A 144,179-nucleotide genomic window follows, 5' to 3' on the forward strand; every position below is an offset into this window, starting at 1 on the left:
TTCTCCATGAATTTTCACATATTAACATCTTGTTTCTTTTTAGTGCTAAATTTCATTCTACTGCTTGAATGTGCAAAACTTGATTTGAGTATCATCAAAAGGACATTATGAGCCTCTAAGATTTAGAAAATCTTAATAGTTGCTACAAAACATCTTTGTATAGGTTTTTGTTTGGACATAAGTTTTTAGCTAAGAGATCCAACTGCTGCATTACATGGCAAGAGTACATTTCATTTTGTAAGAAATAGATAAATGTCCTTCAACATGCTTTGAATTTCTAACAGTATTGGAATGGAAGTTTCTATTGAATCTAATCCAAGGCTCCTGCATGCAATGACCATGTCTCAAACCTTTAAGTCATTCCTTGGTCTTCATATCCAGATCTTTTAGCCAGGATCAGGAAGATAATACAGTAAGTAGGTAAAGCTCTTGTCTTGTAAGCACCAGACCTGGGTTTGAACCCTGGCATTCCATATGTTTCTGAGTACTTCCAGGAGTGATTCCTGAATGTAAAGGCAGGAGTAACCCGAGCACTGCTTGAGTGTGGCCCCAAAACAAAAACAGCAAAACAAAACAAATAGCTCTTTGCCCAATATTATATTGGTTTGTGCATTTTCTTATTCTTGAATTATAAGTATTTTGGCTAATAAACTTTTATTAGATGTCTCTTCTGGGACTGCATTCTCAGTCTGTGGTAGTTTTTATTTTTCTACTGTGTCTATAATCAATTTTTAATATAATTTAAATACACACCATGTAGAAAATACCAAGAAAAACTGATGTTCAAAAGTTCATACTATTGCATTTGGTTAGATATGGTAACTTCATATTATTAGCAAAAAACCAGTACCACTACCATAGAAACAATAACATGTGGTGAATAAGTGTGTTGAGTTTGATAACTCTCAAGTTAACTTTTCCATCAAAACTGTTTAAAAACTGGGACAAATGCTTCCTGAACATCTCTATATCTTTCACTTCACTGTATAATTTGAATTTATCACAAAATGGGGTGAAAAAGCCACTTCATTCAACAATCTTGGCACAATACACATCAATATTAACACTTGTATACAAAGTAGTAATTGTAATTGTAATCTCAAAGCTTCAAATGTAAAAGTGTTCTGGGGGGGGGGGGGCTGAAGTAGCAGCATAGGTATTTGCCTTGCATATGGCTGACCTGGTTTTAATCCCTGGCATCCCCTGAGGCCTGCCAGGAGTAATTTCTGAGCACAGAGCCAGGAATAATCCCTGAGCAACTGCTGGGTGTGACCCAAAAACCAAAATAAAAAGTGTTCTCCTAAAACCATTTATAGCTTGAGGAGGAGATTTGCTTTTATTGGTTTCTAGTATCCATTCTTTTTACCAGGTTATTTAATTTTCCCAAAATTAAAAATCTGAGCTGCAGTTCTTCTTTATCTTCATAATCTCAAAATGGTCTCAAAGTCCCAATTAGTTCAATAAGCTGTCAAATTTTCTTTGAAGATTGCTAAACTGAGCAGATATAATTGCATGTTTCTGTGGCTTTTATTTTTATTGGGATGCCAATGTCATAACTAAAAGGGCATCATCTCCTTCACCTGCACCCCAGTAACTCTCTACACGCACATCCTCTCTGAAGTTCTGGGCATAAACCACTGAGGCTAGAACTGAAAATGAGTCCCACACTCAACCTCATCATTTTAATCACTTCTCTGTGTCCTTTGTCTAAACATAGTATATATTTTAACTTCTCATTAGACCAACATTAATTGTCTTTTACCTGAAAAAACATTTGCTCTTGTTTTGGGATCATAGATGATTTTAGTGCTAGATGGGGTGGGACACATGATACTGGAGATCAAATTCAGGATTGATTCCTTTGAACTATCTCCTAGGTCTAGAACATTGTATTCTTAATGAAGTTTAAGAAATCAATTATTGGGGCCAAAGTGGTGGCACAGCAGTAGGTCATTTGCCTTGCACATGGCTGACCTAGGATGAACCTCGGTTTGATCCCCCAGTGTCCCATATGGTTCCCAGAGCCAGTAGTGATTTCTGAGCACATAGCCAGGCGTAATCCCTGAGCATCACCGGGTGTGGTCCAAAACAAACAAACAAAATAAATTATTTCTTATAATGCTATCTGTGGCATTATATCTAAGAAGGCATCATATATCAAAGTCATCTAGGGTTTCTCTTACATAATCTTTTTTTTTTTTTTTTTTTTTTTTTGGTGTTTGGGCCACACCCGGCGGTGCTCAGGGGTTATTCCTGGCTGTCTGCTCAGAAATAGCTCCTGGCAGGCACGGGGGACCATATGGGACACCGGGATTCGAACCAACCACCTTTGGTCCTGGATCGACTGCTTGCAAGGCAAACTCCGCTGTGCTATCTCTCCAGGCCCTCTCTTACATAATTTTTATAAAAGTTCTGTAATACCACATTTCATATTTGGAGGGAGCCCAAATGAAATACCAGGATTCAACCACTATCCATCCTGGATCAGCTGCTTGCAAGGCAAACACCCTACCACTGTGCCTATCTCTCTGGCCCCTCTAGCACCTTTTTTTAGGTAGTACCAATAGCAGTTATAAACCTCAAAAATGCTATCTCCTAGTGGGCCCCAGCACCATTTCTTGGAAAGACTATATGAATCATAGTTATATCCTTTGTTCTACTGCCCAAAATTGTTTGACCTATCTTTATGAGAATAGTTTTCTGGATACTGTAATGTTCTATTGATCAGCACCACACTGCTTATATAGTTTCATAGTAAAATTTAAAGTTGGGTAGAATCATGCCTAGAACTGTATCCCTTTTTTTAACACTATTTTTGACTATTATTTTCTTTTATATATAAACTTGAGCAAATTTGTCAATATTTTAAAAATAACTTAGGATGATTTTGACTAGGATAGCACTGAATATAGACTGCTAGGTAAGTGACATTTTGACAATATTAGGTATTCCTATGAACAATATATTTCTTTCCATTCATTTATGTTGTGGGTTTTTCCTCATGTAAATCTTATATTGAGTGAGTGTACACTTCAACTATAGGTGGGAGAGGGAGTTCTAATCTTTCATACCAAATTCTACTTGTTCAATGTTGGTGAAACAATGAACAGCACAAAATCTTATAAACTCCAACTTAACAATAGCTACTATTAGTTCCAGAAGTTTTCTATTTTTGTAATTCAACTTTTAGGTTCTTTACATTCATATTATTTGCAAATAAAGACCATTTTACATTGTACTCCCCACCCTATATTTTTCATTTTAAGCTCACTTTATGTCAGTGTACTGACATAAAATATTAAGATACTTAAAGTGTACAGCATAGTGAGTGATTAGATAGTTACATTGTGAAACTTTTGTCATCACTTTAGTATGGAGTTCCAGGGCCATTGTGTTTTAAATATAATGTTTGTGTGTGTGTAAGTGTGTGTGTGTGTGTGTGTGTTTTAAATCAGCGATCATTGGTCACCTCCATAGACTCACACTACCCTAGAAGACAAAGTCACTAAAATTCATGAGTAAACTGGTCTTTGTGACTCAAAACTCTGGGAGCACCGGGAGGCAGGCTGAGTCCCAATCCTGCTGAAGCCCTAGAAGCCACACTCACACATACATACACCCATAATCGCCACCACAACATCACTGCTTCACCACCACTAATCTCTGCAGAGACATATAACTGACAAAAAAAGCAGGTATGCCAGTTTGGGAGCTGATAACTTCTCCCTTCCTGAATACTTCTATAAGAACCTCATACTCTCTCAGCAGCCATATCTATGTGCCACAGCTGACATACATCAGTGGAGCTCCACAGATCCTGGAATTCTTGGAGCACACAATGGGATCTGAGGCCAAGCAACACCTTCAAATTCCTCAATACTTTCAAAAGATTAACAAAAGCAAAACTTGGTTCTCTGACAAAAATCAACAAGATTGATAAACCACTAGTAAAACTCCCAAAGAAAGAAGAGAGAGGAACTTAAATCAAAAGAGTAAGAGAAAAATTTAATAAACTGCATTAGAAATGAAAAGGGGAGATCACTACAAATACTATAGAGATTCAAAAAGTAATCAGTGACTACTTTGAGAAACTCTGTGCCACAAGACATGAGAACCTGGAAGAAACAGATAAATTCTTGGAATCATCATCTTCCCAGTTGAATCAGGATGATGTACCATATCTAAACACTATTGAGAAAATTAAAACGGTAATCAAAAGTCTTCCCCAAAACAAAAGCCCAGGCCCAGATGGATTCATTTATGAATTCCTTCAAACCTTTTAAAAGTAACTACTACCAACCTTTTTCAGACTCGTAGGAAATTAAAGAAACAAATACCCCCAAATAGTTTTTTATGAAGCTAACATCACCCTGATATCAAAACCAGACAGAGATGCTGCATAAAAGAAAACTACAGACCAATATCCCTGATGAATACAGATGCAAAGAACCTCAACACAGGGCCAGAGCAATGGTGCAGTGGTAGGGCATTTGCCTTTCATGCAGCTGATTCAGGAAGGATCTCAGTTCAATCCCATTTGGTTCCCCAAGCCAGGAGCAATTTCTGAGTGCATAGCCAGGAGTAATCCCTGAGCATCAGCGGGTGTGGCCCAAAAACAAAAACAAACGAAAAAAACCTCAACAAAATCCTGGTAAATAGGATCCAACACCTCATCAAAAAGGTCATACACCATGACCAAGTAGGTTTCATTCCAGGAATGCAAGGATGGTTTAACACAAGTTAATCAATCAAAATAATACACCATATCAACAAAAGGAAAAATAAAAACCATATGATGATATCAATAGATGCAAAAAAAAGCATTCAATAAGGTTCAACACCCATTCATGATAAAAACTCTCAGCAATATAGGAATGAAAAGAACTTTTTGAATATAGTCAAGGCTATCTACCACAAGCCAATGGCAAACATTATTCTCAATGGAGATAAACTAAAAGCTTTTCCTCTAAAATAGGGTACAAGACATGGATGGCTACCCCTTCTCACCACTCCTATTCAACACAGTATTGGAAGAAGTACTTGCCATAGCAATTAGGCAAGAAAAAGGTATCAAGGGCATTCAGATAGGAAAAGAAGAAGTCAAGCTCTCACTGCTTGCAAATGATATAATACTATATTTAGAAAACCCGAAAGACTACCAAAAAGCTTCTAGAAAAAATAGATTCATATAATAAAGTGGCAGACTACAAAATTAACATGCAAAAATCAATAACCTTCTACAAAAATAATAATAGAGAAGAAATGAAACATTAAAAAAAAAAACAATCCCAAGCACTAAGGTAGGGTGTTTGCCTTGCATGCAGAAGGACGGTGGTTCGAATCCCGGCATCCCATATGGTCCCCTGAGCCTGCCAGGAACGATTTCTGAGCATAGAGCCAGGAGTAACCCCTGAGCGCTACCAGGTGTGACCCCAAAAACAAAAGGCAAAAAACCAAAAAACACCACAAAACAATCCCAGTCACATTAGTGCCACACAAACTTTAATAACTTGGAGTCAACTACAGAGTTGAAGAAAACTACAAAACTCTGCTTCAAGAAATAAAAGAGGACACAGGAAATGAAGACACATACCCTATTCATGGATTGGGAGAATTAACATAATTAAAATGGCAATACTTCCAAAGCATTGTACAGATTTAATGCAATTTCTCTAAGGATACCCATGACATTCTTCAAAGAAGTGGAGTAAATATTAATAAAATTCATTTGGAGCAATAAACAATGACTAGCTAACACAACCCTTAAAAAAAGATGGGAGGCATACCTTACCCCAACTTTAAACTATATTACAAAGTAATAGTCATCAAAACAGCATAGTACTCACAATGTCCATGAGCCAAAGTGATAGTATAGCAATAGGGCATTTATTTGCCTTGCACACCCCTGACCCGGGATAAACCCAATTTTGATCCCTGGTTGTTACACTCCACTCAGGAAGGGCACACATCAGAAGTGCTTCTTAGCCTTGTGTAGTGCACTCCTGAAAAAGAATTATTTGCCAAAAAGGCCCGCTTAGAGTAGTCAAATCAGTTGACCCTTTGCGTGGATTGTTTGGCTATAATTCTAAACATGGCTGTGACTATCTCTCTCTCTTTATTTTTGACCATTATTAGAAATCAGGCCTCAGTATTTCTTTCTAACAAAGGAAGACAGTATCAAATCCCGCCAAAAGTTTCCCACTGACCAGTTCCCTGTGATCTCTGCTACCTTGGTGCCAAGATCATGTTTTTTCCAAAACTTAGCTCATGATGAAAGCAATTTTTGGTTTTCCCCAAAACTCTAAAACATTTCTCTTTCTTCCCACTTCCCTGAAAATTACCTGATTTCTCCTGCTTACCCAAAACAAAAGCTAACCCACAACAGAACTTCTTTTTACCTTCAATATCGGTTCTTTAATATGCAGATTTTAGCTATGGCCTTCCATTCTGCTTCCCTGACCATCTCCCACTTTCGTTGATCTCCCAAAATTACACCCCGCATTCCAGAGCTCACCCCTTAAAAGTCACCCAGCTCAAAAAATAAATTTGTCTTCGTCTTTCCAGACGCAAGTCCCCATACATTGTGTGTGGTAATTTATTTCTACAATATTGTTCCATTTTTCCATCCATTTCGTGTTCCCACTCTCTCCCCGTGAAAGGTTTCCCGGACTCCACGAAGAAGCTGCTTAGAGGTGCTGGCGTCTGCAGCACCTGGTACCTCATATAGTCCCCTGAACCTGCCATGGTAATTACTGAGCACAGAGCCAGGAGTAACCCCTGAGAACTGCAGGGTGTGGATCAAAACCCAAAAACAACAACAACAACGAAAACCAGCATGGTATCGAACTAAAAACAGACCCTCATATCAGTGGAATAGAATTGAGTAGTTAGAGAATGTTTCCCAGACATACAATTAATTTACCTTTGATAAAGAGGCAAGAAATGCAAAATGGAACAAGAAAAGCCTCTTCAACAAGTGGTGCTAGGACAACTGGTCAGCAAAAAAGCAATTTCAAACTGCCATCTAACACCATACACAAAGGTCAAATCCAAATGGATTAAAAATACCTTTATATCAGACCTGGGAGCATAAGGTATATAGAAGAACATGTAGGTAAAACACTACATGACACTGAGATTAAAGGCATCTTCAAGGAGGAAAAATCACTGTACAAACAAGTGGAAGCAGAGATAAAAAAAAAAAAAGGATACAAAGGCCACCCAAAGAATGTGAGAAACTATTCACCCAATACCCATCATATAAGGGGCTAATATTTAAGATATATAAGGTACTGACTGAAGTTAAAAAGAAAAAAAAAACATTTAACCCCATCAAAAAATGGGGAGAAGAAATGAACAGACAATTCCTCAAAGAAATACAAATGGCCTAAAGGCACATGAAAAAAAATGTTCCACATCACTAATCATCAAGGAGGTGCAAATCAAAATAACAATGAGATACTATCTCGTGCCATAGAGATTGGCACACATCACAAAGAATAAAAAGAATCAGTGCTGGTGGGATTTGGGGAAAAAGAAACTGATTCACTGCTGGTGGAAATGCCTTCTAGTCCACCCTTTGTGGAAAACAATATGGAGGTTTCTCAAGAACCTGGAAATTGAGTTCCCATATGATCCAGCTACACCACTCCTAGGGATAAACCCTAGGAACACAAAAACACAATACAAAAACACCCTATGGACACCTATATTCATCGCAGAGCTATTTACAGTAACCAGAATCTGGAAACAATCCAGATGCCCGACAACAGATGAGTAGCTAAAGAGACTGTGGTACATATACACAATGGAATACTATTTAGCTGCCAGAAAAAATAAAATCGCTCCTGCAGGCTCAGGGGACCATATGAGATGCCAGAAACTGAAGTTTCTCTGGAGTTGGTCCTGTGAAGGCAAACACCCTATTGCTGTGATATCTCTCTGGCCCCAGTACTCACAGTCTTGACAAATATCATACGTTAGTTGTGGTGATCATGCACATTTAGATCAATTGCAGTGCTCAAATAGCTGCTCACCAAAGGTTGAAGTGAACACTTTGTTGCCATGCTCACACAAATTGAATCATAATGCTTTCCAGAAGTCATACACTGTGAAAACATACAGTTGGTTGCAAGTATTAGAAACTGGTGCTTTGCTGTGATGCTGGGGATCCCTGGTAATGCCATGAGGACTGGAATAAGGTAATTTCATGTTGTAAAGAATTAAAGCTTGATGTTTTTCTTTCAACATTTTAAAAGTTTCAGTCTATTCTCTTGGCATAATGAGAAGTTATAAACAATTCTTATCTTTGCTATGTAGAAAGAATTTTTACAATTCTCTGAATTCTTATAACTTTTTTGATCTTATATAGTGATATAGTATAACTTTTTAGTGGTGTATCTATTATCCTGCTTGGTGTACTCTGTGATTCCTAGAAATTTTGTTTGGGTTAGGGTCCAAAATTAATTTTCAGAAATTCTTAATTGTCAATGCTTTAAATATTAATGTTCCTTTCTTCTCATTCTAGTATTTCAACTTACACTTCATTTATAGTGTTCTTCAGATATTTTTTGTGTGTGTATGTATGTGTAAAAGAGAAATTTTTGGTTTTTGAATATTTTTTTTGAATTATTATAATCTCTAGCTGATTTTTTTTTTTTTTTTTTGGTTTTTGGGTCACACCCGGCAGTGCTCAGTTACTCCTGGCTGTCTGCTCAGAAATAGCTCCTGGCAGGCACGGGGGACCATATGGAACACCGGGATTCGAACCAACCACCTTTGGTCCTGGATCGGCTGCTTGCAAGGCAAACACCGTTGTGCTATCTCTCCGGGCACTCTCTAGCTGATTTTTAAACATTATTTTTATTATTTAAACACCATGGTTACAAGGTTATTCATACTAGTTCATTTTCCACAAAGTTCATGATTGACATATAATTATACAATGTACAACTTTCACCAGTGCACATTTTCCTCCACCAATGTCAATAGTTTCTCTTACCCTTCCTCAAGCCCTCTTCCCTCCCACTCAACCTCCGTTGCCTGCTTCTAGGGCAGGCATTTTACTTCACCTTTTTTGACACTGTGGTTTGCACTATCGTTAAAGAAGGGATGCCTTGCACAGTAGACCCATTTCTATTGTAATTGCACTCTGTCCTTTGTGGCAAGCTTTTTACCATGGACTGGTCCTCCTAATCCTCATCTCTATTTTCTCTTGTCTTTTATTTTCCTTATACCCCACAGATGAGACTGTTCTGTTTATCTCTCTCCCTCTGACTCATTTTACTCATTTTACTCAGCATAATCTCCATGTCAATCCTGTATAAGCAAATTTCATTATTCATTACTTCATTTTTCAAAAAGGCTGAATAGCATTCCATTGTGTAGATATACCACTGTTTCTTTAGCCACTCATCTGTTGTTTGGCACATGGGTTGCTTCCAGATTCTGCCTACTATGATTAGTATGAACATAGTATGAACATAGCATGAACATAGGAGTGTAGAGGCATTTCTGTATTGTTTTGTGTTCCTATGTTATAAGTGTAAGAATGGTATTACTGGATCATAATGAAGCTCAATTTCCAGTTTTTTAAAAGGAATATCCATATATTTTTCCAAAAAGATTGGAATAGTCTGCATTCCCACTAGCAGTGAATGAATTCTTTTTTCTTTACATCCATGCCACAAATGGTTGTTCTTGTTCTTTGTGATGTATGCCGATCTCTGTGGTGTGAGATGATACCCTTTCCTTCTCTTTGTTGATGTAGGATTTAAGGTCTCTCTCTCCTCTCTCTCTCTCTCTCTCTCTCTCTCTCTCTCTCTCTCTCTCTCTCTCTCTCTCTCTCTCTCTCCCTCCCTCCCTCCCTCCCTCCCTCACACACACATGCACACACACATTTGTGAAGCTTGCTTGAATGCTAAGGACCAATTACAGCAGGGGTCTCAAACTCAATTTACCTGGGGGCCGCAGGAGGCAAAGTCGGGGTGAGGCAGGGCCGCATAAGGGATTTCACAAAAAAAAAGTAAGTGAATAATCACGAATACTGCGATATTTGAAGGCCGGCCGCGGGCCACAAAATGTTGTATGGAGGGCTGCAAACGACCCGCGGCCGTGAGTTTGAGATCCCTGAATTACAGGAACTACATGAGCAGAATTTTAGTTGAAGGCAATACAGGATAGTGCTGGGGATTGAATTCAACCTTATTCATGCAAGCAAGAAGCTCGCCTGCTGAGCTATGTGTCTATCCCTCTTACTACTATTTAAAAATCACCGCACTCTAGCCTCGATGGCGAGCCTATGGCACGCGTGCCAGTGGTGGCACTCGAAGGCCTTGAAGCTGGCACGCAGTAAGGAGTCTGCAATTAAGATATGCGGTGCAGCGGGAGGCAAGTGTACTGGAGTCTGCTTTGAAGCTCACTGTGGCAACAGGGCCGGACTGGCCATTGGGAGGACTGGGCATTGCCCGGCAGTTTGGGCACTCTGGCTCAAAAAGGTTAGCCATCACTGCGGCGATGGAAAAATAGTATGAGGGTTAAGGCCTTTGCCTTGCACAGAGCTATACAACCTTTGCTGGTTTGATGACCATTACTACAAATAGTTTCCTCAGCAAATCCATGAATGATCCGAAGCACAGAGCCAGAAGTCAGTCCAAAGCACAGCCAGCTATGGTTTAAAATATAAAATTAAAACAAAACATCAATAACAACAAAACAAAACTTAAAAGTAAAAATCAATGCAATTTTAATATTTGTCTATATTTAAATTTTACTATAAAGAAATGCTTATATTTTCCTCTAGCAATTTCTGTTAATTTCTTTTTTAATAACTCTTTTCTTCATGTGACGTATCAGTTTGTTAATTTTGCTGTGAACAAAGCTAAATTCTAGTTTTGTTACCAGCAACAAAAATACCTTTTATGTAAGGCAAAAATATTAATGTTAAATGTCTAAGAGATGCTTTATTTTCAGTTTGGTTGATCAGAAGGGTAGCTTTTTGGGAATCAGATAATATAACAGTTAAGGTGTTTGCTTTGCACACAGCTAATTCAATCCTTAACACTATATCACCCCCCCAATTCTGTCAGGAGTGATCCCTGAAAGCAGTAATTGATTCCTGAGAACAGTTGGGTGTGGCCCCAAACAAAAATAATAAAATGCAGTATTTTTTTCTGATTTTAGTCCACACTCATTGGTACTCAGAACTTGCTTCTGGTTTCTTTGCACAGAGATCATTTCTGGCAGTACTTGGGAATACATGGAGTGCCAGGGACAGACTCTGGAATGGGCATGGACAAGGCAAACACACTGATCCTGTATAAATATGATATAAAAACTTGTGTGTAGTGTTTCATGTTTTTCTTATGAAAATAACCATCTTGAAGGTGAAAAATAATTAATGAGGTGCATTGTAATCCTGATACACCATTTAACAAAACAACTGCATTTAGCAGTTTGTATTACTAACTAGCAACAAAATTGATGTGTGCCAAGAAAACATATAATTATCAACCTAAGAAAGTAATGTGTAACATAACAAAGTCACAGCAGATATTTATAAATGAAAAGATGGTTGGGAGAAGGAAAAAATAGTTGCTTAGTATGGCCCAAAACCTAAAATAATAATGGAAGACTGGGAAGAAAAGAGTCATTAAAAATATTTTATATATTCATTTATACTCCATGACCCTAATATAATGCACCCAAAATTTCCGTACATATCTCACATAAATTAATAAATAGCCCTGAAAACAATATTATTTTCCTAAGAAAAGCCTTCCTAGAAATTTAGGCAAAATTAACTCTATGCAAAAAAGGAATTGAATATCTAGCAAAAACTAAATAAATATATAACTAAAGTTCATTTAATAGCTCAGAACTTCTAACTCTGAAGAAAATATTCAAATAAAAAAAATAAACAACCAATGTTTTGTATACTATTGTTGTTTGTAACCAACATGTTGTATATTATGCTGTACTAGTACTCAGAGTTAAACTTCAAATCTGAGCAAAATAGTCAAAGTATGCCACCATTCTGTATGATTTATAACTTAACACTTAACAAAAGAAATTTTTCTACATTATATGTATTACAAAAGGTCAATTATGGACTGGACAGTACAGATGGTAGAGCACTTGCCTTGCAATGCAAACAGCCTATTATAACTCCACACACCTTATTATAGTCCCTCAAGCCCTGCCAGTACTCCTTTTTAAAAAAAAAAATCTTTATTTAAATACTGTGATCACAAACATAATTGTAGTTGGGTTTCAGTCATAAAAAGAATACCCCCTTTCACCAATGCAACGTTCCCACCACCAAAGCCCACATCTTCTCCCTCCCCAACCACCCACCGCCTGTATTTGAACAGGCTTTCTACATCCCTCACTCAATTACATTGTTATGATAGTATAGTGTAGTTATTTCTCTAACTGTACTCACTACTTTTTGTGGTGAACTTCATATCTTGAGCTGGTCCTTCTGGCCATAATCTCTGGGAATTATTTCAATGTCTTTAATTTTTCTTAAAACCCATAGATGAGTGAGATTATTCTGTGTCTATCTCTCTCCCTCTGACTTATTTCACTCAGCATAATAGAGTCCATGTACATCCATGTATAGGAAAATTTCATGACTTCATCTCTCCTGATGGCTGCATAATGCTCTATTGTGTATATGTACCACAGTTTATTAAGTCATTCATCTATTGAAGAGCATCTTGGTTGTTTCCAGTCTGGCTATTGTAAATAGGGCTGCAATGAATAAAGGTGTGAGGAAGAGATTTTTGTATTGTGTTTTTGAGTTCCTAGGGTATATCTGGAAGTGGTACAGCTGGATCAAATGGGAGCTCAATTTCCAGTTTTGTGAGGAATCTCCACATTGTTTTCCATAGGGATGGACTAGACGGCATTCCTACCAGCAGTGAATATAAGTTCCTTTCTCCACACATCCCCTCCAGCACTGATTGTTCATGTTCTTTATGATGTGTACCAGTCTCTATGGTGTGAGATGGTACCTCATTGTAGTTTTGATTTGCATCTCCCTGATTAGTGATGTTGAGCATTTTTTTCATGTGTCTTTTAGTCATTTATATTTCTTCTTTGAGAAATTGTTCATTTCTTCTCACATTTTTTGATGGGATTAGATTTTTTTCTTATTAAGTTCTGTCAGTACCTTGTATATCTTAGATATTAGCCCCTTATCTGATGGGTATTGGGTGAATACCTTTTCCCATTCTGTGGGTGGCTTTTGCATTCTAGGCATTATTTCCTTTGAGGTGAAGAAGCTTCTCAGCTTAATATAGTCCCATTTGTGTATCTCTACTTCAACTTGTTTGAAGAGTGCTGTTTCCTCCTTGAAGATGCCTTTAGTTTCAATGTCATGGAGTGTTTTACCTACGTGTTGTTCTATTAACATTATTGTTTCAGGTCTGATATAAAGGTCTTTAATTCATTTGGATTTGACCTTTGTGTATGGTGTTAGGTGGAGGTTTGAGTTAGTTTATTTTTGCAAGTGGCTGACCAGTTGTCCAAACACCCCTTGTTGAAGAGGCTTTGTAATGCAGTTTTAAATTGGGGAAAGTGAAGCCTCCCTATTCCTTTCCTAAGGATTGCTCTAGCTATTTGCAGGTGTTTATTGTTCCAGATGAATTTCAGAAGTGTTTGATCCACTTGCAAGTACTCCTTGAGGGTAGAGCCAGAAGTAAGGCTGCATACTGCAGGTGTAGCCCAAAACCAAAAGATAAAACAAGCCAACTCAGACTAGATTTAGAGAAAGGGACCAGTTTTATAAGTAATTAAGCAGTATACATAGATACATGTATGTAGCAGGCTTTTATTGAGGGGGTCACATCCAATGATACTTTGGGGAAACTACAATAATGCTCAGGGAACATGCAGTACTGAGAATCAAACTCAGGGCTCCTGCATGCAAAGTATGCACCTTGAGTCATCTTTCTGACCTCAGTAAAATTTATTATTATATACAAAAGTATTGTGAGATGTTTTAAGTAATTCAATTAATTCAATGGCTTTAGTAAATAGATGATAAAAGAAAACACAAATTGTGGAGAAAAGAATTTAAGATAATTTTCCCAACCCATGGGCAATCTTTGAACTGTGGTCATCATATCATTTGAGGTACAGAAGCTTCTTAGTTAAATATAGTTACATTTGTTTATCTTTGATTCCATTTGCTTGGTTAGTCAGTAGTGATTCATACTTGAAGATGCCATTAGTGTCTGCAATGAAGAGCTCTGCCTACTTTTTTTCTCTATGTGCCTTATGGGTTTAGATCTGATATTAAGGTCTTTAATCTATTTTGATTTGACTTTTATGCATGGTGTTAAAAAGAAATGTTATTTTTTTGCATGTAGCTGACCAGTTTTCATAACACTACTTTTTATAAAAGCTTTCCTTGTGCTAACTTATATTTCTTGCTTCTTTATCAAAGATTAATTGATCATAGACCTGAGGAATTATATCAGGATATTCATCTATAGTCCACTAAACTGAGTATCTGTCTTATTCCAATACCATGCTGTTTTAATTACTACTGTTTATAATATAGTTTAAAGTTGGGAATAATGACACCTCCCATCTTTTCCCAATGATTGCTTTAGATATTTGTAGAAATTATTCCATTTGCTTATAGATGGATGGATATGGAGAGTATTGTGTTGAATGAAGTCAGAGGGAGAGGTATTGATAGAATTATAGCACTTATTTGTAGGATATGTGTTTACATCAGGGGTCTCAAACTTTGCGGCCCTCAGTACATTTTCTGGCATGCAGCCAGCCTTCAAATATCACAGTATTCGCGATTATTCGCTTACCGAATAATTGCAATAAAAATAGCAGTAGTAAGAAAAATCGCATTAAACATTTGCATACCCTGAGCAGTTCCGTTTGGGGTATGCAACTGTTTAATGCGAATTTTTGGTGATTTTTTTCTTACGAATGCGATTTTTTATTGCAAATATTCTGTAAGTGAATAATCGCGAATACTTAGCGCCTAGCACAGACGTCATTTCCACTGCTCCTGCCTGCTGTCCCTTGCATTATTGGAGGCCTAAGGGAGAGAAGGGAGAGAAGTTTATTACAGAATTAGATTTTGTCATCATAACTTCATCAAAAGCTGCAGTGAAGAGAAAGATTGATGATGAGCACAGACAATTTCAGGAAAAGTGGGAGACACAGTTTTTCTTTGTTGAGCACAGGGCATCCCCACGTCTTATTTGCTCAGAGAAAGTTGCAGTGCACAAGGAATACAACTTGAAACGCCATTATTCAACTAAACATGCTGAGGAATGTGCAAAATATGAAGGAAATGAGAGAGCCAAGAGGGTTGCCAGTCTTAAAGCATGTCTAATGAGGCAACAAGATTTCTTCAAGAAAGCAACCAAAGTGAATGTTGCATCAGTCGAAGCTAGTTACATGGTTAGTGAGATGACTGTTAAGGCAGGGAAACCATCCACAGAAGGAGAGTTTGTTAAAAAAAAAAAAATGCATGTTACAGGCTGCAAGTATTATCTGTCTGGAAAAGAAAGGTCAGTTTAGCAAAATCAGCCTTTCTGCCAACACTGTGGCAGAGCGCATTTCTGACATGTCAAGTGACATTTATCATCAACTGTGTGAGAAAGCCAAATATTTTGATGCATACTCAGTTGCTCTTGACGAGGGCACAGATATAATAGACACTGCACAGCTCACAATTTATGTCCATGGTGTTGATTGCAATTTTGAATTGACAGAGGAGCTGCTCACAATAATTCTAATGTATGGCCAGTCCACCGCTAATGAGATATTTCGGCATCTGTGTGATGCCATTGAGAATGCAGGTTTGCCATGGAAGAGGTTTGTTGGAATAATAACCGATGGAGCACCATCGATGACAGGGAGGAAAAATGGACTGGTGGCACTTGTTCAAAAAAACTTGAAGAGGAGTGTGTAGAGAAGGTCATTGCTTTTCACTGCATTATCCATCAGCAGGCCCTTTGCAGTAAATGCCTGCCATGTGACAATGTGATGTCTGTTGTGAAATGCATCAACCAAATCAGATCCAGGGGTTTAAAGCACAGGAGGTTCCATGCTTTATTAGAAGAAATGGAGTCAGAATATGGAGATGTGCTCTATTTCACTGAGGTATGTTGGCTCAGCAGGGGAAATGTCCTGAAAAGGTTTTTTGAGTTGAGAGACGAAGTGAAAGCCTTCATGGAGAAGGATGGGAATGCTGTTTCTGAGTTGAGTGATCACAAATGGCTCATGGACTTAGCTTTTCTTGTTGACATCACACATAAGCTGAATGTACTAAACAAGATGTTACAAGGCCCAAGGCAGCTTATCAGTGCTGCCTATGACAACATGAGAGCATTCTCCACAAAACTTGTGATATGGAAATCCCAGCTCTCTCAGACAAACCTTTGCCATTTCCCAGCATGCAAGGAACTTGTGGATGCAGGCATACCATTCAGTGGTGAGAAATATGTTGATGCTATTTTTAAGCTAGAGAAGGAATTTGATCACAAATTTGCAGACTTCAAAAAGCACAGAGCCACTTTCCAAATTTTTGTGGACCCCTTTTCCTTTGATGTGCAAGATGCCCCTGCTGAGCTTCAAATGGAGCTCACTGACCTGCAATGCAACTCTGATCTCAAAGCCAAGTTTAGGGAGATTAGTGCAAAAGCAGACATGCCTGGGCAATTTTTGAGAGAATTTCCCCCAGCTTCCTGAGTTTTCCCTAATGTTCAAGCGCACCATGTGCCTTTTTGGGAGCACATATTTGTGTGAAAAGTTAATCTCCACATTGAACTTCAATAAGTCAAAGTAAAGGTCTAGACTTAATGATGATCATCTTCAAGCCATACTGAGGGTCTCAACTGCTTCCTCTCTAAAGGCAAATGTGGTTCAGATTTGTAAGAAGTGTTGTCAAGTCTCTGGCAGCAAGGAATAGGCAAAAGATGCCATGTTTAGAAGAACTGTTCATAATCTTCACTCAATGTTCTATTCATGTTCAGAAGAAATAATTAAAACTGTTAATGACGTTTGAGGACTTTTTTTGTGAAGTCCCTTATGCGGCCCTGCCTCACCCCAACTTTGCCTCCTGTGGCCCCCAGGTAAATTGAGTTTAAGACCTCTGGTTTACATGTATATAGATATATAACATAAAGTATGGTAATAATACCCAAAGACAATATAGATGAAGAAACAGAATTGGTCCATGGTAGGAAGCTTTCCACAAAGATGGCAAGAGTGCAGTTAGGGCAGAGAAGGAATCACTATCACAATGATAGTGGGAAATGATCTTTCTGGACAAGTGGGTGCTAGAAGATGTAAAGTGATATGGATGATACAGACCAGCGATGGCTCACCTTTTAGAGCCCGAGTACCCAAACTGCCACACAATGCCTAGTCCTCCTAATGGCCAGTCCAGCGGCCCTGTTGCCAGGTGAGCTGTAAAGCAGACACCGGCAGACTCGCCTCCCACTGCACCACATATCTTTTTTATTATTAATTTTTTATTTCATACAATTATTTTTTGAAAAGTAACACATTAAGATAAAACAGAAACATATTTGTAATCATTACTGTTACTAAAGAGAATTCAGAACTTGGGTCTGAGGAGGAAAGAATAGATAAATAGCTTATAGAGTGGTTAGAATTGCAAGAAAAAGATGCAAATACAATTGAAAGGTAAATTTATAACCAACAAATTCATTTGTATGTTACTATTACAATACAACCACTAAGCTCTTTAAGTATTTGATCTTTTTTTCTTTCAGATTTGCACCACATATCTTAATTGCGGACCCCTTCCCACATGACAGTTGCAATGCCTACACGTGCCATAGGTTCACCATTTAGGATATAGATCCTTTAGAGAAGAAAAATGTCTGACAAGAGTCAGGCAGGGGAGTAGGACAGGAGGAAAACCGGGACAATGGTGAAGGGATGGGTACTGAAATAATGTATATGACAAACTCAATTCTGAACAATTTTGTAATTTATCTCATGGTGATTTCATTTAAAAATTTTATTTAAAAAAGAATTTGAAACAGTTGGTCATCTCAGGAGGAGAGGGCAAGCCAAACACCAACCACCAGCACTGCACTACCACCAAAGCCATGCCTGTTGCTTCCATCACCAGAATTGCCATTTCCTAATGACCCTGCCTCATCATCCCTTCATTAGTCCCTTTGGGGATACCAATTTGACCAAACTTCAGGTACACCAGTTTGGGGCTGATATTGCCAGGGCATTTTGGAATGAATGTGGGCACCCTTCCTCATATCTTCCTCTTTCAAAATGCCTGGCAGCTATAAACATGCCCACAAACATAGATGCCATGTTCGAACCTGGCCAGCTTCATAGTCTTCTCAAGTAAGATGCAAACCAAGCGTGAAAGATCATGGATACAAAAGCCCATACAGTAAAAAGGTGGCCATCTTAGGAGGAAAGAGCAAACAAAGCTACTGTCCTGCTGAAGCCAGGCCTACTGTGTCCATCACCCAGAATCACTGTTTTCCCAAGGTCCTGCCTCAGTTTCACTCTGATTCTTCTCAGGGACATCACTCTGTCTAAATTTCAGTTATGCTGGCTTTTTTTGGAGTGAGTGTGGGTACTTTCCCTAACCCTCCTGTATCTTCCTTCTTCCAGGAGGCCTATCAGCTGTGTACAAGCCCCTAAAAGTCACAGCATCAAAAATTCAATAGCGTTTTGAATTTCTGGACTTCATTTGTTTGATACGGTCATTCCTAGAGGAACAGACCAATTTAACAGAATGGACAGTTAAAAAGAGCTTACTTGATTTTCTTCCATTGTACTGATGATTACATTGGAGATATAATACTTTACAAAAATGTGCTATTGTAATTTTTCTTTTAATTTTTGGGGCCACACAGGGTATAAGATGATACTAGCTATTAACCCAAAAGAAAGGTATTCTCCCAACTTCCTTTCTTCCTTTAAACCTGTCCCTTTGATATGTAAAAGCCCACATGTATTATGTTCAACTATGTCAATTATGTGATTCATTTTCTTTTTTTTTTTTTTTTCGGGCCACACCCGTTAGATGCTCAGGGGTTACTCCTGGCTACGTGCTCAGAAATTGCCCCTGGCTTGGGGGGACCATATGGGACGCCGGGGGATCGAACCGTGGTCCTTTCCTTGGCTAGCACTTGCAAGGCAGACACCTTACCTCTAGCGCCACCTCGCCAGTCCCGATTCATTTTAACTAAAGTAAAAAATTAAAAGAATTTAAGATAAATCCTTTGTAGACAGGGAGTCTAAGATGTACTAAAAGTACTGAGTGATTCTAGTGGAAGCAGATATCATTGCTTATGATTTAACAGGTGGAAGACAGAAAGAAAACATTGATAAATTAAAATGTTTAAAAGACTTAACAGCTTTATGAATAGTATATTATTCTAAATAGACTATTATTTTGTTGTTTTTTTTGTTGGGGGGGCACACCCAGTGGCGCTCAGGGATTACTCCTGGCTCTGTGCTCAGAAATGGCTGTGAACCATATCAGATGCTGGGAATCGAACCAGGACTGTCCTGGGTCAGCCATTTGCAAGGCAAACGCCCTACCACTGTGCTATCTCTCCGGTCCCAGTTCTAAACTATTTTTAAAAAAAACTGACATGCAAAAACAAAAACTTAAACCACTAATGTTGTAAAGATGGTGCACAGTAGATACAGGTGGAAAAGTCAAATTATAAGGAGAAAAAGGGGGAAAGAGGGGAGCAAAAAATAAAAGGGGGGCATATAAAGGAGCTGGAAAGATCATATAGGAAATAAGGCACTTGCTTTTGCATGCAACTGTCATTGGTTCCATCTTGAGCTTCACATATAGTACTCCTAGAACTACCAGGAATGATCTCTGAATAAAGAAACATGATTAAGTCTCAGCAGTACAAGATGTGGTCCAAAAATAACAAAACAAAAAAGAATAAAAGGGATATACTGAAATAGCTACCAGGCTGGAGTGATAGTACAGCACAGAAGGTGCTTGCCTTACTTGCAGCAGCCAAATTGGATTAGATCCCCAGCATTCTATATGGCCCTCTTCAAGCCCTGCCAGGAGGGATTCCTGAGTGCAGATCTAGGAGAAACCCTGATCACTTCTGGGTATAACTTAAAAACCAAAAATAATAATGGCTAGATATGTGATATAGTTACACATACAATGCTATAAAAATACATACACACAGTAAAAATTGATAAAGGTTTTGTAAATTTGTCAGGGTGAATACTCAAATAATTCATGTTAATTGAATGGCTTTCTGCTTGCAGTATCATAAAGCTACAGAAAGTAAACACCCTTCTTAACTGTCATTCTAAGGTTCTGTGTGGTTTAGCTTGACTATATTTAAGTAATAGCAGTAAGCTTGTTTTGGTTTTATGATTTATTTCATAGTTACCAAAATTTTTGTAAAGAACTAGACCATAAATATTTCAGGCTTTCTGAGACATAGAATTTCTCTCTGACTTAGCACTAAATTCTGTTGATGCCCTAAAAAACCAGTCATATAACATTTGGAGAAACTAGAGTACCAGTTATTTAACAAACATATACCGTATATACTCAAGTTTAAGCTGAGTTTTTCTGGCACAAAAAAACACCCCCGAACTTGGTTTATACCCAGATACACAGGTTATTTGATTCGGTGCACCAAATCAAAAGCACTTAGTCTCCAGTCGTCTTCTGCCTTCTGCTGGAGGGGGCGGTGCTTCAGCTCAGTCCACAAGTCGCAGGTGAGCTGAAGGGGTAGGCGGCTGAATTGAACTGGATGCCACTGAACTATTTAACTCACAATATTCTGCACTTTGTATGAGACTGACAGCAGTGATGATGATATCTGAGAACTCAGCGATGATAACAATGTATATGCTGGGGCCCAGAGAGATAGCACAGCAGCGTTTGCCTTGCAAGCAGCCGATCCAGGACCAAAGGTGATTGGTTCGAATCCCGGTGTCCCCCAAAAACCAAAAAAAAAAAAAACCAAAAAAACCCCAAAACAAAACAATGTATATGCTGATACCCTCATATCAGATACATCTGAAGTTCTGTTTGGACATACAGATGATGAAGAGGAGGAATACAGTTTTGAAGGAATTTTACCTTTGTGATTTAGCTTGATTACCTGTTAAGCTATGGTTTTCTGCACTTTTTTAAAGTTTTAAAGTTATTGTTGCTAGTTTGCATTTTTTCTTTAGCAATAAATATTGAAAAACATTTAACCTACTGATTCCTCAATTATTGTAATTGCTTTGAGTATATATTTTTATTTTTGAAATTTACCAGTGGCTGCTGCATTTTCCACCTTGGTTTATACTCAAGTCACTAAGTTTTCCTAGTTTTTAGGTTAAAATTAGGGGGGGTAGGTATATACTCGAATATATAGGTATATAGAATTACAGTGAAAATATTTTGCAAATTTAATTAACGTGTTGTGTATTCTTTTGTTAAAATTACCTTTGATAATATGAAGTGTTTATTCCAATCTTGAGAACAAAATCTGATTCCAAAGGTTAGAAGATTAAGCCTCAAAGTAGTTAGTAGGAAGTAGCAACACACATCCCTAGTATCCCATATGTTCCTTCAACCACTGCCAGCAGTAATTCCTGTGCAGGGTGCAGAGCCAGGAGTAAAATCTGAGCATCGCTGGGTGTAGCCCAAACACCAAAACAAACAAAAAAACCTACAGCGACAACTCTTGAGCTTCCACTTTTCACTCCTATAAATTTCTTAGCAGCTCACACAAGTATGAGTCAATTCTCTAGATACTGATATGGAGACAAGATAGGAAGATATATAAGACAACCTATAAACTAATGTGTCTGGCTGTTCCAGCAAAATCTGGCTATTATACCAATAGTTGATTAACATATGGTTTCAAGTGTTCCAAATATTGGGAGTTTCTCCTGTCTAGATAAGATATTCTTTTTTGTTTGTTTGGTTTTTTGGGCCACACCCGTTTGAGGCTCAGGGGTTACTCCTGGCTATGCACTCAGAAATCGCCCCTGGCTTGGGGGACCATATGGGACGCCAGGGGATGGAACCACGGTTCATCCTAGGATAGTGCTTGCACCACCTCTCCGGCCCCTAAATCAGATATTCTGTACCAGTTGTAAATAGGTATGGAGTCATTCTAAAATCAGTGAAGAACTAGACCATAATGTGGAAAAATGGTTTCCCAGAGTTCAATATGGTATTCTTTTGTTTTTATATCCCTTTGACTACTGACTTTGGAGCACAAATAGCTACTAATCTTGTATAAATCCAGCTTAAATCAGAAATACATTGTTTTGGATGCTTATTTATTAAATGTGACATCTTTCAATTAAATTTGTTAAGGGAAAATTTAAATCCAGAAAAATCGGGGATTTATTGGTTTGGGGGAAATATTGATTTATTACATTAAAGATTTAAAGAGATGAACCTAGTAGCCAAAGATTGTTTTGTACACAGACAACTTTCGCTTGACCCCTGGTACCTCATAGGGACCCTGAGCCTAGCCTAGAAGTGATCTCTAAACAAAGACCCAGGAGCAAGCCCTGAGCACAATGTGTGTTTCCCTCTGGCTTTTCAAATATAAAGCCCAGCACCACAGAGTCCCATGAACACCCCATAGCAGAGAACCAGTAGAATGCAAGTAGCATTGGTGTGGTTAAAATCTCTTTTCCCATGAATGAAGAGTTCCCAATACGTATAATTATTATAATACTATTATATATTTATAATAATTAGATTTAAAATGCAAATCCTTTAAATTTGGATAATGCCACTAGATTCCCTTCTTCAGGAATTAGTAAGCTTATTTTATTTAAGAATAAATCAGGGCAAGAGTGATAGTGCAGCAGTAGGGCATTTGCCTTGTACACAGTTGATCCAGGATGGACCTACATTCGATCCTGGCATCCCATATGGTCCCTCCCAAGCCAGGAGCAATTTCTGAGCATATAGCAAGGAGTAACCTCTAAGCATTACTAGGTGTGGCTCAAAAACAAAAACAAAAAAGGAGAATAAATCAATATGTTGTTTACCACTCAGGGGTTTACTTATTAGAAAACACAACATTTTTTCTTTTTGGTTTTTGGGTCACACCTGGCAGCCCTCAGGGGATTACGTACTCCTGGCTCTACGCTCAGAAATCGCTTCTGGCAGGCTCCGGGAACCATATGGGATGCTGGAATTTGAACCACCATCCTTCTACATGCAAGGGAAATGCCCAACCTCCATGCTATCTCTCCAGCCCCACAAACCATTTTTTCACCCAAGATATTCATTACTCAAAAAATTAAAAATAATCTGCATTTGATCCTGTAGCACTGCTAAGTCCTTGGTGGTTCCTTAAACTTTTGGGTGAATATATTGTCCAGGTATCCCTAGTATCAAAGAGCCCAAGGATTATCACAGCCTTGGAACCTTGCATCAAACCATTAATAGGGCCCTCAGGCTTCCTGAGTAAGGCTTAGGAGGCCATACCTCAAATTTTGCATTTAAAAATTACTTGATTTAGAAAAATCAAATATAATCATATCTTTTCAAGGTCACATAGTCTATGCAAAATGAACATTATCAATGCTGCAGGAGGATGACTCAAAGGGCAAGCATGTTTTGCATTTATAAGCATTGGGTTTCATACTAGCATTGTTGGGCTTCTCTACCTTTTCCTCTCACCACCAAGTAAAACTATCTAAAGATTGCCCTTATCACATATTGTAGGATGACTTAAAAAGGAGAAAACAAAGTCTGACATGCAACATTTGAAGAATTCTAAGCTATCAGTCATATATAAAATTTAGGAAGCTCAAGGGGCCGGAGAGATAGCATGGAGGTAAGGTGTTTGCCTTGCAATCAGAGGGTCGGTGGTTCGAATCCCAGCATCCTATACGGTCCCCTGAGCATAGAGCCAAGATTAACCCCTGAGCCGGGTGTGAACCAAAAAAAAATTTTTTTTTAGGAAGCTCAAGAGGGAAAACTGCACAAGAGTCATAATGGAGACTATTCCTAAATGTTGTTTCCTTGAGAGAAGATGACAAACCTGGAAAGCCTGGTTAAGATTTAAGATTAACTGACTTTCTTATAAAGAACAATCCCATGCTCCAGTCTGGGTTCCAAAGCACCCCAAGAAATCAGGTGGTAGGGGATCATTTCCCATGCAAAGTAAAACTAGTGGAACCCAGTTAAGGTTTGACAATAGCTTCATAAGATGGAAGGTCTGTCCTGTTTAGGTGCTCATAGCAACTCACTTCAATTCTAGGTTTCCTGGGCATGTTCTCATCACCAGAAAATGTGGGTGGTAAGAAAAGCAGTAAATCCCCCTTTTTCTTTGGACAGGGGGAGTCACACCCAGCAGCACTCAGGAGCTCAGCATTCACTCCTGGCAGGCTCAGGGGACCATACGGGATGTCGGAATCCAACCAGGGTCCGTCCTGGGTTGGCCGTGTGCAAGGCAAATGCCCTACCACTATTCTATTGCCCTGGCCCCATAAATTCCCTTCTTGAGGCTGCCATCTTTCTCCTTCCAATTCTACATAAGTCACTCGAGAGAGTCGACTCATTCACTAATAGGAGTCACATCTTCCACAAGGAACTTAAACTGTGACCACAAAAGAACAGCTGAAGAAGAATTCAAAGAGGAAGGAGGTAGTCTATGAAAATCTACAAAACATGTTTTAACAAAACTTCACTTTGAACTACAGCAAAACTTGGAAAATATTGAATTACAGTAAAAACTATAGAAAATGGGTAGATGGTCCTTGTGAGTAGAGTGCATTGTTTTTCTCTCTTCTTGACACCCTTAACATTTTTTTTAATAGTTCATAGCAATAATATAGTTTGCAAAATTCAGAAAAATAATCTTCCTTCTCTATAGTAGGCACTACCTTTAATATAGATAGATAGGAAATCTTAGAAAATAGCTCTGGGACTCCAACGCCCTCTCCCAGGGAAAAATGATACTAATTTATAAGAGCATCTAGTAATGAATTACTGGCACTAGTGACCTGCATAACTCAAGGAGACAGTAAAGGCAGGTGGTTCAATAAAGAATTGGAAACACCCCTACTATGAAAAAATTAGGAGTCCAGATTGTGACTACCTGGTCTCTGCTCAAAACATCAAGAAACCAGGACTTCTCTCAACCCAAATGAGAAATAAGATGGACTCCTGTATATCCAGCTAGCTATCTCTACAGAAGATGACAGGCCTGGGGTTACCTCCCATTCATAGTGCTGACTTGATTATCTCATCTTCATTGGCCAAGTTTGAGTAATACTGATGTAAAAGGTAAAATATTAATGTCTTTATTAATACAAAAGTCACCTGTTCCATCCTTAGCCATGTCCACATGTAATAACAAAATGGCACAAATTAGAAAATTCTTTAATCTTGCTGTTTATGCAAATGACTGGCCAATTTATTAAAAGCAATCCATTTGTTAAACGTGGAGAGAAAACCATGTTTCAATACATGCCTTTTTTGTAGAAATCAAATTTTTAGTTCTACAGAGGTAATTAAGTATATTCTAGTAGTATTGATTTAAAGATAGCTCCTGGATAATCCAGAAGAAATTTGGTTTAGTGATGGCAACAACAGTCTAATTCATGAAGGAAATCTAAAAGTCATATATACTATATTTAGTCTGGCCAGAATAGGAAAAGCTAAAACCTTGCCAGGAGGAACTTCAACTCTAATTGCTCTCACTAGAGCTTAGCAATTGTCTAAGGTGTTACAAGTAAGCATCTATACAAATTCTATGTCCTTCTTTAGTCCGGCTTTCCTAGTCCTACATGCTTATACCACAATGTGGAGAAACAGTGGAGAAATTTAGTTATACCATAAAAAGATATTAGGTAAATTATGTAAGAAACTTCAGTCTTGGCTCTCACTGTAGTCTACAGCTTTTCTTGGATACGGAGAATACCTCCTAAAGTAAAACATCATTTTAATCTTTTTGAACTTTTGTATGGAGACCCCTTTTCCCTTTTTCTTATTAGACTAAGAAAGTTTAAAATTTAACTAAATGTGTCGTTACTTTAGAGAAGGCTTTTAATTGAGGTAATTCAAGAAAATGTAAAAACTGTTTTACCTACCCAAATAATTAAGTACAACTAACATTCCTCTTAGTAGTTTGGTCTTACTAAAAAATGTGGAAAACTGGATTAATTCCTTTCTAATAAACTAATGGCTAAATGGAAGAAACCGTATCAAGTTATCTTAAGTATTCCCATTTAACCAAATTTCTAATTAGATTCATCTCTTAGGATCAATCACCTCATCATCATCCAAACCCAGGCTGACATAATGTAAATCAAACTACTGGGTTGTGACTCTATTAAGGACTTAATACTTCACTTAAAGAAAAACTAATGCTAAAGGCTGTTACATGTCTGTTAACTTTGAACTTGTCTTTATAGATGACCAGTAAAAGCAGAAACTAATAATTTCTTTTGCCAATAGATTTACCAGTATGCAAAAAAGAAAAAAGAAAAAGAAAACAAAGCTCCTCTACAGTAACCATTTTTTTTTACTATAACCATTTTCTTCTTAAAACAAAAAAGCTAACCATGGGGCCAGAGTGATAGCATGGAGGTAAGGCATTTGCCTTACATGCAGAAGGTCATTGGTTCGAATCCCAGCATCCCGTATGGTCCCTCGAGCCTTCCAGGAGTGATTTCTGAGTGTGGAGCCAGGAGTAACTAACCCCTGAGTGCTGCCAGGTGTGACCCCCCCCCTCAAAAAAAAAAAGCTAACCATATTTAACCACGTTCTCTGTTTTGGACTTTGACAACTTTGGACCCAAATCATTATCTGAGCCAAAATTAATATTAAGTTACGCCCTTACATAGACAGGATCTCCACCCTTTCTTTTGTCAGCACGATGAAATTAGACTTTTATCCATGTATCCACGTGAAGATTTAAGGAGGTAAAGTCTCTGGATAGAAATATTGCAAGAGATGGGTATGGAAGGGATGGGACCCTGGAAATGTATGTTGAGAAAAAATTAATTTCTGAAACTTAACTAGTCTAAGGGTATGAAGGCCTTTGGGATAAACTCAGAGTCAGAAAACTTTGAAATACAGAATTCTAGGCCTGAAGCACTAAGGTCTCTTAGAGGAGTGGCACCAGGAATGAAAGGATAAAAGGTATGATTTGAACTCAAGAATGGACCACCAGATGTTCAGTATTTTTCCCCAGAAAAAAAACGCCATTAATTCCTACTTGTATAAAGAATTTGGGACAAAGGTGTTTATGGAAAATATTCATATTTAACTTTCTCTAAAAAAAAGCTACTGGGGGGGCCAGAGTGATAGCACAGCAGCAGGCAGTTTGCCTTCCATGGGATGACCCAGACGGACCCAGGTTCAATCCCTGGTATCCTATATGGTACACAGAGCCTGACAGGAGCGATTTCTGAGCACAGAGCCAGAAGTAACCCCACAGAGCCAGAAGTAACCCCTGAGTGCTACTGGGTGTGGCCCAGAAAACCAAGTCCCCCCCCCCCAAATAAAAAGCCATTTGGTTTTTTCTACGTTGAAGTAGTCAACTTTCACTCTTGAGAATGTACCTCTCTTTCTTTTATTTTCCTAAAATAATTTGTCCTACCTTACAAAAGGACCAAAAAAAAAAAAAATGGTACCACAATTACCTCTGATATAATCAGTGCTGTGGTGTGGAAGTAAAGCCATAATCAGCTAAAGCCTAAACCAATCTTGACAAGTTTGCGCGTTCTGTGGAGATGTTATCTCTACGAGATATGACTATCATAGATCAGAAATGGTACAATCATTCATTTAGCATACAATATATTTAAAGTTGATTAAGGGATCTATGTAATATGAAGCATCATAGAACTAGATTAGTGGTGGTTTAGAGGAAACATGGAATGCAATAGCTAACTATTATGAAATGCTTACTATATTCCAGTAAATGACGCATTATCTCATTTAATTCTTTCAACAGATCTATTCGGGTAAAGATATTGTTATTAAGCCCATTTCACCAGAAATTAAGGCTGAGTAAGATTAAGGAATTGCTCAAGACAACAAAGGCTGTCAGAGACAAGGCTTAGATTTGAACTTGTAGTTTGTTGTGTTAGTGTGTGTATAAGTACAAATATATTTGGAGCTTATAAAAATGGTTTAAATTTTTATAAAGGGGAAATTAATTTCCTCAAAAGGGACCATTTATCTTATCGAAACAAAATACTTAAACTCAAGTTCTAAAATGTTAGACTGGCATTCACATGCCAATTTTACATAAATCACCAATTAGCTTCAAACCTTTAAAATGTGAATTATACAATTACAACTTAAAATATGAATGAAGCATGGACTTGTTAGTCTCCAAAGACGTTGACATGATGAGGATAGTTATAGTGATATCCATTCTCTTACCCTGACATAATGAAGAAATAGGTATTAACCTCACACTTGACTAATTGGACTTATTTGGAAGCCATGAATCGCCTAAAACGACTTAATAGAAGAGCTCACCTTAAAAAAACCCAGGTCATCGTTCTATGTATACGCCTACAGGTTTCGGCAATCCTCCCATGATCATTACCTTCTAATCCATTCTCCAAAATCCACACAACCAACTGAAGCCATACATGATCTAAATTCAGAAAAACTAATTTTGTGCCCGATCTGCTCCTCCCTCGAGTACCTCCATGCACATCTTAGTTTGAGTGCTTCCATGCACAATTTTACAAAGTTTCTGCCTAATAGTCCCTCATCATTTCCCCCCATCCCTGTGCACGGATCAATTTTTCTTTTTATTGCAAAACCTGTAGCTACACTTGACAAGGTGTGAACAACCAACAGTGTGAAAACACAGGGCGGGAAAGACACAATCACCCCCCAGACACGCTGACCACCACTACGCGAGGGAGGGCTCCCCACCCCAATGGTCTCAGAACGAATGAAAGCAGCCACAGCCACAGGAGCCAGCCACGACGAGGACTCACACGGAGGGTGGCCAAGGGAGAAGGGGGGCAGCGCTTGAAGGCTCAATGAAGTCCAGGAACGACAACATTCAGGGCGCTACTTACCAGGCTTCAAAAAAGAAAAAAAATAAATAAAGGAAAAAATGGGGGGAAATGGAAAATAAAATAAAATAAAATAAGAACAGAAGGGGGAAAAAAATGAAATCATGATGAGATGACTTGGAATTGGGTTGGAGTCACTGGGCCCTGCAGGTTGGCTTGGAGGGGCGAGAGCTAATGACAAGTCAGGGTTGGCTGGAGAGTCCTAGTAACCCCACGCACGCCACCTAAGCAAAGGCTTTGGGGAGGGGAGGGAGGGGAGGGGAGGGGTCCAGCCAAGGCCCCGGCCTCAGTCGCACTCGCCAGCCGGCCGAAACCAGCCGCAGCCGCTTACCGGTGGCGCCTCGTCGCCTCCCCCAGGGGGCCTCTAGAGCCCGTCCCGCCTTCAACGGCTGCCGCGGCCAGAGCACCACCCCGCGGTGGGGTGGGGACGGTACGACGGAGCGCCAGCCCTCGCAAGCGCTCGGGTTGCTCCCCCGCCCCTCGGAGAGGGAGCCGCTGCTCTCGCGAGAAGTGTCCGCGAGAGTTGGGGGCGGCGGCGGCGGCGGCGATGGGCGGGGCCTGTAACGGCGGCGGCGGCGGCAGGTCCTGCGCCGGATCCGGGCGAGAGGGGCGGGCGCCATTGTGCTTCGCTGTGGCCGTCGGCTCCTCCGTGTGTGTGTCGGTGCGTGTGTGAGCGTGTCGTGTGTCGGTGACGGGCCTAGAACTCGGAGGAAGGGGAGAAAGGAAGGCAGGCAGGCGACGAGGAAGGCCGCACCGGTGCGGACGAGCGTCGGTCGGGACCCGCTCCCCCGTGGAGTGCCAGCTGCGGAGCCGGGGGTAAATGTCTAGGCCTCGGCGCCCGCCGCGTCGCTCCTCGGCGCTCCGCTTCCCTTCCCTGCGGGCGCGGCGGGGGTTCGAGGCGGCCGCGGGGGGGGGGAGGGAGGCGTGTGACCTTTGACCCCCAGGCCGCGCAGGTGAGTCGGGCCGGTTCACCCACCTTGCCACGTCCGCGGAACCCGGAGCGAGCGAGCGAGCGAGCGAGCGAGCGAGGGAGGGGGCCGCACACTCTCTGCGGCCGACTTTGTGACGGAGGCGGCGGCGGCGGCGGGGCGAGGGGGACATTTTGTGCGTCGTGGCCGGCCGCCGCGGGCTCGGTTGTCTTGCGTTTGTGTTTTCATTTTATTTTGTTAAAAACTAGTTCCTGTCAGGGTGAGGGGCCGGGAACGTCCTGCGGATGAGGCGGTGTCGGGGTGAGGGAAGAGAACCGGGCTGTGAAGGTAGATGGGATCCCAGGCAGGCAGGCAGGCAGGCCTTGGTGGCAGCCCGAACCCCCTTTTTCTTTCTGCTTTCTGAATTCATCTTGACGATCGGGGTTCGGGGAGTTCTTTTTTGTTATTGTTTGTTTTTTTGTTTTGTTTTGTCTATTTTAGGCGGCCACACCGGGCTCCTAATTGAACGTGGGCGAACATGGTAGGTAGAGGAGGGCAGGGCCAGATCTCGGGACGTGTTGGCGTGCCAAGTACAAATATGGAAGGAAGGAAGGAACGAAGGAAGGAAGGAACGAAGGCTCCGGAGGCGCAGGCCTGCCCCCTCGCCTCGCCTGGCCTCGCCTCCCTGTGCTGTGCGTAGTCCTCTGTGGAACGCGAATCGAGGCTTCCCCCACCCCCCCTCCAAGTCCCTTCAGGGCCTCCTCGTCTCCTCCACCTGTCGTCGAGTCCCCCCTAGAGGAGTTAAGCTGAGGAAGTAGACTAAATGCGTCCCGGCGGGTGGCGCGCCTCCAAGTGAGACTCACTCCTCCATGCAAGGGTGCCCCTGCCCCCATTTTGTGGGGTGTGTGTGTGTGTATTGGGTTCTTGACTCCTTGAAAGCTGAGGAGGGCCGCCAGAAGGCCTGATGGCCGAATTCACTGGAAACTTTTTTGGGGCGGCCTACCTGAGAAGCTAGAGTAGGAGAGGAGCCTCCCAAAAGTGGAAATAAACCTCTTGGGGTCTCAGAACTCTGCCCCAGTTCATTTTATGGAGTGTATGAGATAAAGGAGGTAATGAAATTGAGTCCTGTTGATAGGGGTCAGCTCCTGTCTCTAGGGTCCACTGTTTCCTCCGGATATTCAGTCCCAGGAATTTTCTCTGGGACCATCGTTTTCTTTCTGATCTCGTCCTACCTCTTCACTTCCTGTCCCCAGATGGGAGCTACAAGACATAAGTCTGTAAAAAAAAAAATCTTTGAAACCCTTTCACAATCTGAAACCATTGCCTTTGCTCCCATTGTTACTGACCGGATCTAACTAGAACTGTGAGGGCAAAGATGAAATTTGGATTAAAGAATCGAACAATAGATGGCTAACATTGTGTGACTAGATCGTTGTTCATAAGCTTACAAAATTATGCTCTTTTGAGAAGTGGGATTTCACATTCCAACTCAACAGTTTTTTCCTACAGCCTTGTGGATCAGCCTTGGTCTTTGAGATATTAAATAATTAGAAATTCTGCCTTTCAGTCTTGATCTGTTGCTACTACTGAACTCCCAGATTTACTGAGTTAACATAGATAATTCCTAGAGGTGAGCTGAGGCTCAAATTAAATTACATGAAGTAGTAGGTAGTAGTCAGTAATGCCAGGTTCACAATACTTATAAAGTTAGTTTTAAGTGGTCATTTGGAATTGTTATTTAAAGGTCAAGTGTTTTCAAGTTAGTAGAGTGTTCTTTTGTTTGCCTAGGGCCACACCCATTGTGTTCAGGGTTACTCCTAGCTCTGCATTCAGAAATTATTCTTGGCAGTGCTCAGGAGATCATATGGTATGCTGGGGATTGAACCTGAGTTGACCACAAGCAAGACAAGCAACCGAATACTGTACTAGCACTCAAGCCCCTATAAAAGTTTTTATACAAGAATATAAACTCATTTTTGCCTTAAGTTTTATCACATTTTCAAGTCTGGTCGCTATATATAGTTAGGGTTTTTCAGGAAGTTACAATCTCAGTCATACTATTAAAAAAACTACTTAAGTACAGAAGCTGATTATGCCAACTGGGCAGCTAATCACAAAGATGCCCCTATATTATGTAGATAGTTACATATTCTATATGAATATATGAGATAACCAGATGGATCTAAAAGTCACCTGTAATCTTTCCTTGGTTTGAGGATCAAACCTCAGTGCTTAGGGTTAATCCTGACTGTACTCAGGGAATCACTCTTGGCAGGTTCAGGGAACCATATAGGAATCCAGGGTTCAAACCCTGGTCTGTGTGTGCAAAGCAAGCACACCCTACTTTTATATTATCTCTCGGACCTCTTTTAAAAGAATTTTTCTTTTTTTTTTTTTTTTTTTTTTTTTTTTTTTTTTTTTTTTTTTTTTTTGGTTTTTGGGCCACACCCAGCGGTGCTCAGGGGTTACTCCTGGCTGTCTGCTCAGAAATAGCTCCTGGCAGGCACGGGGGACCATATGGGACACCGGGATTCGAACCAACCACCTTTGGTCCTGGATCGGCTGCTTGCAAGGCAAACGCCGCTGTGCTATCTCTCCGGGCCCTAAAAGAATTTTTCAAAACAAAGAATTACCCCAAGTTTAATAATATATTTTAAGAAAATTATAATATGAAATTATTAATTTTTTCATAACTTATATTGTATTATGATCAGATTAGGCTGCCCATTACAAGAAAAAGCTTGACTTGGTTGTCTGCCCTCCACAAATGCACAGACTAATATAGAACTGTTATCTTAGTGTAATAAGTGTAGAGCTTTGGGAGCACAGAGAAAGAATGCTTAATCTTGGGGTAGAATTTTTATAGTATGTGTTTCTTAATCTGAGATGTGCAGGAAAAGAAGTTTGTAACTAACTGCAAGCCATGGCATCATGGCTAGTTTTAGAATAGACAGTTTGTCCCACTAGTTAAAACATATTGAATGGAATGTTATGGCATGACATGGCATAAGCCATGTTTAAGAAAGTGCTCTATGTTGTTTAGAATAGAGAATGCTATTATGTCCTTAAAACAAGTAATTCTTTTTAGATTATTTTTGATGAAACATTTCTGATACCGTATGTGTTTTTCAGTAATATGTGACTGGGAATGCCCAAGTGAGAGTATGACTTTTTTTTTGGATTTTGGGCCATACCCGTTTGCCGTTCAGGAGTTACTCCTGGCTATGAGCTCAGAAATCGCTCCTGGCTTGGGGGGTGGGGGGGAGACCATATGGGACACCGGGGAATCTAACCACGGTCCGTCCTACGCTGGCTAGGGCTTGCAAGGCAGACACCTTACCTCTAGTGCCACCTTCCAGGCCCCGAGAGAGTATGACTTTTAAGTTTCTAAAATCTCCAATGTATTAAAACAGGGGTCTCAAACACGCGGCCCTCCATACAACATTTTGTGGCCCTGCCCTAGAGGAATCTTTTTTTGTTTTGTTTTAGTTGTTTGCGTCACACACCCCCCCCCCCAATGTTCAAGGCTTACTACTGACTTTGCATTCAAGGATCACCCCGACTTTGCCTCCTGCAGCCCCCAGGTAAATTGGGTTTGAGACCCCTGTTTTAAAGCAAAATTTTCTACAGAGGAATCATTGAACCTTGCATAAGCCATTATTTTACAAAATTTGCCTTTAAGATGGCAAACCCAAAATGTGAAGAGGCAATTTGTAATTTGACAGTTGGACTAGAGTCTGATTTTCATCGGTCTTAATTTTTAGATTTTTCAGTCTGTTCTGAACTCTTGATCAAAGCTGGTTTTACTTGCTCTCAGATACATTGGTGGCTCTACTGGTTAGACTAGATATGTTGAACACCTGGTTTTAAAATCATCTGCTCCACACCCATTTTTGTCAACAACTTGAAAGGAGGACAGATTTTGAACTTTGAGAGCTAATTCTTATTTGTTCTATTATCGTTATACTTCTGTATAATGTTTCTCATTTTTCAAAAAAATAACCCTATAAAGATAATCCCATTGAGTACTGAAACATAGCTTAGAACTGTTCATAAGAGAACAATTTGTACCAAAAAAGTACTGTTTTTGGTGATGGTTCAGTGGGTAGGGTGCTTGCCTTGCATGCGGCTGACTTAGGCTCTATCTCCAGTATCAAATATGGTTCCCCAAGCCGGCCAGGAGTAACCCCTGAGCATTGCTTGCTGGTGTGGGCCCAAAAAAACTTTGTGTAGATTAAACTCCATATTGTAGTGATATCTCATGAGTTGTTAAAGTTTTTGCCTTTTCCCCCCAGAATTGAGTATGTATTGTGTCTCAAATATTTCAGCTAAGGACACTTGAAAAACGAGTGGATTAAAACAATTAACTTTTTTTTTCAATATTCATTTATTTTTGGCAATGTCTTTTCAATATGAAAACAAGCAAGTTCAACATAAAATAGAAACTTGAAATTTAGGATAGGACATAACCAAGAGAAAAGGTATAGAAACGGAAAAGATCAGATGCTGCCAAAGGGAGATGTTCTGTCCTCTCCTCTCTGGGAAGTGACTTAAAAAAGTGTAAGGTGGCAGTATATGCTTTCCCACACATATACAGCAAGGAAGGCTGGTTCTTGAAGAGATGTGAAACTAGAAACTTAATGGTGAATTCTTCTTCCCTTCCTGACCCTCTCCAAACAGGGAAGGAATTCTATCAATGCTCTCAGGTTAAGAAATGATTCTCCACCGATAGTGGGTTAGGCACTGGGAAGAGGAAATAGCACAGGACAGAGCTTGGAGAGTAATAGTGGAGTTAATACTGTCACAAACAGGTAGATCTGGTTTGCCAGGACTCACTCATGTACCAGCCTTTAGCTGAAGGGTTTCAGTCTTTAAGTTTGCTTTATTCACAAGTCTGGTAGTTGATGTTGGCTAATATTTAGGCTAGACTTTGTTCCATGGGGGGAGGAGGGCACGCCCCACAGCATTTCAAGGGTTACTCCTGGCTCTATGCTCACTCAGGCTTTCAAGACTACACAGGATGCCAAGGAATCAAACCCTGGTTGGTTGTGTGCAAGGCAAACTCCCAACCTGCTGTGCTATTACTCCAGCCCTCCATTTTGTTTTATTTTGATGGTTTGTCTCAAGACAACACTTGAAGAGAGTGAAAATGGAAGCTATAAGACTTGCAAATCGCATATTGTCAGTTAAACAGCATTCTTTTGGATCTAAGTAAGTCCCACAAGACTAATGCAAATTTAGGGAATGGGGAAGTATAATTTTCTCTCTTTTTGGTAGATAGTAACAGCACTATGCAAAGGGATATGCATACTTGGAAAGAACTCATAGTTTTATAATTTATCACAAGTTGTTCAAAACATTTTAAGACTATGTGTCCTTCATGATGGCATGTCTGTGATTTGCTTTAAGATAGACAAGGACTGTAGTAATAAGTAATAAGGGCTGGAGAGGGTAAGGGATTGTTTTGCATTGCTGCCATCACAGGTTCAGTTGTTGTTTGGCATCCTATATGGTGAACCAAGTACCACCAGAAATAATTTCTCAATATAGAGTTAGCAGTAACCTGAGCATGACCAGGTATGACCCAGAAATAAAAATAAGTAATAGGTGGGGGCTGGTACATTTAATAAGGTGCTTCCCTTCAAGTTGCTGACACAGGTTCAGTCCTCAGCACTCCCTGTGTTCTCTCCATCCTGCTAGGAGAGAACCTTGAGCACAGAGCCAGAAGTAAGCCCTGAGCAGGGGGTCCAATCCCTCCACTCCCCAGTAGATGAAGTGAGTCAAATGTTGATAATTGTAGGAAGCCAATTGTTTAGTATCTGGAAGTTCATTATCTCCCTCCCCCTTGGTCAGGTATCTATGGTAGCTTCTTTCACCTATGCTCTGGGCTTATTCCTGGCAGGCTCCAGGAACTCTGAGGTCCTGGAAATCAGCCTACCCACTGTACTATTGCTCCAGCACCAATGAACACTGTTTTATGTCATAGAGATCTAGACCTGAGGAAGCACATGCATTGCAAGCAGGAGGCCCAAGTTCATAGCACCCTGGAGTTGACTCCAGCATTACCAGTTATAACCTGGTAAGAAGGGGGAAATTTTATATAAGTATTTAAAAAATTTTAACTCAGGTATACAGTATTGATCTTTTTTTAATTTTTATTTTTATTAATTTGGGGGGGGTTGGTTTTTGGGGCACACCCAGCAGCGCTCAGGGGTTACTCCTGGCTCTACGCTCAGAAATCGCTCCTGGCAGGCTCAGGGGACCATATGGGATTGCCGGGATTCAAACCATCTTGCTTCTGCTTGCAAGGCGGCAAACGCCTTACCTCCATGCTATCTCTCTGGCCCCTACAATATTGATCTTATCCCTCTTTTTTTCCCCCCTTTAACTTAGGTAATTAAAACCCTAATTTACACCAATTATTCTCCATAGATTTACATAAGTCTGCAATTGTTTAAAAGTCCTGTTGTGCCAAGAAATTTTTCAAAGGCCTAGAGCACTTAATTAATGTTTGGGAACCTGGGCTCTAATCCTAGCACTGCAGGGGACAACCCGTAGCACCCTTCATGGTTCTTATTAACCTCAGATCTGGAACATGTGGCTCATAAGCCCACAGTTACCAAATGTGTTATATATTTTAATTAAAAAGCAAATGAACTATGTAATCCATTTGTGAGAAAATCTTTGTTTTAGTTCTAATAATAATGGGTAAATATATAAGTACATAATGTATACTTGTAAGGCTAACAATGCAGCAATGGAATTGATAGTTAATCCCCATTTTGTTTAGGTGGAGACTTTAAACTTTAGAGGTTAAACCTAGAGTCAGTCATAAGTAAGGAACAAAGCATTAGTACTTTTAGCTGTCATTTCTGCCCATAGTATAAAATGACCATGTGCTAAAAATTGAGGGGTACTTGCCTAGCCCCAGTTTTTTATTTCAGAAAAATAATTAATGCTTAAATTTTATACAGAGGAAAGTGGACTATATTGTTTATGTGCTTTTTTGTTAGTTTGTATTTTGTTTTTTGACTACTTACTGTGACTCTTAACAAGATTCAAAGTAGACCTTTGTAGTAGTGGGACACAGTGATCTATCTGTTGAGAGATATGAAAAGATAGCTATTTGGAATAAGCAGCACATTTTTTCAGCATTATACTGATTTCTCTGCTCTTAAGAATTAACAGCTTTCTAAATTTGGTAAAGAAAAACTCTAAGCCGTATTTGGTAGGCAATTTGCTCATAGAAAGCTTTATTCTTCAGAAAAATTGATAGAATTTCTTTGCTGCAAATGTTTTTTTTATATTAGTAGGAAGTTTTTCACTTTACTTTTTTATGGTGCCCCAGATTCTAATTGAATTTAGTTAACAGGTTAGGGGACCTGTAAGACAACCAAATAGAATGTACATTATAAACATGACCTGCATGTGGTGAAAAGTATGAAGAGCAGTGTAAATGCTTGTTTACAAATCTATTACCAACCCAAACAGCTTTTCGATGTTTTCAAAACTACAGTATATGCTTCTAGACCAGTTATGGGCTCTACACATGATTTTTCTCTCTGTTTTTTTTTTAAATATTTTATTTAAACACCTTGATTACAAACATGATTGTGGTTGGGTTTTAGTCATGTAAAGAACACCCTCCATCACCAGTGCAACATTTCCATTACCACTGTCCCAAATCTTCCTGTTTTTGCAAAACTGGTGTTACAAGAGGTTACTCCCAGCATTACTTGTGTGCACCATGCTGGGTTCCCGTATGTAAAGCAAGAACTCTAGTCCTTTAGCTATCTCCCAGCCTCTGGTCTCATTTTTAAATCAGTTCATCTTAATGTGCTTCCTTGTACTTATAATCATCTAGTACCTTGTTTGTACTTCATCAGTCCTCTAAACCCTAAGTACCTCCAGCCATCCTTTATTAAAGTAAATTTTATCTACTTGAAATGTATTTGTCTTTTCTCCTACTCTGACTCCTCTTGGAGGCATTTTTCTCTATTTGTTTTGTTTTGTTTTGGGGCCACACCCAGTGACACTCAGGGTTTACTCCTGGCTATGTGCTCAGAAAAAGCTCCTAGCTTGGGGGACCTTATGGAACTTTGGGGGATTGAACTGCTGTCCAGCCTAGGTTAGTGCATGCAAGGCAAACACCCTACTGCTTGCGCCACTGCTCCCGCCCGTGGAGTTTTATTTTTAACCAATGTTTAAGAATCTATAGGAACTCTTTAACCTGTATCCTGTAGAGTTTCTTCCCATGATTCTACAAAAGCAGCAAAATTAATTACTTGGCTTTTGGTATTTTAAGGCAGGCATTGTTTAAGGCTTTGCTTATTAACAAGTTTATTATTATTGTTTATTAACAAGTTATAAGAACTAGATAGATTACTGATTTCCTATGAAATATATATATCAGGTACGTTTTTTTTAATATAATTTTTATCTTGATCATAGTGGCTTACATATTGTATCAGGTACGTTTTTATCAGGTATGTTTCTTGGGGTATTTAGAGAAAATTATATATTTTTTTTTGTGCCTTAATGTAGCAGGACTTACTACACACTTGCTCACTGGAATTTGCATTCTTGCTGAGGTACAAGAAAGGTAGTGGGTCTTGCTGGGTGTGGTGCAGTTATAACCTACTTGTGGAAATGACAGGCTCAAACAGCAGACTGCCTTGTATTGATGTTGGCTCTTGAGCAGAAGGTGGACTAGTGTAATGTTCTAATGGCCTGAGATCTTTTTCTTACATCAGTGCAGAAATCCTTGCTGAAACTATTTCCCACCTTTTTTTTTTTTTTTGCAACAGCTGACCCCACCTTGTTCTTTTGCATGATATGAAACTATGGGGCTGCAGTCTTCTGCTAAAGAAATTCATATTTTCTGTTTCCAGAAAAAAGGAGGAGGAGGATGGAGGACTCCCTATGTTAACTCTGCCCAGTGAGCCTGTTCAGTCCTAAAATGTGACAGTACTATGCTGCAGGGACATCAGTTCTGATGGCCATATAGTATTGGATACAGAACATATGTAAAACATACATGTTAGTCTTTTGAGCTAAACTTGGATCCCTGAACTTATTCTGTTAAAACCACTTAAAGGTTTTAAAGTAACTTTTATTCATTCTTCTGAAATGTGTTTTATGAAGGAAGGGTCGAGTTTGGACCATAGCCAATGGTGATCAGGGCTTACTACCGGTTTTGTGCCCATGAATCACTTCTGGTAGTCCTTGGTAAAGAGGAAGCTCAACTACATGCAAAACAAGCATCCCCTAGCCATACAATTTCTAGTTTAATGATAAAATAAAGTGTTTCAAGTAGGGGACCCAGTGATGACTTCAGTGATAAAAAGTGCCTGACTTTCAAGATTGTTTGAGTTCATAAGTTATATTTTCAGTGCTATCCACATTTGTTGAACATGGTTTCTCTTTGTGTATTTTTGGAGCAGCAAAATGTGGGGTCTCTACACAGGCACTGACAACTAAAATGTATGACCACCTCTAGCACTGTGGCCAAGTATTCTAGTTACTATGATTCATAAGTCATAACACAATGGAAGGAAGGGTGGAGAAGAATTTCTCAAGGAGCCAGGGGTGGAGATAACTCATTTGTTTGAATCCTTGAACTTCCACATGCTAAGTAGTTACTAGCAACCAGATTCGTGTGAGTGCTACAATTAAATTATGGGAACCTTCAGGAACACTGCAGTTAAGTATTCAAGTCAAGTGTCAGGTCTTCAATCACAAAAAGAGAAAGAAATGGGGGGAAAATAGCAGTGTGGTGGGGTTAGTGGGGTGGCTTTAGGAATTTCAGGGTGCCAGAGTGTGATTCAAGTGGAAGAGCACATGTTTTAGACGGGTGAAATTTGATCTCAGACACTGAGTGACACCTGAGCACCACCAGGTGTCCCCTGGTTTTATAGCAACTCATGAAAATTTCATGATGTCAACAAGATATACAACTAAGTAAAATTCATAGTAAAATTGTTATCATTTAGGAAAATTTCATGATCTCAACAGATATGAAGTCAAGCATAGGATATAGTCTGTTCATTTTTTACTTATTTTACCATGCCAAACTTGACTGCTCAACTTTAGAATCAAATCTAAAGGTTTTTTTGGGGGGTATGGGTTGGTTTTTGGGTCATACCTAGTGACGCTCAGGTGTTACTCCTGGCTCTGTGCTCAGAAATTGCTCCTGGGTTGGGGGGCCAAATGGGATACCGGGGATCAAACAGGTTCGTCCTGGGTCAGCACATGCAAGGCAAAAGCCCTACTGCTGTACTATAGCTTTGGCCCCAAATAGAAAGAAATTTAATTAAAAAAAAAAACAAACCTGCATGATCCAACCCCCCCCCCACTGCTTAGTGACAGAAAAAACTAATCATTTTAGTGACCACTAGAGATTTCTGTGTGCTATTCTTAATTCTTGACTAAAAAACACCACCTTTTCCCTGCTACTGTTTTATTATTGAGAATACTTTATATATATATGCTTATTATATATTTAATATACATTATATATAAATAAAATGTTTATATTATGTAGCATTTTAAGCTGTTATATTGAGCTTTGTGTATTTCTTTATCTGACAACTTGAGCATTCTCTGAATATGTTTATTGCTGGTTTTCTTCAGAATTAATGTGCCTACACTTGTTGAATTTGAAAATAAACTTGTATCTTGTAAATTGGTAGTTTTTCAAGGACTGCACATTTTGGACCATTTTTATGCTTTTGACCTATTACTTATGCAATCAAATTATGTAAGTTTTTTTGTACCACCTACATTGTCAGAATTCAATCAATTTATGTAGAGGAGTTGCCAAAAATAGTTCTATGCAGTATAAATAATAGTTCTCTAAGGACTCTGCCTCTTTGCCATCTCCCTAGAGGTTAGTTTTGAACACATTTCCTATTAGGTTAGTCTTATTCTTCAAATAAGCCTGCAAGTAGGCATTGTGTATAAATTTACTCAAGCTCAAAGACATGGTTAAAAAACATTCTTTTAAAGAATCAGCTATAGTTTATACTTAAAATATTCTGTCTTTTTTTTTTTTTTTTTTTTAGAAAGAAACATTTTATTTTATTTATTTATTTTTTTTTTGGTTTTTGGGCCACACCCGTTTGACGCTCAGGGGTTACTCCTGGCTATGTGCTCAGAAATCGCCCCTGGCTTGGGGGGACCATATGGGACACCGGGGGATCGAACCGCGGTCCTTCCTTGGCTAGCACTTGCAAGGCAGACACCTTACCTCCAGCGCCACCTACCCGGCCCCTGTCTTTTTTTTTTTTAAGTTCTCAGATCAGGGTCCAGAATGGTTGTACAGAGGGTAGGGTACTTGTTTTGCAAACCAACCCAGTTTCTATCACATATGGGCCTTCAAGCACGGCCAAAAATAATTACTGAAAGCAGACAGGAGTAACTCCCAAATATCTGGATGTTGCCGATAAAACAAAGTCTCAGATCATATAAGTCATTTAGTGTTTTTATAGTCTTTTTTTGGATAACTTAATGTTATGCTTTTGCACTACATTATCAGCTTTGCATTGTCATTATTCAGTAGCTATTACTGTTTCTAGTATCCTTTTCTTAATTTTGCTTTTCCTAATAAAGGGCTTATTAAAAGCTGAAGATTGAAAAAAAATTAGCTTTTTTGTCAAATCAGGCCACTTTTAAGAGAGAACTCAAGAACTATTAATAATTGCCCTGAGATAATGAACATAATTTAGGGCTTTTCTGGTCATAAATTGGGACTCTTTTAGGCAACCAGGAAATAAGATCCACCTACTTTAAAGAAAATAGTACATAGTTTACTGCATACCTGTCCCATTTTCCTTAGGCAGCCTTTTAGCTGTTAAGTATTTATCTTCATATTTCTTTATGGTGTGTTTATTACAAGATTTTTCAGTTTTACATGTATTTAATCAACATTTTCTTTGTTTACCCCTAAACTTCCATCCCTAAGGATGTTTTTAGTGAAATTAATTTAGTATAATTGATTTACATTGTTAGAACTGTATAAAATATTAAATAAATCATTAAACACAATTATATCTTCTTAATGTTATTTTCTCAGTTCTCCTCAGCCACATGCCCAAATTAAATCCCACTACATTTTTTTGTTGTTGTTTTTTTGGGCCACATCCGTTTGATGCTCAGTGGTTACTCCTGGCTAAGCGCTCAGTAATTACCCCTGGCTTGGGGGTATCATATAGGACGCTGGGGGATCGAATGGCCATCCTTCCTTGACTAGCGCTTGCAAGGCAGACACCTTATCCCACTACCATTTTTTAAGAACTTTGTTTCTACCATGTCTAAGACTGAATCAGATGTTCTATGGTTTCTACAGTACTATTGTAATTATTTCTTAGATTAATAATTCTATTTGTTACATATAGCTCACATTAACTCTGCGTGGGTTGAGAAACATTTAGTGAAGATTTGGAAAGTTTTGCCTTATACAGAGGAGTGATCCCTAAACTCTCCAGGAATGAAGTCCAGTTCCCTTCCAAAAGTATTCTTTTTTTGTTTTATTTTGTTTCTGTTTTTGTTTTCGTTTTTTTGGGCCACACCCGGTGGCACTTAGAGGTTGCTCCTGGCTCTGCCCTCAGAAATCGCTCCTGGCAGGCTTGGGAGACCATATGGGGTGCCAGGAATAAAACCCGGCTCCATCCCAGGTCAGCTGCATGCAAAACAAACACCCTACCACTGTGCTATCTCTCCAGCCCCAGTATTCTGTCTTTTGAGAAAGGAAAATACAAAAAAAGGAAAGCAAATTATAAAGGATGTATGAGTAAAAATGTTTAATGATCAGATACTGAATAGGGAATGCATGCTTTAGTCTTAGAACTATAAGAGCAAATTAAGGAATATGAAAATAAAAAGCAGTATATGGTGTAAGTATAGAAACAATGCTAGGTAACAATACCTAGCAAATCATTAGGATTTTGTAAAATTGACAAATTATAAGACATTTACAAGAAACTAAACTATGTTACTAAAAAATATTTTCCAGAAAATAATTCTATAATAATACAATGGGAAGAGCCCAAGACCTGTGTGTGTGTGGGGGAATCATCTTTTATGATGTTTGCTCCTCTTATGGACAGTAGGTAATCTGGATTTTATCCTAAAGCCTTGCAGAATAGGGATGATGAAATGATAAGGTTGATTTGTATGGTTGATTCTTGACATGATCTGACAATTGAGAATTTACAACCTAAGATTTGCATGTTTTCTCATGAAGGAAATTAATCAAAATATGCATTTCACAGGAACCTTAAACATGGAGTCCAAACCATCACGGATTCCAAGAAGAATTTCTGTTCAACCCTCCAGCTCTTTAAGTGCTAGGATGATGTCTGGAAACAGAGGTGGTAGTTTAAATGATACTATATATCACCCAAGAGACTCTTCATGTAGACTGGATTCGGAATATCAGGTAACTACTTAATTTGGTATATGTATTATATATGTATGCACACACACACACACACACACACACAATCCCTTCTTTAAAATTATTGGGTTCAAAGTTTTTTATTTTAAAAAATTGGTGGAAGTGTAGTGTATATTTGACATCTTCAGCTGGGTGTAAGGAATCCTTTAGGCCAAAGCTATTGTTAAAAATTTGCAGCAAGGGCCCGGAGAGATACCACAGAGGTGTTTGCCTGCAAGCAGCCGATCCAGGACCTAAGATGGTTGGTTCGAATCCCGGTGTCCCATATGGTCCCCCGTTTCTGCCAGGAGCTATTTCTGAGCAGACAGCCAGGAGAAACCCCTGAGCACCGCCAGGTGTGGCCCAAAAAAACAAACAAAATTGCAGCAAAATGTTCATACCAAAGCAGCAAAAATTAAGTGATTTTAGAACTTAAGAATTGAGTATGAAATCCTTCTCAAATACTCTTTAAAATTTTAAAATTAGGCTGGTCAACGTAGTGGCTTTGTTGAATCACCGAAAGCTGCAGTTTTTTTCTTTAGCATTACACTGATTGCCTGGACCATTCCAAATGGACACAAAGCATTGTGGAATAACAATTGTTAAGTATGGGGGTGGTTTTTGTTAACAGAACAAGAGTTCTAAATACTTTGTTCTGATAATTTTACAGATGAGGATGATTTTTCAATTGACTTTCTTTTGGGAAAATCACATTAACTGACAAACCCTTCTTTAAAATGGGTTTCAAATCATTGAGCTTTGAACAGTCAGAATAGCTGCGCCATGTAGTGCCAGGATAGTCTCAGTACACCCTGAGCAATGCTTGGGGAGCTCTTGCTCCAAACTATATATTTATTTATATGGTTAATAATGAATATACTGATTCATAACCTATATAAAGCACATAACCCACTCAGCTAATTCTTTGGACTAACAATTTGTGTTTTTTTAATGACAACTTTTATAACAGTAGTATGAAAAAAATAAATATTCAAAGGCATAATTTGTTGGTTTAATATAATTTGTCTTGCTCACCTTTCATATTTAAATTTACTTATTATTGACTGAATAGCTATTTGAGTCAAATAATTTGTTAGTCTATTTCTAAAGGGTAAGATTTCTGGGGGGCTTGATTTTTGTTGTGTGTGTTGCTGGGGATAAGATTTCTGTTTTGAATTTAAAATACTTAATATTACAGTAAAGTATAATATATAGCAATTTAAAAATATTTCTAAGGCCAGAATGATATGATAGTACAGTGGGTAAGGCATTTGCCTTTAATGCAGCCATCTCGGGTCCTATCCTTAATTCTAACCATATGGTCCCCAGTACCCACCTGCAGTGTGTGCCCCCCCCCCAAAATTGTACGTAGCAATGAGCTTTATAAATTACTAGAGACAGAGGTAAGAAATTATTACCCTAAAATGCCCCTTATTTTCAACCCTTTTAATATTAACTGTTTGCCTCTCATCTTAAATGTTGAGTAAGTTTCTCTTTATTCTGTTTTGGGTAAGATTATGTCTAACAGTGGTATCAAATCATGTATTTTGTATTCAGTACAAAATGACTTAGAATATAAATGTAAATGACTTAGAATAGACTACCTTTTTTCTTCTGTTGCATTTACAAAAATTTGCCTGCTCATCTTTGTCCAGTTTTTTAGAGTTTACTAATGAGCCTAGATTCTCAAATCAGATTATACTGCCTTAATTGGAGTTGAATATTTGCTATTCTAAGCAAATGATTTTTCACCCTTTTTTTCTCATCATTTGGGCTGTCCGAGTTGAATAAATTTACATATCAAATAAGAGTAGTGTCTTCTATATGAAAAACACTACATAAATGTTAGTTGCTGCATTTATTTTAATTGTACTTTTTATTATAATGAGTGTTAAAGGTCTTTAGTGTATTTAGATAACTTAACAATCACTTTAAAGTTTCACTGTTTTGAGACTATTCCTCTTTTTTATTTTTTCCTTCATGGTTACATGGTTATTTATAATATTCTTTTAACTTCCTATCTTTTCTTTGTTGATTTTTTTGGGGGGGGCTACATCCAGCAGTGGTCGGGGTTACTCCTAGCTCTATACTCAGAAATCATTCCTGGCAAGACATGCCTGAAGGTAGAGAAGATCTGTTGCATACAAGGCAAATGCCTTACCTGCTGTGCTATTGCTCTGGCTTTTTCATTATTTTTATCTCATTTTTATTATGGTAGTCAAATATCAGCACAAAAACATTCTTGTTTAATTATTCTTAGTTATAATGAACCCATTTTGGAGATATTGGGAATGGTAGCTATTTTTAGCCAATATCGTTTATTACTAGTTTGCTTCACTTTTATTTATTTACTTTTGGTTTGGGGGATATAACCGGTTAATTTGGAGTTACTCTTGGCTCTGCATTCAGGAGACAATCCTGATGTTGCTTGGGGGGTCATATCAGATGCCAGGGATCAACCTGGGTTTGGTGTGTAAAGAAAGGCACCCTTCCACTGTGCTGTTGTTATAGTCCCAAACTTACTGTTTTGTTTTGGGGCCACACCCAGCAGCATTCAGGGTTTATTCCTGGCTCTGCTCAGAGATCACTCCTTGGAGGGAAGCATATGGGATGGTGAAGCTTGAACCCAGGTACACCATGTGCAAGGCAAGAGCTATACCTGCTCTACTATGGCTCTAACTCCTCTCCTAGATTCATTCTTGAGATCAGCATTATACATATTCCAAAAGAGATAACAAAAAAGAAATTTACGGATTGCTTTAAGCACTTTAGAGATTGTGTACCTAATGCCATGTGTGTCAGACTCACTCTGTAGGGAAGAAGATTTTTTTTTTTTTTTGGCCACACCCAGCGCTGCTCAGGGATTACTCCTGCTATGCACTCAGAAATTGCTCCTGGTTGTAGGGGGAGGGGCATATGTGATGCCGGGAATCAAACGCAGGTTCGTTCTTGGTAAGCCACGTGCAAGGCAAATGCCCTACTGCTCTGCTATTGCTCTGGCCTGGGAAGAATATTGTTTAGAAAAAAACCCAAGATTTGTCTGGCATAATCTGGGGACCCAGAGAGATAGGAGAGCATGTAAGGCTCTTGACTTTATGCAGCCAACCAAGGTTCGTTCAGTCACTGGCATCCTGTATGATTTTCTGAGCACTGCTAGGAGTGATTCCTGAGTGCAGAACCAGGAACAAATCCTGAGCACTACCAGGTATTGATGTCCTCTCTCCACCCCCAAAAGTTATAATTTTGTAATTGTTCTTTAAATTTACTGGCTTAAAGTATTTAAGACAGGGGTCTCAAACTCGTGGCCTGTGGCTGGTCTTCAAATATCGCAGTATTCGCGATTATTCGCTTTTGTGTGTGTGTGTGAAATCCCTTATGCGGCCCTGTTTTACCCCGACTTTGCCTCCTGCGGCCCCCAGGTAAATTGAGTTTGAGACCCCTGATTTAAGAAGATAAACTAATTTGCTACTTTTTATATTATACTGTAAAACCAATGAAGATTTAAGTAAAATAGTTTGTATGTTGAGTGAATTGTTTGGAACTGTTTTGTTTATATTTCTTATATGGTGAAAGATACAAACATTAAATCAAAATACTTAGTGTGTGTGTATATATATGTTATATATATGTATATATATATGTTACACACACACACACACACACACACACACTTTTTTTTTTTGGGTTTTTGGGTCACACCTGGCAGTGCTCAGGAGTTACTCCTGGCTCTACGCTCAGAAATCGTTCCTGGCAGGCTCAGGGGACCATATGGGATGCCAGGATTCGAACCACCGATTTTCAGTATGCAAGGCAAACGCATTACATCCATGCTATCTCTCTGGCCCCACACATACTTTCTTTTGTTTGTTTTGTTTTTATTTGGGGGCTGCCGCACCTGGTGGTGCTCAGGGGTTACTACTGACTCTGGGTTCAGAAATTGCTCCTGACAGGCTTGGGGGGCCATATGAATGCCGGGAATTGAACCCAAGTCTGTCCTGCATCAGCCATGTGCAAGGCTAATGCCCTACCATTGTGCTATCTCTCTGGCCCTGATATATATACTATTTTTAAATGTTTCATTACTGATACAAAATTTTAGATACTGGGATTTTAAAAAATTTATTCCCGTAGGGACTGAGAGATAGTACAGTAGGTAAGGTCCTTACCTTATAAGTCACCAACCTAGGTTTGTTTCCAGGCACCACATATGGTCCCCAAAGCAGCCAGGAATTAGCCCTGTGCACAATCAGGTATGACCCAAAATCCAGAAATGAATTAGTGAAACTAAATTTGCTTAGCATACCACTTGCCTATATTCCTGCATTAGGCATTTTTATATTTAGTGTTTTATATTTACACAGAAGGCTTACTCTTGCTTATGACTGACCAGCAAAAACAACCACTAGGATTAGTGGATAAAAGGGGGTCATGGGGTGGACTCAAAGAATAAAGAAAACCTATATGATAGGAGAAATAAGCTTGTGAAAAGTGAATGGTCTTTGGAAATTCATCATAGTATTGCAGGTTAAGTTTAATTCTGATTGCAACTTTAATCACTTTAAAACTTTTTCACCTATAGACTACATCAGCATCAGCATCTACATCACCTTTTCAGTCTGCATGGTATGGTGAATCTGAGATAACTCAGGGAGCACGCTCAAGATCACAAAACCAGCAACGGGATCATGATTCAAAAAGACCTAAACTTTCTTGTACAAATTGTACATCTACCTCAGCTGGGAGAAGTGTTGGACATGGCTTGAATGCAGTGTCAGGTAAGAATTTTGTGTATAAGAGTCACTATATATTTTTGGAAGTAAAATTCATTATAGGAGATAAGTGGTTTTTTGGGGGGGGCATAGCTCACAATGGTTAGCGTCTACTCCTAGCTCTATTTGGGATTGCTCTTGGTAGCATTTACAGGTGCTTGTGGTTCTGGAATTGAATCTTGAATTTCTGCATGTAAAGCATGTGCTCAGCTCTTTGAACTATCTCTGACCTCAGTATTTCAAATAATTATTAGGAAAATCATGTACTAAAAACACTGTTTTGTTTTGTTTTGGGACCACACCTGGTGTGCTCAGATGTTAGTCCTGGTTCTAAGCCTAGACATTTAGGAATTACTCATGCCAAGCTTGGGGGACCATATGGGATGCTTGGAATTGAACCTAGGTCAGCTCTGTGCAAGACAAACACATTGACACGCTGTCAGCTCTTGCTATCGCTCCAGTTTCTGAAATATTCTTAAGCATATATATTTTTTTGTTTTTTGGCCACAATTGGTAGTGCCCAGAGATCATTCCTGGTAGTGTTTGGGACCATATGGGAAACTAGGAATTGAACCCAGGTCAGCTGCATGCAAAGCAAATAAATGCCCTATCTCCTGTGCTATCACTTGGGCCCTAAGCATGTCTTTTTAAGTAGCAAGCATTGAGGTGTTATGTGATGAAATTCTTAAATAGTTGGTAGTACTCTTTTCCTTTTTTTTTTTTTGTAGTACTTTTTTCTGATGAAGCTTATGACAGTAGCTTTAGGATTTAGATTATTTTGAGGCCACACCTGGTACTGCTCCATATGAATATTTAACCTGGCAGACACTTGCAAGACAGTTATCTGTAGTACTCCTCCAAATCCTTTTATAGGTGGCTGTAGATCTCTATTTTTGTTACTTTTTCATTAGTTTTCCATGGCTAGTATTTTGTATCACACATTTCTTAAATTGGAAAGCTCTTTTAGAAATAATCTAGAAATAATAATGTTATTTATATCCCTCTGTTAATAAAACAAACACTAGCTAAAACTGAAATAGTTTAAGGTTGACACATGATTACAGTATTGAAATAAAAATTATGGAATGCACATACATTTCCAGTTGAGTTAATATTAAGGCATTCCTTTCTATTCTAATAGTAGAACTGTGGGGTGCGGCATTAAGTGTTGTAATGATCCATCGCATACTGACCTTTACTTAGTGGACAAAACACCATTTTCAAACGTATTTTTCTCTGCTTTGTAAAGGGCACACATTTTCCATTTTAATGTGACTTTGATTTTAGCCTATTCTCTAGCAATGCTTTTATTTATTTTCATGATATATTCTGTTTGAATCTTTATATTTTCTGTAATCATTTTATAATTAATTCTAGAATAGAACTGAGACACATCATTGAGAGGGATGTAGAGTTTACTAATAGTATCTCTAATAATGAAGATTTGTTAGCACAAATTTTGAAAGTTTTCTTTGAATTAAAACTTTTTCAATTATTTTAAGATTCTTCTTGGAGGCATAGTCAAGTTCCCAGATCTTCATCAATGGTACTTGGATCATTTGGAACAGACTTAATGAGAGAGAGGAGAGATGTAGAGAGGAGAACAGATTCCTCCCTTAACAATCTTATGGATTATAATCATCAAAGTGGTGATTTCACAACTTCATCGTGTATGTATATTCTTTATAATGTTACATTTTCCTACTTATGTGTATCATTAAAATCATGGTACAGAAGAGTAAAGTACAGGTATCTTTTAAAGATTTGTAGAATGTTTGCTACCATCTGTTGTTTGATTTGGTTTTTTTTAAATGTTAATACATGTTTGTAAGTACTCAGATTGCTAGCCTATTTTTTTTACTTACAATTTTCTTTTTAAAAATGAGTCATTAGGTGGGGCCAGAGCAGATCCTAGGATGGATCCTAGGTTCGATTTCCTGGTGTCCCATATGGTCCCCCCAGCCAGGAGCGATTTCTGAGCGCATAGCCAGGAGTAACCCCTGAGTGTCACCGTGTGTGGCCCAACCCCCACCCCCCCAAAAAAGTCATTAGGGGTCTGGAGTGATGATAGTACAGCTGATAGGAGGCTTGCTTTTGCATATGGTCAATCCATTTTGATCCTTGGCATCACAGATGATCTCTCGTGCCAAACCAGGAGTGATTTCTGAGCTGAGTAAGAAGTAACTCCTGAGACCTCTGGGTATGGCACCAAAACAAGCAAGAGTCATTAATATTACTAATTATATACCTCAATATAACTGGTGTTATTATAGTATAATACCTATAGTTAAAAATCTGAGCTTAAAGCTTGAAGTCTTTCCTAAAGCATACTTTAGAATTAGTTTGATGCCTGCTATTATATGTGTGTGTGTGTGTGTGTGTGTGTGTATGTAGTTTTGGCTATTTAAAAATAAACACCACGAAACTGTAAACTGAGGATCTCAAGAGGTGACATAAAAGTGGTATAGTACATAAAAGATGATCTATTTTCAAGGACTTGGACTATTTCAAGTAATATTGGGATAAAACCTTTATTTTAAAAATAAATAAGTCATCTTTTTATTGCTTAGCTTTAGGTAGGAGGTGTTTTTTGTTTTGTTTTGGTGCCATATTGGGTGGCTTTCAGGGGATACTCCTGGCTTTGCAGTCAGGAGGAATTATTCCTAGCAGTGCTCAGGGTACCTTAAGGGTTGCTGAGGGTTGAATCCAGGTTGGATTCATGCAAGGCAAGCACTTTGCTCCCTGTACTATTACTCTGGCCCCTTAAAAGGGGGTACTTTTATAGATGGTGTCCATTGCTTCTGAGTTTGGTGGAATATAAGGAAGAAAAGAATGGATTTAGCTTATTAGTAGCTATTAATAATAACTATTATTAGTTCCTAATAGTTTATCCTTTCATGAGATCCATAGATTATCACAGTAAGACTCTAGTTTTAAAACTTAGTATATGAATAATATACTTATTTTAAAATACTCAAATTCTCTTTTGAAAATAATAATTATTGGGAAGCATCTATTCTTTTTTATTGTTTTTGGTATTTGGTTTTTGGGCCACACCCAGCGGTGCTCAGGGGTTACTGCTGGCTGTCTGCTCAGAAATAGCTCCTGGCAGGCACGGGGAACCATATGGGACACCGGGATTCGAACCAACCACCATTGGTCCTGGATCGGCTGCTTGCAAGGCAAACACCACTGTGCTATCTCTCCGGGCCCAAAGCATCTATTCTTATTGCTGATTTAGATTTTCTTTTTTTCCCAGTACAAACTTTGAGAAAATGGAGGGCTTTACTGGGTAAAGGGTTCTTCTTAAGTAGGTAGCCTCAGTCAGAAATGTTTGAAATATTTCTCCTTATGATATTTCTCATTAGTTTTTTGGTTTGGTTTGGGGGCTATATCCAGCAATGATCAGAGATTATTACTGGCTCTGCACTCAGGAGCCTCCTGATGGTGTTTGGGGTACCAAATGGGATGCAGGGAGAGTGCTAAATCTGCTGTATTATCACTGACCCCAATTTTACTGTTAGTAATTTAATATTAGGCATTGAATTTGGCTTATTTAAAATTACTTATCCAGAAGCCAGAGAGAGAGCACAGGTAGGGTGTGCTGCCTTGCATGCAGCCAATCCAGGACCGATGATAATTCAAATTTGCATCTCATATGGTAGACCAAGCCTGCCAGGAGCGACTTCTGAGCGCATAGCCAGGAGTAACTCCTGAGCACCACCAGGTGTGACCCACCCCACCCCCCAATAATAAAATAAAATTACTTAGTCATACATCTAGTAGGTATTCATCTACCATTTTTATTTTCTGATTAACAAATTTGGCTGTTTACCTTAAGTTAGTATAATGGTATTTGCCTCACAAAATTTATGTGATGTTGACTTTCTGCAGCAGTGCTAGTATTCAGTAGGAAGAAATATACTTACATTTTTCTATCATATTTTAGCTTTTTAGTTCCATTTCAGAAATCAGTATAAAATTGAGGTTTCATTTTGATATGATTAGTAGCTAAATGGAAATTTGATGATACTGAAGTTATTTCATATAATTGGTATTATTTTTCCTCTCAAAATTAGATGTTCAAGACAGAGTTCCTTCTGCATATTTACAAGGAGCAAGACCAAAAGAGAATTCAGTGAGCACTTTACAATTGAACACACCATCCACAAACCACCAGTTGCCTTCTGACCATCAAAACATGCCATGTTCTAGGGACTCTCGCAGAAATTCTTTGAGATCAAATTTTTCTCCAAGAGAATTGGAATCTTCTCAAGTACACAGTATACAGCCTGGGTTTTCTTATATTTCAAATAGAGATGAAACCTCACCCATAACGAGTTCGGATAGAGTTGGTTCATCTCAAAGATCATTTCAAGTACCTTCTGACAATGAAGGTAGACGCACAACCAGAAGATTGCTGTCACGTATAGCTTCTAGTATGTCATCTACTTTTTTTTCACGGAGATCTAGCCAGGATTCCTTGAATACAAGATCATTGAGTTCTGAGAATTCTTATATTTCTCCAAGAATTTTGACAGCTTCACAATCTCGTCATGCGACATCAACCTCTGACCTTCCTGATAATAGGGCATCTGAAGCTTCTCAGGGATTTCGATTTCTTAGGCGAAGATGGGGCTTATCATCTCTTAGCCAAAATCATAGCTCGGAGCCAGATTCAGAAAATTATAACCAAGAATCAGAAGGTAGAAATACAGGACCATGGTTATCCTCCTCACTTAGAAATAGATGTACACCTTTGTTCTCTAGAAGAAGGCGAGAGGGTCGAGATGAATCTTCACGAATATCTACCTCTGATGTACCATCTAGATCTCATCATATTTTTAGAAGAGAATCAAGTGAAGTGTTTCACCTTGGAGTACAGAATGATTCCCTTGGGGCAGCTGCCACCAGACCACAAGCATCTGCGACTTCTAGCAGTACAACCATTGGTAGCCCCACATCAGATTCAACCCATAGTGGAAGGAATACAGGAATAACCGGAATTCTTCCTGGTTCTTTATTCCGATTTGCAGTTCCCCCAGCACTTGGAAATAATTTGACCAACAATGTCATGATCACTGTAGATATTATTCCTTCAGGTTGGAATTCCTCTGATGGAAAAAGTGATAAGACTAAAAATGCACCCTCCAGAGACCCGGAAAGACTACAGAAAATAAAAGAGAGGTAAATTTGAGCCCTGTCTTAAATTTATAAAGTGGGAAATTTAGAGAAATCTAAATTTCTAAAATGACTTCTCAAAACATTGGTATTTTACATTTTTTAAATTTATATCAAGTAAGAAGTTATCTAAATGCAAGTGGTTAAATGGATGACGATTAAGGATAGCAGGCACTAGAAGTGTTACATTAGGAAGTAATATAAAGGTTTTTTTTAATTTGGGGGCCACACCTAATAGCCCATGGCAACTTGTGGTACCAAGGATTAAACCTGAAACTCCCATGTGCTTTGCAATTAGTACATCTCCTAAAGATAATTATTCTCTGCTTTTGATACAAAAGCCAAAGTCTGGTAGACTCTATTGCTAAACCAATTTGGTTAAGGATGCAGAATTCATGTTTTCATATCTTTTTTTTCCCCACCCCCATCTTTTTAACCTTTACTAAGATGATTGATTTTGGTTTATTATTTATATTTCTTAACTCAAAGCTTTCTGAGATGAAGTATAAAAAGTTGCATCTGTAAAGTTAATTTTGTTTTTAAAGTCCAAACGTGTATACTGAATGCCATTTAAATTTTGAATTGGGCTTTGTTTTTAAATAAATTATTTTGTACAGTTGAAGTTTACTGAAGAATATCTGCAAAGTATTGGGATGGTGCTGATGTAAACATACTTTTCATGTAAATGAGTTCAATCCACAGTACAATAAAAAAATGGTAAAAGTTGTATGATAAATAGGGTAGTTAAATACATATAAAATATACTTGATGATGGGACCAAAGCTGAGGCTCAGCGGTAGGATTTTGCTTGCACACACTAACCTAGGACGGACCTGGGTTCGATCCCTGGCATCCCAAGCCAGGAGCGATTTCTTAGTGCATAGCCAGAAGTAACTCCTGTGCCTCATCGGGTGTGGCACAAACAAATATATATATATATATACTTGCTGAAATGAAATTTTACTACTTACTAAAGCTAATACTATGATATTTTGGGTTTTGTTATTTCAAAAAGACCAAATATATGTTACTTTGAGTTTAGATTGTATACTTTAAAAAGAAAAACATTTAAATATAAATCTGGTTTTAAAGAGAGTTCACTTTCTGGAATGTGGAGCTTCAGGCTATTTATGTACTTTGATTTTTTTTTTTTTACGGGGCATTTATACCATTGCACTATTTTTTCTTCCTTTTTTTTTTTCCTTAGAGATTCATTTACCCTAATAATCTTACAAGTTTTTTGTTTTCTTTTGGTGCCACACCCAACAGTGGCAGTGCTAAATCTTAGCTCTGAGGATAGGGATCACTCCTAGTGGGCTCCAAGGACCATACTGGGGATTGAACCTGAATCAGCTGTGTGCAAAGCAGAATGCCTTACCCACCCTGCCATCTTTCTAGCTCTAATTTTAGATATCTTCTTATCAGTGTCTTTTGATTTTTAACCTACTTTGGAGTATAGTGACCATTATGCTTTTGAGTTTTGTTTGTTTTAGATTAATTTATCATAGTTTAAAAAGCAAAGTGATTTTCAAGCTAAGGTTACACCATTTAAAACTAGCTATATTTTGCCACAGAATATGCATTTGTCTTCCTTTTTTTTCCCCTGTTTTTGGGTCACACCCAGTGGCACTCAGGGGTTACTCCTGACTATGTGCTCAGAAATCACTTCTGGCAGGCCCAGGACGCCATATGGGATGTTGGGAATTGAACCACAGTTCGTCCTGGATTGGCAGTGTGCAGTGCAAATGCCCTATCACTGTGCTATCTCTCCCGTCCCTTTCTTTTTATTCATAAATCTTCAATTTTAAAATATTCTACTGATAAAAACAGATACTATATTCTATATTTCATCTTAGCCAAAAAGCCTGGGAAACTTTTTGTCAGATCTGCTCTCTAGTTAATTAGTACATGGCAACTACTTAATAATTTGTACCTCTTTCTCTTTATTATATACATCTTTCTAGATTTAGTTAGGAAGACATGTATTCTAAATTATATAACAATAGAATCTTTAACATTCAGTATCAATATTAGAGTTAGTTCTTTGAAGCCAACAGTACACTACAGCAAAAAGATTTTGTTTTAAAATATGCTTACATAGCATTGGTTCTGCATTTAAATTAATTTGTGTTGTCCTCTTAAGTGGAAGAAATAGGTTAATAGGAATTGTTTCAACTTTCAAAGACTATTCATAGAAATTTGAATACTTTAATAATGTTGGAGTTGGAGAAATGGACAATTAAAATATGCATGTGGTTTTTGTGAATTAATGCTAAAATCTTGCTAGTTTAAATATATTTCTGATATGTAAATGAAAAAATAAGGAGTGAAATTTTGATTGTTTTTTTTCCCTAAAATTTTGATTGTTTTGATGTACATTTAAATTGTCTTAAATTTTTAAGTTGTCTTCAATGGCAAAAGTATCAAGTATATAAATTGTATGATTTTGTAATCAAAGTTTTCTGTGTATTACAGAAATTGAAATCATAGGGATATTTATAAAGTGGTTTTGAAAATTAGAATTTAAATTGTTTTACTAGGTACAAAAGTGTTTAAATCATTTGAATCTAGTTATTTTTAAAATGTTACTGTTTTCATTCTCTTAGAAATACTGGGGAGAAAGAGTCTCCTAGACAATCCTCAGGGCCTGGGTACCACTCCCAGTGATACTGGAATAGTCCAACAACAAATAGTTCAGTACTCAACTATGGGGTTCTTTGCTTTTCTAGCTGAGCAGTGCTGGGCCACCACAGCTGGTGGTGCTGAGACATGCATTTCTGGAGAATGAACTCTGACCTGGATACAAAGCATGCACTTCAGACCTTTGAACTTTCTAGTGCCCTTACAAATAGTTTTTCATAGAATTTATTACTGTTTTTTACTCAACATGAGTAGAAATAACAAAAGGATACTTCTTCAGATTGTATATAATTTGACTAACTTCAAGAAATTTTAATAGACCTATTTAGGAATTATGTCTTTTCCAGCCTTCTTTTAGAGGACTCTGAAGAAGAAGAAGGTGACTTATGTAGAATTTGTCAGATGGCAGCTGCATCATCATCTAACTTGCTTATAGAGCCATGCAAATGCACAGGAAGTTTGCAGTATGTCCACCAGGAGTGTATGAAAAAGTGGCTGCAGGCCAAAATTAACTCTGGTAAGATTAACTCTTTTGTGTATTTTTTGTTCATAATTTTTCTGAGAGAGATATGTGTAATGCATTTCAATTAATGCATCTGATCATAATTTCTTGACACAGTTTTACTCATCAGAATCTTAATTCTATTTTAAATTTAGTTTTGAAATAAAGTTGTTAACATTAGTTATTCTCCCTTTATATTAGTATATTTACTGTTTCTTGGTTAAGTATTTTAGAAAAATTTATCTCTGGTGCTATGATATTAAATGCTATCTATGTACAGCAGAGTGTAGGAATTAACTTGAGTACTTTGCTACTAATGATGCATAGTTTTAGATATTGGAGTTTTAAATTAAAGATGTTTCAAATTCATTCCTGAACATTCTTATATCCAGCGTCTTGCCCTGATTTCACATAAATAATAATGTTGAAAAGAATACATATATATATATATATATAAAACTATATTATATATATATATATTTTTTTTTTTTTTTGGTTTTTTGGAACACACCCATTTGATGCTCAGGGGTTACTCCTGGCTAAGCGTTCAGAAATTGCCCCTGGCTTGGGGGGACCATATGGGACACCAGGGGATCGAACCGTGCTCCTTCCTTGGCTAGTGCTTGCAAGGCAGACACCTTACCTCTAGCGCCACCTCGCCATCCCCTTACTTTATATTTTTATTGTAAAAGTTAGGTGAGATGTGTTCAGTTTTTTAATAATAGAGTATTAATATTCAACAGGATAAATTTCATAGGGTTATAATGGATACTTTTAAGATTATTGTCAAGTATAAAGATCTTAGGAGCTAATCCCTCTAAAAGTTTCACAATACTTTTTCATTCTTAAATAAAGAATCTTGTCTAGATAGCAGAGTGATAGAACCTACAGTGATAGATAACAGGTGTTGTCTTCCACAGGGCTGACCCAGATTCAATCCTGGTGCACTGTGTATATCCCTGTATGATCCCTGTGCATTGCAGAGTGTGGCTCCAATATAAATCTTAAGAGTTCTGTCTTATAAAAGATGTGTTCTTACATTCATTAAAATATTTATTAAGCATCTATGCACCTTGTAGTAGAAAGATAAAACAGGAAATGCTGATGGGATCTATTGAATGAAATGAGATATAAATCAATTGTACATTAAAGAGTGCTGGGATACAAAGATAGTAGAAATGAGGACAAGGATTGGTTCATGATGGGAAACTTACTACAGTGTGAGGTCCAGGGAGGGGAGAAGAATGCAAGTAGATGAGAGAAGGTACTACTCTGACAATGTTAGGTTGAAAGGGACAAAAACTATTGCTTAAAGGAGGTAAGCTAATATTCCTGATAAATTTTCAGTAATAGTATTGCAAACCATGCATGGTGCTTAGAAGGAAAGGGGGAGTAGGATGTCTGCCATAGAGGCAGGCTGGGGGTATTCTTGGACTGATGAGAAACTGGTGGCATGAAATGTATACTGGTAAAGGGGGGTAACTGTTGCAACAACGAAACTCAACCACTTTTAATTTTTAACTATTGGTGATTCAGTATTTTTTAAAATGGAAAAAGAAGAGAGTGATACTATAATTTTCTTTTTGTTTAAAAGAACACTGGAATAAATTTTCTGTGTCTGCTTATTTTGAACAATTTTGTTTTTCTTTTGGGGCCACATCCAGCAACAAAAGGACTCATTCCTAGTTCTGCACTTTTCCTGGCAGTGCTTGGGGGACCAGATGGAATGCCAGGGATCAAACCCAGGTCAACTGTGTGCAAGGCCACTTACTACTTGTACTATTATTCTGGCCCCTTTTTGAATAACTTCACTGTATTGCCAGGAACGATTTCTGAGTGCATAGCCAGTAGTAACCCCTGACCGATGTGGCCCAAAAACCAAAAAAGAAAAAAAAAATTTCCCACTGTCATGAACATAAATTGAGGTTTTCAGCCCTGATATAAGCTGAATTTAAAAAAGAGAAATAAAAAGAAGTTCAATAGTGTATTAACAATTTTTGATCATTGCCCTACTGACAGTGCAAATACAAATTTGGTCTAAATGTATAGACTCTAGAGCAACAATGTACAGCCTTTCTTTGTCCTTCATGCTAAGAGATGTAAAAGTTTTAACGGTTCAAACAATACCAAATGTATAGGCTTCAAAAACCATCTAAGTAGAGCATTCACTAGTTTCAGCTAAGAATCACTGACAAGTGATTACTTAAATACAATAATGTGAAGCAAAATTTTTTTTTTTTTTTTTTTTGGTTTTTGGTTTTTGGTTCATACCTGGCAGCACTCAGGTTACTCCTGGCTCCACGCTCAGAAATTGCTCCTGGCAGATTCAGGGGACCATATGGGATGCCAGGATTTGAACAACTGACCTTCTGCATGCAAGCCATTAAATATGGGTCAATTTTATGCAAGGCAAACATCCTATCCATTGTACTATTTCTCCATCCTCTTATTAATTGTCTTTCTCTTGGTACTTTGCCAAGGGAAAAATAGGTAATAGAGATGGCATTCCATTTGCCAGCTTCCTGAAGTCAGCTATGTGTAAATACCTGGTAGCTGGATATATAAATACCACAGAATAGGATCTGACATGTACATCAGATTATGGTATTGCTATAATAGAAGACAATTTTTGGTTTATGTCAATAATGTAATCTTTACTACTTTTCTGTATTACAAATTTAAATCCTTGAAGCAAAAATAGTTTATGATAAAAACTAAGCTCTTTTCTAATTTTAATTTTTCCCAGGTTCTTCATTAGAAGCTGTAACTACCTGTGAACTCTGTAAAGAGAAGTTGCAGCTTAACCTGGAGGATTTTGATATTCATGAACTACATAGAGCTCATGCAAATGAACAAGTTAGTATATTTTGCCTAATTTGGTAAGTGTCTGTTCAACGCCTAAAGGACAACTCTTGAAGAAAAGATTAAATGGTCAGAAAATCTGCATTATAATATAATTGTTTAATAGCAATGTTCTTATTATAGATTATATTAGAAATTTCTATAAGTAAAACTGCCCATGTTATAGGGGTTCTTTTTTTATTTTTCTATAATAGTAATGGCTAAATAGTAATGGCTTAGGAAATTGGTATTTGAAAGAGGCATGCTGTCATTACCTCTCAATAGCTGACTCAGACAGCAGAAAGCCTTAAATTCATGAGACCTGTTTTTGATGCCCAGAACTACAGCAAAATACTTAAGTTCTATATCTACTTATCTACTGTTTTTTTGTTGGGAGTGAATGACATTTTTAATATAACTTAAGTACCTTCATTTCTTACTGACTTGTTCCATTCTTCTATCTCTAAATCTAAGTTTTGTTTGTTTTTGGGACATACTGCATATACCTCAGGGATTACCCCTGGCTCTTCACTCAGATAATACTCCTAGAGGTGTTCAGGGGACCAAATGGGATGTGTGATTGCACCTGGGTCAGCTACATGCAAGGCAAACCGCCCTACCTGCTGTGCTATTCCTCTGCCCCTCCCTCCCACCTATATGCACTTTAATGTTGACTGGATTATCTCATGAAATAATCATTCTAAGTTCCTGTGATTTTTCTATCCTTTTCTATTTGTATCTTTACAGTGATTTAATTCATAACATTATTATTTAAAATATTTTGTTGAAACCATTTTAATTTACAAAGGTACTCATACTTGGGTTTCAGACTTAAATTGTTTCAGGGCTAATCTTGCCAGTGTTGACTTTCCCAAGTACATTCCATGCCACCACCCCTGCCCCCCGCCTGCCAACATAGAACAGGCCCATTTAAAGTTTAGATCATTAGAGTTTGGGTCTCTTGATTTCACTGTTGTTGACTTGGATATTTAGTTCTCCCCCCCCCCACCATTTTTTTTTTAAATAAAACTCTGGTTTTCATTCTTTCATATTTGTGTTTCTCCTCTTCCACTTAGTTTCTTTCCTTCTCACTATACTCTGGAGCCAATGGTGTTTGAGACAACTGTCCATTGTGTTTCTTCATGCAGTTATTCTAAATAGCACTTATAAGTGATATGCTGTATTTATTCTCCTCCTAGCTTACTTCATTTAACATACTATCTTCCAGTTTGATCCATTTTGTGACAAACTGCATGATTGCATCATTCCTTACGGCTATGTAGCATTCCATTGTATATATGTACCATATCTACATGATCCACTCTTTTGTTGCTGGACATTTAGGTTGATTCCAATTCTTAGCTATTGTACAAAGTGCTGCAATGAATAGCGGTGTCCATACATTCTTTTGGATTGTTGTTTTTCTGTCCTGGGGATAGATAACCAAAAACAGGATTGCTGGGTCATATGGCAGATCGATTCTTATTTTACTGTGAACCTTCCATACTGTTTTCCATCAACAGTGAATGAGAATCACCACATCTCTGCCAACACAAATAATTCCCAGTATTTTTGATATGTGCCATACTCACTTTTGTAAAATGATACTCATCTTGATTTGGATTTTCCTAATGATAAGTGATGATGAACATTTTTTCATGTGCCTGTTGCCTCTCTGTTCTTCCTCAGAGAAATGTCTCTTTCTTTCCTCTCCCTCTCTCCCTATTTTTTGATAGGGTTTTTAGGTTTTGTGAGTTCAACATTTGTGAGTCCTTTGTGTATTCTAGATATACAAATCAACCTTTTGTCTGATGTGTTGATGCAGATATTTTCTCCCACTCAACTATCTTTTCATTTTACTTGATGCTTCTTTTATCATACAGAAACTTGCTAATTTGATGTAGTCCCATTTGGTTTTATAGTCTTTGCCATTGTCATCCTTTCATTGAAGACTCTCTTAAGGTTAGAGTGAACTTTTTTCCATCTTTTTCCCACTTCTGATTTTGTTTTTTTTTTGGATGGCCCTAACTGATGGATCTCATCTAGCAATCAGGGATCACTCCTGGCAGGGCTTGGGGACCATGCATAGTGCTGGGAATCAAACCCACGTTGGCATGTTAAAGGCAGATACTCTACACACTATTGTCACTATGCCCCCGCCCCCATTCCATCCACCCCATTTCTGAGATGAATTTTCAGGAGGTTAGGAAGATAATACCATCCAATTTATGTATATGTTATAAAATGAGATGTTTTAATTTCACCTTTTTTGGAAGTTGAAGTAAAGACTTTTTTAGTTTTGTTGTGTGTGTGTGTGTTTGTGTGTAGAAAATAGTTTACAGCAGTTTTCATATTTATACTTAGAATCCTACTTCACAGACTGCATTATATCCTTCTTCTGCTTTTCCAAGTTTCCTTCTCACTCTTCTATGTAGCTTCAGTTCTCTGTTGACAATAGCTTAGGATTTAGGGTAGAGGAGCTCCTCTCTAATTTCTTTGCATCGTTGAAAAAAATTTTTTTTTGTTTCGTTTTTGGGTTACACCCATTAGCACTCTACCCTCAGAAATTGCTCCTGGCAAGCTCGGGGGACCAAATGGGATGCCAGGATTCAAACCACTGTCCTTCTGCATGCAAGGCAAATGCCCTACCTCCATGCTATCTTCTGGCTCCCCAACGTTTTTTTTAATGAATTGTTTGATAATACATTAGCATTGTAAGACATTTAATTCTAAAATATCAGTTGTTCCCCCTTTCTTTCCCCCTCAGGCAGCCACCAAACATAAATAATTGGAATTATGTCCTATATGATCTTATAAGCATAACTTTCTAAAATAAGTAGAGTATACATACCCTTTGAAAATACATTTTTTAAAGTCATTTTGTGTAATTCTAGGACTCTGTAGAGTTCTTGAGGCTAATGGCTTAGATACAGGTTAAGAATCACTGATTTAATGTTAAAATCATTAGGCAGATGATACATCATAGTTACTACTATATTACTAATTGTTTTTCTCTTCCTTATGTATGAATCAGTTGTCCAGAAAGGAATTGCCTTAAATCCTTATAGAGTCTTAGTAGATAGCTGAGCATTGTAATTTTATTAAAAAGGGTATTGAGGGAGAGGGGAGTATGGAAAGATGAAATAATACTATCCTCCCCCCAAGAAAACCCTCTTTTTTTGTCTTTTCATAATAAGTAGGTTTCAGAAGATAGTTTTCTCCTTTCATTCTTCCTTCTCTAGGTACTTCATTCTTCCTTCTCTAGGTACTCCATCATGTCTCCTAAAGGTGGTTTTTTTTTTAATATTTGAAGCCAGAAATTTTTGGGGGCTGGAGAGAGCACAGTAGTAGGGCGCTTGCCTTGCCAGCAGCCGTTGCAGGACAGATGGTGGTTCCAATCCCCACGTCCCATATGGTCCCCTGTGCCTGCCAGGAGCAATTTCTGAGCACAGAGCCAGGACTGACTCCTGAGCACCACCGGATATGACACAAAAACAAATTCCAAAAGAAACCAGAAATGTTTTATATCTTTTTCTTTACAAAATGTTGGGAAGTATTATTCAGTCATTCTAAAAATTACACAAGACCATCAAACTGCTAAAAAATTTTTTCTATATGAATCTTTGTTCTATATGAATCATGGATTTTAAAGGACTATTGCTTGTTTTCAAATTTTGAGTAGCTTGAGATTATTTTCGTTCCTCAGACTTTGATAGTTTCATTTTTTACAATCAATTTTTTCTATTCTTTTGGGTTTATTTTAATTATAACACAGTATTTGTGATGTGTATTCATAGTTTTGGACTCAAGAGTACAGTGAGTAGGGTGTTTGCCTTGCATACAGCCAAATCTCAGTTTTATGCCCTGAGTACTGCCAACTAGTCTACACTTCCACCACCCACTTTGACCACAAAAAAGCCTAAAAGCTAGAAGAAGAGTTTTGTGATTTTATTTTTTTGGTTCTAGGGCCATACTCAGAGGTGCTTAGGGCTTACTCCTGGCTCTGCACTTAGGAATTATTCCTTGGAGGTGCTTCGAGTAGTGGATAGAATCCCAGGGATTGAACCTGGGTCTGCCGCTTGCAAGGCAAATAGCCCTACTTGTACTCTCACTTTGGCCCCAGCAGGAGAACAGTTAGTTTTAAGCCAAAAAAATAGTTTTTTCCCATTATAGATTTCTTGTGAATTATGAGAAGGTCCAACATTTTTTTAAATTTACTGTTGCCTTTAATTGCATTTCATAAGAATCACTCTAAAAAATAATGAGTTAATCTGTTAGAACATATTTCTGTTGGAAAGTATATTGATTTAACTATAGAAGAAATGGTAATTTTTTTTTTTTTTGCATTTACAGTTTTCAATTCTTTGTGATCTGGTCTAGTACAACTAGTAAGAGCATTTCCACATAGGTTACCCCCAAGAAGTGGGTTTTAAGTTAGGCCCACTAGAATGCATTTAATTTAATCAGCTACCAAAAAACGTTTTTCTCTCCACCATCACCTTGTACCTTGCCAGATATTTGAATAATCTTTGACTCGTCCCTTTACACAGCAATGCTGGAGAAATCTCCATCTGGAGGCACCCCATTACTTACAGAGAATTTCTGAGGATAGGTTGGGAACAGAGCAGGTTTGTCACTTCACTGTCACTCAGGCTTGGCTGATGTAAAGATGAGTTGATCATTTCAGCATGATGATCTCAAGGATGGCCATGAGCATCTCTGCAAGATTTCCCTAGAGGTCGCCTGTCCCACACCCTTTCAGGATTGGAAGAAACTGACCTCGAATCCTCTTTCTTTTCTTGAGACTGAGGGTGGAGGGTGAGAGCAGGGCTCAGGTTGTAGCCAGTTAGTGCAGGTAGAAATTTTCAGTAATTTTTAAGTAAATACTCAGCCATTTATTTTTGTGAAGTAAAATTGAGAGCCAGCACATACATTCTTACCTAAAATGATTTAAAAACCTCATCTTTTGAGAATCATTAAGAAATAGTTAGAATAAAAAGGATAGTCACATAAAATCATAAAATTTGCTTCTTTTTTCAATGCCTGTTATCCCTTTCAAGGAATTAAATATGAAAACATTTCCTCTAGTTGATCAGTAAATTTAGACTATCTCAACCACTAATTTTTCACTTTTCATATTTTTCTTTCATTTTCTTCTCTACAAAGGCTGAGTATGAGTTTATCAGCTCCGGTCTCTACCTAGTTGTGTTACTGCACTTGTGCGAGCAAAGCTTTTCTGATATGATGGGAAATACAAATGAACCAAGCACACGTGTCAGAGTAAGTAATAATGGAATTGGGGAGAAGGGAGGGTGTCATGCAGCAAGTGTTGGCTTTCAAAAACAGATTGTTCTAGATGTTCTCATTCGATTTTCTTTGTAAAGATTTTTAAATGTTTCTTATAGATTTAATGGAAATTGCTGTCTTACTGTATATCAAACACATTTTCTCATGAAGCTACACTAGAAGTAATTTCCTAGCTCTTATAAATGAGAAGACAAAATTTGAAAATTACATTAACTCATTATTATAAATTTGAAACCTGGGGCCGGAGAGATAGCATGGAGGTAGGGTGTTTGCCTTGCATGCAGAAGGACTGTGGTTTGAATCCCGGCATCCCATATGGTCCCTCAGAGCCTGCCAGGAGCGATTTCTGAGCGTAGAGCCAGGAGGAATGCCTGAGCACTGCCGGGTGTGACCCCCCCCAAAAAAAAAAAAACAAACATTGAAACCTGATGTTGCACTCTAAAATGACATGTGTGGGAAATGTCAATTTATTAGTTATTATCTTATAAAAATAAACTACACTATTTTTTAAAGTATCCTTGTTACAAACTACTTAATACAAATTGTTTTCTTGTTACACTTTTACCTTAGTATCACACTTAAGCAAAATGTCTGAGGTATTTACATTTAAATGATCTAATTTCCTTCAGTATACAAGAATAAGATTGGTTGTCTTTCCTTTTTTCCTTTTTACAAAGAATAGGCTATGTTTACATCATTATTATAGCATTCTGAGCACTTTTATTAAAATGTGTTTACAAACATTTGAATCACTTTCATTTGACTAAAATTTAGTAGTTGATGTTCTGTTTTTAATTTTTAAAATGATATAACCAATTTAGTGTATATATAAAATAATAAAATCTATATGTTAGAGTATTGTTTTTGTCAGCCAAGAGATACATTAGATTACCATTAATAAAAAATGAATTATGAAGAACATTTAAATGTAGTAAAACTATCTATACTCCAATTTACTTTAGAAATCATAGGACAGATCAAATCATTAAACAAATGTTAGCAAATTTTTAACAAATCATTAAAAATAATAAGTTTATGTATCCAAAAATTAGTATTAAATCTTTTTAGGGTCTTTATAAGTACAATTAAATGTAGTTCTTTCTTGCCCCTTTTTTTTCACATTTACTTTTTTTCTCCATGATTTTTGAAGTGTTATCATACAAGAAGATAGAATACTGTTGAGTAAATTTGTTGCATCTATTCCCAGTTTTTATGTGTTTTCAAAATATTACTGATGATTATATAAAACACTTTTAAAATGATGTCCTTACGCTTGTAATTTCTGGTGTGGGGGAAGAAAGATCCCTTTGTAAAGTCTTAAAATGGTGTTTAACTTCTTAAGTAGAAATGAATCTCCTATACTGATTCTCTCCTTAAATCCATTTGCAACATTTAAACTACTGTATTTCTTTCTGCATTGTTTCTAGTTTATTAACCTTGCAAGAACTCTTCAGGCACATATGGAAGATCTCGAAAGTAGGTGAAATTTTCCCTCCCCAGACTTGTTGAATTTACTTTTGCAAATTAAATCCACAGAGCAAGTGTATACTTTTTGCCCTCCCTACTCTCCCAAAAGTTTTATTTGTAGAGTTAATACCAAATCATTGATGTGGGAAATGAGGTTTGGGCAATGTTTTTATAAAGTATATATTTAAATTTATACTAACACCAAGGTTAACCACTTACTCTTTTATTTTAAAATTCTTATTACCTTAATTTTATTAATAATTTTAAAGAAGATATGTTTAATTAAAACATTAATTTGTTTTTAATATAAAATTATGCTTAGCTGGATCATAAATTGTTACCTAATCCTACCCCCACCAGTTGATTTTGTGTATGTAATTCCAGAAAAATAGGGCTGAAAGAACCTACCTAATTATGAGTCTTTCTGCAAAACCTAACCTTGTAAAAAAGAATTGCCGTCTCCAGGGTGCACAAAACTGACTCTGAACCAGTTTCTTGGTATTCAGGATTATCCCATATACTATGATTTTTCACCCAAAAGTAATTTTTTTTTCCCATGATTATATTCCAACACACTTCCAAAATGTTTTTAAATATGACCTTTCCAATTGATAGTCCTCTTTACTCATTAAAATACTTTTAATTATATGGATAAAAATTTTATCTTTTGAGAAGTCTTGGTATTATTTAACTGAAATAAGTTTGAGATGGACTTGGGCCATAGGAAACCTTAAATTCCTTGGAAAGTCTGTACTGGGATTTATCACATTAATTCTGTTACCTTTAAGTTAAAAGACTAGGTAATCTTTTTTATAATTTTTCTATCTGAAAATGGTATAAAAGGGATTATGGTATGTTAGATGAGAATTTATTCTTTATATCTTTTCCTTTATTGCTTCTTAGTTCAGATGTGTAGTGTTTTAGATAAAAAGATTTTCCCTCTTTTTTAGAGAGATTATACTTTATACATTTTCAGTGCCCTAATACTGTTTCCAGTGTATCTTTTCCCAAGATTGCTTTTTTTTAAACATTTACATTTAAAGTTAAGTTTCTGAAATATAGCAGTTTTGCTAACAATATGAGAGAAAAATGGATTTATGTTCAAATTCAACTGAGAAAGAAAGATTAATTTCTAAGCATCCGAGTATGTATTCTAAAAATATGCTCAAAAGTGTCTTCTGTGGAGTTAATGAAGAAAAATACACACCTTTTTTTTTTAACATTTTTAAAAGCTTTTTTTCTCTATAATAAAAAAAGTTAACCATAATTATCTCATTCATGAGCTAATGCATGCTAATTATCATTTATTAAACATATGTATAAGAAATTGATGAATATTGCAATATGGGGAAAGTTTGATATTTAAGTCAGCATACTCTAACTTTTCATTCCATTTCTTGCATGCTCTTAATATTAGAAATAAACATTAACCTTGCGAATTTATGATAGGGAAAATGGTAGTTTATTTTATATGAACTTCCATTTTCTTTCACACACAGCAACTTTGCAGAAACTTGTTTTTATACATATATCTTTCCGAAATACATGATACATAATGTTGTATAAAACTCTCAAGCTACTACAGAGTAAAATAACTCGAGATCAGAAATGTTAAAAAAGGTTGTTTCTGACTACTATGGTGGCAAAAGAATAATTTTAGCAGAAAGCTTTTTAAAGTCAAATTATTTTAACTTATGCTGTGTCTATATTTTTTTAATTAACAAAGTAGATCTTTTTCTTGACATTTATAAACGTAGCTTTTATGTAAAGTACAAGAATACCCATAACATATTCTGTTTACATTTTTTTTCATTCTCATCAGATGCATCAAACATGCAATGGTAATAAGCCAGATTCTACTCAGGTGTGTGAGAGCAACTGCCTTAAGTTCTTTTTCTTTGATACACTTTTCTAAAATACACTTTCTCTAATGTAAATAGATATTTACATATATCGTTAACTTTTGTGAACACTCCTTGATCTTAAAAACTTTTTAGGAGATGCTCTTGAACCATATTTTGAAAGATTTTCATTTTTATAAAAAGTGACAAAGAAATATGGGGGTTGTCATTTTATATGGACATCAACTATAATCAAACCTTGTAATTCTTAACATGATAACCATTTTGATCAAGCTATACTAAATTGGGGTTTTGTTTTACAAATATCGTTTTTTCTGGCTTCATATTTATACTTCTACTCTCATTTCTCTAAAATCATTCTTGATCATCCTCTTTTCTTTCAACAGCTTCAGAGGATGATTCAGAAGAAGATGGAGATCATAACAGACCATTTGATATTGCCTAACTCCATATAAGACAAATGGATGATCTGTGAACAAGTGTTTATTAAAACTGGCAATTAAGTCTGAGTTACTTTTGTGGGATAGTGCCATCCAATACATTGACTATAATGAATATATATAGATGTATATTCATTCGCACGTGTTGCTGAATTAAAACTATTCTGCTGGATCTTTTAATATGGCCAGTGAATCTGATGTTTATAAAACTGGTAATCTCTAACGTAATTTTCTTTTAGGTGAATAGGAAAGGTATTGCCCTTGTTTTAATAGCTAGGCAATGCCAACAACCTTTATTTTGTGTTCTGATTACTGTAGTCATATTTATGGAAAAAAGTTCATGTTTTAGTCTCTTGCTAGTGAAAATAAAAGTGGGGCAAAAATAAGCTTTTGAAATATGCCAAGTGGCACCCAATTTCTTTTTTAATGCCTTAAGTTGCAGTCATAATATTTTCATAATCATATCTCTCCAGTGTCTAAAAGGGGTGCAGCTAAGGGTTTGTGATGAGCATTAGGTTTCCAAAATTAATTTGAATTCTAAATTCACTTGGCAATAAAATCTACTTTATAGATAAAGTATATAAAATATAAATGATGGATAATTTTTTATTGATTTGCAAAATGCAGGTTATATTTGATAGGCCATAGTATGTAGATATTCCTTTTAGGAATATTACAGCTGTAAATTTTATCAATTGTTAGTCAAATGCTATTTGGTTTAAAAAAATTACTGCAAACTCAAGTTAATGGAATATTTTTAAATCCCACATTCAAAGTTTTGAAAAAAACACTGGTTTTTCAATGTGTTTTTTAGTGATGTCTCTTCTTTATAGATAAATATGATAATCTATTTGGATCTTTGTCTTTTCTAACTGTTCCTTGTTAATTGTGAACCTTTATTTGATGACTGTATTTTTCATTATCTTTGGAAAGAACAGATGCGTGTTACCTGTTCAATATGAATAGATTTACACTGTGGACATGAATTGTGTATTCTTCCTTAACTGTATTTTCTGTCAACTCATAAATACACTTTAAAAAGCACCTTCAGGTGGTTTCTGGTTAAAGTCTTCATGTCATGGCAACAAATGGCTTTTTCAGAACCAAATAAAACCATGTAATTTCTCAAATGTGAGTCAACAGTTTGCCCTCACTTAAGTCGAATTTTGGTTTTATGTAAAACATTGGCTTTAAATAAAGTGCATACTAATTGATTTACTATTAAAGTTTTGAAATGTTTCCTTTTATTATACTGGGGCTGAAAGACTTCAAACTTGTATATCAAGAATTTCATTTCATACAAAAGTGGTTTTGCATCATTTGTTCAACTTCTGCTTGTTACCTTTGTCTCATATCTAAGCAAAAATATAAAATTTGAAGATGCAAGTTTTTCTTTTTTCTATGAATACCTTTGAATTGACACATTTATAATTGAATTTAGAACAGATTTGTTTTCTGCTTAATATGTTTTTAAACAAAACTTGAGGTGGAGGTTATTTTGGGACCACACCTGGCAGTTCTCGGATTACTTCTGACTCTGCACTGAGGAGTCACTCCTGGTGGGGCTTGGTAGACCATTTAGGGTGAACCTGGATTGAACCTGGGTTGGCATGTGTAAGCAGATGTTATGTCACTCCAGCTCTAAATTTTTTAACTGGTAGACACGTTTATATTGTCTACCAAAAATTGTGTACATACAATTTTTATTTAGTATAACTATTAAATGGCTTGAAGATACTTATAGTAAAGTTTAATGCTTTATTACCAAGAACCTCTAGACTTACTTGAGACGTAATATCAGGCAAGGAAAAATTCAAACCATTTAGAATATTCTACATTTTCTACCATCATCACCACTGGCCACTAAGGAAACTGTGGTACATAGACACAGTGTAATATTATGAAGCCATCAGGTGAGATGAAGTCATGAAGTTTTCCTATACATGGATGGATATGGAATCTATTTTGCTATTAGTCAGAGGGAGAGAGATAGACACAATAAATAGTCTCATCTATGGTTTTTTGTTTGTTTTTGGTTTTGGGCCACACCCAGTGGCACTCAAGGGTTACTCCTGGCTATGCGCTCAGAAATAGTTCCTGGCTTGGGGGCACTATATGAGTTGCCGGGGATCAAACCGCAGTCAGTCCTAGGTTAGAGTTTACAAGGCAAACGCCTTACTTCTTGTGCCACCGCTCCAGCCCCAACTATGGGTTTTAAGAAAAATAAAAGACATTGTTATAATAATGCCCAGAGAATATAGAGATCAGGGCTGGAAGGACCGGCTCACGATATGAAGCTCACCACAAAGAGTTGTTAGTATGGTTAGAGAAATAACTGCACAGACAACTATGACAATGTCAATGAGTGTGAGTAGAATGCCTGTCTCAAATACAGGTTGCGGGGGGGGGGGGGGGGGGAGTCGGGGAATGCTGCACTGGTGAAGGAGGTGGTCTTATGACTGAAACCCAACTACAATGATGTTTGTAATTATGGTGCTTAAAGATATTTAAAAAGGGGGAGGTGCTTCTACTATAGGGTTTCCCAAGGGGATGACAAGTGCTCTCTGGAGAGTGGTATAGTAAGGGGTACTGTTTCCAGAGTATTTCTGGAGCAAAGAAGAGGACACAGCAGTTCCGGTTTTGGGGGGTTTTGTTTTTTTGGTTTGTTTTTGAGCCACACCCAGTGACTCAGGAGTTATTTCTGTCTATGCGCTCAGAAATCACTCCTGGCTTGGGGGAACCATATGGGACGTCGATTGAACCACGGTTTGTCCTAGTCTAGTGTAGGCAAGACAGATGCCTTACCTCTTCTCCACCACTCCGGATTCAGTAGTTTCATTTTTAATTCATTTAAATATTAGACATTGTCTCTTGGGCTATTCAAAATTAAGATTTTTGTGACCAAGTTTATAAAGAAAGAGATTGGTACTAGTTCTTAAAAAACTAGAATTAAAACCCATAAATGTGTGAGACCATTCTGCGGTTTTCTCTCTCTCTCTGACTTATTTCACTCAGCATAATAGATTCCATGTACATCCATGTATAGGAAAATTTCATGACTTCATCTCTCCTGACAGCTGCATAATATTCCATTGTGTATATGTACCACAGTTTCTTTAGCCATTCGTCTGTTGAAGGGCATCTTGGTTGTTTCCAGAGTCTTGCTATGGTAAATAGAGCTGCAATGAATATAGGTGTAAGGAAGGGGTTTTTGTATTGTATTTTTGTGTTCCTAGGGTATATTCCTAGGAGTGGTATAGCTGGATCGTATGGGAGCTTGATTTCCAGTTTTTGGAGGAATCTCCATATCGCTTTCCATAAAGGTTGAACTAGACGGCATTCCCACCAGCAGTGGATAAGAGTTCCTTTCTCCCCACATCCCCGCCAACACTGTTTATTCTCATTCTTTGTGATGTGTGCCATTCTCTGTGGTGTGAGGTGGTATCTCATCGTTGTTTTGATTTGCATCTCCCTGATGATTAGTGATGTGGAGCACTTTTTCATGTGTCTTTTGGCCATCTGTATTTCTTCTTTGTCAAAGTGTCTGTTCATTTCTTCTCCCCATTTTTTGATGGGATTAGATGTTTTTTTCTTGTAAAGTTCTGTCAGTGCTTTGTATATTTTGGAGATTAGCCCCTTATCTGATGGGTATTGGGTGAATAGTTTCTCCCACTCAGTGGGTGGCTCTCACACATTTATGGGTTTTAAGAAAAGTGAAAGACATTCTTGCAATAATAACTTTCAGACACAAAAGAGAAAAGAGCTGGAAGTTCCAGCTCACCTCAGGAAGCTCATCACAAAGAGTGATGAGTTTAGTTGGATAAATAACTACATTTTGAACTGTCCTAATAATGAGAATGTATGAGGGAAATTGAGAACCTGTTTAGAGTACAGGCGGGGGTCGGGTGGGGAGGAGGGAGACTTGGGACATTGGTGATGGGAATGTTGCACTGGTGATGGGTGGTGTTAAGAAAAAAAAATATTGGGCCGGGCGGTGGCGCTGGAGGTAAGGTGCCTGCCTTGCCTGCGCTAACCTAGGACGGACCTCGGTTCGATCCCCCGGCGTCCCATATGGTCCCCCAAGCCAGGAGCGACTTCTGAGCGCATAGCCAGGAGTAACCCCTGAGCGTCACCGGGTGTGGCCCAAAAACCAAAAAAAAAAAAAAAAAAAAAGAAAAAAAAATATTGTTATTCAATAATGGAATACAATGTATATACAATATATTATATACAATACATTGCATTATAAAAAAAAGAAGATTGTGAAGGAAAATAAAAAAAATTATATCTCCAATGAAGCATTAATAAAAAAAAAACTAGAATTAGAATAGGAAAGCAGAATACAACTATCCTGACAGTTTTAATAAGTGAGAGAAGTAGAATGCTGTCTCAGACAAGTGGGGGAGGAGTGATTTGGGGCTATTGGTTGTGGGAATTTTGCACTGGTGAAGGGAGGGGTGGTTCTTTTTATGACTGAAACCCAACTATAAACATGTTTATAATCATGGTGCTTATTGTTTTTTTTTAAAGGAAAAAATAGGAAAGCAGGAAGATATTTGTCACTACAGAAAACAATATTCAAGCTCATCAAGCAATAGTAGCACATTTTAATAGTACTAATATTTGCTTTTCTATTGGTCTTCAGTTATAGTTCAGTAATGCCCTTTTGAGTTGGGAGATCATTTCTGAGGTCAGAAATATGGTCATAATCCCTGGCATTGCTGGATGCTCTAGCAGGAGTAGTCCCAGTCTCTGCTAGTCCCCTCAGAAACAAGAGTGATACTGATTGTGGTAAGAGGCTGTTATTTTTATTTATTTCTTTAGATAATTGATTTTTCCTGACTCTTAACTAGGTTCAAGATGAAGTTACATAAAACATAAGATAGTACAGCAGTTATGGTACTTGCCTTTGCACTTGACTGGCCCAAGTTCCATCTGGCATCCTTTTAAGAAAATTATCAATATATTTAAGCACCATGATTACAAACATGTTTGTAGTTGTGTTTCAGTTATTAAAAAAAAAAGTACACCCCCTTTCACCAGAGCAATTTTCCCACCATCAATGACTCCACCTCATTTCTCTCCCTACCATTATCATGATGGTTGTTGATGTAGTTATTTCTCTTAACTGCATGCATCAATCTTTGTGATAAGCTTCATAACATGGCTGGTCCTTTCAAACCTCATTTCTTATCTTTGGGTATTCTTATCTTACTATCTTTTATTTTTCTTAAATCCCACAGATGAGTGAGACATCTGTGTCTCACTCAGTATATAATAGTTTCCATGTCTGTCCATGTATAGGAAATCTTTATGACTTCATTTTTCCTGACAGCTGCATAGTATTCCATTATGTATATGTAACACTGCTTCTTTAGCCACTCATCTGTTGTCAGGCATCTGGAGTGTTTCCAGATTCTGGTTATTATAAATAGAGCTGCAGTGAACATAGGCATGCCGAGAGCATTTTTGTATTGTTTTTGTGTTCCTAGTGCATGAATGACCACTTACTGTTTGGAAAGCATGAGATACAGGAAAAACTAATATATATATGCTAAAAGATTTTTGTAAAGTCACTGCTTGGCAGGTATTTCATTACTAGCTTCCATAACTTTTCTGGTACAGCTACATTTTCTTTTGTTTTCTAAGAATTTAGAAATTTTTATTGAAATTGTTACTTGTGCTCAGTACCAAATTTTGTTGTTCACAATAGACTTTATAGAATTACATTCTAAAAGTAATGCGATTGTAAAAGTAGATGGATTGTGTATTTAAATCTGTAAACTTTTCTACATATAATAATGAAGATAAAATGAGTCATGCCAGAGTAGCCCAGCATAAGTGAATAGTAACTATGACATAAGGATGCACCTGGCAAAGTGATGTACTGAGCCACCCCCCCCCTTGGGCCTTTATATTTTTAAAAAGCAGATTTATACTTTATGTAAAATAGGCAGATTAAACTTTAAAAAAATTTTGAGTTTTTCTAATTCACATCAGATCAGCTAAGTAAGGAATGGAATAAAGCTTAAGTAAGACAAATAGATTAGGTTTTATTTCTATTTGATTTAAGCGTCAGGTGAGCGAGTCAGGGAAATAGTTAAAATACGACTTCTTTGATAAGTTTTATATTTATAATAAAGCTAAACGTTTTTTGTCATAATGTTACTAAGATATACATAAAAGCTGTATTATAATAAAGTCTTGCATGGGAAACACTCAAGAATTCAGAAATCTTAGTCAAATTGAACAGCATACTCATTTTCCTCTGCAATTACTAAAACACAGTCATCATTATAAGGTGATTGAGATGCAGTTGAAAAAACTGTGGTGTAGCCAGAATCCAAATTTCTTTTGTACAGGAACCAAATAATTGCTCCCAGAACTGTCAAAATTACTGTGCTAGCAATCACCAAGGCTGATATTAAAATATGGTTATCTGGGAAAAAAAAAAAAAAAGAACATGAGTAAGTCAGGTTTACTGGTTTCTAGAATGCATTTTAGGAAGAACAAGTTAATTTTACCATAAATATTTCTGCTGCAAAAATTTTTTTGCTTACAGTGATAATAGACTCGGATAGGCACACCCAGTAGTGGTCAGGAATCACTCCTGGTAAGTATAGGGGACTATATTTGGTGTTGGAGATTGAAACAGGGTGGGTCACATGCAAGACAAGTGCCCAATCCATTGTACTATTAACTCTGGCCCTGAGAAACAGATTGCACATTGTTTTTGGCTCAGGACTTAATTCTGTGGCTCTGCACTCAGGAATCACTCCTTGTACTTGGACCATATGGGATACAAAGGATCAAATTCAGGTTGACTTTGCAAGAAAAGTGCCCACTGTACTCTGGCTCTAGTTTAAGACATTGCTTATTTTGGTATTTCAAAATTCCAGGTGAAGCTTAGCATTCTAATATTTTAGATAGCAAAATGTGTTGCTCATTCTTAGCATTGGGAGGAAGTTAGGAAGGAGATGGCTCAAAGGGCTGGAGCTCTGCATGCAGGAGACCCCATTTTGATCCCTCTCATTGATTGTCCCTTAAGTACCAAGCCAGGAGTAGCTCCTGAAAGCTGTCAGGTGTGGCTCAATAAAAAGATTCTAAAATGAAAATTTTGTCTTGCCTGGTATTTCCTCTGTGACTCAAGACTTCAAATTCATATGTACTCTTTTTAAGAATAATGAATTTGGGGGCTGGAGAGTACAGGAGGTAATGAACTTGTTTCACATGCAACCAATCCTCATTCCAAGTCACTGGCATCACATGTCATACAAGCACTAAGAATCACTCCTGAATATTACCAGGTATGTTCAAAATTCCCCAATCTACATAAAATAGCTTTTAGAAATTATTTAGGTACTTGATATATTAATGAGGTCTAATGAATTGGCCTTGAGCATCTGATGTGCTTCCCCAAGAAAATAAAATAGCTCTGGCCCGGAGAGATAGCACAGCGGTGTTTGCCTTGCAATCAGTTGATCCAGGACCTAAGGACATTGGTTCAAATCCCGGTGTCCCATATGGTCCCCCGTGCCTGCCCGGAGCTATTTCTGAGTAGACAGCCAGGATTAACCCCTGAGTAACGCCGGGTGTGGCCCAAAAACCAAAAAAAAAAAAAAAAAAAAGAAAAAGAAAATAAAATAGATGTACTATTACAGAATCATCATTAACACCTTCATTTGGGGGGGGGGGGAGAGGGACACATACCTGGTAGTGCTCAAGGGTTACACTTGGCCCTCTGCTCAGAAATCACTCCTGGCAGTGCTATCACTGACCCTATCAACACCCTTTCAATCTGTTCAAAACCTTTGTGACTATAAGAAGTAGTCAATAAAAATGGAGAAGTACTTAGATTTAGATGAGGAAATGCTTTGGGGCAAGTATTTTATACCCAAAAGTATATGAAAAATCCAAAACTTTTCACATAAGTGAATTAAATTATCTTATTTCTAGATTGAAATTATTTGAGGACCAGAGAAGTTATGGCAACAACTATGCCATGTAGCAATGTGCAGAGCACCACTACGTGTGGGTCCTAACAGAATAATGTCCCCCCCCCAAAAAAAAAAAGAGATTTCAAATGTACACACATTTAAATACATGTAACAAACTTTCAGCTGGTATTTGTTGAGTGAGACCTAGATAATAAAAAGCATGGGGAACAAAGTCCAAATTCTGTTGGGCCTGGAGATGCACAAAGAGCTAGCTTGCAGGTTCTGCATTCAGTTCAAGGTTCAGTCCCCTACCCCATCTCAAGCACTCCAGGAAGGCCACACACACACACACACACACACACACACACACACACACACACACACACACACACACACACACATATGAGGTCCTGGGTTTCATCCCTGTCACCTTAAAAATGAGTGGTATATCTAGGGGAAAGGACAGTTGTACACACACACACACACACACACACACACACACACACACACACACGATGGGCATGAGCTGTTAATATTTTTGTTTTGGGATTCTAGGTTACATGCTTTGCTGGGGATCAAAGCCAGGTTGGCTGCATGCAAGATAAGCACCTTACCTCCTGGTTTTTATTTTTTGTTTTTTTCTTTTTGGTTTTTGGGCCACACCCCATGATACTCAGGGGTTACTTTTGGCTATGCACTCAGAAATCGCTCCTGGCTTGCTTGGGGGACCATATGGGACATGGGGATCGAACTGCAGTCTATCCTGGGTCAGCCATGTTCAAGGCAAACACCCTCCGCTGAGCCATCACTCCGGCCTGTTTTTTGTTTTGTTTTGTTTTTGTATCTTTGTATCCCCATCAATGATACTTTTAAAGTATAGACAGGTCTATTTGAAAGATTTGATGGCAGTGAGAAATAAGGTGATAAAAACAACAAATGCTTTCTTTTGGGTAAAAAAAAAAAATGTAATAAATAAGAGTCTTACTTACCTGATAAATACTTTGTTTCATATGGGCCTAAAAGAAAAAATAAAATTAATATTTAAGTATGCTTTTTTTAAAAAATAAAAACTGCCTTAAATACTCAAAGTACAAAATGAACCCTTTAATAACCTTTAGCATATTTCTACTGTTTGGCTAATTGTATTATCTGATTTAAAGTTTAAAAAAAAAAAAAAGATATGAGACTGGAGCAATTGGCCATTTGCCTGCACATGACTGACCTGGGTTTGATCTCTGGAATCCTGTATGGTTCCCCAAGTCTGCCAGGAGTATTTCTAAGAGCAGAGCTAAGAGTAACCCCTGAGCGCTGCCGGGTGTAAACCCCCCCCCAAAAAAAAAACAAACCACCACCACCACCACCAGCAACAACAAAATATTGTCTGGCAAATTACATTAATGAGCGGTAAAATAAGGAGCGCAAAGGGGCTGGAGAGAGTACAGCAGTTGCCTCGTATTAGTCAATATGGTTCAATCTTGGACATCCGATATGGCCTTCAAACAAAATGCCAGGAGTAAGCCTGGAGCACCTCCAGATATGTCTCCCAAACAAAAGCAGACAGAAATGATCAAGTAAAAGAAAATGATATTTTGGTTCACAGATTATTTAAAAAATACTGCACAATTACACAAATGTGATTTATCTTGTTAGATAGATTTGCTCAAGTGTATTTGAAATTCAACTAAAATTTTGTTTTTTATAATGCCACTCTAGGGCACAATGCTAAAAAAAATTGCTTTTAAAAACACATGAAGGCCAGAGCAATAGTACAACTGATAGGATGCTTGTCTGGTGCACAGCCAACCTAGGTTGGAACCCATAAAGTCCCCTGATTCTGCCAGTAGTAATTTCTGAGTGTGGAGCCAAGAGTAACACCTGAGCTTAGCTGGGTGCAGCCCCAAAACAAAACAAAACAAAACAGATAAACCCAACAAATAAATATGGAAATTTAATGCTACTATAAAACTGACAGATGAAAAAAATTTTATTTGGCAATGCTTACTCCTGGCTCTGTGCTCAAGAATTACTCCTGGTAGGGCTTGGGGAACCATATGATATTGCTAGGAATCAAAATTAGGTCAGCCTTGTACAAGGCAAGAGCCATACCTGATCTCTTTGGTGCTCAACACCAACAGATTTTAAATAATCACTGAAAAACTGCAGTGAAGAACCCTTCAACTGAAGGTTAAAAAGTGCAATTTGTGGGTGCTGGAGCAATAGCACAGCGGTAGGGCACTTGCCTTGCATGCAGCTGATCCAGGATTAACGGTGGTTTGAATCCCGGCATCCCATATGGTCCCTCAAGCCAGAAGCGATTTCTAAGCACATAGCCAGGAGTAACCCCTGAGCATCACCGGGTGTGGCAAAAAAAAAAAAAAAAAAAAAAAAGAAAGAAAGAAAGAAAAGAAAAGAAAAGAAAAAAGTGCAATCTGTGTATGTGTTGGGGCAGTAAGGAAACGTGATAATCAGGACTTACTCCTGGCTCAGAAATTGCTCCTGGCTGTCCTCTGGGGACCATATGGGGTTTTGGGGATCGAATCCAAGTCACCTCATGCAAAGCAACTGCCATATTACTCTCTCCAGCTCCCAAAGTGTAATTTAGGATGTAAAAAAACATAATCAGGCAGATACATAGTTTTGGTTCTTAAGTGAAAAAGGGAACAATGCTTGATGGAGATACTACAATTAGTAGTGCCTTTGCCTTACAAACACAGCCATCCTTGAATCAATCTCCAGCACAGCATATGGTTCATTTGTGTACCGCCAGGAGTGATTCCAGAGCATAGATAGGTATGACCCCTTTCCCAAATACCTTTTAGTTTGTTTTGGGGTCACACCTGATGGTTCTCCCGACTCTGTGCTCAGAATTCTCTTGATAGTGCTTGGGGCCATATGGGATGCCAGGGATTGAACCCAGGTCAATTGCATACAAGGCAAGCACTCTACCTATTGTACTATCACTCCTGTTCCCAAATACCTTTTTTAAATAAAATAGAACAAACCTAAACCTCAGTGTTTAACATCGAACTAATGTTTTGAGCAGGAAAATTTTGTAAAGGCAAAAGCATTCTGATGGATCAGAAGAAAGCATTTTACTCAGGAATAAATTATGAACTACAATGCAGTTTTTCTTTACCCAAACAAAGAATGATTGTTCTTGAAAAGAATCAAATTCTTTGTAAACATCACATTTTTATATTCATTATATTTTTGAAATCAATTATTCTTTACCACTTCCAATTTTCTAACAAATTGCATGCAGAAAGGCGAAAATAATGCCTTTAAACAACAGCAGAAAAAAATTTTTTCTGGGAAGTTTCTTCACTGTTAATAATTTTATTGTAGTAACTAGTAGAATATTACACTGGGAGAGCTAAAAGTTAATGCCTGCACATGGACACAGAATTGAGTCAAAACAAATCAATTTGAATCCAATTGTAATACTATGGTAACTCTTTACATGTATACTATCGTCAGAATGCAAATGTTAAATTGTATTTTTTATTATATATTTTATTTAAACACCTTGATTACATACATGATTGTGTATTTACAACCAACACATAAGAAATATTTCTAAAATCTTGAGTTTATTATTTGAACTCCAGTAAGCCTCACCTCTGTCATCTCTCATCTGTTCAGCATCCTGAACCAAATGACCTTCCAATGTACCAACCCTCGTTCTGCCTGCCATACTTAAATACATGTTCAGTTTTTTTTTATATAAAATCTTTATTTAAGCACCATGATTACAAGCATGATTGTAGTTGGGTTTCAGTCATAAACAAAACACCACCCTTCACCAGTGCAACATGTTCAGTTTTAATGTGTTTTGAATAATAAATTTTCAACTGTTAAAAAGTTATAACAGTTGGTCCATCTGGGAGCCGAAGAATAAAGTCCAACATTTCCCGTAACTTGGTATAAACGTGAAATCTATACAGAGTTACTCTTATACCAGTATTGCTTATAAAACAGATTTCACAGGTGGAAAATCAAACAATCAAATAACTAATATAGTGGGCAAAATTGTCACTCTATGAGGATATTCGAAAAGAGTTATAGATGTTAAGGGAATACATCTGAGATATACAAAAGATACATGTGACCCTTTTATGTTTTAAAAAGAAAAAAAAGAAAAAAAAGGGTATTTGAAGACAACAGGTGATATTTGAGTTTGAGACATGTTTTGTGGCATTACGGAACCCTATATTGTCCTTGAACTAAGGGTTTTGCTGAAGCTGATTCTGGTTATCATGCAACAGTCCATAGTTTGATGGGGGCATGAGGGGCCACCAAGCATGGGTCAACAGGCGTGTTGGTTGTAGTTATTTGTAGAGGCATGAGCTGGGGACCAAGAGGGTGTCTTTCAATGAGGAGCTGGATGGTGGTGTTGGGGCAGAAGGTCAGTCTTGGTGTCTACCCAGTTAGAAACTGAGAATAAAGAGGGTTGAATAAGGGGAAGATAATGGTTCAGAGTTTGGGTATGAGGAGGTAGGAGAGACACAGGGGTGAGGGGAGAGGCAATACATAAAACACTAGACAATAAAGGTAATTTGAGTGTTTTATCAAAATCTTGGGCATCCTGATTCTATTCCTAGGAACAGTCGAGGATCAAGAACGTTTTTAGATAATGCTTCAAAAAGTATATTTGTCACACAGGCACAAAACAGGGGGTCCAATATACATAGGGGAGAGGTTTCCCTCTTCTGCCCGCCCCCCAGGGCCCGAGTTGCCAGGGCCGACCATGAAGACCCGCCTGGCGTGGGGGGTTCCAGTCTCCTGGACCAAGTGTTCAGTCCAGGAGATCTGTAGCCCACTGTCTGACCATCGACCCTGACATACCAGAAAGAAAAAGGGACGGCTTCGGCCCCCAGATGCACCAACAATATTTTGTGGCACTGCTTCTCTTTTGGATAGGCACATTAAAAATGGGAAAATAATACATATGCAAACAAGTTCTTATCTAATAGAGATGGGGACACAAATTTGGTAATGTAATTAGGCCTTTTACCCTGAATATTGGCATAATGATTTGGCTCAGGCCTCAGAAAAATGGGCATCACCCACACACACCTGAACAATGGATATCATCTATGGAAACAACCACAATTGTCTTTAACATTACCAGGATCCAAGCCTCTACCAGAGAAGACCTATCACTGCTTTGGCATTGACTTACTCCAAAGAGTGCTCCCAACACCCAGGTGACTCAGCAATAGTCTGCATGCAGGGCAGATCGCTCCGCATTTAATGATATGCTGAAACTAGAGGATGCTCCACATCAGCCTGACATCGATGAAAGAAATGCACAGAAACCAGAGTCTTTAAATATAAGAGTCTGATACCAACAATAGCTAAAGTGTGAAAAAGTTTCACCGGCACCTTGAGAATGACTGGAGTTGGATAGACTGGTATGCCTGGAACCCAGAGTCTGTCTTATGCCAATAAACTTCTGAGGTAAGGCCTTTTTGTAATCAGGTCAAGGATTTTTTTTTCCATTTTCTCCATTTTTCTGGACCTATGCAAACATTGGCGATTGCCACTATCACACCTTTACTATATTTTTTTTACTCTTATCCTTTAAGGAAAAAAATACAACTTACTGAACTTAAAAACAAATTACTGTAGTAGAATGCCTGTCTCAAATACAGGCAGGGGATGGGAAGCGGGGAGGGGGTAATGTTGCACTGGTGAAGGGGGGTGTTCTGGTTATGACTGTAACCCAAATATGATCATGTTACTTAAATAAAAAATATATTTATAAAAAAAAAGTTATAACAGTTAAAAAGTTCATGACCGAGTTTAAGTCATACAATATCCAACACTCAACCTTTTACCAGTGCGCTTTTTTTAATACGGTAATTTCTTTATTTAAACACTATGATTACAAACATGATTGTAGTTGGGTTTCAGTCATAAAAAGAACACCCCCCCTTCACCGTGCAACCTTCTCATCAATGCCCCCATCTCTTTCCTCCCCACCCCCACCTGTATTCCAGACAGGCTTTCAACATCCCTCACTCAATGATATTGTTATATAGTTCTCAGTGTAGTTATTTCTCAAACTGCACTCACCACTCTTTGTAGTGAACTTCATATCTTGAGCCGGTCCTTCTAGCCCTCATAACTGGGAATTATTTCAATGTCTTTAATTTTTCTTAAAACCCATAGATAAGTGAGACTATTCTGTGTGTCTCTCTCTCCCTCTGACTAATTTCACTCAGCATAACAGATTCCATGTACATCCATGTATAGAAAAATTTCATGACTTCATCTCTCCTGACGGCTGAATAATATTTCACCAGTGCACATTTCCAGCCACCAATGTCCCATTTCCCTCCCATCCTTCCATGACTATGGCAGACATTTCTCATCACTCTCTTTTCTCTCTTCTCTCTCACTCTCTCTACACCCCTCCACTCCCATTTCCCCCCTTCCTTTTAGATACTGATTTGCAATATTACTGAAGGGGTACCACTTTATCTCCTTTCAGCACCCAGTTCTTGTCCAGAGTATAATTTCTATCATTGTCATAGTGGTCCCTTCTCCCTAATTGCACTCTCCATTCTGTGGCAAGCTTCCTACCAGGGACCAGGCTTCCTGGACCTCGTCTTTATTGTCTTTGGGTATTATTACCATATTTTTTAATCATTCTATGTCTTTCTCCCTCTGACTCATTTCACTCTGTATAATTCCATATCCACAAATAAACAAATTCATAACTTAATTTTCCTAATACCTGCATGGTATACCTTGTGTAGACATATATATATATATACATATATACATACAACAGTTTATCTACTGTTTTGTTATCAGACATGGGTTATTTACAGATTCTGACTATTGTGAATAGTGCTGCAATGAACATAGTGCAGATGCTTTATCATAGCAGAAATATTTGATCTCTTGTTCACTCAAGAAATAGAGCAAAAGGAATAAATGTCTGCCTGATTCTTGTGATCTGGCCCTAATTCTAAATGTCAAAGAATTACACATTTAACATCAAGCAATTTGGGAGCAAACCATAGTGTCTACTATTTTTTTTGGCACAAATAGAAAAGAAAATCATCTTAGAACCAGTGCTACTTTTACCACTCCCCTTTGAACAGAAAGAAGCTTTTAATAATACTTACTCGCTGTTTTGCAAAGGGTTCCTTCTAGAGATGAAACTTCACAATTGCCCTTTTTCCATTCACCTGTCTTGGTGTGCAAAAAGGCACAGGTGTCAACCAGATCTTCACCATCTTCTTGATCTGTCCACTTATCAAATGTCACATTTGAGTTATCGAACCACTTGAAACTTGCATCTGTTGGTTGAGGCATATTTTCAACATTTATGACAATATAAAAGGAATTAAAAGTTCAAAAGGCCTCGTAACATTCTAGAAGTAGAAATTAACTATGGCGTGCCTTTCTAAACTTTTGGTTGTGGGATTTAAGTTTAAAAGGAAAGAAATGTCCTATGTACTGACATTAGAGGCAGTGAGTGATTCAAGGAGTTTTGAAGAAGATCCCACTTTTTTTATGATCCCACTTTTGTAAAGAAAATATTACATTTTTGGGGTAATAATTGGGAAAAATAATGAATAGTAAACTTACTACATTTTGAAAGTATGTACTTTCTATTAATGATTGGCATTAATACTAGATTTTGTGAGACTATTATAAAAATATGGAGTCTACACATTTTAATCCAGACAAAAGAATCAACTTTGAATATTGTGAAAACATTGAATTGATTAGGAAAAAATGTGTTTCAAGCCAGTGGTACACATTCAAGTAATAAAATCTGGAGATCACAGAAAATATCAACTTGAACCAGAGTGTTGAAAGATTTTAAAGCACAACATCAGTTTTACTAACTTTAAGAAAAAATTACATAGTTCAAAATAAAGATCACTTACCATCTGTGTCAAAAAACATGCCCAGTAGAATATCATCAGTGCCTTTCCATTGGTTTTTCAAAGTATCCAATATAAAAGTATTTTCTGCTTCATTATGTATGCTCACCATGTCTGCTCCTGAAATTATTTTAGGAAGTAATTATGTTTCTAGAGTCAATAAAAAATCAAATGAAGCATATGCACTTTGACATTTAAAAACACTTAAATATTGAGAATACTGTAAGTTTCTGAGGAGACTATGTCCAAATAAAATGATAACAATGAATACAATGGTTTTATACTCATTCATCTTGATTTGGTGATATATTCAGTTCTAAGCAAATGGGTAATAAAGCATCATGGAAAAGCTTAAATAATAAAACATACTTTCTAGAGGGGGACCCAGAGTGGTAGCACAGTGGGTAGGGCATTTGACCCAGGCTTCGATCCAGGCATTCCATTTGGTCCCTTAGCACTACCAGGAGCATTTCCTGAGTGTAGAGCCAGGGGTGACTCCTGAGCACCCCAGGTGTGGCCCCAAAACAAAAACACTTGCTAGGGGCAAGAGGTGTGGCTCCAATGAGCTCTGGGTAGGACATACCCACTCCCCAATCAGCAACACTAGGAATAGCCCCTTACAATATTTTCTTCTTAAGGCACACTTTCTGAACTTCTCAAGATTCCTTTTTCCAACTTTTCTTTCTCATGCCCTTCGTCCCCAAGTTCATAAGTACGGCGGGAGGAAAAGTTCTTTTTTTTTGGGGGGGTCCACACTCGGCAGCTCTCAGGGGTTACTCCTGGCTCTGTGCCCAGATATTGCTCCTGGCAGGTGCAGGGGACCATATGGGATGCTGGGATTCAAACCACCAGTGGTCCTGGGTTGGCCGCTTGCAAGGCAAACACCCTACCGCTGCCCTATCTCTCCTGGGAAGAAAAGTTCTAAACATGCCTTAGATAGCTAAAAAGTAAGAACCAGGACACCTTGATGAAACAGTCCCAAGACCCAGCAAAATTCAAGATACAAGTCTCCCCAACCTGCTTACCTATAGGGCCTTTATGTGCCAGAAATCTTAGGCCCATGTGTTTCCAGATTGTTTTCTGTGATTAGAATCAGAAAAGTTCTGGTAAGCAAAACTGACTTATAAAGGACATTCTTCTCTTCTCGGATAGTTGCTTTTCCGACTCTTTTTTTTTTTTGGTTTTTGAGTCACACCCAGCAGCGCTCAGGGATTACTCCTGGCTCTATGCTCAGAAATCGCTTCTGGCAGGCTTGGGGGACCATATGGGCCATATGAGATGCTGGGATTCAAACCACTGTCCTTCTGCATGCAAGGCAAATATCCTACCTCCATGCTATTTCTCCAGCCCCTTTTCCTGATTCTTAATGAGGTTCAAGATTAAGGCACATAGGAACCAAGATAATACTGCACTTAGGGTGCTTGCCTTGCACTTGAGTGGCCCAAGTTCCATCCATGGCATCCTTATTTGCTGCCCTGAGCTACTTCAGAAGTGATCTCTTAGCACAGAGCTAAGAATAAGTCCCGATTGGAAAAACAAACAAATACAAAACAAAAAAGGCACTACAGCAACATATACATTATATCTCAAATTAACTTTGTCCTATCCATAAGTGATTTAATATCTTGCAAGTATTGGTAGTTCACTTTGCCAAGACACATTTAACCTTGTTTCTTGCCCAAAAAGTTTTCTTAGAAATAAAATGTTCAGGGCACAACAGGTAGGGTGTTTGCCTTGCTCTTGGCCAACCTGGACTGACCCGGGTTTGATCCCAGGTATCCCATTAGTCCCCCGAGCCTGCCAGGTCCCCCGAGTCTGCCAGGTGCAATTTCTGAGTGTAGAGCACAGACAGGTGTGGCCCATTTAAAACAAAAAGAAAAAGAAGTAAAATGCTCATTTTACTCTATTAGTTGGAGCAAATGTTAATAGATCTAGTTTGTTTCATGATATTGTATATAAGTAAAATTCATCAAATGATGATTTTTATTAGCAACAAGAAGTCTGGTATCTATGTACTGGGGAAAATATAAAGAAATAACAGAAAATTTCTTTTCAGCTATATTCAGCTAAATAAGGATTATAACAATGTTCCTAAGAAACATGACTTTAGTCTTAGTAATTTAAGAAGTAATTATTTTCCAGATGTTGCTGAGGTGTATAAAATATGTATGTACATTTATTTTGTTATTTTGCTTTATTTTGGGGTCACTCCTGTTGAGCTCAGGGCTTATTTCTGGATCTATGCTCAGTGATCACTCCTGGTGGGGCTTAGGGGACCATAGGCAGTGCCCGGGATTGAACTGAGTTAGCTGTGTGCAAGACAAGCGCCTAAATTCCAGTACTCTCCACTCTGTAAACACTTTTCAAAGTCAACTTTGTACATTGTTAGCTACAACTAACTCCAATACATAGAGAGATGAAGTCTTTTCCATTATTACATTTCATTGTTCGCGGTCTCCCCAAAGCATTCTGACTTAAAAGCTCCTGAAAATTTCCCTCTAGTTTCCTAGAATAGTGATCCTTCAACTTCAGGGTTGAAGAAATCTCCTGAAGTCTTTTAATACTGACTTCTGGGATGTCTGAGAGCAATATAGGGGCTAAGGCATTTGACTTGCACTTGGCAGACTTAGTTTGATCTCTGACACTACATATGGTATATGGTTCTCCAAGTACTGTCTTGTGCCCTAGACACTACTGGGTATGGCAAAGAAAACTCCAAACAAAACAAAACAAAAAGGAATAAGGTAATAGTATTTATTTCATTATTCCAAATCAATTTTTAATAATAAAAATTTAACAGTTAGATAGACAGGAGAAATAGCTCTTGAGATGGGGAGGTGGTTTAATGAGCTGTATTCCTGCTGTGTATGTGGGAGTATCAAGTTCAATCTCTAGCACTGTGAAATGGTGGGTTGTATGTTCCACAATCCTCAGAGAGGGACCAGGATCCCCATACCCCTAGTCCAGGTAGGACAAGAAACGCAGGTCCAACAGCAATTCTGATGCAGAAAATAACCCACACACAATTGGGAAGGAATAGCAGGCCAAAAACTCACACCGCAAGCTATTCACCCACAAGCCAGTCGCTCCACCACAGGGAACCACAAGCCAAGATAGCAGCTGCATTTCCTGGCCTCCAAAGTAGCCTTTTTTGGGAAAAACAAAACCCATCACAAAGGGAGGGGGAAAAGCCAGATGAGGAGGCAATGGGGGAACATCTTTTTCATATGTAAATCAAAGGAACCAATCGAGAGAGATCTAATTGGAAGGCAATATGAGGACCAATTCAAAGGCTTCTACCAATTCAAAGGCCTTTACAGCACCACATGGTCTCCCCCAGACACTTTTGGTTGGGACTCCCCCACCCAAGGTACATCATCTCTACTTCATGGATCCTTAATATTTTCTGCTGAGGTTGTAATCGGGTCTGCTCAAATGGGCATGATTATTAATGTTCATCACAAGCTTATAGCACTGAACAACTAACTAGAAATAATAAGCAATACAAAAGTATTTATTTCATTTATAGCATAATTACCTGGTAGAATATTATATAGTTTCTTTTCTTTTCTTTTTTTTGTTGTTTTGTTTTGTTTTTGGGTCACACCCAGCAGCGCTCAGGAGTTACACCTGGCTCTATGCTCAGAAATCGCCCCTGGCAGACACAGGGGACCATATGGGATGCCAGGATTCAATCCACCGTTCTTCTGCATGAAAGGCAAATGCCTTACCTCCATGCTATCTCTCCAGCCCCATGTTGTATAGTTTCAAAGAAATAAGTCTTTATTTACTATCATGGGAAGAATTCTCTCTCTCTCTTCTCTTTCTCTTTTTTTTTTTCTCTCTCTCTCTCTCTCCTTTTTCTTTTTGGATTTTGGCTACTCCTGTTTCTGCACTCAAGAATCATGCCTGGCAATGCTCAGGTAACTACAGTATTTTCCGGCATATAAGACCTTTTAACCCATGAAAAACTCTTAAAAGTCGGGGGTCATCTTATACACCGGTATACAGCATGCTGAAACTTACTTTAATTTCAGGGATCCACTCCCCTCTTACTGCCACATCCCATCCACCTGCCAGGCGTCATCACTCAGTTCTTTGCTTGTCCTGATTAATCTTTCAGGGCACACAGAAGAACTGAGTTACCGGGTGCTGCATTCCATCCAGCTGCCAGGTGTCATTGCTGGTATGCGGCTTTTGGTGCTCAGTCCTCTGCTTGTCCTGATAAATCTTTCAGGGCACACAGAGAAGCTGAATTACCAAGTACGCATCTCATCCAGCTGCTGGGTATGGGGCTTTCTGATGCTCAGTCCTCTGTTCAGCTTTTATGGGACACAGAGGAGACTCTCTGTCTCCCTCTAGCTCTCCTATCACTGCACCCCAGTCAGCAGCTTTTAGAAGAGATCCCTCTCCCTGCTTTCAATGTAGATCACAATTAAAAAATCACAGTCACTTACTACAAATGACAAATATAAAATGATTGTTGGCACTCCAAAGTCTAGCTTTATTAAAGATATACTGTTAACCTTTGAGGGTTCTACTGTTTTTCTCTTATGTTTTTTAATTTCCATTTGGTGTGTGTTAAAAGAGAGGTAGTCTTGGGGCCAGAGAGGTGATGCTAGAGGTAAGGCGTCTGCCTTGCAAGTGCTAGCCTAGGACGGACAGTGGTTCGATTCCCCAGCATCCCATATGGTCCCCCCAAGCCAGGGGTGATTTCTTCTTTCCTTCAAACAGAACCACATCTTTGTTTGTTTGTTTGTTTGTTTTTGGGCCACACCTGGCGATGCTCAGGGGTTACTCCTGGCTGTCTGCTCAGAAATAGCACCTGGCAGGCACGGGGGACCATATGGGACACTGGGATTCTAACCAACCACCTTTGGTCCTGGATCAGCTGCTTGCAAGGCAAACGCCGCTGTGCTATCTCTCCGCGCCCAGAAAGAACCACATCTTATTCCACCTCACAAACTTGAGAGGGAAATAATGGAGGTTACCAAGACCAAACAGTCATATGAACATTGAGTAGAAATAAAAAATGATCAGACTTAGATACCAAATCCAAAGCCAATGACAACAGGGTCGATACCCAATCTACAACAAGCTAGACAAAGGGGGGACCACTTATACTAGCAGCCCCGGGGAGCAAAGAAGGAGGATATGGGATGCATGCTGGGAATGGGGTGGGTGGGGGGAAGAGGGAGGACAACATTGGTGGTAGGAATGCCCCTGATTCAATGTCACTATATACCCAAAATTTTACTGTGAATGATTTGTAATCACTTTGGTCAAAACAAAAATTATATATATAAAAAATGAAATAGCTTAATTTGTTAATTAATGCAAAGGCAGGAGTCAGCAAGGTTCTTTTTATTGTTGCTACTTGGTTTTCTTGGCCTCCCCAGAGTTGCTCTTTTGTAGGCCTCCAGGATATCCCAAGGACACTCAGTGCAGGGTGGCTCAGAGAGCTGAGTATTCTCTTGGTGGTGCTGAGGGTCTTCAGGGTTACACCCAGTGGTGTGGGCATACAGGACCCTATATTTTTAAAGGCTCTAGAATTATTTTCTATTTTGTCCTGCTTTTTGTTTGTTTGCTTGTTTAAGGGAACACAAAATTAGCAGAGTTCAGACCTTACTCCTGGCAGACTCGGGGACCACACTGGGTATTAGAAATTGAACCTATGTGCATTGGGTGAAAAAAAAGTCAGAACTAAATAACCCAAGTCAAAGTCAATGACAATAGAATCAAGAGTTCCAAACTACGCGCCTGGAGAGATAGCACAGCGGCGTTTGCCTTGCAAGCAGCCGATCCAGGACCTAAGGTGGTTGGTTTGAATCCCGGTGTCCCATATGGTTCCCCGTGCCTGCCAGGAGCTATTTCTGAGCAGACAGCCAGGAGTAACCCCTGAGCACCGCTGGGTGTGCCCCCCCCAAAAAAAAAGAGTTCCAAACTACAATAATTGAAACTTAAATTATACCTGTTACACTGGTATATCAGAGGGCTAAGGGGTGAGGTATGGGAAGCATCCTGGGAACTTTGGTGAAGGGAGGTCAACACTGGTTGTGGGAATGGCCCTAATTCACTGTCACTATATGCCTGAAATACAACTATGAAGGACTAGTAATTCACAGTGGTTTCAATAAAAATTTAAAGAAAAAAATTTAAAAAATTGAACCTAAGGGGCCGGAGAGATAGCATGGAGGTAAGGCGTTTGCCTTTCATGCAGAAGGTCATCGGTTCGAATCCTGGCGTCCCATATGGTCCCCCGTGCCTGCCAGGAGCAATTTCTGAGCATGGAGCCAGGAGTAACCCCTGAGCACTGCCGGGTGTGACCCCCCCAAAAAAAAATTGAACCTAGGTCTGTGGAGTACAAGACAAATCCTTACTCTGTACTATCTATGTGACCTCAAGGATGATTTTCTGATCAGTTTCATATACTGTCACATCCTGTCTGGTAAGTATTAGTCTTTTCATTTGCTTTATCCTAAAACCTACTTGTGAAATGTGACCAAAATACCACTCTGAAACAATCTGCAAGGGAAATATTTAACCAAGTTACTGTGTAGGCATAAGTGTTTAGAGATGAGGTTTTCATCCTTTTATCTGACCTTGTGGTAGTGAATGGAACTTTAATGACTTTTAGCATTGTAATCTAATTAAATACTGCATAAACTTAAATTACTTTGTCAGACAAATAAGACAGGTTTCCATTTTCTGTAACAAATGACAGGTCTAAGTCCCAGAAGAATGTGTGTGTTCAAGCACATTATTTTCCCAATGCATTACCGCTGACACTACCTGCTGAGATAAAATTTAGGTCTTTAATTCTTTTTATGGCTAGTGACAAAGCTCATAAATCACCAAAAAAGGAAACCTGGAAAATACTTATTTGTTCTGTTATAATGATAATAGATAACTTAAATGTAAATGTTGCTAAATACATTCAGCTTCACAATTATTTTCTCCAAAATAGTAACAAAAATAAATAGAGATAACCATATAGCACAACACAAAGCACTGGGAATAGTTGCAAATAAAGTTCTCTGCAACACAAAAGGTAATCAGTCATTTAATTCCAATACCTAGAATAGGTTTAAGATATTATTTTTATTTTTGTGTGTATGTTTTATAGATTTTATTCCAGGACTTCTTGAGCTTTTCTTTATACACTGCAAACATTAAATTCAAGTCTATCTACTAGACTACGATACTATGTTTTGTCAAAATTAACAGTTCAGCTAATTATTATGACTCAGCAATGAGATGATTATTTTTAAGTGGAAGTAGTTGTGTATCCTTATCAAGAAAATTGTGAGATAAGAAATGTAAGCAAGGACTAGAGAGATAATATAAGAGATAAGACACTTGCCTTGTACACCATCACCCGGTTTCAGTCCTAGGCACCACATATGGTCCCCTAAGCCTTACCAGAAGTAAACCATGAGCACAGGAAGGTATGGCCTCCAACCAAAGCAACAATAGAAAAAATGTAAGCAAAATATTTAAAAGTTGAAGTAAGACAAATTGAATTGATAAAATTTTAACTGGGTAAAACAATTTTAGACACAATGTAAATTTTATAAGCAAATTTATATGCTTAATTTCAAATTCCTAAATGCTTTCTCTAGGCAAGTAGAATTAGTGGAATTTGAAAAAAATTGAAAAAATAAGGCCACAAAATTTGCTCAAACAATAATAAAAAACACCTTAAAAAGTCAAGAACCTGGGGCCGAGAGATAGCATGGAGGTAGGGCATTTGACTTGCATGCAGAAAGATGGTGGTTCGAATCCCAGCATCCCATATGGTCCTCCGAGCCTGCCAGGAGTGATTTTTGAGCATAGAACCAGGAGTAACCCCTTAGCACTGCCAGGTGTGACCCAAAAACAAAACAAAAGAAAACAAAAAATTAGTCCAGAACCAGAGCCAAAGAGATAGGTAGGTAGGACTTCTGCCTTTTAGGTGACTGACCAAGTTTCATCACAGATGGTCCCCCAAGCATGGTTAGGAATGATCCCTGAGTGTTTGGCCAGGAATAAGCCTTGAGCACTGGCCCAAAAAATAATAAAAGAAACAAACAAAAAATATCAAGCCTTTTTGAGGAGGACCTCAAATCAACTTTAATGTAATGGTAATGGAAATTAAGCAATCACTGAAAGAAATTTCAATCAACTCGAGGAAGAATTGATTCAGAATATAAAAGAATCTATAAAAATGTAATTGAAGGAGTCCAAGAGTATAACAGCAAGTCACAGCACCAGAATTCTGAACCTTGAAGACAAAAATACAAGCCAGCAGCAATAATTAAGTGGCAAAAGAAATGTAAAAGAATGAAAGAGAATGTTGATGAAATTTTTTCCAAATTATAGAAATATCAGGACAGAAAAGACAGAAAGAGAAAGAATAACTGGTGAAAGGAAAAATATCTGAGACCTTTTCTAGTTTCTGGAGAGAAGCTTCTGAACAGATTCAAGAAGTCCAAAAAGTTCCAAACAAAATAGACTACCAGAACAATACCAAAACACACAGTAATCCAGAATAGAGTTATTAAGAACTCTAGTTCTAAAATCAGCCCAGACCTTGGTTTGTTTTTAAGAATCTAATAATACCAAGCCTCAGAATTTTGTTGAGATAAATTCAGGTAGACCAGGTGGCATGCTTGATTAATCACAGTACTTTGCATCTTATGAACACATTGATTTGCCCCTACTCTTGCCCCCACTCTTCACTCTGTAACGGACAGTGCTGATTGAAACTGTTTTCCAAGTCAACAGTAAAACATAATGTATATATCAGTCCCACTGCCTATGCCATGTACTGAGAACAAAACATTGTCCCTTTTGAATAAGACCCCAGTAAAAATGATTCTTTGATGACAGAACCAAAGAAGTGCTTCAACAAATTGATCATACATACTATGCATACAGTATTTAATATCAGGCTCCACAGAGTCACCCAAACACTATATGGAGCAACCTTTGAGCTCTGAACTGGGAGTATTCCCAAACACTGTAGGTATAGCCCCAAAACTAAAAAGAAAGAGTGACAAAATCATTTTGTTTCTGGTACTATTTTTTTTGTTTTTTTGTTTTTTTGTTTTTGGGCCACACCCGTTTGACGCTCAAGGGTTAATCCTGGCTATGTGCTCAGAAATCGCCCCTGGCTTGGGGGGACCATATGGGATGCCGGGGGATCGAACCGCGGTCCTTCCTTGGCTAGCGCTTGCAAGGCAGACACCTTACCTCCAGCGCCACCTACCCGGCCCCTTCTGGTACTATTTTTGAGTCACATCCAGTTGTGTTCAGGACTTAATCCTGATTTCTGCACTCAGTGATCCTTCCTGGAGCTGCTGATCACTAGCATTCCATCATATGGGATCAAACTCAAGTTAGCTGAATGCAAGGCTAGCACCCTGCCTGCTATACTATCACCAGCCCCAACAAAATCTTTTTAAAAAATAGTTATATCATATATATATGGAGCCAGAGTGATGGCACAACAGTAGGGCATTTGCCTTGCATGCGGCTGACCGAGGACGGACCTCAGTTCAACCCCTGGTGACCTAAATGGTTCCCTAAGCCAGGAGTGATTTCTGAGCGCATAGTCAGGAATAACCCTTGAGCATCACTGGGTATAGCCCCCAAATAGAAAAAAAAAAAGTTATATTAGTTACATTAGTTATTCATATTTGGCAGGGAGGGGGGACAGAAAAAGAGCAAGTTTCTTACCATGGGCAGTGCATTGACTTCTGACGTCCTCTATGCTTTCTATTTTTACAGCTTCTTGAATAAAAAGGTAACAACTGTCTTGGAACTGAATCCATGTGGTTGAAGGACAGTCTATGTGAAGAAAGAAAAGCATTATCAATAATTTAAGGGTAACAGTTGCACATTCCAGGGACGGAAGAATTGCACAGTGGCATAGAGTGCCTGCCCTGCAAGCATGTGCTCATGACTTGAAAAGACTCAGTGTTCCATATGCACCACACTCCTAGCACTGCAAATAAGATGGTCCCCCAAGCTTCACTACAGCCAGCTGTGTGTATGGTAGCATTAAAGGGGTGACCCCCAGTCACTGAAACAATGTGCAATTGGCATGGCTAATGTGACCCTTAGTGAGCACTAAAACCTAACTTGTAAATTTTTTTTTGTTTTTTTGTTTTTTGTTTTTGGGCCACACCCATTTGACGCTCAGGGGTTACTCCTGGCTATGCGCTCAGAAATCGCTCCTGGCTTGGGGGACCATATGGGACGCCGGGGGATCGAACCGCGGTCCGTCCTAGGCTAGCGCAGGCAAGGCAGGCACCTTACCTCTAGCGCCACCGCCCGGCCCCCTAACTTGTAAATTTTGACTAAGATCTGACAAAGACATGCAAGCACTGAAACTAAAGGAGTGCAAACCTGCATACACAGTCTCACTACAAGCACCACAAGCTGATGTACAAGCCCCAGGACATGCCCCAACTAAAACTAAAAGTCCCTCAGTCAAAGGTACATTTGCAATCCCTGCTCATAGCAACAACATCTAAGAGATGGGAAGTGAGAAGGAAAAAAAAATATCAAGGATTTATGACACTTTGCATATGTTGGAATTACTTTTCTATCAACGTGTGCTCACTTCAAGCCTGTGCTTTATATATTGGTAATTATTACAATATTTGAAGCAGTTTCCATTAATATTATATCTGATCATTTTACTATATCTGTTAGATAAATGTCTTTAAAACTCTGGTTAAAGTTGACATGCCAACTTCCTCCCAAGAATCACAAATGTTTGTAATGATGGGGAAACATTTTAAGATTTTAAATTCAGATTCATCAGATGAACCATTTTTTGTTGTAATTATGATCCTATAAAACAAAAATAACACTTGTATGTAAAAAGGAAGTAATAGACTTTGCCCTTGGCTGCATAATGAATGCTGGTCAATAACAGTGAATGTAACATTTATCTTGCACATCTTCATTAGGGCTCTTGGGTGGATCAGGTGCATTTTGGACAAACAGTAATATTTTGAAATAAATCTTTATTTTCCCCCTAAACAGAGTTTCTCGACAACAGGCTTAGCTCGCCATGTTCCAAATATGGGCTGTCATCCAGAGTTGTCCTTGTACTAGAGAACAGACAAGGTGAATTTAGCATATTCCCTTCACAGAAATCTAGGACCCAAGGATTCAGAACGTAAATAAGCAACAGCTTCAACAGCTTACACCAGCTGCATAAACCTCAAAGAAAATCAGTTCGTCTTCTGAAGCTTTGAAACTCTGCACTAACTACTCTTCCCAGTGAAAGTTCTGGTGCCAATTTCCAATGGAAAAATTCTTTCATCTGTTTTGAAAATCTGTGACTTGTAGCCACCTTCATCAGTGAGATGGGCTAGAATTTCTTACAATCCTTCTGGCACCACAGGGTCCAGCATTGGTAAAAGTCATCCTTGGGCTCCCAAGCACAGCTAGGAGCTGTGCTTACTATTTTTAAATTACTTTTAAATGTATAATCCAAGAACAGGGAAGAAAACAAATTGCTGCAATATGACTTTTCAAATAAGTTCATTTTGAACTTACTTGAAAGTAGTCGTAATTGGTCCCTGCCACACTGTCCCCCTGGACCTCTCTGTGGCCACAGACCATCCAGTACCTACAGAGGTAACTTCACTGCAGGGCTCTGCTAGGAGCCCCGGCACCATAAGATTTCTTTAGGGCAGGGGTCCTCAAACATCTTAAGAAAGGGGCCCACTTCACTGTCCCTCAGTCTGTTGGAGAGCTGAACTACAGTTTAAAAAAGTTAATGAACAAATTCCTATGCACACTGCACATATCTTATTTTGAAGTAAAAACAAAATGGGAACAAACACAATCTTTTAAATACATAACAGGTAAAGTTAAATCGCCAAACTTATCAGTATTTTCAGTGAGAACTATGAGCCTGCTTTTGGTTGGCTGTAGTTTGAGGAACACTGCCTGAGACTGAGAGGAAGAGTCAAGAGACAGAAATGGGGAGTCTAGAGTTCAGCACATTCCACACCTGGGCACTGCCAACCGAGGCAAAAACACCCAGAGAGCTGGATAAATGTCCGGCAGGTCACATGTGGGCCGTAGTTTGAGGACCCCTGCTTTAGAGGGATATTCAGAGGACTAAACTGTGAACTAATCTTCTGTCCCCAAGCAGGGTTAACTTGGCAACTCCCCTGGCTTCCTGCTCTAGACCAATTACCTGGTTGAGGTACAAGCGACTCGCTCTGTCCCTCTGGATGTGTCAGGATTGTGGGCTTCCTGCTCTCAGCTTTGGTCCAACGTTGAAGAATGTTGACAGTGAGGGGGCATTTTTTGGTTGTTTGGGGGCTACACCTGGTTGTGCTCAGGGGACCAAGGCGGTTCTGGGGATTTTAACTGGGGTAGGACAGAATACAAGTCAAGCGCCTTCCCCCTGTGCTATTGCTCTAGAGTTAGGAGTCAATTTATAAGGCTTTGGGGTTCATGTTCTGAATCAAGGATAGCAAATTCCAGCTTCAGAATCACCAGTACCTTCTATCCTAGGCTTTGGATGGAAAGTCTGGATGCTGGAATATGGCTTAGCAGCCTTGGCCTCAGCTCCACTGTCCTTTTGGGCTTTGGGAACCCACGTTCCACCCAGGTGCATAGAAGACTCAGGGTGCTGCTCCTTGGGAGACAATGAGGATGAGGCTTCTAGGCAGCTCTAAACACAGGACTTGTGGCTCTTCTGAACCCTCCTTGCCCCCACCTCCAGGAAGCTCAGGAAACATATCCTGCTGGTCCTCCAACCAAGCCTATCAGCTCCTGTCATCACAGAGATGGGCGGGCTGCAAGACCTTCCACCAGATGCTCCCGGCAGAGAAGGTGGGAGGAACCAGATCTTGCGATATTTGGGGGTGGAGGGAGAGCAGAAATAAAATTGGCTGCTTGCTCAAACAAACAAAAACAAAGAGGAAGTCTTAGAATGCAGGGCCCACAGGTGTCCCCGTAGCCGCCACAATACAGAAAAAGAAAAATTGGAAATAATTAGGGAAGGCACCTAGGTAAGTGTTCAAAGACCCATGAGGTTGTAGCTCTGAAATGGGTGCGACTAGACGGCGATCACAAAGGGGTGCTGAGTTCACCGCCCTTGAAATTTACCTCTTCATAGAGCTGAAGCACAAGAACATCATTAGGCTTCCTAAGGGCCTGCATAGCGACAAGAAGCTAATTCTGGTATTTGAGTTATGCGACCAGGACTTTTAAGTATTTTGACAGTTGCAATGGTGGCCTAGATCCGGAAATTGTAATGCCCTTCCTCTTTTAAAGGCCTGGGATTCTGTTACAGTTTCAGGGACCTGAAACCCCAGAAACTGCTCATAAACAGGAACGGGAAGCTGAAAAGAGCTGATTTTGGCTTGCCTTGAATCTCTGGTATCCCTGGACGCTGTTAATCTGCCTACGTGATCACGTTGGATACCGCCTACTGGATATTCTCTTTGGGACCAAGCTGTACTTCTTGTCCATTGACAAAACATCAGGCGCTGCATCTTTGCAGGGCTGGCCAACGCAGGGCAGCCCTATTCCTGACAATGACATGGAAGAACAGTTGACTGTTGGGCACCTCCCCTGAGGAGCAATGGCCCATCAAGACAAAGCTGCCAGAGGGTAAGCCCTACACATGTACCAGGCCACGGTGTCAGTAGTGAATGTTATCCCAAGCTCAATTCCGCAAGAAGGACCTGCTGGCAGAACCTCCTCAAGGGCAACCTAGTGCAATTTGTCTCAGTAGAGGAGGCCCTGTAGCACTCCTACTTGTCCAATCTCTGCCCTTGCTAGTTTCTAGGGCCTGGTCTTTTCAGCTCAGAGCACTGAGTTTCATCTGTGCTGGGGGGCAGTGGAGGGCCCTGTACATGCCCTTTGATCCCTCCTGAACCTTATTTAATTTTTATAAATTGGCTTCTCTCCCACACAGACACCAAAATACTCATCAAAGGTGGTTCTTTGAGATAGTTCGTGCACGTACACACACACATCCAGATGTTCTGCTCTTTAGCACTGGCTAGAGGGACATCTCTATCACTATTGTTGTCTCCTTTTTGTTTATTTTTAAAGAAACCCATCATTTGTATGAGCACTGTATTTTATTGTTAACATATGAAAAAGAAGGTCCCCTTAGACCTTGATTTCATTGGCTGAATGGTGAAATAAAGGAAGCTTACAGAATTTCAGTAATTTTGCATTTTCTTTTAGGACTGTCTCTGTTGAGGAACTCATAAGAACTTTGGCCTAGTTTTATTGTTAAGTTTTGTATATAAGACACTTTCTATTTTTTTATTTTTGGTTTTTGGGTTATACCTGGCAGCGCTCAGGGGTTACTCCTGACCTATGCTCAGAAATTGCTCTTTGCTGGCTTGGGGGACAATACGGGATGCCGGGATTCGAACCAATGACCTTCTGCATGAAAGGCAAACGCCTTACCTCCATGCTATCTCTCTGGCCCCATAAGACAAATTTTATATAAATACAAATAGTGATATCTTATTAGAAGGATCAGAATTTAACAGCTTAATGTTTTGTTTGTTTTGGGGCCACACCTGGCAATAATTGGGGGTTACTCCTGACTTTACACTCAGAAATTATTCGTGGCAGGTGTGGGGGACCATATGCTATGCTGGGAATTGAACCCTAGTTGGCCTTAATAACAGTTTAATTTAATTTCCTCAAATTGACTAAGCTCTATTCTGAGCTCCATGTCCATTGCTCCCATTCAAGGGATCATGTGGTATAGTGAAAAACATTCACTCCATCCCATTTTACTATCCCTACAGTCATTAACTTCAGGTTTTTGCTGGATTTGGTTCCCAAAAGCCCATAGTGTCTCCTGAGCACTACCAGTAGTAATTCCTTATGAAAGAGCCAGAAGTAATCCCAAAAGTGTGGCTCCAAAATTATTTTCAAAAGGCTTAATGATTGCTAAGTTAATAAAAATATATCAAGCCTAATATCCTAAGGCCTGGGAGACTTGAGTTTCATCCAGACTATCACAAGTTTCCTTGAACACCACAGAGAGAGTTGGTGTAACCCCTGAGTATCATTGAGTTTGGCCCCTAAACTAATAAAATTATTTCTTTATGATGTTTTATCAGTAGATGTTCAGAGTGTACAGCTAATTTATAGACCTATATGCTAGGGGGTGAGGCCACATAGCCTAGAGGAAAGAGGAATGAGTTGAAAAAGTCCTGAGACAGGAACTATACAAGAGCACAAAATCTAGAGGTGTTCAGGAGGTTTCCTAAAGTCTCAGTTCAGGGATTATAATTTCTTTTTACGTTATGGTTCTTTGTCTCTGACTCTATTTCTGTCTCTTTTTCTTTCCCATGGTCTATTTTCTAAAAACAAACAAACAAACAAAAATATTCTTTTAGCTACACCCAGTGATACTCTAGGGGTTACTGCTGGCTCTGTGCTCAGGAATTACCCCCAGCAGAGCTTAAGTGTACCCTATGGGATGCAAGGTATCAAACCCAGGTTGGCAGATACCTTCCCCACTGTCTCTTGGATCCAGTACTTTTTTGAAATAGAGAGACAAGAGGACGCTGCAGTCCTCTTGATGGCAAACAACCACAGGGATAAATACTCAGAGAAAATGTCAAATAAAAAACAAGATCTAGAGTATGAGAATAGGCTTGCCAATTTTGATTACTTATTATATTTATTGTTTTGTACCACAGCCAGCAGTCAGGGTATACTCCTGACTCTCTACTCACTCAGCAATAACTTCTGGATGAGTGCAGGAAACTGTATGGGGTATGGGGTACTGGAGATTAAAACCGTGTCAGCTGCATGCAAAGTAAATGCCCTATATGCTTACTATCTGTCCAGGTCCCCTAAGGTTGAAATTTTAGAGTGCTGTCTTAGAAAGATCTAATTATAAAGGTGATATATAAAAAGAAATATGAATGAGCTGAAGGACAAAATCCACATGGGTATCTGGATATCTAGGTCATAGGGAGTAAGCAGCAAACCACAAGCCTTGAGATATATATGAGAAGTAGGATGATAAGGGTAATTGAGGCAACTGAGAGAGCACTTTTGAATTATTAAATAAGCAATATAGAGCAAGGCTCCACTTCACCCCCCCAAAAGCTACAATCAAAAAAAGAAATAGAAAAATAGACCACTGAAGGTAGGGCATTTGCCTTGCATGTGGCTGACCCAAAACAGATGAAGGTTTGATCCTTGGCATCCCATATAATCCCCCAAGCCAGGAGTGATTTCTGAGGACAGAGCTAGGAGTAACCCCTGAGTGCCACCAGGTGTGGCCAAAAAACCAAGCCAAAATAAAACAAGAAAACAGACCATTGATTCACTTTTTCAGAACGTGCAACTGCTTTATTCTTAGATGCATTTCAGCTTGCAGTAATTCACCCAATTCAGCACCAAACCTGAGAGAGAGAGAGAGAGAGAGAGAGAGAGAGAGAGAGAGAGAGAGAGAGAGAGAGAGAGAGAGAGAGAGGGAGAGAGAGACAGAGACAGGGAGAGAGAGAAAGAGACAGGGAGAGAGAGACAGAGAGAGAGGGAGTGAGAGAGGGAGAGAGAGACAGAGACAGGGAGAGAGAGACAGAGAGAGACAGAGACAGAGAGAGACAGAGAGAGAACAGCAGCGAGGTGTCTGTGTGTATATATGTCTGTGTGTGTATGTGTGTTCAAGAAATAAAATTTAAGCACTACAGGAGACTAGCTCCCTGGGCACACCCATTAGTGCTCAAAATCCAGTGTATTCTGTGAGAGGATTTGAACCAGGGTTAAGAACACTGCTGCACAGAAGGTCACCACCTTACTGTGTACTGTCTCTTTGACCAAAAGAATTTTGTATGAGAAGAACAGCTCAAAGAGTTCAAATAGCAGTCTACTGGGAAAAAAGTTGTTCATGTGTTTCATGAGCCAAAGGCTAAATCTGGGCCTGGGATGTGATTTTGCAATACAGCATTTGCCTTGCATGTGTGAGGTCCTAAATTCTGTCCTCATGAAAGTTTAAATCTTCTTCAGAGAGCTCTGTATCTTTCCTGTAAATGTGTTATGTTAAACTCTGCCCTTTAAAAATATGGCTATATGTTTCTCAAGTATTAATTTTTTTCTGTAAAAATATATTTCATATATGGGGGAGGAGGGAGATGGGAGGCATTGGTGGTGGTGGTGGGAATGTTGCACAGATGAAGGGGCTGTTTTAGTTTATGACTGAGGCCCAACTGCAAACATGTTTATAATTTTGAAGAATAAAGTATTCTTAAAAAAAAAGAAAATATATTTCAAAACCAAGCTGGAGCAATAGTACAAAGGGGCACTTGCCTTGTACTTAACTGATCCTGGCACCACATTGGTCCCCAAAGTCCCACCAGAAGTGATCTCAAGCACATAGCTAGGAGCAAGCCCTGACTACTGCCAGGTGTTTTCCCCCCAATCCTGCCCACCACGCTTTCTGCAAAGTTATTTTGTTTATTTTTCTTTCCTTTGCAGCAGTCCTGAAAAATAGGTTATTAAAAATGTACCTAAATTGTGCCTTATGGATCTTGTAATTTTAGAATTCCATTAATTTAACACAAGGGACAACTAAGACCCTGATTAAAAATAAACTAAAAGCTTATAATGTTTAATATGGCTCCAAGTTTCCAATAGATCTTCTGCCAGAAATTACCAATAGAATATAGAATAAAATGATCTATCCACAGGAAGGTTTTGTAGTATCCGTCAGTTCTATAAGAACTCTGTTCTCTTATACTTTTTAAGGTACAGCCTAAAAGGAAGTGATCCTGGGAACATACCTGCTCTGAATATTAATTAACACTAAGATTGCATTAAAAAATGTCAGTAATAAGACCTTTGCCCTCTATCATGAAGATTGAAGTAGTGATCATTGATCTTCCCCAGACTCACTGGGCAGGAGAGGGTGGTGAGGTCATGCCTGAGGGAGGGAGTGGCTGTTCCAAGTTCCTGACTAATCTATTATCATAGAATGCAAAAGTTTCCCTAAAGGGCAAGGAAGTTCAGCCACTCTGATACTCCAAACCTTTTCCCCATTCTGTCTCCCAGCCTATCTTCCAAGATGCTCATCTCACCTTTTCCCTAAGCCTTTCCCAGGACTGCATTTTATAGAATAGGAATTCTGCCTTTGTCACTAGGCATCACATGTTTATTTCCTTGTAGAATCAGCCTCCAATTCTGCTTTCAAAATCTAAAACAATCCACAAAATGAATAAAATACTTGCTGTGTGGTATTAAAAACAAACAAACAAACTGGAAAGGGGCCAGAGAAATAGTACAGAGGGCAGAATGTAGTAGACCCAGATTTGATCCTTGGCTTCACCTTGTCCCCTGAGCACAGAGCCAGGCGAGTTGGCAAATATTTGTGGCCCCCAAACAAAAACTCAAACAAACAAAATTGTGGTAATAATTCTATTGCAAACATAGTTTTTAAACACAGATATACTTTCTATGGGGTCTGGGGGTCTCCTAAGCAGTGCTCAGGAGGCTTGGGGACCATTCCTGGTAATATTCAGTCATTAGGTCTGGTAGCTTAGAGCCTGATCAATGCTGCTCAGTTGCAATGCTACTTGGGCCTGTGGTGCCAGGAACCACCAGGGCCACTCTGGGTGCTCAAAGGCTCTGGGGCTTCACCCATATAAGCACATTTTAAAGGTTTGTCAACTATAAAATAAGTCCTAAAATAATATATAGTTATAATTTCACTGGAAAGAATAAACATCTATTAACATCTCAAAATCGGAAAAAACATGTCTGTAATAATTCCTCCAGAAATATAACTGTGCCAATCACAAGTAAAAAAACAATAGGTTAAGATGATGATATAATGCTTTAAATTTAATTATGAAATGAGTTTATGATAGAGTTAAATGTTAATGTTAAAGAATTTATGACTCAATTATTCTCCCCCAATTTTAACAATTATCTAATTTTTGCATTTTTATTATAAATTAGAAACAAGTAAATGCATAAAAACCAAACACCACAAAACAGTAAACTTCTGCTGCATGGGATTTTCTTCAGATAAAGTGACAAGCTAAAAGAAAAAGGAAGAATAAACTATATTAATTCAGATAAAAGTCAATGCTTTTAAGAAGATAAAAAAACTGATGTATGGCCCAGAAAGATAGTATAGGGATTAAAGCACTTGCCTTAAGTGCTGCTGACCCTGGAACAACATAGTCATCTAATAAGGCTGAGAAAGATACCTCAAGCACAGAGCTGAGAGTAGCCCCTGAGCATTGATTGCCATATGTAGCTCCCAAAACAAATAAAGAAAAAAAATCTAAAAAGCACAACAACAACAACAAACCAAAAAGCACATTGATGTGATGGAAAAGCAAATGTGGATATGCAGGAAAGGCATCATAAGGTGATGTGTGAACAAAGATCCAAATGATGTGGTTGGAGGCAGCTCAACTAAAGACGAGGGAAGGGAATAGAAGGAGACAGTGATTTGGGCAGAAGAATCAGTGGGTGGGAGTTAGAGTAAATAAAGGGAGTGGGTGGCAGAAAGTATAAAAGAGACCATATCAGAGAGAGAGAGCCATGGCAATTCAGAATGAGCAACCTGTATTCTGACCCACGTGATGATCACAAGATAAGAAATTACTCTGCACATGCTTCTTATCTCTTATCTCATGGGAAATCACTAACCCAATAAACAGACACACTGATTCTATTACCTATAAAAGCACCATCACAGAAGAGCTTCTTTAAAGGTCTGCTTAAGGAGCCAGATTCAGGCATGTAAAGAATGTTGTGTCACTGTCATTTTCAAAACAATTACTAGGAATAAGATAAAATCACTTACACTACTCAACTCAAAAATAGCAATGCCAAGAGAATAGTAAGAGCAATTCCATTTCAACATTAAATGCACGCTATACAATCCCACAGGAGTTTTTCAGTTCAGATTCTTCCACTCAACTAATTCAGTGAGAACACAGAAAAGTTCTCTCTTGACTTGGCTTTATATCAACAATAATTCTGATATTTTTGTCTGGAAGAGAAATTTTTTTCATCACCTGCCCACAACCTGGAAGAGAATTTAAAAAAATCTGTATTTAAGCACCACGATTACAAACTTGTTCGCAGTTGGGTTTCAGTTAAAGAAAAGAACACCCCCTTTCACCAATGACCCCATTTTCCTCCTTCCCCACCCCCTGCTTGAATTCAAGACAGGCATGCTATTTATCTCACTCATTACCATTGTCATGATAGTTGTTAGTGTAGTTATTTCTCTAACTGCACTCTCTACTCTTTCGTGAGCTTCATATCATGGGCTGGTCCTTCCAGCCCTCATCTCTATTGTCTCTGGGTATTTTTACCATACTATCTTTTATTTTTCTTAAAGCCCTCAGATGAATGAGACTATTCTGTGCCTATCTCTCCCTCTGACTCATTTCACTCAGCATAATAGTTTCCATGTCCATTCATGTATAGAAAATTTCTTGACTTCATTTTTTCCTGACAGCTGCATAGTATTCCACTCATCTGTTGTAGGACATCTGGGTTGTTTCCAGATTCTGGCTATTTTAAATAGTGCTGCTATGAATATAGGTGTGCAGAAGGCATTTTTGTATTTGGGTTTTTGTGTTCTTAGGGTATCTCCCTAGGAGTGGTATAGCTGGATAAAATAGGAGCCCAATTTCCAGATTTTTTTTTTTTTTAGGAATCTCCATATTGTTTTCTATAAAGGCTGGACTATTCCCATCAGCAGTGAATAAGAGTTCCTTTCTCCCCACATCCCTGCCAGCACTGATTGTTCTTATTCTTTGTGATGTGAACCAGTCTCTGTGGTGTGAGATTGTTGTTTTGATTTGCATCTCCCTGATGATTAGTGATGTGGAACATTTTTTCATGTGCCTTTAGGCCATTAGTATTTCTTCTTTGAGGAATTGTCTGTTCATTTCTTCTCCTCATTTTTAGATAAAGTTAGATGTTTCTTTCTTGTTAATTCTGCCATTACCTTGTACATCTTAGATATTAGACTCTTATCTGATGGGTATTGGGTGAATACTTTCTCCCATCCCGTGGGTTTGTATCCTAAACACTATATCCTTTGAGGTTCAGAAGCTTCTCAACTTAATATAGTCCCATTTGTTTAATCTCTGCTTCCATTTGTTTGGACAGTGCTGTTTTCTCCTTTAAGATGCCTTTAGTCTCAATGTCATGGAGTGTTTGACCTACATGTTGTTCTATACACCTTATGGCTTTGGGTCTGATATCAAGGGATTTAAATCTTCTAAAGAAACAGTGGTATAACTACACAATGGAATACTATGCAGCCATTAGGAAAAGTAAAGTTATGAAATTTGCTTATACATGAATGAATATGACACTTTTTATGCCGAGTGAAATGAGTCAGAGGGAGAGGAATAGGGATAGACACAGAATAAATAATCTCACTCATATGCGGTGTAAAAGAAAAGTAAAAGATAGTATGGTGATAATATCCAGACACAATAGAGTTGAGGGCCAGGAGGATCATTCGTAGGAAGCTCGCCACAAAGAGTGAGTTCAGTTAGGGTAGTGAATGGTTCATTGTGACAATGATAGGTGGAACTGATCTCCCTGGACAAGAACTGGGTGCTGAAAGGGGGTAAAGTGATATGCATGGTACCCCATTCAAATAGTGCAAACCACGGAGTCAAAAGGAGAGGAGATTGAGAGCAAGGGGGGGGGAGTGAGAGAGAGAGAGAGAGAGAGAGAGAGAGAGAAAGAGAGAGAGAGAGAGAGAGAGAGAGGCAGAGGGGAGGGTGGGAGGGAAACTGGGAACATTGGGGGCGGGAAAAATAGCAATGGTGAATGATGGCACACATTCTATGACAGAAGCTCAATTATAAACAAGTTTGTAATCAAGGCGCTTAAATAAAGTAATAAAAAATAGAGTGCTGGCCAAACCTCAGCAAGGAGGGCTTCCAGTTAGTTGATAACAGGTTCTGAGCTGTTTACTCTGCTGCTGTCTCCAACACTGAGATCCTTTCTAACATTCCCTTTTAGACTCAAATACCCCAGCCTATCAACAGCCTTTGTGCTCTAAGAGTATAAAATGGCAGTAAATCTCGGGGGCTGTGGGAGAGGAAGTACTCAAGTTCTTACATAATCATTTAATACAACCCCATAACAAATATTTACTGACTTCTTGTTCATTCTTCTCTTTTACTCCTGAAATTATCTTGTCGCAGATTTCTGGTAGGAATATCCCCCACTCCATGCCTCCCAGAATTCCCCACCAACATTTCTGACATGCTTGCATGTTGTTTTCAAACACTCTCCAAACGGAACTGTGTGTTCCCCCCATCCCCCAGAGTCATTTTGGGGAAATGATGGGCTAAGATTCCTGCGTGATTTTATTTTTTTCTCCAGTTATTTCTTACAGAACTGCCCACGGAAAGGGTTTCCAATCACAGGACTTGAGTGAAACCCAAGCTTCGACCCAGGCCTGGCAGGCCGAACTGTTGAACGATTTCAACAACTTGAACACCAACCAAACTGGACAAACAAAACAAGCCCAGAGGAGCCAGAGGAACCCTGAGGAGGGCCTGCTTCTCCCACACCCCCTTCCCTTCCCGCACCCCCACTACGCTGCAACAAGGAGGGGGCAGAAATCACAGCTGTCAACACTTGGCCTGCTTCTCGGGTCAGTCCCAAGGCCCCCTCCCCGCCCCCCGACACTACGTGCCGGGACTCTGAAGTCTGTTCTGCCAAGCAAGTCCCACGGAAGGTGTGGACAAGCCCCAGACGCTAGGGCTCTCCCTAGCCCGGGTGTTGGGGGGTGCATGCTGGAACTTAGCCCCCCAAATACAAGAAGGAGGCTGAGCAAGACACCACCAGGACCCCATGGGGCGTGCGGGTGACAGCGAGATGCCAGGTCTATACGCAACCCCCGGGAGAGGGGCCCTGGACGGAGAGTGCACGCCGGGCGGTGGGCTGCAGCGAGTCCTTCCGTGCCAGGCTCGGGCCGAGGCGGAGGACCGCGGGGGTGGAGGCGGGCTTGGACTGAAGCTTACCCGCGACGACGGCGGCGGCGATGCCGAGCAGCTGCAGCAGGAGCACGGGTCGCCCGGCCCGGGACATGCCGGTGGGAGTCGAGGGGGCAGCGCCTGACAGCCGAGCAGAGCGGGCTCGAACCCTCCCACCGAGCAAGGCGGGGAAGAGCGCGCCGCTGGGAGGAGGGAGAGGGGGCGTCACCCCGAGCCCCACTCGGAACGACGGGATCCTGGGGTCTGGAGCAGTTCTTTGAAGGTTTTGGGAAACTTGTTTGGAACCCAGATAACCCGGCGATTGCAAAAGAGGGCAGAACCTTTCCGGAATCTGCTCTCGAAATCATCGATAAATTAGCAGAAGCTGGAAAGGACTCGAGGCCTGATCTATCCCCTTTCCCTGATGGTCCCTCGAATGTTTTTGTTTCGAACCCGGAATCAACCCAGGACTGCTGGACGACTGAGCTTCCAGGTTCTCCCCAACCTCCCATACCATGGAACTGCCCGCTGCCCATCTTGACCCTTAGGAAAAGTGCTGGCCGCAGTGTCCTTCGGTTTCTGTTGTCTGCTGTTTGGAAAGGCGTTTGGAAGGACTTAATTTGAGCTGTGGAGTTTTGTTGCTTGTTTGGGCATATTGCAGAAGTGATGTGTATTGATAGACCCAGAGAGACCCAAGGTCTGAATGTCACCATTGGCGTCTGTGTCCTCCAGTCTTTAGGGTCTCTTCTTAGCGCTGGCCAGAGACTTTTACAAAGGCTCCTCCCACTGGACTATGTACCTCAAACGACATTTTAATGTTTTTGCCATCAGCTCTGTCCTGTCACCAACCTCTAGAAATGAAACTTGCTCAGCTCTTGGGGAAGAAAGTCTTGCTACCACCCTGAACCTGGACCATAATGTGAATTAGTCTGAGAACATTGGCCTTGCATAGGGAAAGCAGGGGCTGGATCAAAAAAATTTTTCAGAACGCTTTGACTTTTCAAATTATTGTTATTAGAATGAACATCTATTTAAAAACATTGACTTTTTAGTTAACTGTGTAGAGTATCTTTTCTCCATAGTTTAATATGGTTATAGTCTTTTTGGATTCATGTTAGTTTGGGACAATGTTGGGGCCATTCAGAAGTGCTCTGAGTTTATTCCTGATCACTGTTTGCAATGTTCAAAGGACCTTATGGGATGCTGGAGATCAAATCCTCCACACCCTATGTCAGCCACATGTAAGACAAGACAGTACGTGCTGTACTATCTCTCCAGCCTAACCTTTATTATTTTGATGTAGTTACTTTATGATTTTGATGTAGTTGATGTATCGTCAACGCTAAAGTGCCCAAGGCCCTCCATCTTTGTCCTGATGTCACCTCTAGTCCACCTCTTTCTTTCCTCAACCTATACCAACTGGTAATCTCAGAGTTTTGTATTCAAAGGCCAGGGGTTTGAAATAATTTGAGATAGCCTGTCTCTTCTTTTTCTTCTTTATATACCACAGTCAAGTGAGATTATCTAATTTTTGTCCTTCCTCTGCCTTATTTTGCATAGCATGATGTCTTCTTGTCCCATCCAAGGTACAGCAGACAGCAAGGTTTTATCATTTCTTGTTTGTTTGTTTGGTTTTTGGGTTGCACCTGGCAGTGCTCAAGGGTTACTCCTGGCTCTACTCTCAGAAATCGCTCCTGGCAGGCCTGGGGGACCATATGGGATGCTGGGATTCGAACCACCATCCTTCTGCATGCAAGGCAAATGCTCTACCTCCACACTATCTCTCCGGCCCCAGTTTTATAATTTCTTATAGCCATGGATTCGATCCCAGACAGTTCCATACATTACTGTGAGCCCCAGAACTGATTGGCGGTTGAATCAGGTCACACTTTCACTGCTGAAAATGACCCAAAAAAGATAAATAAAATGAAGTTCAGGGCATAGCGGAGTGGCTTAGAGCATGAGTCTTGTAAGTGTAAGGGCAAGAGTTCAGTCTCTGGGTAGTGATGCTTACATGGGATATAACCCTGGCAGTTCTTCTGTTTGAGGTCTGTGACCCCTCGTACTGCAGTGACTTCTGGCTATACTATGTCTAATTGCCACAATTAAAGGGGGGTGCTTTAACTCCCCAGCAAGCACAATAAGGTAAAGATATGCAAACACCACAGGAAGTATACACTCTAGTGAGCTCATGCATGAGCCCCACAGCAGTCAGTGGTGAGAGATGCCCAGTGGTAGTACAAACAGAATGTGTGGAGTGCCCCAAGCAGAGCCCCCTATGAACACATATTCAAGCACTGAGACTAAAGTGCAGCCTTAGGAGAGTAGCAAGGCTGCATGTGCAGCACCACAGTCATAGCTAAGGGCGAGGGCACTGTGGTCACCAAAAAACAATAAAGGAAAAGGGAAAATAATAAAATAAAATAGAATATAAAAAGCAAAAATGAAAGCACAAATAATTTAAAAAGAACTACAATGTGGAGGAAAGAAGAAGGGAAACTGGGTACATTGGTGTCAGGAAACATGCATTGGTGAAGAGATAGGTGTTATATGACTAAAAAGTAATTATGAACATCTTTGTAAGTATATCCCACAGTGATTCAATTAAATAATTTATATATTTATAAATAAATACAACATTTTAAATAAAATTACAAGTGATTTGAACAAATATCTTGCCAAAGAAGATAAAACAGATGGAAAAAAGCATCTGAAGACTCTAAACACCATTCATAAGAAAATTGCAAATATTAAATAAAGATTCTAGTGGGGCCGGAGCGGAGGCACAAGCAGTAAGGCGTCTGCCTTGCCTACGCTAGCCTAGGACAGACTGTGGTTCGATTCCCCTGCTGCCCCATATGGTCCCCCAAGCCAGGAGCAATTTCTGAGTGCATAGCCAGGAGTAACCCTTGAGCGTCACCGGGTGTGACCCCCCCAAAAAAAAAATCTAGTACATAGCTACTAAAATACCTATAGGATAAAAACTCTGGCACCATCAAATATAAATGAAGATGCGGTGGAAAAGCCATTCTGATTCATTGCTAAGGGATTGCAAAGTGGCCTAGCTGGCCACCTTGCAAAGCAGTTTGGCATCTTCTAATTTGAAGGGAGTAGGCTCTCAGGAAATGCTCAGGTGACCCAATTTGACCAATTTGATCAGATTATCAGGACAGTTTGATGCTTATTCCTGGGCCATGAAGCTCCTTGAGTCCAGCCCTTCTGAGGGTCACCAGAGCCAAATCCAGTGTTGCTCATGGGACTTTATGTGCTGGGAATTGAACTTGAATCTTCAAGCATATAATCTAACCTTTGTGTTAATTCCCAGGCCTCTTGTGAAATTTCTCAAAACCTTAATATCTTTCCATCTAATTCAGTAGTCACAATACATGATACTTACCTAAATTGAAATTTACATACACACAAAACCCTGCCCATAGATCTTTGTATCAGCTTTATTCATATTTTGTTCAAACTTAAAGTGATCAAGATGTCCTTCAACAGATGAATAGATAAGCTGTCAGATATCTATATAATGAAAGATTCTTTCATTATATTTTTTAAAAAGAAAAAATCAGTTAAGAGATTATTGCTAAATGGTAGAGTATATGCCATACACACGTTCGATTCAAGCACAATACCAGAAAAATAATGAAAAGGAAAGAAAGAAGTGAGACATAAAGCTGTAATAAAGGTATGAACCTTATAACTGTACTGCCAAGCAAAAGAAGTCAAACTGAAAAGGCTACAGAATAGATAAATGTTATATTTTCATAAAGACCTGAGTGAGGGCAACTCTATAAAGTTCTACATAGATGTTGAATTGGGAGTGGCTGGTGAATGAGGTAGAGTCAAGAGTAGATGGAGTCAGGATGATCTGTAGAGTAATGGTAGAGAGCACAGGCCAGCATAATTCTGAGTTCACATCCTAGTATCTGGCTGCTGAGCACCACCAGATGTAGCATTGCCATGGGGGTACCTCAAGTGTCACACACTGAATGTTCAGACTGAAGCTGCCAGTAGAGCCACTCCACAACTGCAGCACTTCTGGGAGTGATTCCTATAAACTTCTAACCCTTTCCACTAACTTCTAACCCTTTCCACTCTCTTCATGCTTTTAATATGCTTTGAAATGAAATGATTGCTTCCAGGAGCTGATCAAGAGAAGACTGTGAGGAAAGTTGTAGTGTCAAAGACAGTGAGAGGCCATCTTCATTTTCATTAACTGATAAGGAAGGAAGTTGATCCCAGAGAAGGCACAGAGAATGGGGGCTGAAATGTGAACCAGAACTACTGTATTTCTGACTCTCCTTCCCATTCCAGGTTCAGCTTCAGCACCAAAGTATCAAGGTCTTGCTCCACTCCTTTATCACTGTTCTTTTTTTCAGGCCTAGATATATTAAATCTAATTCTAACACAAATCCTTCCTGGGGTGTGCCTGTTTAAGTATTCAAAACATCTTGATTCTGGATTCTTCAGTTCTGCTAAGCAAAACTATCAGTTTTGTGCAGGCATGCAATCAGAAAAGTCTCTACTCCTACGTCAGGAATGTTATCAATATGTTTTCTTTGCATTCATCTAGTTTTAAAATTGTCCAATTTGCATCCTACAGAATCAGTTGAAGTTAGACAAGTAATCAACTTGACATTGTTTTCTTTGTTTCTTCTCAACACTAGTTTCTCAGGCATTTAAAGACAGGCAAGGGACTGGAGAGATAGCATGGAGGTAAGGCGTTTGCCTTTCATGCAGGAGGTCATCGGTTCAAATCCCTGCGTCCCATATGGTCCCCCGTACCTGCCAGGAGCAATTTCTGAGCCTGGAGCCAGGAATAACCCCTGAGCACTGCCAGGTGTGACCCAAAAGCCAAAAGCCAAAAGCCAAAAAAAAAAAAAGACAGGCAAGAATTTTTTTTTCACTATTAACTTTGGAGCATACTCCTCATTTATGAGGCTAATGTGATAAAACAAACTTAATGCCTCTGTGTGAAATAAAATATTTAATTAAAATTTCTCCTGAGAGTCCAGAGAAATAGTATAGGGGTTTGCCACTTGCCTTACAGGAAGTCAATCATGGCTCATTTCTAGGCAACACATATGGTCCCCAAGCACTGCCAAGGAGTGATCCCTGAGCACAGAGTCAAGAATATGCCTTGAGCAATATCAGGTGTCTCCTTCTCCTAACCCCTCAACTAAAGATCTTTCCCTTATAAGGGGCCAAGGATGTGGTGGCTCAGGGTAGAAAACAGCCTTGCTCATGTGAAGCCCTTGGTTTTATCCTGGTGCCTCCTATCCTTAAAACAAAAAGGAAAAAAAAGTAAAAGAACATAATAAATGAAAAATTTTAAGAATTATTAATCTTATTATTTTTTAGGGGGGGGAACACACAGTGATTTTTTAGAAGTTACTTCTGGCTCTACACTTAGAAATTACTCCTGGTAGTCTTGGGAACCCTAAGGATTGCTGGGGCTTGAACTCTCAGTCAGCCATGAGAAAGGAAAATTCCCACCAGGAGTGCTAATTCTTCAGTTCAAGAACATAATAAAATGAACAAATTAGAGACCAGAATGGTGGCACAGCAGTAGAGCATTTGCCTTGCACATGGATGACCTAAGACAGACCTCGGTTCGTTCCCCTAGCGTCCCATATGGTCCCACAAGCCAGGAGCAATTTCTGAGCGCAGAGCCAGGAGTAACTCCTGAGCATCACCGGGTGTGGACCAAAAATGAAAACAAACAAACAAACAAACAAATATACTAAGCCAGCAGGGAACTTCTAGCAGCTTGCTTTGGTACTGAAATTCCTTTAATGACTGCAGGATAGCTAAAGCCGAATTTCTGTAGTATAGCAGAAATGAATTAAAGGGAAAAATGTTGAGTCACTACCATGTAGGAAGTATGACAGAAATATTGCCAGTGATCCACGCAAAGGGTCAATGATAGACTTCTCTAAACGGGCCTTCTGGCAGATAATTCTTGGGAGGAAAATTAGGCACTGCACCAGGAAAGCCAAAAGCCACGTCTGGTGCATGCTTCCTTTTGTGGGTAGTGACACCCTCTCCCTTATAGAGTGTAAGGAACCCCTCCCTCAATACCCTATGTGAATCTCACCTCAATGGTCAGACCCACACACACTTGGGAGGGGTCTATGGTTTGGAATAAAGAATAAAAGGTATATTTAAGAACTAAAATTCCAAGTATGTAATATGTAATATTTTGTTAATGACAGTTATCATACCCATGCTTATGTTATATTCTTATTTTGGGGGGGCACACCAAGTGAGGTTCAGGGGTTACTCCTGGCTATGCACTCTGAAATCACTCCTGGCTTGGGGGACCCAGAGGGGAGCCCGGGGGATTATCTAACTGTGGTCTGTCCTAGGCTACCGCGGGCAAGGCAGATTCCTTACTGCTTGCAATACCTCTCGGGCCTGTTTTATTCTTTATTTTTTGCTGTGCCAAAAACCATACATACAAGGCATATGTTTTACTACTGAACCACATATTTATTCCAGAACTTAAACCTCTTATAATTAAAAGCTGATACCTTTTAACCAGTATTATCCCACCCACCCACCATAATATCCTGGTAACTATCACTCTGTAAACTCCTATAAACTTGGATATTTAGATTGTACATAAGTAATATAAAAGTCTTTTCTGGTTTTTTTTTCCCTTAGCATAATGCCCTCAAGTTCCATGTGTATTGTGGCAAGTGAATTTCCTCTTTCTCATTATTAAAATCCACTACAAAACACATGTACATAAACCTTTCTCTTTCATCATGAATAATGCTGCAATGAATGTGTGAGTTCAACTAACTTTTCAGGCTTTTTATTTCATGTCTTTTGAATATATACTCAGAAGAGGAATGATGACCACACAGGTACTTATGTTGAATTTCTGAAAATTCTGTCCCTTCTACACAATCTTCTTTTTCTCAACTTTACTGAAGTAAGAAAAATAGGTGGAAGTGCAAAAACTATCACTATTTGTACTCTATAGGCCTTGTCTGCAATCCATTTATTTTGTCTTTTTTATGTTTTTCTTCTATTCTCCTCTGTGGACATTTTACTTTTCTGTTACTTTCTTAAATTAAGAAAGTTCTACATATCTTTGTGTACAGAAGTTCTACCTTTTTTACAGCATGAAATTGGAGGCCCAACTGGAGACAAACATCTCTTTTTTTGGGGGAAGGGACACACCCTGTTGTGCTCAGGGATTACTCTTGGCTCTGTTCAGGCATCTTTTAGTGGAGGTGGGGGACAATATGTGGCGCTGGGATCAATCCAGGGTCATCAGCTCACAAAGTAAGTGCCCTACTCCACTGTACTAGCTTTCTGGCCCTGAGACAAACATGTTAATACTCACCTGCTCACCCCTTTCATGCAGGTGGCCTCAAACTAGAAGGCATACAAACCTAATTGCTCTTTTTATGTCATTGGAACTCTCCCTCTCCTGACATCTTTTCCACAATCTACTTGCCATCTCATTACTGTCCATTTGGTTTTGTTCTTACTGTTTTAGTTTTCTCTCAGCTCCTAAATAATTAACCTCTTTATGTTCTATTTTAGAATAAAATAATATAAAATTTTCCACTGCCATCCTCACCCCTACCTCATATGGCTCAGCCCCTCCCTTTTCCATTACCATTATACTTTTCAAAATTTCTTGTTTCTCATTTCTTAATTTCCTTTCACTTTCCTGCTCACTGCTATCTCAGTTGTCTCCAACACTGCAATATTTCCAGTTGTTAAAATCTTAATATCTTCCTAATTATTGGATATGTGTTTCATATGATTTTGTCCTTAATTGTCTTGCAATAGGAACAATATTGATTAGATTCTCATTGGATCAATGTCATCAACTCACAGAAGGTCCCTGGATAAGGTCCTTGGACTGTGCCTAACTAAGCTCCTCTTATGTTACTGTTACTGCTATTGTTTTGGAATACCTCAGGGTTACTTGAGTGTTATTTTCAGTGTACTTGGAGGAGCACGTGGTACTGGGGACTGAATTGAGAACTCCTGCCTAAAAAGTTTGAGCTCTAATTCTTAGAGACATTTTCCTAACCCTTACTTCTTTTTTTTCCTTGAAAATTAATTAGAAATAATTAAACTTAATTAATAATTAAAATAATTAGACCTAGAGATCAAAACAAAGGGCAATTCCTCATCTTTGTATTTCAGAGGTATTTTTTTTTTGGGATTTTGAACCACAGTTGCAGGTGCTTAGTGGTTACTCCTGGGTCTATGCTCAGGAATCACTCCTGGCAGGCTCAGGGGACTATATAGGATGCCAGGGATTGAACCTGGGTGGGCTGCGTACAAGGCAAATGCCCTACCTGCTGTACTATTGCTCCGGCCCCATGAAATAGGGAAAATGGAATGATGAAGACCAGTGATAAGGTTGATTTACATGAGCCAGTGGAAGAAAAAATGGGTAATGGAATAAACTAAGAAGTCGTCAATATTGCCTGGCTTAGAGATGTCATGTTATTTTTTCCTCATCTGGAAGTGGGATATTGTAAAGGAAGATGTAGAAATGGCTACCATAAATTCTGGGATATTTCTGTAACAGGACAGTTCTGGTCGTGATGAAAAGTTTGTTCAATAGGAGTCATGTTGAATGAATGAGTAGAAACCTGGACTTAGATATCTGATTAAAAGTGGTTACACCGTGTCATGCAGTAGACAGGATTTCTTTAAGAAACACAAAAATGAGAAGTAAGTGACTCATAGATGGATTTTCTGCTGACCCAATAGTAAAAGTTACGCTGAATCAGATGAGTCTTTATAAAGACTAAATTCATACATTCAGAGACATAAAAATGATTATATTTATTCTTTTAAAATGCACACAAAATCTTAAGGATGACTCACTTTATAGCTAGACACACATTTTTTCATTTGTTATGCTCACCTAATAAAATACAACTTAGAGATACTATTATCTATAAGAAATCAATACTATTTTTCTTACAAATTGGAAAAGCATTGTTACAGTTTCACCTTTATATATCAGACAATTATAGCTTTCCTTTTCTCATCAATTTGGTTTAGTTTTTTGAAGAAAATCTTAATAGCTAAAAGCTTACAGATCAAAAGATGAGAAAGCTAATCTAACAATTAAATATAATTTTTCCAAAAAGATTATATTATATTTTTAGATTATTCTAAACCTCTTAGAAAATTATTTACAACTTTATCATAGTATAAACAGTCTAACTTTTAAACCTATAGATTTTATTAAAATATCCTAAAAAATACAAATATAAGTTAAACATAAAATAAAACATTCATCATGTCCAGTGGAAGCTATTATTAAAACTTTGTTGTAGTGGTAAAGTTTGAAGCAATAACCACAAAACCATAATTTTGAATTTACAGTAGTAATTACAAGATTTAGAGTTTCATTATAAAATTTTATCAGTACAAATGTAAGATATACAATACTTTTCTAACCCCCTCCTCTATCTTTAATTCACATAACAAAAAATCAAGTAATGAAAAAAAAATTTAGTCAAAAGTTGGAAGGCCATATAAGTTATATAAATTGCAAAGTTCTTTTTTTGGGGGGGTTACCCTGGCTATGCGCTCAGAAGTCGCTCCTGGCTTGGGGGACCATATGGGACACCGGGGGATACCGCGGTCCATCCCCCAAGGCAGGCACCTTACCTCTAGCACCACCGCCCAGCCCCAATTGCAAAGTTCTTGAAAAGACTTTTCCTACTTGCCTGGATATCGCTGAGTAGTAGAACACTCGCTTTGCATGTGTAAGACTCTGAATGCAATTCTTAGCATTAAAATATTAATAGACAAACAAGTAAAAATATATCCTAAGCTGGTTTCCTACAGAAACAAAAGCTTATACATAAGAAAAAGAAAACAGAAAAAGATTTTGCTACAGGTTAACTATGATAAGTACAAAACCTTTCTTTCTTCTTTCTTCTTTCTTTCTTTCTTTCTTTCTTTCTTTCTTTCTTTCTTTCTTTCTTTCTTTCTTTCTTTCTTTCTTTCTTTCTTTCCTTTCTTTCTTTCTTTCTTTCTTTCTTTCTTTCTTTCTTTCTTTCTTTCTTTCTTTCTTTCTTTCTTCTTTCTCTCTCTCTCTCTCTCTCTTTCTTTCTTTCTTTCTTTCTTTCTTTCTTTCTTTCTTTCTTTCTTTCTTTCTTTATTTATTTCTTTCTTACTTTCTTTCTTTCTTTCTTTCTTTCTTTCTTTCTTTCTTTCTTTCTTTCTTTCTTTCTTTCTTTCTTTCTTTCTTTCTTTCTTTCTTTCTTTCTTTCTTTCTCTCTCTCTTTCTCTCTCTTTCTTTCTTTCTCTCTCTCTTTCTTTCTTTCTTTCTTTCTTTCTTTCTTTCTTTCTTTCTTTCTTTCTTTCTTTCTTTCTTTCTTTCTTTCTTTCTTTCTTTCTTTCTTTCTTTCTTTCTTTCTTTCTTTCTTTCTTTCTTTCTTTTTGTTTTTCGGGCCACACCCATTTGATGCTCAGGGATTACTCCTGGCTAAATGCTCAGAAATTGCCCCTGGCTTGGGGGGGGGGACGACCATATGGGACGCCGGGGGATCGAACCGCAGTCGTGATCTTTCCTTGGCTAGAGCTTGCAAGGCAGATACCTTACCTCAAGCGCCACCTCGCCGGCCCCACAAAACCTTTTTTAAAAGCCATAGTTTTATGAATAGAAAGGAAAATGGGCAACTGGGTAATATTGACCTGGCAGATTTTTGGAATAGTACAAAGGCAACTTGATCAGGGACATAGTCAGTGGTGGAATATAGAGGTTACATCTTACCTGTCTATCTAGACAGAGCTAAAAACATAGACTGGGTTTAATCCCTGGCACTGAAATCACACCAAAAAAGAAAAAAATTAGGGCTGGGGATGTGGCTCAGTGGTTGAGCACATGTCTTACATGTTGTAAAGCTCTGAATTTGATCCCCAACACCACACACACACACACACACAAAAATTAATAAAATAAGGGGATCATTATGCCAAGAGGTATTATCTTATTGAATGAATAAATAGGCATGTCTCCTTGTTTAATAATTTCCTACAAATGCTGTACATGACTATTTTGAAACTATTTTGATAATATTTACAGTTGCAATTTTACTTTGAGGTACAAATTGTATTTGGCCAGACATTCAAAATAGTTCAACTTAAAACAAGGTATAAATGAGTCAGAACAATGTGCCAATTTAAATTTTCTAAGACATTGTGCTACAATATCATTAAAGCATACATATATTCCAGCATGGAATGATAGTACAGTGGGTAGGGCACTTGTCTTGCATACAGCTGACCCAGTATTGATCCCTGGCATGAATTTAGTCCCCCAAGCCTCACCAGGAGGGATCCCTGAGCGCAGAGCCAGGAATCATTCCTGAGCACTGCTGGATGTGGCCCCCAAACAAAAACAAAACAAAAACATATTCTTGTGACCAACCTTATTCTTACAGAAAAAATAAACATTAAACTTGCTGACTAATGTCTTGAACTTCCTCCCCATTTTATTAATAGACATAGCCACAGTATTTTGTGAGACAGTGTGCATACCAGCAAGGCAACTGAGCTGAGAAAACTACTTAAAACTTTTATATGGGAACACAGTAAATACTGACACTGGGAAAATTTTAAATGGCTCATCTTCCCTAACACATTTGTGCAAACTAGCAAACTTTTAGAAGAATTTAGTCATGGAAATCAGGAAGCATAATTTCATCTTCATTTACTCCTTGTTCATAGCGAACTGAAGAGAAGCCCAACCAGTGCAAATGCTTCTTTCGGATGAGGAACCAAATCAGTCCACTGATGAGAGCAAGGATACTTAGCACAGCAAATGCGATAGCTATTCCTCTGTAATCAGGCCCTAGATGAGGAAAAGGTTTGACAATGTAGGAGAGAGTATAAAAGTGATTATTTCTGATTTTATGTATACAAATTAGATACAATAGCAACCTGATTTTTTTATAGCATTAACACCGATTTCAAACTCATCATCAAATACTTCAGTGCTTTCTTCTCAAATTCAGCTGTTTTCCTTTTCATTCAAACCCTCTTCATTGCTATAATGATTTTCTTCTAAAGAAATTAAAGCACTATCATTATGCTCACTTCTCCTTTTCATTTCTCTTCTGAGAATACTACTCCCAGTATATTACCTGACTTTGATAGCACAGAGCTAAAAGTTGAACATTTTTGTGTTTGATTTAGCTGGGGCCAAATAACTTTAAAATGATTTAAGCCTTTAGGATGAGTTTACTTAGGTTCTAGCTATTTTAATCAATTCCAGATTTTGTACTAAATCCTTTCTCTGCATATTGCTTAAATAAGTTCATATTCTGTCCCAGGGTTGCCACCTCTATGCCAATTTCTCTCTCTCTCTCTTTCTCTCTCTCTTTCTCTGTTTTTGTTTACTTATATGAGTAACTTTACTTATTGACTTATCATAGGATTTCAAGCATATAATATTCCAACACCACACCTTCCATCAGAGTGTTTGCTTCTGTTTGCTGTCATTGTTTCAGAGTGCCTCACTCCCCAATGGTACCCACCCCTACCTTCCACTCCCCATGGTATACTCAGTTCTGTTAAACAGTTCTCACGTTCATTGCCTTTGACTATTTCTTACATCCATTACTTTGTCCCTAATATTCAGTTTTAAACCATACATTCCACTTCTAGGCAGTTATTTCAAACCAACTCTAGATTAACACTACCCCACGCCTACTCCCACATACTCAACCCAACCAAACAACCTTTTGCTCCACTTAGTTATAGAACTAGAACTTTGACCTTTGCTTCCAGAGCCCTAGGTGTTGGCATCTACTTAGGTTCCAGCTTTCCCAGGAGTGCTCCAGATCCTTCTGTCATAGGCTCCAACTGGTCTCTTTGCCTGATGTGCTTTTCCTCACTGATATTCAATTCCACTCTCAGTTTTGATTTTCCCCGATACTATGCATCTTTCCTGAGAACTCAGTCTAGAGTAGCCAGGCCCCAGCCAAGAGTATTAGTGTTTGTAAACATTTGGTAGTTTCTTAACTTTCTAAAATTGACCTGATAGGTTATTTATTATTATAAATCTTCCTTCACTGGAGTGTAAGTCCTGTGAGAAAAGTTGTCTTATTTGTTTTGTTCAGAAGTCTTCTCTAGGGAGCCAGAGCAATAGCACAGTGGTAGGGTGTTTGCCTCACACGCGGGCCACCCGGATAGACCCAGGCTCAATTCCCAACATCCCATATGGTTCCTAAGCCTGCCAGGAGTGATTTCTGAGCAAAGATCCAGGAATAACCCCTAAGCGTCGCTGGGTGTGCCCCCGCCCCCCAACAAAAAAGTCTGCTCTAGCACATGAACAGGGCATAGGCAATAGTAAACACTCAATATTTACTGGATAATATGTGAATGTATAGAAACAATTTAAAATTGGGAGATTATTAACACTTGGACACCAAAATGAAAACTTTTTATATAAATTATATAAAGATACTTATATCTTTAAAAATGTTGTTGTGAGGTCCAGGGAATAGAGTCAGGGGTTAAGGTACTTGCTTTGCACATAATCAAACCTGATTCAATTCCCACATATGGTCCCCACAACCAGGAGTGATATTTGAGCATGGCAAGGTTTGTGCCTGCCAATGTTTCATAATTAAATCATTCATTTATTCTTTGATGTGTTGTGCATTCTGAAGTTCACACTACTTACCTAAAGGAATTTTGCAGACAACTCTTCCGTAGCCCTGTGTACATTCAACATTTCTCCAAGTTTCATTTGAAGCTAACAGAATGCCACATTTTCCATTATTTCTCTTGCTTTTATCTGCCCATTTGACAAATGTCACCTTTGATCCATCTAACCAATGTGAAGTCTTATCTAAAGAAAGAAATGAAGTAAGCACAAATCTTTTACTGTCACTTTTACTAAGGGGAAAAAAGCATTAAATTCATGAAATTCCTGAGACCATGGTACCACTATCTTAAATTCTTTTATTAAGGAACAGAGATGTGGTAGAACAAGTACCTTTTCATTTTTAATGGGTCATGGGTTTGATCCCAGGTTTGGGTTCGAGCCCAAGTTTGCCCGCTTGCCATCCCACAGTCTAGTCAGTTGTGGCCTTAGTGAGTGGTCCCTACAAACTACTTGGAGAGGCTCTGGCATTTAGAGCATCTTTGAATGTGACCACTGAAATTCACAACTAACAAAAAAATTAAAAGCAAAATAATGTAAAAATCAATCTTTTAGGGGCATGGCTGAGTGATAAAGCACATGGCATATACAGAGAGAATCCTGAGTTTAATTTTTGGTATTATGGACACAAATCAACCCGTCAGTTGCACCTATCATATATCAGGTGCTCAACAGCCACATAAATTTAATCATTAGTATACTGAACAGTGCAGATACAGAAGCAAGAAAGTTTTATTGCACAGTACTGTAAAAGAATGTGGTTCTTCTTGGAACATGAATCATTTTTTCTGCCTCATATTTCTATGTCTTCCTACAAACTGAGATAAGAAAAGAAAGTGCATGGGACCCAGGGGTCAAATGGTCTCGGGAGCACTGAGTAGGAAAAAAAAAAAAAGGTCAGATCTAATCACCCAAGCCAAAGATACTACAATAGAATCAAAAGACCCAAACTATAAACAAGCTAAACACAAAATGGATCTATTACACTAGCAGTCCAGGGGGTTAAGGGTAAAGGTATGGGATGCATGCTGGGAACTATGGTGGAGGGAGGTCAACATTGGTGGTAGGAATGGCCCTAATTCACTGCCACAATATGCTTGAAATACAACTGTGAAAGACTTGTAATTTGCAATGATCTTTTTAAAATTTTTTTAAATGAATGTGGTTCTTTGATAAAAGTACAGAATGTTTTCACATGAATTGTGTATGAGAGAGATTTCCACATTCCTTTTACTCACCACACCCTCTACTCTCTTAAAGCACCTGCATTTTTAAAGATTCATTGAGGGGGGAGAATGAATGGGGAGAGGGTTTATGCCATTCCCACTTCCCCATGACTTCAATTTTGTTTTTCAGCTGAGATAATGCCACCTTGTGGGGGTCATGTGAACACAATTTACAATTCATTTTATGATTACATTTTAGTCCTTTCACTTTTGGACAAGTATTTAATTTTTTGGAATCCATATTTACATCAATTATTTAGAATTCAACTTGGTATAAGTTGTGAAACAGACTTTCTGATTTTATAACATGTTTAGTTCTTTTAATGAAATTAAAAACAGGAATGCAGTTGCCATGTCTGCATTTGGCCAGCACTATAGACTCACTCTATTTGTGAAAGAGACATAAACCAAGCTGTGAAAATCATGGGTACTTTGGCCATGCAGCTGAAAATTGCAATACTGGAAGGAGAAGGTGGACCAAATCCCCACTTTGCTGAAGTCATGCAAGCCACATCCAATGCTCACAAGTACCATTTCATCAATAGTTCAGCTTCACCACTTAACCACTGAAGTCTGCAGAGATGCCAAGCTGGCCAAAACTCTAGGTATGCTGGTATTTGAGTTAATATCACCAGAAATTTTTTGGAGTGAGTACTGACACTTTTCTCTTCCTTTCCCCGTCTTCTCATACTTCCAGAAGTCCTAGCAGCTGAAATCATGGCCCCACAAAAGCTGAAATATCAGCCATAGAGTTTGGAATTCCTAGATTGCACAGCCACATATGCAGCTGTGTAACAACTCCAAATTTTTTCAATACTGTATTCCCAGTAGGAACACACTAATTTAGACATCTATGTGGATTCAAAGCCACCTAATTTTCAGAACAAATAACAGAAAATCAACTAGCAACAAATCTCTTAGCAAATCTTTTAGACAATGAATTAATAGCTTCATTGTAAGTTGCATTTTCATCAATTTTATTTTGCTGTTTTATTTTAAAAATATTACCACTTACCTGTAAACAAACAATATAAAAATACATTATTTCATGCATGCCAAGAGAGAATTGGAAATGGGTGGAAGTTTGCAAACAATGATAGGGGAAATTTTATATTGATGGTGGGATTGGTTTTGGAACAAATGTATTATTAGAAACTATGTAATATATGGTCCTTAAATAAAGTAATTTATAACAATAAAAAATTAAAATAAATATTTGGGTTTTTTTTAGCCACACCTGAAAGCATTCAGTCTAGTTTTGGCTCTATTTAGAAATAATTCCTAGCAGGGAATATATTGGGGAGGGGCATATATTGGCACAGGGGATCATACCAAGTCAGTTAAATGTAAGGCAAATGCATTACTTACTGTACTATCTCTCCAGCCCCTCAAAAATATAATTCATATTGAAGTTTAGGTAACAGGGTTACAACAGTGTTGATGTTTATGGTTTTGATGTAAAGTTACTACACTTTCCCAAAGTGCCCATGGCACTCCACTCGAATCTTATGTTAGAAATTTTCTTTTATGCAGGATTTTATTTAAAATTTTTATCTTTAACATTTTATTTTAGTCTTTGTGATTTATAATACTGCCAAAATATAAGGCATTATATAAGGCATACAATGTGCTAATATCATACCCTAGCATATGATTCCTAATCCATTCTTTAGCAATTCATTATCATGCAAATCCTCTATTATTTTGCATTGAAATATTCTTCCACAGATCATTTTGAAGCACTTCCTTTTTGTAACTTTAATAATTAACTTGAAAAAAACTCCCAAACAACCCCTTATTAAGACTTTGTTTTTTTTCTCTATGGGAAAAATGATCCAAGAGGTAAGAGAACAACAAGAAAAGAACTTTCTCCATACCAGAGTTCCCAGACAGTATAAAACTAAGTACAGTCAGTTATGGATAACAATGTTTTCTATATCACTCTTGGGGGTGGGGTGAGGTGGAGTGGATGGTGGTTGTGGTGGTGGTGGTGGTAGCGGGGGATGACATACCTTATTGATTTAAAGATGTTTGAAAACAGCTCTAGCTGATTAAACCTGAATCAATTCAGAATTTCTAAGCCTCTCCTCTAAAAGCAGCCAGCAGATCTAGCTTATTTGTTAATAGATCTTTTAGTTAGTGGTGAGAGTGAGATCCTTTAGCAATCTGAGTAAGATTCTTTAGCAAGTACTCAGTACTGAGCATAGGTTGAATGATGTTAGGATGTTAGCTCACTACATATATTAACATGTTACTTACCAGAATGTATGATCATTCCAAGCCAAATTCTCATGGTAATATTGTTATTTTCTCTCATCAGTTTACTCACAAATTTATTCTCATCTTCATCCAATATGGTAACAATGGCAGAATTATCTATTTAAGGAAAAAGAACCCAAACTAATTAGAACTATGGAAACCAGGGAAGCAGGTTCTTTCCAAAGAGTCTTCTGAAAAAGAATCTCTCAAGATCATTGAGAAATTCATGTTTCCTCGGAAATTATTTTAAAATCTGATATCTATGTCATTAAAAATATACTGGGCCCGGAGAGATAGCACAGCGGTGCTTGCCTTGCAAGCAGCCAATCCAGGACCAAAGGTCGTTGGTTCAAATCCCGGTGTCCCATATGGTCCCCCGTGCCTGCCAGGAGCTATTTCTGAGCAGATAGCCAGGAGTAACCCCTGAGCATCGCCGGGTGTGGCCCAAAAAACAAACAAACAAACAAACAAACAAACAAAGCAGCACAGGGACCCGAGAGATAGCATAGTGGTAGGGCATTTGCCTTGCAAGTGGGCGACCCAGGACTGACAATAGTGATTCGAATACCGACATCTCATATGGTCCCCTGTACGTACCAGGAGTAACTCCTGAGTGTTGCCAGGTGTGGCTCCCCACACCTGGCACAAAAAATATAGCAGCACAAAAAATTAAAAGTACTTCTCAGATTAAAACAAAACTTTAGGGGCCAGAACAATAGCATAGTGGGTAGGGTAAGTTTGCCTTGCACATGGCCGACAGACCTGGACTTGATTCCTGGCATCCCATATGGTCCCCTAAGTCTGCCAGGAGAGATTTCTGAGTGCAGAGCCAGAAGTAACTCAAGTGCCGCTGGGTGTGGCCCCAAAACTAAAAACAACCCCCAAACTTTATATACATAAATTTTATGCTTTTCAAATGGTTTACTTGGTAATAATTTTCTGCCTTAAAACTGTGGTAAACTCGAGAGAGAAGAAAGAGAGAGAAGAGAGAGAGAAAAAAGAAATGTCTGCTAGAGGTAGGGGGGAGGAAGGGAGGGAAACTGGAGATGTTGGTGACAGGAAATGTGCAACTGTTCAGTGAAGGATGTTGTACATTGTATGACTGAAACTCAATCATGAACAACTTTGTAAATGTGGGGGAAAAAAGCAATGAGATCACATACACAAAAATAAATAGAAACATAATTTAAAAATTGTGGAAAACTAGGGTTGCATGATAATACAGTGGGTAGGTCATTTCCTTACATGCAATGGACCCAGGTTCAACCTCTGGCATCCCATTTGGTTCCTCAAACCTGCCAGGGGTGATTCCTGAGTGCAGTCAGGTGTAAGCTCTGAGGGCTGTCAGGTGTGGCTCCCAAACACACAAACAAAACCACAAAAAAAACTGTGGCAATTTGACTCTCTAAGAAAAACTTTAAAGTCAGAAATTCGCTGGATAGAATAAGTTCAGCTTAGTTTACAATGGGGCTGCAGCATACACCCAAGTAGTTGTCCAATTAGGTGTCGCCATCCTCAAACTTTTTAAACAGGCGGCCAGTTCACTGTCCTTCAGACTGTTGGAGGGCCAGATTATAGTAAAAACAAAAATTATGAACAAATTTCTATGCACACTGCATATATCTTATTTAGAAGTGAAGAAACAAAATGGGAATAAATACAATATGTGGCCCACGGGCCGTAGTTTGAGGACCATTGTGGCATGACTGAAGATAACCATAACTTCAATGCTATTCATTAAAGGTATCTGCTTAGTGCTTATCACCCTAAGACTACAACTTGTAAATATTCTAGCCCCCTTTCTATTTTATTTTATTTTATTTATTTTTGGGTCAGACCCAGCGGCGGTGGGTGACTCCTGAGCTCAGAAGTTGCTCCTGGCAGGCTTGGGGGACCATATGGGATGCTGGGACTTGAACCAGGGTTCGTCCTGTGTTGGCCGTGTGCCTTACTGCTGTGCTATTGCTTCGCCCTCCCCCCTTTTTCTATTTTAAATCACATTGCTCTTCTTTTGTAATAAAATATTTTTAGGCACTTTCATTTATAATATTTATGGTTTCAAGTATTTATAAAATTTATGATTTCAAGTATACAACATCCTCACACCACACTCAATGAGAGTCAGCTTCCCTCCATCACTGTGCTAGTGTCCCCTCTCTGATTCTATTCCCTGCCCAGCCATATGCTGCCTCCTAAAGATCAGTTCTCAGTATCTGTTGCCTTTGGCTATTTGTTGCCTCCTAACTAAGTTTCTTTTTACTCCACATATGAGAGAGATAAATCTGTATTTGTCCCTCTCATTCAGACTAACTTCACTTGGCATTGCACATCTGATCCATTGATCATCTAAATAGCAAACTAGGTGATTTAATTTTTTTCCTTACAGCAAAGTAGTATTACATTCTGTCTTGTACCACAGTTTCTCTATCCTGTCATTGGTTCTTGGACTGACTGTTTCCTTATTTTGGCTATTGTAAGTAATACTGCAATGAATATAGGAGTGCAAGTGTCGTTTTTTGCATTGTGTTTGGGGATCTTGGTGTATATTCCAGGAGTGAAATTTCTGGGTCATATGGAAGATCAACTCCTAGTTCTCTGAGAAGCATCCATAATGTTTTTGAAAAAGGACGGGCCAGTTGACATTCCCACTATCAGTAAATGAAAGTCCCTTTTCCTTGCAACCATGCCAACCCTAGTTGACCATATGAGATGCCGGTCCTTCCTTGGCTAGCGCTTGCAAGGCTGACACCTTACCTCTAGCGCCACCTCGCCGGCCACTCTTCACCTCATGCTTTTAACCCAATTTGCAAAGATTAACTGTCCAAATACCTGAGGATCTGTTTCTGGGTTTTCAATTCTATTCCATTGATCTTAGGATCTATCCTTATTTCAGTAACATGTTTTAAGCACTACAGTTTTGTAGTACAATTTGAAGTTGGGATAAGCAATGCCTCCCATATATTCTTTTTTCCCGAGGGTAGTTATTATTTCACATGACTTTCACGAGTATTTATTTCTTTGAAAAATATCAAGGGTATCTTTATGGGGACTTCATTATATCTGAATAATTCTTTGGGGAGTATTGACATTCTGACAAGTTAATCTTCCTGATCCATGAGCAGAGGGTGTGCTTCTATTATGTGTGTCCTCTTTTATTCCTTTTAATAGTGTTTTATAGTTTTCTTTGTCTATACCTCTTTTGTTAGACTGACTACTATGTACTTGATTTTTGAAGGCATAGTTGTGAATGAGGTTATTTTTAAGTTCTTTCTCTTCTATTTCATTATTTTTATCTAGAAAAGCCATTTTTGCATGTTGATTTTGTAGCCTGCCACTTTACAAGTCTATAATTATGCAAGTCTATAATTTTTAGAGTTTTTGTAGAGTCTTTAGGGCTTTAAATTATAATATGTATATATAGAGATACATAAAGAGAGAGTTTGACTTATTTTTTTGATCTGGATGTCCTTAATATCCCATTCTTGCTAAACTGTCATGGCAGTGACTTCCAATACAATATCAAATAGTGGTAGTGAAAGTGGACACCCTGGCGTTATACATGATCTTATAAGTAAGACTTCCAGCTTTTTATCACTGAGTATAATGTTTATTTAATAATGCAAATCATGTAGAGAAAAATATGAGATAATTGTTCAAAGGGAATAAATGAATTTGATCTGGCTAACTGCAGAATTGCAAAGTCATCTCAATCTTTTCATAATACAGTTATGAAATATTACTATTTTTAGGGTAGTGTTATATTTAAATATGTTTTCTCATGCCACTCACATCTACAGCTCAACCTTATGTAATCTTTAATTAAAAACTTTTTTTTTTTTTTTTTTTTTTTTTTGGTTTTTGGGTCACACCCGGCAATGCTCAGGAGTTTCTCCTGGCTCTGTGCTCAGAAATCACTCCTGGCAGGCATGGGGGACCATATAGGATGCCGGGATTTGAACCACCATTGGTTCTGGGCTGGTGACTTGCAAGGCAAATGCCCTACCGCTATGCTCTCTCTCTGGCCCTAAAAACTATTTTTTAAAGAACTCTTCATTCTCATTATTTCAATGAGAAAATAGAAATAATGATGTAACCTATCACAAAATCTTTCAGCTGAGTGCTTAACCCACACATTACAATGAGAGTAAACTTTTTATTTTTCTATTTAAGGAAAGATGTGCATAGATTCCTGAGGGCAGTTCCTTTGACCTATTATATATTCTGAAAGCCATAAGCATTCAGAATATATAATAGGTCAAAGGAACTGCCCTCAGGAATCTATGCACATATGTATAATATACAACAGCTCACATCCTGTAATTAAACAATGAATAATTTTTAAAAATTAGTTCAGTGTTTCCACAAGTTAGCAAGATAAATACCATTTACCTAGCTAATTATTTAGCTAAAATTCAGATTTTTAACTATTCTAGGTGGTATCTCCAGAAGACATTTACTTTTAATTATGGTAAAACATCATAGGAGAGCAAATTATTGCTATTCTTTCTAAAACAGTTAAACTTGAAGACAAAAAGTTTTATTCCTAATGGTGTTTGGAGGATATGGGACACTTCTATGGCAGAATGGATGAAAAACACCAATTCTTCCATCTTTTGCCATCCTTGTCAGGCTGAGCTTACTTTTCTAGAAACTGAGTAAGGAAAAATATATCATTTGGTATTAGTAATTGTAACCAACTTTATCAAAAAATTTACTACCTAATTATTTCTTATAAGTATATCTGTGTATATTTAAAATTTTTCATTTGCTAATAGAATCACATAAATATTCATTTAGCGCTAACTTTTTAATTTTATTTCTCCCTACTTTTTCCTGTACTTTGTCTTGTATTTATAATTTAAAAGTTATTTCAATATTCCACTTGGTTTATATATATATATATATATATATATATATATATATATATTTTGGTTTTGATTTTTGGGTCACACCTAGCAGTGCTCAGGGGCCACTCCTGGCTCTATGCTCAGAAATCACCCCAAGCAGGCTAGGGGGAACCAGATGGGATGCCGGGATTCAACCTTCTGCATCAAACGCCCTAACGCTGTGCTATCTCTCTGGCCCCAGGTTTATATATCTTAAAATGACTTAACCAAATTCCCTATAACTGGACAATCCAGTTGTAATGCTATATGAGAGAGTGAGAGTATTAGAGTATTATAGTGAGAGTATTATAGTGAGTGAGAGTATTAGAAACACTTTCAAAACATGACCATGGTTTCACATTATTTCCTTAAGAGAAATTCTAATCACTTAATTATTCAGTGAAAGGGAAGTCAACAAATTTTAACTCACCAAGTTCTGAACAAAGCTGTTTGGCTTCTGAGAAACTGTGCAATGACTGGTCAGATGTGTAACAGTGACTCTTGTATTGGATCCACTGCAACTTATTATCTTTTGCTGCTGGACATCTTGAAGAATGTGTATAAGAGGAAACTTCTTTAGCTGTAAAAGTATTAGACATAAGTGTAAAATGCATAGAAGAAAATTGACTGACTAAAAAAAATCTCACTAGGTGCCGGTGTGGTGGCGCTAGAGGTAAGGTGTATGCCTTGCCAGTGCTAGCCTAGGACAGACCGCGTATCCCCTGGCATCCCATATTGTCCCCCAAGCCAGGAGCGACTTCTGAACACATAGCCAGGAGTAACCCCTGAGCGTCACCGGGTGTGACCCCAAAACAACAGCAACAAAAAAATCTCACCAAATGCTCTAATTTGATATTATAGTTACTGTGGGTAGAAGACATTTCAGCTTAAAATATATACCAGAGAAAGATACATCTCTTACTCTAGGAGTTTACATTATTTACTTTGTGTTATTTTTGGGGTACACTCAAGCTATGCTCAGGGATTACTCCTTAAATTGTACTCAGGGATCACTGCTGGTGAAGGTCAAGGGAACACCTGTGGTACCGGAGATGGAACCCAGGTCTGCAGTATGCAAGGCAAATGCCCTCCCTGTTGTATTATTACTGTGGTCACAGAGTTTACATTCTTTTTTTTTTTTTTTTGGTTTTTGGGTCACACCCGGCGGTGCTCAGGGGTTACTCCTGGCATTCTGCTCAGAAATAGCTCCTGGCAGGCACTAGCTCCTGGCAGGCACGGGGGACCATATGGGACACTGGGATTCGAACCAACCACCTTAGGTTCTGGATCTGCTGCTTGCAAGGCAAGCACTGCTGTGCTATCTCTCCGGGCCCAGAGTTTACATTCTAATTAGCTTTTTGGAACTCTTTAAAAAAACTTAGAAAATACAGGAAGTATGTAATCTAAAGGAAATTTAGATTACAGTAAAATGAATAGAAGTAATAGGAAAAGAAAAAAGATAGGTTGGATAGACCTAAAATAACTTTGAAATATTCTTTGTTAGAATTTCATTTGATGATATAAACCTAGCATTACTTTTAAGTATAAAAAAAAACTTTCAAAAATCACACCACAGGGGCTGGGCTGTGAGGCTGTTTGTTCAGTCCTTGGTGGTGAGAAAATGACGAGCAAATGAAATATTGTTAACTCATTTACAAAGAGCAGCACCAGAAGAATCAAAGTTGTCTCAAACAAATAAATGAAAAAGAGAAGGCATAGTATTTTAGTTCTTGAAAATTCTCTTGATTTCCATAAAAATTGTCTAATTTTTTATTATGTGATCTTATTATACAGTAAGTTTTTGTGACAATAGACTCCTATGTTAAGACATTTAATTTTATATTCATACAAGTAAAGCACAAAGATTCTAATTTCTCCACATCCTTACCAATACTTCTTTTCTTTTCTTTCTTTTTTTTTTTTTTAGTTTGTGGGCCACATCTGGTGATGCTCAGAGGTTACTCCTGGCTATGCGCTCAGAAATCGCTCCTGGCTTTGGGACCATAAGGGACATCAGTTTGGCCACGTGCAAGACAAATGCCCTACCGCCATGCTATCTCTCTGGCCCCTTTTCATTTCTTTTTTTAAGAACCAATTTTGTTGTTTTCATTTTATTTTTTGTAGGTCACTCCTGATGATGCTCAGGTACTGGAGATAGAACTGAACTCAAAACCTTGCATATGCAAGGCAAGTGCTCTGCCACTTGAACTACATTCCTGGCTTAATAATCAACATTTAAAGCTGTTCCTTGAAGAAAGGCAAGCACCATATGATTCCACTCAAATTTAAATAAATATAAATAAAACATAAACAAACTTTTGGACTATAAGACTAAATTAATCATTATAAGAAAGGGAGAAGAAACGTGGGTAAGTTGGAATAAAGGGAAAATTGTATGAGCTTTGGACGTTTGAATTTAATGTACTATACATACATGTTGGTTTTCAGTGGTGCAGATTTGATACTTACATACTGTTATAATGCAATGTAACTTCAGAAAAAGGCCTGTTCTGGGAATAAACTAAATTTTTAAACTTTTTTGGATGCTCCAGGGGTTTTTGGTTTTGGGGTCACACACAGTGATTTTCTGGGTTTACTGCTGGCTCTATGCTTAGGAATCACACCTGGCAGTGCTCAGGGTAATATACACAGTACTGAGATGAAACCAGGGTCTGTCATGTGCAAGGCAAGAACCCTCCCCTTGTACTATCTCTCCAGGCTATTTCTGACACATGCTACTCCATCACACATATACCCTTTAGCTAGAAATTTCAATCTAAAAAGTTGCAAGGTAAAATAAAAGGTACACAGTCCCTAAGAATCTTAAAAAATTGTTCTTATATTAATTTATTATGGTTGCTAAAATAAATAATCACAAATTATAAAAAGATGTCAGATGATCCTCTCTGAAGTCTGTGAGGGAGAAAGTCGTGTATCTCTCCCTCTCTCATGGGAGATGCTAGCAATCTGTGGCTTGAAGCTCTATCTGTCATCTCAGCCTCTGTTGTTAATTGGCCACCTTGTTTGTGTGTCTTTCCTCTTATAAGGACACCAATTATTGGATTTAGGACCTATGCTAGTTAGGCATGACCTCATCTCAACCAGTCACACCTACTAAAAGTTATTTCTAGGGCCAGGAAATAGCTAAAACCAAAATATTTTTTAAAAAGAATCATCTCAATCTTTGAAAGAAATTGCTGAATAAATTTTAAATTTACAAAATCTGGAGAAAAATGTACCTCATGATATAAGAAGAAAAAGTCTTTGGAACAAATTCCTTAAATGAGTATACTGACTATATTTGTTGTGCTTCACAAAGTACCAAAATTGGATTTATAGGTTTTGTGAATGAACTATTGAAAAATAAAAAAATTTCTTCTGAATACTTATTGGCATAAACAAATGTAGTTTTTGGTAAATATGCAGATATTCAAATAAATACTCACGGTGTTTCAGTGTATAACAAATAGCACCATCCTTAACAGAATTGCATTTTTCATGTTTCCAAATTCCTTTTGGATCCAAGACAACACAATTTCCATCAGATATTTTATCTTTCCAGGGGATGTAGTCAAATGGACTGCCATCAGACCATTCAAAGTTTGATTCTCTTCCCTATTTGGAGAATGATAGAAATAAACTTAATCAGAATATATGAAAATATATATGAAAATAACAGAGCTTTCATAGTTTAAAAATATTGGATTGCTGATTGTTTGCTTAGTAGATCCATTTAAAATAGTATTTGTCTTAGACACTGGAATTTTATGCAAAATATGTTCCAGCCCCCACTTTCTACCAGTGTCCTCTCCATGTACACTGCCCTGATGTTCATCCCCCATCCGATCTCCCAATCACCAATCATGGTAAAATTCCTTTTTTAAGACCAGTTCTCAGTTTCTGTACTTTTTGTGCATTTTTAAATTTCCTTACCATGTTTCCTTTGTCTTAGAAATTCATTTTTTATGTACTCATTGAGACATATGATCTGGCACGATTCAAGTAGGACTTTAAGTTTAGAGACACTTTTTAAATTCTGTAAATTTACAGTTTATTTTCCTTTTTTTTTCTTTCTGGTTTTTGGGCCACACCTGCTGACGCTCAGGAGTTACTCCTGGAGAGATGCTCAGAGAAGCTCATTCCTGGCTTATATGGAATGCCAGGGGATCAACCTGTGGTCTGTCCTAGGTCAGCTGCGATCAAGACAAATGCTCTACCTCTGCACCACAGCTCCGGCCCCTCTAAATCTGCACTTTCTAAGCATGAATTTATATAACATTTAAAATTAAATTATATGCACTTGAATTAATTTTTTCCGTTATAAATTTACTATCCCTTCCTTCCTTCCTTCCTCCCTCCCTCCCTCCCTCCCTCCTTCCTTCCTTCCTCCCCCCTCCTTCCTTCCTTCCTTCCTTCCTTCCTTCCTTCCTTCCTTCCTTCCTTCCTTCCTTCCTTCCTTCCTTCCTTCCTTCCTTCCTTCCTTCCTTCCTTCCTTCCTTCCTTCCTTCCTTCCTTCCTTCCTCCCTCCCTCCCTCCCTCCCTCCCTCCTTCCTTCTCTGTCTCTCTCTGTCTCTGTCTGTCTCTCTGTCTCTGTCTGTCTGTCTGTCTGTCTCTGTCTCTGTCTCTGTCTCTCTCTCTCTCTCTCTCTCTCTCTCTCTCTCTCTCTCTCTCTCTCTCTCTCTCTCTGTCTCTCTCTCTCTGTTGTTTTTGGGCCACATCCGCTGACGTTCAGGGGTTACTCCTGACTATGCAATCAGAAATTGCTTCTGGCTTGGGGGATCATATGGGACGACGGGGATGGAAACGAGGTTCATCTGGATCAGCCGCATGCAAGCAAATGCCTTACCATTGCGCTATCGTTCTGGCCCGCCCATCCTTCATTTTTCACTAATGTTTTTTTGTTTGACTCTTTTGTGGTATGGATATCTGGCTACCTTTTACGATAACTGAGAAGGCAACAAACATTAAAAGTTGAAAGAAGAAAATATGCCCCAAGAAACTCAAAGGGAAGGTTACCTTTTGTTTTGTTTTGCTTTTGTTTGTTTCTTTTGTTTTTGTTTTTGAGCCACACCCAGTGGTGTTGGGGGATTAATTCTGGCTCTGTGCTCAGAAATAACTCCTAGTGGGGTCTGGGGACCATACGGAAAGCCAGGAATCAATGGCCACACACTAGGCAAACTCCCTACCTACTGTGCTAGCATTCCAGCCATCCCCAAGACTACCTTTTTAACCTCCAATTTTTTCTACTTTGTTTTAAAGATGATTTAAACTTACAACTGAATTTAAATTTCAATAGAGGCCCATTTTAATTTATGTAACATTATTCTTTTCTTCTATTTTCTTTTTTAAAATTTGGGTCACACCCGGTGATGCTTCGGGGTTACTTCTGGCTATGTGCTCAGAAATCGCTCCTGGCTTTGGGGACCATATGGGACACTGGGGGATAGAACAGTGGTCAGTTCTGGGTCAGCTGCGTGCCAGGCAGATGCTCTACTGCTGCTCTATCGCTCTGGCCCCTATGTAACATTATTATAGGTGAATAAATATCCAAATGAATTGCACTGAAACAGACACATAAAGCATGTTTACAACATAAAATTATTCTCAAATAGAGCTAATTTCTAGGGAAATAAATGGGAAGAAAATATTATGTTTATCAGTCCCAACACTTTTAAATAATTTTACTAGGTCCTTATATTAAAATTTGTGTTAATCTTCACCTGCCACTAGTATCAGAACTCAGATTTTCAGGTTCTATGCTATTTATTTTTTGCCACCATTTCAATCGGTCTGTCCCAAATATGTTAAACAGAAAGAAAAATGAAGGAGAGTGCCTGTCACAATTCAATAAAAAATGGAATATGTTATAGGTATTCAAATATGAATAGATGTTATTCATATACTAATCTACTGGGTCCTTAGGAAAGCTTCTATTACAAAGCTGTTTAGGCCAATGATCTGGGATTGTCTACTTCAAAGCTGTCTAAATCAGTTGCCCTAATGCATTATTCATGTATAGTTTTTTTTTTCTTAAATGTTTATTTTATTTTATTTTGTGTTAAACCCAACTGTACTCAGGACTTACTCGTGGCCCTGTGTCCAAGTATCATTCCTGGTGGTACTCTGGAACACTGCAGTATCAAGGATTGGATTTGGATTGGCTTGTGTACTAGGCAAGCACCTTATCCCATGCTATCTCTCCCGCCCATAATTATAGTTTTGTTGTGAACGATAAATGCTGTGCAATTAAAATTTGAACTAAATAAAGTAGTTTCAAAATTTAATCTGATAGTACACTTAAAACGTTACCTTTTGCTCAAATTTTTAAGTTAAAAATTTTTGAAAAATTTCTGGAAAATTATAAAAGACTTACATCATGACTCGAGAGCCCAACCCATAGTGGAAATCCATCACGTTTTGCAATATCTTCTAGAAACAGCTGGCCTTTTTGGTCATGAACACTTGCTAAATGACTTCCATTTTGAGAACACATGTGTAATGCTTCATACCATGTTAACTTTTTTTGAATAACATTATAAATAACTTCTTCATATGGAATAGACTTTGGCAAAGTAGTATTATATTCTTCTTTGTAGTCAACTGTAATATTAAAAATTAAAATATTAGTAACTAAAGTTAAATTAAAATCTATGATTTGAGTAAGACTGGGTATTTAAAAAATGATAAAAATTGAACTTCTTTTTAAAAGGAGATGTCATTGCTTTATTTTTCTTATTGCACGTAAGTAGGTTCTTATTGCAATAGTTGTGTGGGTGATTCTAAAAAGTAAGAACTCTATTCACTTTTTTTTGTGGGCAGTGTTCAGGGCTCACACCTGGCAGTTTGTGAAACCATCTGGGGTGCTGAGGATTGAGCCTGGGACAATTGCCCTACCTACATACTACTGCTCTAGCCACAGCACTCACTTAGTAGAGAACAGAAAATAGTATTTGAATGGAAATAAAACAATGAACTATTTAAATATTTAGAACTCATCAGAGGAGAGATTTTTCTGAATTAAAGGAGCCTGCTTGACAAATTAGGTCTCTTGAATTCAGATCAGGTGAAACTAAGACTTAAATAAGGTATCAAGAAAAAAAAATCTGAAAACATACTAACAATAAAACAAATTCACCAGACAAGGGTATTTCAAAGGGACACAGGAGCTAAATGAAACAGCTTCCAATGACCAAAGCTGAAACAATTTGAACAAAGAAAAAAAATAATATATTACATTATAACCCAAAGTATAAAAGACAACCATGAGCTCATACTGGTATAATAATGATTGAATCTATTTTTAAAATTCAGAGAATAAATAAATGTGTTCAATAACATTTTAAATAATTTAATTATTTTTCTACTTCAGGAAGGTGAAGGTTATAACTCTGTAAGCATGGACTGAGCACAATAACTTGACTTATAACAATATAGCATGAAAAATCGAAAGAACATAACTGTGGTGAAGCAAGTAATAACTATTTGGATAATAAAGGTTAAAATCAACAGTAATAAATGCTGTGATATTCTACACTATTTCTGTGAAATTTCTCCAAGCCCTTACTATTCCATAATCTTATTCTGAGAAAATATGGTCAAACTAAATTTTATAAATATACAACCAGTGTTCTTTTTTACATTGTCAAGATCATCAAAGGAAAAACGAGAAATTATCAAAGACAAGAGAAACCTAAGAAGACATGTAATGTAAGCACAAAAACATAGCCAGGTAATATTGATAGAATGTTGACACACAAAAAGTCATTGCAAAAACTAAATTAATCTGGATAATGTATGAACTTGAGAAATTGTACCCAGAATGGTGCCAGGGTGGGAGTGGGATGAGGCTAAGAGATGGCTTAAAAGTTTAGACACTCATTTAGATATTGGCTTCTATAATATCTAAAACACTTATAGGGATTCAAAGTAATTGAGAATAGAGATTCTGTGAAGATTAAATTTTTGATATTTAGAAAGTTATTCTGTGACAGTGTGAAGGGAGGTTAATCAAAATGCCATTCTAATAAGACTTGTCTCATAGAGAAAACTTAATAATAACATTTAAACTTTGAGCATTTTTGGGGGTGGGAACTACACCCAGAGGGCTCAGGATTTATTCCTGGCTGTGCACTCAGGGATCATTCCTGGAGGGGATCAAGGGATCCTTGTGGGGGTCAGGGATAAAATCTGGGTCAGCCTTGTGCAAGGCAAGCACCCAACCCACTGTATTTTCTTACAGATACTGTTTTGAGCATTTTAAAGACCAGCATTCACTTAAAATTTGTTTATTTAAGGAATTAGTAAATGTTGCAAGATATTCATTTTTAATTTAGGATATCAAAAATACACCCAAGCATACTTAGCTATGTATAAAATACTGTTAATATTTTAATGTCCAACTTTTACCTTAATGCATTCCTTTTTTTCCATTATTCTACCTTTTTTTTTGTTTGTTTGTTTTTGTTTTTGGGTCACACACAGCAGCGCTTAGGGGGTTACTCTTGGCTCTATGCTCAGAAATCGCTCATGGCAGGCTCGGGGGACCATATGGGATGCTGGGACTCAAACCAAGGTAACGCCTTACCTCCATGCTATCTCTCCGGCCCCTATTCTAGCTTTTATAGACCATTTTTTACTTCTAATACTTAAGCCTGTATCAAGTTATCTAAAGCTAATTTACACAAAATAAATCAAGTGCAGTGGAGATGTGACTCAGAGGTACAGCACCTGCTTTACTTTGAGTTTGATCCCTGCCACTGTCCTGCATGCCAAGTGTGATGGGATCACCAGTGCCCCAACAAAATTGTGTCATCTGTGTAGCACAACCAAGGGTTTGCAACAACTACAGGTTAAGTGCAACATCCCCCACAAGCACTGAGACTTTCGGTTACTGCAACAACAACTAGTAGAATGGGGAGTCCTAAATAACGACAAAGACTTTAATAATTAATATACTTACCCATTTCAATCTTACAAGCAAGAATGCTGTGCTGGTGAAAGTATAGCATATCTTTAATAACATTAAAAGTCTCAATATCCCATAAGCCATCGGTATTCAAGCCAGCAAAGAATTTGTCATTTTTTATAGCTGGTCTTCCTCTTCTCCAGTTTGTATATGACAGCAGAGTTTTATCATTCCACATAAGGGAATTATCTAGAAGAAAATTTTTTTTCTATGATAGAGGTTAAATCAAGAACTGAATTACAGTTGTGAGGTTAATATTATTAAATTATACATCCCCCCTTTCCCCCTTCATCTAAAAGGTTGCATGAGACTGACTCTGGTTTCATAATTTAATATGGTTCTCTGGGTCCTTTTAGGAATGATACCTAAGCATAGAAACAGGAATAAGTTCTAAGTACTGCCAGGTGTGTCCCCTCAACCAGTTCTCCTCAAAAATATTGTTATGTCCATCCAATAAAATAACATTAGGGATAAAAAGGAAGTGATACACTTATATGATTTCTAGGGCTACATGAATGAACTTTGAAACTATTATGTAGTCTAAAAGCTAGTCCCCACCCCCAACATGTATGTACTCAATACCTAGCACTGGAAACAACATCACATATTGTATAACTCTCATATAAAATATCCAGAATAGGGAATCTATAGAGATAAATAATGTAGTTAGTGGCAGTTGAAAATTGGGAGTTGTGAAGAGGAACAAGGAGGTATAGTTAATAGTGTCTGCTTTAATAGAAGTGATAATTGCATAATTCTGCATATCAAAATCATTAAATTGTGAATGTTAAGTGGCTAAATTATGAGGTGTATGCAAATATATCTCAATAGAACTGTTGGAGAAAGTTGATAAGCCTATTAAAATTAGAAACTTTTATGAAGAGTCATATTACTTATAGGATATATAATTGTAGATTATAATCTGTATATGCCTTGCTGATTATTCTAATTATTTCCATATTCCTTTGAATCTTGAACAGGAATATGCCTAAACACTGAACTGTAGCACCAATACAAAGAAGCACTGTGTGGTGTTACTCCTGCTTGCCTCTTGATCTTGTTTTCTGTCTCCAGCAATCTTTTTCTTTCCCTAAATATTAACGATATCTATTTCCTTTGTTAAAGGTTGTATTAGTTTTAAATTTAGTCATGCTACAAAGTTATTCATGATTGGGTTTCACGAATACGTTTTTCAACATAACATAACATAACATAACATAACATAACATAACATAACATAACATAACATAACATAACATAACATAACATAACATAACATAACATAACATAACATAACATAACATAACATAACATAACATAACATAACATAACATAACATAACATAACATAAAACCAGGGCAATTCCCATCACCGAATTGTCCTTCTTCCACCTCCGTTCCCTTCCTGCCTCCCATACCCTCCACCCTCATACCCGGGGCTGCTAGAATGAGTGGTTCCCTCTGTGCCTAACTTGCTACTTAGTGATCTTACACCTGTTTGGTCTTGGTACCTCCCTTATTTCCCCCTCTAATTGGGAAGCGGGATAGTTCAATTTATAAATAGTTCAATTTATGTTTGAAGAAAAGAAAAGTAATAAACTGGGGTAAAAATCAAATATGCCAAAAATGGACGGAGTCCTTCTAGAGGCTCTCATCCTTGGTTTGAGAGACGAAGGGGAAAAAAGAAGGTGAAACACCACAACAGTACAAAAAAAGAAGTGTCAAATAAAATATCCAGTGAGCACTCCAACAATAAAGATAAGCACCACATAAAAGCCATGGTCTTGAGATGAAAAACATGTCATAGCACATAAAGAGAGAAGAGAAAGGAAGAAAAATAAAATAAAATAAATAAAGATGGAGACAACAACTTCAATAACCACACCAAAACAAAGAAATTGACAAATACTAGATAAATAAATATATAAAAAATGTTTTGTACTTTTTGCCTTTTTTCCCCCTCCTGCACAGGCACAGTAATAATTGGGGTCATTCAAAAGGGAATTCCCTTGGCCTAAGGGATCAGAGTTTCTCCCCCCTTGACTCATCATCAGGGAAATCCAAAGGAATTTAATTTATTTTTAAAACTTTATTGATTGATTGGTTTTTGGCCACACACAGTGGCACTCAGTGGTTACTCCTGGCTCTCCACTCAGAAATCGCCCCAGGCAGGCTGGGACCTTATGGAACGTCAGGAATTGAACCAGGTCCCTCCTAGGTTGGCTGCATGCCAGGCAAATGCCCTACTGCTGTGCTATCTCTCTAGCCCCAGTTCCTGGATTATTTTTAGAAAGGTCTATATTGTTTTCCAGAAAGACTTGACAGTCCTACCAGCAGCCAGTGACAGTTTCTATCTTTCTATATCCATGCCAGTACTTGTTCTTATTCTTCTTATGTGTTCCAGTCTTTATGCTATGAGATATCACGTTGTTTTGATTTGTATCTCTCTTATGATTAGTGATATGTAGCATTTTTCATATGCCTTTAGCCATTTGTATTTCTTCGTTGGGGAAGTTTCTGTTCTTTTCTTCCCACTCTGATGGGGTTGGATGTTTTTTCTTAAGTTCTAACAGTGCTTTATATGTCTTGGATATTAAAGTTATCAATTTTATAATCATTATGCTGTACAATGGTATAATTCTAGAAATGCTATTAAAAAGGGTCATGATATTCTCAGTGGTCATCAGGACATAAATTTGTCCTGGAGAATATCTGAGCTTATGGCTCTCCCTGCTGTCTTCTGCCCTATCCCTAGTAGAGCAATATCAGACTTACAAATCAAGTTATAAAAAGACACACAAGGACAACACAACACACATTTTCTGCTGAACTCAAACCAAATTCCAACCCTAAGGGAGATGGCATTCTCCCTAGAATTTCTCTCCATGTTCTGACCAGACAAGACAGAGAAAACACAGAACACAGAACCACAAAGACATGCCCATGAGGGCCAATGTTGCACCCAAACCCACATACCATCACTGGCTCTAGACACAAAGACACTGGAACCCCTGATGGGACTTGAAGTCCAAGGCCATCCTTCAGATCATCATGCTGAACTGACCATCTCAACTTTAGGTGACTGTGACATGACAGGTAAAATATTGGTGCCTTTATTGGTGAACTACCTGCTCTGTCCTTAACTAATTCTCAGAAATTCTCTGTAAGTAACTGGGTGCCCCAGATGGAGACTTCTCCAGTATTGCTGTGTTTATGCAAAGGAACAAGCCAAAATTATTCAAGTATCTTACAAGGTTCAAGGTGAAGGTGAAGAGAAAAAGTATTCTTTTGTAGCTGATTGAATTAAATGCATTCTAGTGGGCCTAACTTAAAGGCCACTTATTTTGGGTAACTTGTATGGAAATGTACTTACTGGTTGTAATAGACCAGATCATAAAGAACTGAAAGCTGTAAATGCAATAGTTAGTCTGGCTAGAACTTCACCAGTGAAAACAGCCTGAATAGGAGAAGTAATTCAGAAGTAATTTTATTGCTGCTACTGAACCCGAGCATTAGTGGGAGGACTGGTAGCATGACTTCACAGATGCCAAAATAAATGCTCAGGGAACATGTATAATGCTATGATGCTTTGGCTTCTGTTAACTTCTCTGTTATCGTTACAGATAACAAGGACAGAGTTGTATCATTTACTGCTCTAGGGCCTGATTGGTTTAAGTAATAAATCCCTGTCTAATTAATCTGATCCTTTTCAGGCATTGAAAATTCAGAACTGAATCAGTTAATTGCTCATTTAAGGTAGCATGAGATTCACCCCTTTTAGGGAGAGACTATGGTCCTTTGCCAGCCTCAAGAAGTTATAGGAAATGTACCTTCAGCCACACAAATTTTAATGATTTCTAAGGTGATGAAATCTCTGGATAGCTTTACTTTTGTTAAATCATCTAAATGCCACAGTTACTTAGGAAGAACTTTAGCTGAAGTTGGAGATAGTGAAGAGAAGGCGATTTTCAAAATACTAAAAGTTGAGCTTCCATATGACCCAGCAATACCATCCTAGAAATATCCCTTAGGGGCCCAAAAATACAATGCAGAAGAACCCTCTGCACTTCTGTGCTCACTGCAGCATTATTCACAATGATCCCTGCACTGTAGGGCCTGAGGACTGCGGTAGCTTAAGGCCCTCTCATTCAACAGATGACTCAGAAGATCAGAGTTGTTTCTTGGTCTTCCTGAGAACTACTTTTTTTTTAAATACTTTTTATTGTGACCAAAGTGGATTACAAATCTTTCACAGTAATATTTTAGGTACACAGTGACATTGAATCAGGGCATTCCCAACACCAGTATTGTCCTCCCTCCACCCCTGTTCCCAGCATGTATCCCATATCCCCCTCCTTTGACCCCTGAACTGCTAGTATAGAACTGGTCCTTCCTTGAGAACTACATCGAAGACTTTGCTCCCAAAATCGAACAACAACTGTCTTGGTATTTATATTAATTACGCTAAAAGCACAATTAAATTTTGTTTATTAATAAACACTTTTATAATATTTAAAAATACAAGTTTAAGTATAGTATTAGTATAAAAAGGGAAAATAAGTATATGCATTACTTACTTTCATAAGTGAGACCTAACAGGATCCATGAAGCCATATAGTTGAAGTGTAGAAGTTGTTCAAGAACAAAGTTATTTTCTTTTTCATCTCGAATACTCAGAACATGTGCTTTAGGATCTGTTAAATATTTTTAAAGTTACTGATTTAAACTTTTACTTACTATTTCTTCAATTTTACAAACTTAATTATAAAGTTACTTTATAATTAGTTATAAACACTACTTAATTTAAACTATGACTTGTTTTGCAGATTTAGAAAAAAAATCTACTGAATAGTCTCCAAAACCTAAGCAATTGTTACAAATGATCTTATATACTAAAATTAATAAATCAAGAAGTTTTAAAATCTTTTCAGGCTACATTTAATCTTCAGAATAGTTGAAGGCTAGTAGATAGGATTGACATATCTACAGCCAATCTAGGTTTGATCCCTGGCACCCTATATAGTCTGCCAAACAATACCAGATAGTGAACCACCCTTAAAGAGATTCAATTTATTTTTCTCCAGATTATGATCATTTCAAATTGGTACAAAACCACCTGCCTTAATGCTATATTGAAAATATGTAATTATTGTATGGGGTAAAAGAAAGTCAGATCTTTCTTTTCTTTTTGGACCATATGTTTTTGGACTAGTGTTCAGGGCTTACTCCTGGCTCTGCACTCATGATAAATTAGTACTTGTTGGCTTGGGAGACTATGTAAGGTTCCGGATATTGAATCAAGACCAGTGGCATGCAAGGCAAATGCCCTACACACTACTATGGCTGGCTCTAGCCTCTAGATAGTCCTTATTCTTGGAAAAACACACATGGTGCTGGAGAAATAGTACAGCAGATAGGGAGACTGTCTAATATGTGGCCAACCTGAATTTCGTCTCTGGCAATATGGTCCTCCAAGCCTACTATGTGTGACCTTAGTCCAGAGCCAGAGCAAGCCCTGAACACATAGGATGTGACCTCTCCTCCAGAAAAAAAAAAAAAACAAACCAAAGAAAAATCACAAATATATGGTTAAAATATTCTTATTTCCCAAAGTGTTTTTTCCATGAACCTAGTAAGTGTTTATCAGAAAAGGGCTACACAGACAAGAACTTTGCAAGAACTATTTAAAGTTAAACTAGTTTATTTATGCCACTCTTTCTTTTATCTCCTTTTTTTATTTGAGGGCCAACTCCTAACTTTGTACTCAGGGCATCACTCCTGGTGGGGCTTTGGGGACCATATGTATTGATCCTGAGTGGATCTTATGCAAGGCCAGTGCCTTACCTCTGCACTATCTCTTCAATTTAATGCCTCTATCCAACAAGAAGAAATAGTGTGTAATGTTTTTCAGTCTTGTTCCAAGGAACTTCCTT

General features: G+C 38.4%; 3 protein-coding genes and 1 pseudogene across 5 annotated transcripts in view; 2 read left to right on the top strand and 2 right to left on the bottom strand.

Annotated features, from left to right (window-relative positions):
* Positions 1-29,796: 29,796 nt before the first annotated feature.
* On the top strand, positions 29,797-69,639 carry MARCHF7 (membrane associated ring-CH-type finger 7). 3 transcript variants are annotated; one of them, XM_049773108.1, is made up of 10 exons: positions 29,797-29,877; positions 43,241-43,407; positions 47,984-48,179; positions 49,676-49,843; positions 52,253-53,360; positions 56,342-56,511; positions 59,243-59,352; positions 64,504-64,617; positions 66,072-66,120; positions 68,360-69,639. In XM_049773108.1, exons 2-10 carry the CDS (start codon positions 43,252-43,254, stop codon positions 68,416-68,418), a joined length of 2,130 nt encoding a protein of 709 aa, XP_049629065.1. In that variant the 5' UTR covers positions 29,797-29,877; positions 43,241-43,251; the 3' UTR covers positions 68,419-69,639. The 3 variants fall into 3 exon arrangements, with proteins under 3 accessions (XP_049629065.1, XP_049629067.1, XP_049629066.1); XM_049773109.1 differs by lacking the exon at positions 29,797-29,877 and adding an exon at positions 30,143-30,165; XM_049773110.1 differs by lacking the exons at positions 66,072-66,120; positions 68,360-69,639 and having other exon boundaries at positions 59,243-59,375; positions 64,504-64,609.
* Positions 69,640-74,446: 4,807 nt separating this feature from the next.
* On the bottom strand, positions 74,447-107,769 carry CD302 (CD302 molecule). The gene is made up of 7 exons (XM_049772863.1): positions 107,698-107,769; positions 107,282-107,585; positions 93,978-94,088; positions 84,261-84,377; positions 83,490-83,663; positions 77,340-77,366; positions 74,447-74,852 (listed from the first exon to the last, which is right to left on the bottom strand). The coding sequence occupies exons 1-7, from the start codon at positions 107,767-107,769 to the stop codon at positions 74,650-74,652; spliced, it is 1,008 nt and encodes a 335-aa protein (XP_049628820.1). The 3' UTR covers positions 74,447-74,649.
* On the top strand, positions 94,619-98,060 carry LOC126009362 (cyclin-dependent kinase 5-like; annotated as a pseudogene).
* Positions 107,770-118,533: 10,764 nt separating the features above from the next.
* LY75 (lymphocyte antigen 75) overlaps positions 118,534-144,179 on the bottom strand; it is a 124,329-nt gene continuing 98,683 nt past the window's right edge. The window contains exons 27-34 of the mRNA XM_049772864.1: positions 142,824-142,940; positions 138,242-138,436; positions 135,656-135,882; positions 132,729-132,897; positions 129,713-129,862; positions 124,397-124,513; positions 120,930-121,097; positions 118,534-119,093 (exon numbers count right to left, since the gene is read on the bottom strand). Of these exons, the coding sequence (XP_049628821.1) occupies positions 118,915-119,093; positions 120,930-121,097; positions 124,397-124,513; positions 129,713-129,862; positions 132,729-132,897; positions 135,656-135,882; positions 138,242-138,436; positions 142,824-142,940 (1,322 nt within the window). The 3' untranslated portion in view covers positions 118,534-118,914. The remainder of the gene's footprint in view (positions 119,094-120,929; positions 121,098-124,396; positions 124,514-129,712; positions 129,863-132,728; positions 132,898-135,655; positions 135,883-138,241; positions 138,437-142,823; positions 142,941-144,179) is intronic.

Source organism: Suncus etruscus, chromosome 5, assembly GCF_024139225.1.
Source record: "Suncus etruscus isolate mSunEtr1 chromosome 5, mSunEtr1.pri.cur, whole genome shotgun sequence".
NCBI classification, from domain to species: Eukaryota; Metazoa; Chordata; class Mammalia; order Eulipotyphla; family Soricidae; genus Suncus; species Suncus etruscus.

Coding starts and splice junctions, on each gene's coding strand:
- MARCHF7 (XM_049773108.1), top strand. CDS start 43,252: ATGGAGTCCAAACCATCACGGATTCCAAGAAGAATTTCTGTTCAACCC. Junction 48,180..49,675: donor TGGCTTGAATGCAGTGTCAG/GTAAGAATTTTG, acceptor AATTATTTTAAG/ATTCTTCTTGGAGGCATAGT. Junction 53,361..56,341: donor CTACAGAAAATAAAAGAGAG/GTAAATTTGAGC, acceptor TGTCTTTTCCAG/CCTTCTTTTAGAGGACTCTG.
- CD302 (XM_049772863.1), bottom strand. CDS start 107,769: ATGGGCAGCGGGCAGTTCCATGGTATGGGAGGTTGGGGAGAACCTGGA. Junction 107,586..107,697: donor CAGTCGTCCAGCAGTCCTGG/GTTGATTCCGGG, acceptor TTTCGAGAGCAG/ATTCCGGAAAGGTTCTGCCC. Junction 94,089..107,281: donor CGCCGCCGCCGTCGTCGCGG/GTAAGCTTCAGT, acceptor TTCTTCACATAG/ACTGTCCTTCAACCACATGG.